Source organism: Lissotriton helveticus, chromosome 7, assembly GCF_964261635.1.
Source record: "Lissotriton helveticus chromosome 7, aLisHel1.1, whole genome shotgun sequence".
In the NCBI taxonomy this organism is placed as follows: Eukaryota; Metazoa; Chordata; class Amphibia; order Caudata; family Salamandridae; genus Lissotriton; species Lissotriton helveticus.
Window position 1 is genome coordinate 661,230,618 of NC_136068.1, and position 144,179 is coordinate 661,374,796.

A 144,179-nucleotide genomic window follows, 5' to 3' on the forward strand; every position below is an offset into this window, starting at 1 on the left:
TTGGATACATTCACCTAACATCCTATTCATGCTTTTAACCAAACCGTTAGTTTTGGGGTGGTAAAGCGAACTTTTGAGATGTTTTATACAACAATTTTGAAGAAAATTTACAAATTCTGAACTGACAAATTGTGTGCCATTGTCTGTTATCAAAAACTCTGGATATCCCTCCTTCAAGAAAACATAATTTAGAAAGTCTATTACTGTCTTGGTAGTTACCTATTTCACAAACTTGATCTCAGACCACTTAGAATAGTAGTCCATGAGAACCAACCCAAATCTTGAAGATGAATCAAGAGCATGAAAGGGAACTACAACATCTAACTCCAATTTTACCCATAGTGCGGAAGGCATTTCTATGGGGGTAAGTGGAGGAGTACGCAATTTAACAGCTCTGTCACATCTTGAGCAAATTACACAGGATTTAACATATTCATCTACAAGATTATCCATGGAAGGCCACCAAAATGACAATTGTACCCTTTTTTTCGTCAATGTTGCACCAAGATGGCCTTCATGTTCATTCTTAACTAAACCTGCTCTTAAAGTAAGAGGGGGTACGAGTTTCTCCCCTCTAAGCGAAAGACCATCTTCAATTGTGAACTCATCTGCAACTTGTAAGAAGGTTTTGAAGTCAAAAGACAGATTCCTCTCCTTAGGCCAACCCTTCTCAACAAAATTCATTACTTGAACTAATTAAACATCATCTTTAAGAGCTCTACGCCATTTCTCCTCTGACACTGCACATAAATGAGGTACATCGGCAGCCGCTACAATAAAATCTTCTTTGTCCTCTTGTTTGATATCTGGCTCAACGAGATAAAAAATCTGCACAACCATTATTTGAACCAGGAATATATTCTGCTGAAAAATCAAACTGAAGAAGTTTAGATGAAAATCGTGAAATTCTGGGAGTAGAAGACCTGACATTCTTACCACTGAGAATAAAGACTAAAGGTTTTTGGTCTGTTTGGAGATAGAATTTTCTCCCCCAAATGAAATCTCTAAATTTCATAACCAACATGCCAACAATTCTTTTTCGATTACAGAGTACTTAATCTTTGAGGTAGATAACACTCTAGATGCATAACCTATGGTCCTAACTTCTTTTCCTTTTTTTTGAGAAAGAACTTCTCCCAACCCCACGTTGCTGCCATCTACTGTAAGTGTGCAGGTGAGAGACGGGTCATAATGTTTAAGAACCTTTGGAGAGATCAATTGTTGTTTTACCCAATCAAACACTTCCTGACAATCTCTGTTCCATTCAAACACCACCCCTTTCATCAACATTTGGGACAATGGTCTTAACTTGCTCGCAAAATCAGGAATAAAGCGTGAATAGAATTCACATATCCCAAGAAAGGACTTCATCGTAGCTTTATCAGAAGGAGCTTTTGATTTAACAATGGAGTCAACAAGGCTCGCTTTAGGAAAAATTCCATTTTCATTCACTAAATGCCCCAAGTATTCAACTTCTTTTGCCCTGAACACACATTTGTCTCTGCGCAAAACAACACCATTAGTTTGAAATCTGGATAGTACTTCTTTTAGAATGTTGTCATGTGTAACATTGTCAGGATCGAAAATAATGACATCATCTTGAAATACAGACAGTCCATTAATCCCCTTCAGAATCTTTGACATCAAGCATTGAAACACCAATGCCGCTGAGGCAAGCCCAAAGGGCATGCGTACATATTGGAACGTGCCAAAGGGTGAGACAAAAGTAGTAAGGCATCTTTAAGGGTGGCTTACATTTCATTGATGTTAGGGAGGGGATGAGACTCTACCCTTATTTCCTTGTGCAGGCAATGAAGGTCAACACAGACTCTCAGTTCACCATTCTGTCTGCGTGCTACTACTAAAGGAGATAAACACAAAGAAGACTCTACAGGTTCAATTATCCCTTTAGCGCATAAAGAATCCAATTCCTTCTCAAGGTCCTGTCTGATGCTAAAGGGAACATTTCTCAATTTATGTTTGACTGGACAAGCCCCTTCCTTCACAATAATTTCATGTTGGAAATCCTTTATCTTCCCTAGATCCCCTGAGAACACATGGGGAAACTCGCCCACAAGACCTTCAAGATCAAGATGATCTCTTATGGCTAACACTTGGTCTTTTATTCCTGGCCTAAGTACCATTCCAAATAAGCCTTGGTGGAATGTTTAAGCCTTTGTGTGCTACATAGATTTTTCCAGCCATTCTCCTACCCTTGTACTCAAGGATATCTTTAATGTAACCAGACAAGTCAATTTCACGTCCTTCATACGATACAGCTTTGCGATCAGGAGGTAACAAGGATCCATCAGGCCAAGTTGCTTGATACAACTCTAAAGTGATCATGGAAATGCAAGCCCTCGAATCGAAAAGGAGACGTAGTGTTCGAACTCCAACTAGGATATCCACATGAGGATCTACGCACAATTCTGGATTTCCCACAATAACACCATCATCCCTTACTACAACTACCATGTTACTCAAGTCTTTTGTGACACATTCCTCCTCTTCATCGTGGACTGATTTTTCTATGACACATTTTACTTGTACAGGTTTGGACCGTGTGTTGTTTCTACCAGTTTAATACAAATGGGACACATTCATGCCCCAGCCAAATGCACAGCATTACGCCGCCCTTGCGGCATTCAAAACTTAAACCATTTATAATCCAAATCTTCGTTTTATTTAAACCATTGCTTATTTTTCTCCATTTATATTTTCTTAATCCATTCTGAATATCCACGTGTGGAATTTTCTTGGCCTTTTTCCAAGTTTCTTGTATTTATTCTGTGCCCATCCAGACCTCTTCAATAAATACGATAAATGCCAGGCTCATATCAGGCAGTGTTTATTCCATTAAAAACCCAATGCATTTCGGGCGACACAGCGCCCTTCTTCGGGGGTCACTGAAAAATTATCAAACATGTAACAATTAGTCCTCCATTCTCAAAATTATATTTTGGCAAACACAAATCAACCCACTTAATGCTGTGAGAACAGAGCCTAACAACCGAAGCCATTTCTATACCATTAGCCCAAGGTGATCTTAAGTCTTTCTCTAGGAACGTTATCGTGCTTATGCACAGTACCCTGCCCAAAGTTATCATAACGTAAACAAAATGAACAATATGCATGCGTGTCTCTTCTTTCTCTTAATCCTCTGTCACCCTCTCCCTTCTTTGACCTTCGTTGTATGTTGACATTTAAATTGCCGCTTCTATGTCAGGCAGATCAACCCTTTGACCCATTATGCAGAGGAAATCTTTTCGTAGTATACACACAAATCTGCTGATACACCTTAACTCTCTTTCATACTCGTTTCTTACTAAAGTGCCTTCTGTTGCTATGAATCTCATTAAACACTTGTGGTTTCAACTTGCGCTACGATTCCCCCTACTTTTAAATGTACTTAATAGTCCAAAAAGGTCCTCTACATTCACATACCTGCCGAGTAAATCGAAAAGCCTCTCCCCTTCTCCAACGGTTTTCGCGCTGAATACAACCCTATCACATGCTTATTTATTCACCTGTGAAGCCGCCCTTCACGCCTCACATTGACATCAGTTTTTCTTACTCCCAATTGGTCCAAAAGTATATAATCCCGCCTCCTCATTGCTAAACCCATCTAGTAAACTATATCTCCCACAATGCATTATCACAGTAACCCTTTATCATTCTGTCCCATGTTTTTAATGAGCTACTGATTGTGTGTGAAACGTGCTATTTTTGAATCCACTAGAATGAATGTCTCTCGATACATGTTTTGTTTCCTAGTGCTTGAGATGAGCCCTGTTCTTTCGCCGATCACGTGGATTCATTTCTGTGTTTTTTCTTTACTTGTTCATTCTTCATCCTTTGTGGGTGCAAACCCCCGTGGCGGGCAAAGTTATGATAGATTCTGAAAGATGAGGGATGCACACCTTTTTTTTGTTATCAACAATTTCTTTCTCCATGTTCATAGCCTTTGCGTCAGTGATAGCGTGCAGATTGGTGTGTGGCATGCCCAAATGCCACCTGGTACGACCAAGGTAAATACAAATGGGACACATTCATGCCCCAGCCAAATGCACAGCATTACGCCGCCCTTGCGGCATTCAAAACTTAAACCATTTATAATCCAAATCTTCGTTTTTTTAAACCATTGCTTATTTTTCTCCATTTATATTTTCTTAATCCATTCTGAATATCCACGTGTGGAATTTTCTTGGCCTTTTTTCAAGTTTCTTGTATTTATTTTGTGCCCATCCAGACCTCTTCAATAAATACGATAAATGCCAGGCTCATATCAGGCAGTGTTTATTCCATTAAAAACCCAATGCATTTCGGGCGACACAGCGCCCTTCTTCGGGGGTCACTGAAAAATTATCAAACATGTAACAATTAGTCCTCCATTCTCAAAATTATATTTTGGCAAACACAAATCAACCCACTTAATGCTGTGAGAACAGAGCCTAACAACCGAAGCCATTTCTATACCATTAGCCCAAGGTGATCTTAAGTCTTTCTCTAGGAACGTTATCGTGCTTATGCACAGTACCCTGCCCAAAGTTATCATAACGTAAACAAAATGAACAATATGCATGCGTGTCTCTTATTTCTCTTAATCCTCTGTCACCCTCTCCCTTCTTTGACCTTCGTTGTATGTTGACATTTAAATTGCCGCTTCTATGTCAGGCAGTTCAACCCTTTGACCCATTATGCAGAGGAAATCTTTTCGTAGTATACACACAAATCTGCTGATACACCTTAACTCTCTATCATACTTGTTTCTTACTAAAGTGCATTCTGTTGCTATGAATCTCATTAAACACTTGTGGTTTCAACTTGCGCTACGATTCCCCCTACTTTTAAATGTACTTAATAGTCCAAAAAGGTCCTCTACATTCACATACCTGCCGAGTAAATCGAAAAGCCTCTCCCCTTCTCCAACGGTTTTCGCGCTGAATACAACCCTATCACATGCTTATTTATTCACCTGTGAAGCCGCCCTTCACGCCTCACATTGACATCAGTTTTTCTTACTCCCAATTGGTCCAAAAGTATATAATCCCGCCTCCTCATTGCTAAACCCATCTAGTAAACTATATCTCCCACAATGCATTATCACAGTAACCCTTTATCATTCTGTCCCATGTTTTTAGCGAGCTACTGATTGTGTGTGAAACGTGCTATTTTTGAATCCACTAGAATGAATGTCTCTCGATACATGTTTTGTTTCCTAGTGCTTGAGATGAGCCCTGTTCTTTCGCCGATCACGTGGATTCATTTCTGTGTTTTTTCTTTACTTGTTCATTCTTCATCCTTTGTGGGTGCAAACCCCCGTGGCGGGCAAAGTTATGATAGATTCTGAAAGATGAGGGATGCACACCTTTTTTTTGTTATCAACAATTTCTTTCTCCATGTTCATAGCCTTTGCGTCAGTGATAGCGTGCAGATTGGTGTGTGGCATGCCCAAATGCCACCTGGTACGACCAAGGTAAATACAAATGGGACACATTCATGCCCCAGCCAAATGCACAGCATTACGCCGCCCTTGCGGCATTCAAAACTTAAACCATTTATAATCCAAATCTTCGTTTTTCTACCAGTTTGACATACCTTTGCAAAGTGCCCTATTTTATTGGAATTTTTACATGTTACAAATTTTGCTGGACACTTAGCTCCCCCAAAATGTGGTTTAAAACCACACCTGAAACAAATATTACTTCTTGTGAAGAATAGGTTTTGATTATTCCATGAATTGTGTCTATCATAACTTTTGTTTTCAGCAGCCTTAGTATCTTTTATTTTAATTTCAGAAACAGGTTCATTCTTTTTCTCTTCCAATTCCTTAGCTGACAATTGAGACGTCTCAATACTTTTAGCAACCTTGATAGACTCTTCCAAAGTTGGATTACCAAGTGACAAAAGTTTCTGTTTTATATTTTTATCAGTGCAATGGCAAATAAATTGGTCTCGAACCAACTGTTCTGAAAAGTTTTCGAACTGGCATTCAGCTATTAGCCTTCTAAGTGCAGTGATATACGTATCCACATCTTCACCCGACTGTTTTTTTCGTAAAACAAAATTGTGACGGAGCATAACGAGACTAGGTTGAACATCAAACCTGGTTTTCTATTTTTGTAATGTTTCTTGGTACTCATCAAGAGGATTTTCCTCGTCAATAGGAACAGCGGGAAGATGTTTTAAAATTTCTCTACCTTCATAACCTAAAGAGTACAAGAGCAGATATTTTCTTCTTTCAGGCCTAAACCTTGTCGCACCAATTGCCCCAAGATAGGTTTCAAATCCATCATACCACTGCTTCCATTTGATGGGTGGATCGCCAGGTTTCTCTAGAAAGGGTGGAGGAGGTGCTACACTCTGCATCTCTAATTGATGAAACTAAAAATAAATTATATTGCAATAAAAAAAATATTTCAAAGTTAAGGAAGTTTTTTTGAGATGCACTATTTAAATGATCCACAAGATGGCAGTGTTGTAATGAGCAGATTAATAATGAAGGATAAATGTAGAGAAAATAGGAAAAATAAGATGGGCTGTGTGTATCAGCGTTGATGAATTATCCGTGTTAATCTGAACTGATACACTTATGCGATATGTATATTTCTCACAAAAATAGGCTGTGTGTATCAGCGTTGAAAATAAATCAATATATGCACTTTCTTGTTCTTCTATAAGGTTCTGTTATCTGTTAAGAAAATGGTATCTTGGCTTTAGCTGAATAATTGTATCCTGTACGTATACAATAACTCAGAGTTGATTTATTTTTCTTTAATATGCTGTGCACATCAGCGCTGAAGTTGAATGCACATGTACTATTGCCGCTCCCTTTGCCTTACCGCTCCTTTTATTTAATTGTCAGCTCACAGCTTTCGAACGTTCGCTAATCTGATAAGAATGTTGAATGGCAGCATACATTGTGACGACACCATTGATAATGGATATGCGTTTCACTGCTGGAACGCAAAACACGTCTCCCACGTCGTGACGTCAACATGCTTCCAACATCAAGCGTGCGACTCTGACTGTTGCTGGAACGCAGACTGTATCTTTGCGTTTTAAGGCACAGACAACGATTCCTTTTCTTTCCGCCCTGCTCCCTCACCGCAAAACATATCACGCATGCATCGGACAGCATCTCCTTACTTGTATTGTTGAGGAGAGAGATCGTCAATGCTGCACAGACTTCTTCAAGCTCTTCTGCTGCCAAATCTGGTTTTGCAGACTCCGTGGGTTCTTGATGATGGCCCAGCGCCCATCGCCATCAAAATGTGTCGTAATGAAGAGAGAACACAACGTGTAGATGGTCAGTCTGTAAGTTTATTCTCATTTAGCTGGACCATCAGAGCAGGGCGGCTACAGCCTCTGTGTAGGACTGTCAACTGCCTTCTATAGAGCTCGTAGAACAGAACATTGGAATAATAGTGTTTTCACATACTAACATTCTGAAACACGCCTAAGACACTACAAACATGTACATCCAACAAGGGCAGAGACTGTCAGTTGATTCCTTTGTGTTCTACTGCAGCTTCCCAGAGTGTTCTAAAGAACAACTAGAGTGCTAACAGTCCAACTTATGACAAAAGTATGGCAAACCTGAAGCCATCTTGACTGGAATAAACTGATAACACTTAAAACATTTAATTTAAAAAAGAACAATATGAGGGGGTTCATTTTGCCATAGAAATTATGATTAGTGCTACAGAAAGAAAAATTAGAGCACATTTTGACTTCTCAAATCCTCTTCTATTTCATTAAAAAATTCTGACATGCAGACTGAAACATGCACTTTGAATACCAACAGCAGACTTCCCTGGTGAGCCGTAGCTTTACTTCATTGATTTAATGAGCTACTATAGTGCTAGCATTCAGAATTTATTGCAAATGTGTGACACATCTGAATGCCTTGTTGATGGAACAAAAGTAAAAACTGAAAGTATTTCCTACTGAGGAGACTGCAGTAAATGAGGAAATTAGGAAACTTCATAAAAAAATAAGTGTCCCAAGATGGCCACCAGAGACAAAAGAGCTCAAATGTAGCACAAATATCATCCAGATGTAGCCCACGTATAGCTCAATGACAAAATGTCCCAGAGTGTTCTTAAGAACAACTAGAGCACTTACTGTCTTATTTATGATACACCTGAAGCCATCTTGATTGGAATAAACTGGTAACACTTAAAACATTTGATTTAAAAAGGAACACAATGAGGGGGTTCATTTTGCCATAGTAATTATGATTAGTGCTGAAGAAAGAAAAATGAGGGCACATTTTGAGTGACTTCTCAAATCCTCTTCTATTTCATTAAAAAAATTCTGACATGCAGACTGAAACATGCACTTTTAAAACCAGCAGCAGACTTCCAAGGTGAGCAGTAGCTTTACTACAGTGATCTAATGAGCAACTTGAGTGCTAACATTCAGAATTTATGGCAAATGTGTGCCATATCTGAATACCTTCTTGATGGAATCAAAGTAAAAAACGTAAAGCATGTCCTGCCGAGGAGACTGCAGTAAATGAGGAAATTAGTAAAACTTCCTAATAAATAAATCTCCCAAGATGGCCACCAGAGACAAAAGAGCCAAAATGTAGCACAAATATCACCCAGATGTAGCCCACATGTAGCCCAATGACAGAAGTGTGCAAAACACTTTATATTTTTTGGTGTTTTTGCAGTTTTATATAGGGAAGACTTGTCAGGTATTGGAGTGCTTTACATGAGCATTAGTTACATCACAGAAGGAAAAATTCATTTTGGTTTTAGACATGTGGAGATTAAGTGATTTGAGCAGAGGCAAAGAATGTCGAGCTGAAGCAGAAACTCCAACCTGGTTCCCCAGTTGCAAAGTCTGCAGCTCTGAAAGTAACACCACATCCTCTCCCCTAAGTGCAACATTTAATCAAGTGGTCAACTGGATAAAAAAAATAGAGATAACAAATAATTTAAAAGTGCTTTGTCGCCATTTGAAAACTCAGAAAATATGTCCTCATTTTAGTTTTTTAGAGCACTAACCATCATTTTGATGCAATAGTACCCTCTCATATATGTATTTTCTAAAGGAAATGCTCTGCTCTAGGTATTACAGTTTTGATTACATCAAGATGACACCAGGTGTGCCACACTTTTGTAATAAATATAGAATGTTAGCAATCTAGTTGTTCATTAGGATACTGTTGGGAGCCAGAGGCCAGGGGCACAGACTCTGAAATTGAAGGCAGGTAGGAGGGTGCAAAGGCAACAATTTGACCACACTGGGCAGGCAAGAAGGGCAGTGGCAGCACAACAGACTATGGAGGGCAGTGGAAAGAGGGGCAGGGGCAACAAACCAACAATACAGGACTGGCAAGAGAGGCTGTGGCAATATAATAGACAATTGTGGGCAGAAGGAAGGGGCAGTGGTAGTACAACCATACATGCAAACAGACCCGACTCAGCCAGGAAACTTCCAATGTTTTTAAGCCTAAATGGGCTTTATTTGATCTGTCTCTTGTCTACAATCTCCTCTTTTTCAATGTAAGTCAAAGGGGAAAATCAATATCCCAGTTTTTTTTCCAAATCTCCCTTTTACCAAGTTCAACATGTTAGCAAGTATGGTACATTGGATCATGGAAGGCAGTAGGAATTGGGGTAGGGACATGGACTCGGATAACAGAGGACAGGAGGGACATGGAGAGGTGCACCAAACTGACCCTACAGGGCAGGCATCAGGGTTTGCAGCAGCACAATACACCACACAGGGCATGCAGGACGGAAGTGCAGCACAAAAATCCATAGAAAGCAATAGGGAGGGGACAGGACCATGTACATGGGCAACAGAGAACAGAGGGGAAAGAGGCAATGGTAGCTAGCTGACCATAATGGACAGACAGGAGAGAAAGCTGCAGCATAACGGACCATATAGGGCAGGAGGGACAGATTGGGGGCATTACAATGGAACAGACAAGCCAGGAGGGAGGGAATAGGCATTTGCACATGGAAACAGAGGGCTGGGGGCAAGGGGGCAGAGCAGGAGCAGCTGAATGACAATGGAGGTCAGGCAGGATGGGCACTCAAAGCAAGACACACCATGGAGAGTAACAGTGAGACTATAATGGCATACATGCAGACCATGGAGGGAAGGTGGGAGGGGGTCACGGGCAGATAGCTGGACAATGGATGGCTAGGAGGAGGGAAGGCAGGAGCAGCAAGCTTGGGTGGGGGCAGCACAATGCCATGCCCTGCCTCCAACCCCCCACCATCCATTGTGATATGCATCTTACTTAACGTTAAAAGAAAAACTAGAAATTTGCTGAAAAAACAAAGATTACAGGGACGGTATAGTTAGACTCAGATTTCACTCATACACAACCACTGAAATTCAGCAGTTATAGTTACCTGAGCTAACTATAACTTGCGCCCCGCAATGTACTTCTAATGACCTCAGACATTACATCATTCATGACATGGTCAGTTACATCACTCATGACATCACTCATGACATCTCTAATGAGCTGTGAATGGAATGGAACTATAATCGCTAGAACTTTATTTAGGGATAGTGTGTGTATATTAACACCCCTTTTTTTTCTTTTCTTTCGTGTAAGAACCATTATAATACTCAACGTGCCCTGATTAGTAAGGCCGACAGCCCTTCACTTTAAAGTAATGTGTAGTCCATTGTTTATGTTGATGTTTGCAATCCTAAGTATGTTTATTATGAATAAGTCACGTTGACGAACATACAGGTATGGCGGTCACGGGGCAAGATATGCTGAAATGAGATTGTGTGCATATTAACACTTGTTTTCTTTTCTTTATTGTATCAATTCCTGAATTTTGACATCGTGACCAGGCCACTATGGCCACCAGTTTTTTGCATTAAAGCAATATGTAGTCCTTTGTCAATGTTGGCAACTTTAGGCATTTGTACATTTAAATAGGGATGCTACAATGACGTCTGGTATCGTTATCAAGGTTCGGACGGACTGAAACGCTTGGATCACGTCCTTTGCAGATTAACTACTTCCAAACTACAACCTGAGTGCTAATTCCTTCCTTGTAAGAGTGAGAGGAGATTAAATACATATATATAAAATTCTATGAAAAAAACACTAGTTTCAGGGACATTATAGTTAGAAATTAGCATTTAAAAAACCTCAGAAATTCACTGAAAAAAACACAGGTTTCATGAACGTCATAGTTAGTTGGACATTTCACTCGTACAAAACAAGAGAAATTTGGCCGTTGTGGTTAGTTGTGCTAACTATACCTCGCGCCCCCGCAATGCACTGCTGATGACGTCACATATTACTAAGCATGGGCGAAATTTGCGAATTCACGTTCCGCGAATTCATGAATTTCCCAGCGAAATCGCAAAACAATCAGTGAATTCGCAAATTTTCCCGCAAAATCGCAGATTTTTTTGCGATTTGCCCTGGAGTACTTTCTACTGGCTAATCCAGTAAGTGCTCCCTCATTGGGTAAATGTATAGTGCTTTTACTACACTGCAGCTGCGTAAAGGGCCAGAAGATGTGTCTCCAGGGACCATGTGTGCCTGTATCACAGGCACAGGCACACGTGGTCACTGGAGACACGTCTTCTGGCCCTTTACGCAGCTACAGTGTAGTAAAAGCACTAAGGGGCAGATTTACAAGCCGCTTGCGCCTCTTTTGTGCCGCAGTTGCGTCACTTTTGTGACGCAGCGGCAGCACAAAAGATGCGCCATGGTGCTGGGTATTAACAACGTGACGCATCTGAGAGATGCGTCACGTTGTAAAGCCCTGCGCCACCAGGAGGCGTTCCGGCGCAGGGGAGGGTGTTTCTACGCAGGAACGCCTCCTAAAAGTGGCTGAGTGAAATCTACAAGATTTCACTCGGTCACTTTTAGGCCAATGCTGCATCAAAACCCTGCGCCTGCTTGAAGCAGGCGCAAGGCTTGACGCAGCATTGGGGAGACAGGGCCCCCCAGAGCATTGCTGGAGCTACGTTACGCTTGCGACGCAGCTCCAGCAATGCTCTGCTTTTACGGCACATTTGTGCCGTTTTTGCCACATGGTGCGCCGCATTGTAAATGCGGCGCACCATGGGTTGCGGGGCTGCGGCGCACAATAACTGGCGCATCCCTGTGGATGGACCAGTTATTGTAAATCTGCCCCTATACATTTAGCCAACGAGGGAGCACTTACTGATTAGACAGTAGAAAGTACTCCAGTTGAGTAGAGGTATTGCACAAAAAGGTGGCATCTTCGTGGACAAATACGCAGGGCGGGATTCATTCTGCCCCCTGTTAGACTCGTTTTTTGTGCCCTTCTGCCCTCTGCTAGACTTGTTTTTCCCTTGTTTTTCTGCCCTTCTGCCCTCTGTTAGACTCGTTTTTCTCTTGTTTTTCTGCCCTTCTGCCCCCTGTTAGACTCGTTTTTTGTGCCCTTCTGCCCTCTGTTAGACTCATTTTTCCCTTGTTTTTCTGCCATTCTGCCCTCTGTTAGACTCGTTTTTTGTGCCCTGCTTCCCTCTGTTATTCCCTTGTTTTTGTGCCCTTCTGCCCTCTGTTGGACTCGTTTTTTCTGCCCTTCTGCCCTCTGTTAGACTGGTTTTTGTACCTTTCTGCCCCCTGTTAGACTCGTTTTTTGTGCCCTTCTGCCATCTGTTAGACTCGTTTTTCCCTTGTTTTTCTGCCCTTCTGCCCTTTGTTAGACTGCTTTTTGTGCCTTTCTGCCCTCTGCATCACCACATCATCACTCAGCGCTACCCCAGCATCACTCAGCACCACCACATTATCACTCAGCACCACCACATTATCACTCAGTACCACCACAGAACCACTCAGCACCACCATAGCATCACTCAGCACCACTACAGCATCACTCAGCACCACCACAGCATCACTCAGCACCACCACAGCATCACTCAGCACCACCACATTATCACTCAGCACCACCACAGCACCACTCAGCACCACCACAGCATCACTCAGCACCACCACAGCACCACTCAGCACCACCACAGCATCACTCAGCACCACTCAGCACCACTCAGCACCATAACAGCACCACTCAGTGCCACCACAGCATCACTCAGCGCCACCACATTATCACTCAGCACCACCACAGCACCACTCAGCGCCACCCCAGCATCAATTTGCGCAACCATTCAACAACAACTGGTTCAAATAGGTTCTCTTAATGTTTCAAGCTTTATTACAAATGTCATAAAAAAGATGTTAATATTTCACTTCTGTTCTTGGATTTTCGTCACAATAAAATACACTGAACATAATCTTCACAAAAGTTATTTACAAAAGTTTAAGCTATTGCCAATATAAATTAAAATCACTTTTATGTAAGTATTAATTATTTAAAAAAATTAAAAGCCATTGTAATTTGTAATATCAATACATCTGAGTCACGTAAATACAAAACATGTTGCATTACAAATGCTATAGGTGTCACATTTGCGAAAGTTATAACTATTGGCATTGTAAATGACAAAGCTATTAATTTAGCTATTTTCAAAACCAACACATAAAAAAAAAGAAATTGTCATTTACAAGACCAATAGCTCAAACTTTCCTAATGCGAGATCTATTGCATTGCAAATGCTTGTTTTTATATCTGTCAGTGCTTCCTGTTGAGGTTTAATTTTCGTGACAGGCGCCTCATTGCCTACGTGTAACTATTCTCTGACCCTGCTTCAAGGGTCAGAGCAGGGTCAGAGAATAGTTGCAAGTAGGCAACTAGGCGCCAGTAAGCACTTACAGGCTTACAGCAGCAGGTGCCCAAGTTGAAGTTAATTTCTTTGTAACCCTTTTGTAAAAGGTTACAAAAAATTAGCTTCAACTTTTGCACCTGCTGCTGTAACCCTGTAAGTGCTTGGCTGAAAATTCGTCCCCGCTGATGCGCGGATTTTACCGCGATTTCGCGAGATTCGCGGATCGCGAAATCGCGGAAAATCCGCAAATTCCGCGAGCGGAACGAATTTTCAGCCCATGCTTACATATTACATGACTCATGACATGGTCAGTGACATCACTGACGACATCACTGATGACATCTCAAATGACATCACTGATTACATCATCCACGTGATCATCTGATGCACCTCCTCACACCCTAAAATAGAGACTACCATTCTCGAAACCTTAGACACACCAATACTTGCACAACTACAAAATTCTGTGCACTATGCATGCCGACCTCTAACCAGCTACATACTATTGATTCGCTCTTCTAAATACCCAATTAGTACCTATGTAGTCTAGGAATCCTTCTGTCTGTCCCATGCACTTCTCCATTCACTCATCCAGCACTATCTACATATCCTATCACTCTCACTCCACCAATACCTAAGCACCAAAAAATTCACTATACACTCTGTTTGTAATACTGTAATTATTCTAGTTACTAGTCTTGAACTTGTGGAATGGCCTAGCTACTAACACAAGTACAGCTATAATATTTTGTGCACTATCCAAGCAGACCTCTAACTAGCTACATACCATTGATACACTCTTCTAAATACCCAGTTAGTACTCATGCAGTGTAGGAATTGTCCAGTCTGTCCCATGCACTTCTTTAATCACTTATCTACCACTATCTACTTATCCTATCACTCCACCAATAATGAAAGCACTAATAAATTAAGTGTTCAATCTGTTTGCAGCACTGTCATCCTTCCAGTTACTAGTGGTATTCTTATAAAATGACCTAAGCACCAACACAAGTACACATAAAATATTCTGTGCATAATCCCTACAAATCTCTAAGCAGATACATACTATTGGTCTACTCCATTAAATACTGAAGTTGTACTCATGCAGCGTAGGATACCTCCTGTCAGTCTCATGCAATTCTTCAATCACCCATCCAGCACTATGTTCTTATTGTATCAGTCTGCCAATATCCAAGCACTTATGGGGCAGATTTTCAAGCACCCTGTGCCACCAGTATGTCACTTTTTTGTAACGTAGTGATGGCGCCAGGCACTCCTTCATATTTACAAGGAGAGGAAAAGTTTCCCTGCATTGTTTTTTCTCTCCTTTTAATTACAACACCTTCATACACAGAACTTTATGTTGAAGGGGTGTTCCATAGGTGTTACTGTGGGTGTTCCCACGCAACACCATAGAACAAGACACATCTCCAGATTTATGAGAAATCGTAAATCTGGAGATGTGTGTGAATGCTGCGCCATCCTAGAGTTGATGTAGCAAGTCGCAACAAGGAGAATTGTTTTCATTTCTCCTCATTGTTCCCTCTTTCAATACATACTGCATTCCACAGCACACATTGAAAGAGGAAAATACCTTTACTGATTGTTTTTGTGCAGGAAGGTGTCCCTTCCTGCACAAAAACAATCTCCGCACGACACAGACATCCTTGCACCATGGTGCTAGGGTGCCTGTGTCACCGCATGGCTGTAATTTGTGAAGCAGTGCAGAGGGAAGCACCGAGCTGCAACATATTCATGTACATATGTCACATCCCTGTGCTTTGGAAGTGCCACAGTGCAGTGCAGCTAAAGAGCTTGCAGTGTCACACTGCAGTACTTCCTCATAAATCCTCACCTATAAATTCACCATACAGTACTAATGCATTCTTTCAGTCAATCATGCTATATACATATATTCAACCAAACATTCACACATTACCTTGCAATTATAGAACTTTTTTTTTCTTCTGTACTTTTTTAATGTTTTTTTACAATTTTGTATTTTTTGGGGTGTTTTAAAAAAAAATTAACAAAAAAAAGAACAAATAAAACAGGAAACTTTTGGAATTACTTATCATTCCAAAAAGGAAAAAAAGGAAAATTAACAACGATGGTTGCGTTGCGCAGCACAAACTGCATCCACCGACTGCTCACCGAAGCATATAAGTTTCTTACACTTCACGCAGTGTTGCTCGAGAAAGGCGAATTCTGACCTAATTTCCATTGAATGTGTTCCTGAGGATGCTCCAGACGTACTTGCCACAGCAGGTGAGGGGTTTGAAGCAGCTTGCCTTATTTCCATTCGAGCAAGATTGAGAGGATGTGTGGTCCGGAGATGCTTGTACATAGAGCAGTGCCTTTACGACTTTTCTAAAATAGCGGCTAGAATCCACGCACCCACGGTGATGTGTATGCTTTGGGTGCGCGACTACAATAAAAAAATTGGAAACAAGAAAATAATATAAATATATTGAAATTAAAATATAAAACAAAAAAATTAAACAATATTTCAGTTTGAATTATTCACATTTTTTTGCAATTTTCATAAAAATATATAATGTTATTTAATGAATAATATATTTATAATAAAAAAAACTGTAGAAAATCACTAGAAAAAAATAGGTATAACTACTATTACACTTAAAAATTATCATTTAAAAAATCTTTGAACTTCACAAAAAAATCATAGGTTTCAGAGACATTATAGTTAGGAATTAGCATTTAAAAAAGCTTTGAAATTCACCTAAATAAACCATAGGTTTCAGAGATGTTATAGTTAGAAATTAGCATTTAAAAAACCTTAGTAATTCACAGAAAAAAACATAGGTTTCAGGGGTGTTATTCTTAGCTGGACATTTCACTCGTACAAAACCATAGAAATTCCTCTGTTATAGTTAATTCTGCTAACTATATTACGCATACCCGCTATGCACTGCTGATGATCTCACATATTACATAATTTATGACATGGTCAGTGACATCACTGTTGACATCTCAAATGACATCACTGATGACGTCATCTACTTGACAATCTGATACACCTCTTCATACACTAGTATAACCTTTTATCACTCACTGTAAAATACAGAGCACCATATTTGAAACTATTGACACACCAATACCAGTTACTACATACCCACTCACTGATTCCTAAGTCTACACACACAACTACCCATTCAACAACAGAATCACTTATACATGCAGTCACAAATTAAAAGAACACTATCAAATTCACTTATACACATAAATAGACATTGACACATCAGCAGCCATCTTAGTCGGTTATGCAGTCATTTACTCACTTACACAATTATACACACAACACCTAATTTATTCAAACACATAGTAACTCATAGTTAATATGTTAAAAAATCACCAATACAATTATACAGTCATTCATATAGTTACTCTCACAATCACTGACTCTTACAAATACTTATTTATATACACCAACTCTTGCATACAATCCCTTTTATCATTTTTACTTTGTTGAAAATGTACACCTAAAACATATATTCGCTCACCAACACACAAATAAATACCCTCAGTCACCCAAAAAACTGTTTCCACATGCACTCTTAAACCTATACATCTAGTCAATCAACCATTCACACATCTATCAATAGATTTACACACACACCATCCAACCACACACAAACTCAGTGTCCCATACAAATACTCACCCAACTAATCAATAACTAATATACACACTGATGTAGTTAGTGACCAACTGATGCAGCATGTTATACAACGACAGAGACAGTGATTCACACCTTCGCATAATTTAGTTACTAATCCATGTATTTAGTAAGACACTTTTAATTACTCATTTAAACAGACAGTCAGACAGCTACTAAATCCTCCATCCAGACAGTTATATATCCACTCAATCTTCAATACAGATTGGTATATATATAATACATGTTAAAATTCCAAACTAACCCACATTCACTAGATGATGTCATCAGTGATGTCATTTGAGATGTCATCAGTGATGTCATCAGTGATGTCACTGACCATGTCTTGAATGATGTAATATGTGACATCATCAGCAGTGCATTGTGGGTGCGCGAGTTATAGTTCCAAGGAGGAAATACAGAGCAGGTACAGACCACAGCAAGTTGTTTCCCAATAAGTGCAAAAAGACGGGTTCAAAGTTCCATAGTGCTTGTATATTCACCCATAATGGTCCAGACAAGTGTCTGCCTGAGAAGACAATGGGGTTTAGGGGTTAATAGGAGACAAGAGGTGTAGAGCTGGCCCTTACCTATTGGCAGGCGACAGGGACAGCAGGTGGAGGAAGTGATCCAGCGGCCGGCTCCGGGAGAGACGCAGTGAGCAGCCGGCCCGCAGAACACTGTGGAAGAGGCAGCAGTAAAGGGCGATCTGGAGAGACATGAAGGGCCTACCCCCTGGGTCCTCGAGAAATGAGGAGGCATCAGCAAGGAACGGAGACCAAAACAAGATGGCTCTCTAACCTCGGACACCATTGGGGACTGCAGGAGGACCCAAAGAGCTGGGCGGCAGTGGCAAGATTGCCCTGGAGCCAGCAGAGGTGCAAGAGGGCTTGACTAGGCCAATGGTCCCAGCAGGAAACACAAAGAGCAGCTGGGCGCATAGAGCAGCAGAGGACATGGCAGTCTGACGTGGGTCAGAGAGGGATGTCTGGCCTGCTCAAGAGGCCCTGAAGAGGGCATATCTGGCTGAGAGGAGCAGAGGTCCCTGCAAGGCAAACAGCCTGCCTCCTGGTGACAGACAGTGAGTTCAGGGGACCCCCTGAGCCTCTCCTGGGGACCCCGCAGTGTGAGGAGGCAGCCGTGTGAAACGGAGATTGAAGCAAGATGGTGCCTCGCCCTCAGGGCATGTGGGAAGGCCTGGGCAATGTTGGTGAGATCCCCTTGGAGTCAGCAGAGATGTGAGAGGGCCTGACTCAGCCGAGGGTCCCAGCAGGAAATGCAGAGAGCAACTGGGCTCATAGAGCACCATAGGACACAGCAGTGAGGCGCGGGCTAGAGAGGTATGCCTGCCCACTCTAGAAGCCCTGAACAGTACAGAGCTGGCAGAGAGGACCAGAGGCCCCCAAGAGGAAGAGAACTTGCCTCCTGGTGATAGACAGTGAGTTTGGGGGACCCCCTGGGCAAACGTGACTTTGGAGCATTTAACCTGCGAGAGGCCGGGCAGCCAGAGGGCCAGGCCACTCCTGTTTGGAGAGGGACTTGGGGAAGAGGAGGGAAGCAATGCATCGGAGCTAGCCGTGGCCCTGATCAAAGAGTCAGACTCCTGGGTGCAGCATCCTTGATGAGGTCAGTGGGCCTGGCAGGACCGAGGATTAGAGAAATCAGAGGGCAGCGCCACCAAAGGAGATCAATGAGTAACTCTTCTATAGTGTGAAGCCCCACTGTAGATTGCAGGAAACGAGTGAGGACTGTGAATACTTATTATGAGTGGGGGCATAGCCCTAATGGCACACTCAAGGATATGTTCATGAAACAGGCAGCCTCACAGAACAGGGAAGTGAAGAAAATGGCAGGCAGGGCAACCTCACCCTCCGAGGAAGACACAAAAGCTCCAGTCACCCACTCTTACTCAGAGTCCCTGTTCTCTTCATTGAGAGATGACCTGCAATAGGTCAAGAGGGACCTCACTTGCAAGCTACAGTCTATCAGGAAGGAGGTGACAGACATTGGGGATCGAGTGGATGCCTTGGAAGGTCATGAGGTGTATCAAATAAAGGGAACCCAGTCGCTTTTTGTTTCTGCTGCTTATTTTATTTTGAGCAGATTACACCTGACGTTTTTTAATTCGTGGGTGTTGTGATTTATTTATAACCACGATTACAAGTTGCTTCACTTAGATCACCCAGTGTAATAGTCCGAGAGTTTGTTTTGTCAAACACCAGAACCGAGTTTTTATGTACAAATTTTACAAATAACGTCTAAACAAACAATTAGAAGGCAAAGCTATACATTACTATACATGTTTACATATGATTACATATAATATACAACGAGTTGGAATTGAACCCTACTAACAATTTTTACCACCAGGCCGTTACTGTGTGACTTAAATGTAATTGGGGACTGGTTGCGCCAGGGCATGCCTTTTTCATAAACATTTGTGTGGAAAATCAAAACATTCAGTTAATAGCCCTTAGCGCATTAAATGTTCATATGCTGAAGTTAACAAACAAAGTATGAACAAGCCGACGCGTTTCCAAGCCTGTGTCTTGTTCCCCAGGCTTTTCTTCAGGGCTTTTGTTTGTTGGGTGCCTAAAAAAATCAGGGGGAGATACTTTTTAAGATGGGACCTTACATTTGCATCAGTTCTGTATTTTGAGCCGTTTGCGCTATATATTACCTTTGTGAGCTGTAGGTTGGATCTATCTTGCTTGGAACTCCAGGATAATAGATGGTTCTGCAGGGGTAAGAGGCACTTATTATCTCTATTGTCTATGTTTCTACAATCAGCTACCTGTCACGATGATTAAAAATGCCACAGGACTTAGGTTTGTCCAAAGTCTTCGTTGTGTTATGGTGGGGAGTCTGTTTTTCTTTATTTCTTTTTTTCGTTTTGCTCCCGTTTCTCAGGGCGACTAAGGCAGGGTCTGTGTTAATGAAACGTGAGGGGACTCCCTCAGTGATATGTTCATATATTTTCAAACTTTCTAATGAAATCCCCATGTTATAATTACTTACTTGGGGGTTTGGTCCGCGGGCCAGCCGCTGCTTTTTTCAGTTATGCGGTGCCGCCTATGGCTTTGTTTTCGTTTGTCTCGCGTGTGACTGCAAGAATAGATTGGAAGGTTTTTAAGAATTGTACCGTGTTTGAGCCTCGTTTGCCCTGCGGTTGAGGACCCTTACCTTTAAATTTCTTTGGTACTCATATTTTTCCTGCCTGCTCTCGTGACAAACTGGTGTTCAATGATGTTTGGTCACATGACCCCTTCTATTTAATCATGTCATGTGTTCTGGGGATTGTGGGAGATGTAGTCCTAGGTTGGATTTTATGAGTCAGTATTTTTACAGCGGACACCAGTATGCGTTCAAATTTCGAATTGCTCGTTCAGTCCTGTGTTCACGCAGTTGAACTTCGCGATTAAGTATGCTTCTCTTCTCAATAACAGCGTTTCCACATTTCCTCCTCTTGGAGGAATTTTTATTCCAGATAGCACAGACCAACGTAGGTCTTTTTCAGTGTGGTTTTTCTCTATGAAGTGTTGGACCATCGGCGCGGTCAGCACTTTCTGCTTTATTCTGGAGCGATGTTGTGCCAGTCTCTGTGTGATTTGTTGGTTTGTCTTGCCTATGTATATTTTGTCACACGGACAAAGAATTACATAGACAATATTCTTACTTTTGCAGTTGGTAAATTCATTGTGATTTAATCCAATGGAGTTGTGTTCAAATTTTGTCCCTTCAATCGTACTCGCACATGAAATACAGGTGCCACATTTATGGTGGCCCTGTACTGGACTCAAGTTCCATAATGTACGTAGGTCACTTTTCACTGTTGAAACACCTAAGTCAGCTCCTATTAGTTGTTGACCCAGATTTTTTTTTTTTAGAGCAAACATCGGTTTTGCAAATGGAGTTTCTAGATTTGACAACATGTGCCAGTTTTTCAAAACTATTGATTTGAATCGAATTGTCAGGGGGCCATATGTGGAGACACACACTAGCTGTTCCAGGTTTTTTTTTTCTTTTTTTGTTAGCAGTACCTCTCTTGGGGTAAACCACGCCCGTTTAGTTGCGTGTTTTAGCATCTTTTTCGGGTAGCCTCTCGCTATAAGTTGCTCACAGAAGATTTCAGCATGTGTAAGATAGTCTTCTTTTCTGGAGCAATTACGCCGAATTCTCAATAGTTGGCTGTACGGTAGATTTTCTTTTAGGCTCTGTGGGTGGAAGCTTTGATAGTGTAGAATGGTATTTTTATCAGTTTGTCTTCGGTGTAATGTGGTAACCAGTTCGTTATTGTTAGTGAAGACCTCGACGTCCAAAAAAGTTAAGCGGGTATTGCTATGTGTCATGCTGAATTTGATGTCTGGATGCCTGTTGTTTAGCCAATCATGGAACTGGGCCAGATGTTCTTGGGTCCCACTCCAATGGCACCAGACATCGTCTATGTAGCGGTACCATTTTAGGATATGCTTGTTGTATGGGTTTTTTGATAGACAAATCTTTCCTCGTACAGGGCCATGAAGAGCACCGCCATCTCCGGGGCATAAGGACACCCCATGGCGGTGCCCTTCTGTGGTAAATAAATAAATAATTACCGGTACTATTTTTCTATGCATTAACTGAAAAGGATAGCACAATAAATAAGAGGCAGGATCCGTGGTATCTGAGTCATACGGGCTTTAATTAGATGGCTCGAGCCAATGGACCATCGGGTTCCATCACCTGCAAAGGTTCAGGAAGGGACAGACACAAGAAAAGGGGGAATGGCAGCTGCAGCATCTCATTAACATCATACAGTATATATAGTAAAACAGTACAATTGCATTGAATACAGTAGGCGTAACAAGTGACAAACGAAAGATAAGAACATATGGGCGTAAAAAGAAGGCGTGCACAGGGCGTGCACGGAGACATGTGATGTAAACGTCACAGAAGTGTCATAAGTGGGTGGATACATGGAGGGGGCTACCTTTACAGCTGGAACCTTTAACCTACTGGTGCGCGCAAAACGGGCCATGACGTGTAACTGGGGAGAGCTGGGGGCTCTGACTTCTGGTACTAGAAGAGGAGACTAAAGTCTGGGATGTCAGAACGACATGTACCTATAGCATATCTGATATCTCGTGTTTGGAGAACATGTTGATAGAATCTAAAAGCCATCAGGGCAAAGGCTACTTGTCACTAAGGCTGGTGCATGCATATATTTCTTTGGATATTGCGTGTGCTATGGATCTTCTATGGGTATTAATTCAGTAATTCTCTTGCATGGAGACAGAAAGACTAGACTATAGATGAAGATGTTTATGCAGTTCGTTAGCTAGGAATGTGAAGCCGGGGAGCTGAACTGATAACTGTAGGCATAACATATTCTTGGCAGACAGGCAGGCAGGTCAGGCCGGGCACCGCGCTGCTTGGCAGGAAGTAAGTGAAGGGTCAGGGATGCGGGAGGGGCTGCATCGCTCCTCGGAGTGGTTTCAGGAGACTTGAGGCTCGAATCCGGTGTCCGGGCCCTGTGAGGCCTAGAAACGGGGACAACTCGATGATTTAACGTGCACAATGTAAAGACGTTGGCAACATAGGCCTAATACTTGTTGCTTTCAGGAGGGACTGGATAACTGGCATACTAACGTTGGACACAACTATAAAATGCGTCTTTATTCGGTCAAGGGGGCAAATATGCATATTAATCATGCACATATAACATACGATGGGGAACACGTAGGGACACATGACAGGGCAAAATTCAATTTTCCTCATTCCCTCCTTGTTCCCTACGTTTCCTTCAGGAAACATCAATATTCATGATGCCATTCATCTGTGCATACAGCATCATTTGCTCGTTTCTTATCTTCTGGGAAGGGGACTTTGGACATGGAATACAAGAGGTAGCACACAAGCCGCAAATCGCAGGGCCACATTGTAAACAGAGACAACAACTGAATATGATCATTACTACTATTCCTAGAAATGACAGTACTTTCCATCCCCAGGCAGATATTATATTCCAGAGCCAACCGGACCATGTCCAGGTGCCTGGATTCTGGTGTAACTGATGGGCAATTTTATGAAGTCTTGTTATAGCTGAATATACAGACGGTGCGTTATTAGGGATGAAAATGCAACAACTAGATCCGATGACTCTACAAGCTCCGCCCCTATCGGCCAGTATGACGTCAAGATCAAGGCGGTCTGAAGAACGACAAATCTCATAGCAGATTGTTCTTCTGTTAAGTTACCTAGAGCGGAAGTAGTCTCATTCACTACTGCTTCAAAGGTTCTGGTTAACCTGCGTATTAATTTACTATTCTGGATAGGTCCTATGAAGAAAAAGAAACCTTTATTGAAATCTGTATACTGTTCTAATGCAGTTTCAGTCTGATCGACAATTGGGGACTCGATCTCCCTTCTATGTCTGATGTGTACTAGATGTGTATTTCTGTGATAATCGGATGGGGCTAGGAAAACTGGTGGCAGTAGGAAGGCAATGTAACATGTTCCATCCCAATCTAGGGGCAGACGTACATATGCGGTCTGACCACACACAAAATATGAATGACGTGAGGCTTTGAAAGTAGATTTCCCACTGTCACTATACTCGACCACAGTATTACAATCACTGTGTCCTAGATGTACTGAACCATTCCTTCTAACACATAATTCGCCTTTCACTGGTAAAACTGTTATAGCAGGTAAGTCTGGAGTATTCTCGGACTGAACATTCAAAACCATGAAATTCGAGGAGAAATTACCTAGATCATATACTTCATTTTCTAGATCTAACCCTGTCCTATGGGAAAGACCTTCCTTGTCTGGGAAACATGTTCTATTCAGAAGGGACTTATCGTCTAAGGATGATGTTATCGTAAACCATGCTCCACACGAACCATTGTGTGAGAACGGATAGGGAAAAAGTGGCAGAACTCCCTTCGGTGTCTGGAAAGGGGGGAGTCGACCACACACCCAACAATTAGTGGCATTGCTGGTCTGGTGTGAATAGTGTAGCATACGTATAAAAGTATTGTTGCGCATGGCAAGTCGATAGGATAACTCGTGAGGAGGTAGTTCACTAAAAGTGTGCTCTACTGTATCATTAGAGGAAAGATGTACATGCGAATCAAGAGGAGGAAAAAATACATGTAAAACATAACTCATACATGTGATCGTAAGACTCAGAAATAACATAAACAATAACGTAATAATACATCTGCTGCGCAGATTCTTACAGTAACGTATTTTCTTGGAGTTTCGTCTAACTCTCTCACTATGGGGGTCTATCTCATACATGTCAGGAACCTGTCTAACCGCTTCACCCGAGAGGGACTTAAACAATTAAACTGTCTGACTTGCTAGACCTCAACTTGAGTTTATACTCCTGCTGTGGAGTTTTCTCTAACAGGGGAAGTTTAGAGTCAGTATCGGGGCAGTCCTTGAGAAAAGTCTTTGGACGGAGTCCATGAAAACGCTTGATGTGGCTGGAGTGTAGCCAGCCCTTCCGGCCTTCCAGTTTCTCAGCGGTCCTTGTGGTCATCAGAACAAGTTTCGGCTCCTTCCAGCGGGGCTCCAGAGGGCTTGAACGATCAAAATTCCTAACGAGGACGAGGTCACCTGGAACGACCTCGTGCGGTTTCACCTGGGTGTTGTCTGGAAAGGCAGCCGCGACCTGTGAACGACAAGAGAGTAGTGCAGACATCAAGGAAGCTAGGTAATCTGTCAGCATATTACTGTCAACATCGGTAATTTTACGTGGCATAGGTGTACCCCACATGTTCGGGGGACGGCCAAATACAACTTCAAAGGGTGACAGACCTGATCGGGAGTGGGCGACCATTCTCATATAGAACAGGGCGACTGGCAGGGCTACCATCCAATCTACACCTTTCTCGGCACATACCTTTGCAATACGTATTTTCAGAGTCTGATTGTGTCTCTCGACGAGGCCAGCTGCCTCGGGGTGTCGTACGCAGTGGAACTTCCACTGGTACCCTAACAGAAGAGATACTTGTTTCATGAGTTCGGATGAGAATGGCTGTCCGTTGTCTGAATACACGACCCTGGGCAAACCATAGCGTGGGAAAAACTCACGAACCAACTGCCTGGCAGTGGTCGCGGCAGTATAATCTGGGACTGGATATGCTTCTGTCCATCTGGACAAAGCGCATACAACTACGAGGACATACTTGAAACCTCGACATCGATCCATCTGAATATAATCCATCTGGAGGACTTCAAAAGGGTGGTCAGGAGGATGGAATCCACCTTGTTCCACCGGAACACCTTTACCTGGATTGAACTGACAACAGATCATGCAGGTACGTACTTTCTGCTTCGCTACTGCTCGTAAATGCTTGTTAAACCAAAGGTTCTGGATACTGTCTAACATAGCTTTTTCTCCTAAATGTGCTGGACTATGTGCTGTGTTAATAATGACTTGAACCATAGAGTCGGGGAGAAACCATGTGGCTTTTCCCTTCGTCAACCATCCCTGATCTGTCTGGACCCCTCCTTGTTCAGACCATTTCTTGATCTCGTCTGGGGTAGCATGTGTCTGGATGTCTAGTACGTCTTGTGTAGGGTCCTTAACTGTCATACAAGTCGTCTGATCTGGAACATCTGTCTTTGTTGTGTTAACTGGGATGTCTGGAGTCTGAGCTGTAAGCTTGGCTGTTCGATCTGCTAGATCGTTACCTTGGGAAATGGTGTCAGTAGCTTTCGTATGTGCTTTGCACTTCATAATGGCAATGGCTGTCGGTAAATGTATTGCTTCTAACAGAGCTTGAATGAGGGAGCCATGCTGAATCTTGGCTCCATGAGAGGTCAGGAAACCTCTTTCTTGCCAGAGGACTCCAAAGTCGTGAACGACTCCGAATGCATAACGTGAATCTGTATATATGTTTACTTTCAGGTTCTTGGCTCGTATGCAGGCTTGGGTCAGAGCGATGAGCTCTGCTGCTTGAGCAGACAAGGTATCAATACGATGTGTTTCTATAACTTCAGTTTCAGTAGTCACTGCATACGCGGCTACTAACTCTCCTGTACTTGTTCTCATACATGAACCATCCACGTAAAGTGTCAGGTCTGGATCAGGTAATGCAATATCCGTCAAGTCTTGTCTTGGCTTTGTCATGGTGTTAATAACTTCCACACAGTCATGTGTGGCAGGATTTGATGTAATCGAGGGTAACAATGTAGCAGGATTTAATATGTTGCAGCGTCTGATTTCTTTGTGTGGCTGGAACAGTGTCAGTTCATATCCTGTTAATCGTGCTATTGTCAAGTGCTGAGTCTGTGTTCGGTTTAAAAGAACTTCCACGGAGTGTGGAACTTGTACTGTCAGGGAATGTCCTAACACTATGGAATCACTTTGTCTGATAGCTAGAGCTGTGGCTGCAACTGACTTGAGGCACGCAGGCAGAGCCTGGGCTACTGGATCTAATGTGCTAGAAAAATAAGCACAAGGCTTGTGTTGTCCTGCTTGATCTTGTGTGAGAACAGATAATGCTGTACCATCACGTTCAGTAACAAAAAGTGTAAAAGACTTACTGTAGTTCGGTGTCGCTAGCACAGGTGCATTACATAAAGCTTTCTTTAACTCATTGAAAACAAGTGTATGTTCCTGGGTCCAAGGGAGGACTGTCGATGTGGCTGCCTCCTGTGTTGTCAACTGTATCAGTGGCCTGGCTAGATATGCGTACTGAGGAATCCATTGTCTGCAGTAAGAAGTGAGGCCGATAAAAGCTCGTACCTCCTTCTGTGTCTTGGGCTGTGGAAGATGTGCTATTAACTGGATACGGTCAAGTGTCAACTGTCTACCCCTCTTGGACAGCAAGTGTCCAAGGTATACCACTTGCTGGACACAGAATTGCAGTTTCGAAGGGGACACCTTGTGCCCCATGTCTGCCAGAAAATACAAGACTGTCAGTGATGCACGTTCGCAGTCACGTTCTGTGCGGGCTGTGATTAACAGATCATCAACATACTGGAGCAGGGCAGTGTCAGTTGGCATGTGAATACTGTCTAGTTGTCTTTTAAGTGCTTGACTGTAAATACTAGGACTTTCTGTAAAACCTTGAGGTGCACGTGTGAATTTATAGCTTCTTCCATTTAAACAGAATCCGAAAAGGAACTGGCTGTCTGGATGAATGGGGACACTAAAGAATGCGTTCTTGAGATCAATAACAGTAAAGAACGTAGCTTCGGAATCAATGGCAGTCAATAGGGAAGAGATATCTGGAACCACTGGGTACTGGGGTATGATACATTTTTTAAGTTCTCGAAGGTCAATCACTAATCGATAAACTGGAGGTGCATTTGGATCAGTACGTTTAAGAATCGGAATGATAGGAGAATTACATACATTGGAGTCAGTTTCTACAACTACTCCTTGAGCAATGAGCTCGTCAATAATTTTCGATAAGGCTGCTACAGCCTCAGGTGGCAATTTGTACTGTCGGATTCGTGGTAATACAACACCTTGTTTCAGAGTGACACGATATGGTGTAATGTGCATACAACCTACATCAGTTGGACCTTGCGCCCATAAATGCTGTGGTACATTCAGTAATCTTGGATCAAAATCACGTAACACATAATGACCTTTAAAATCACGTAAAAACAATCTCACTCCTTCCGGAGAACAGCATATTACAGCTCCTAATTCTTTCAATGTTTTAATACCAAGTAAATTTTCTGGACATGATTTCGTAAGTAACAAGTCTGTAGTTCGGGACAATGGACCAACTTCTAGGGAAACTGGTTTCGATATTTCATTAACGATAGGCTTTCCTGAAAATCCCAGGGAAACATTTCTTGAGCCTGAGAGTGGAGCCCCTGGAACCTCGTCATGACTGATGGTAGTCCTACTTGCCCCTGTATCAATCAGAAACTTTCTGTCTTTCCCTAATACTTGACTGTGTACATAGGGACCCTTTTGATCTACAGGAACCTCGATGAGAGGCAAGCCAACCTCCCTCTCTAGGCTGTTTCATGAATACTGCTGATATTCTGGATAATCTGACTGTGCGTACTGGTACATCTGTTGTGTAACGTGTTGTGTGGCAGCTATAGGCTGCGGTACTGTAACTGTCTGTTGTGCGTTTTGCGGTGGTTGCGAATTCTGCGGAACATGTTCCTGTCTAGGAGGACGCGGTCTCTCTTTCGTCTTACCTGTAGCTATGTTGTGTTTCAGAACTGCACATTCGTTTATATAATGACCTGGCTGTTTACAATAATTGCATGTCCCTTTAACGGGAGCTGCAGAATGACTAGTTTGATTCGTACCCCTCTTCTGACTATCTGCTGGAACAGACTGTGCAACTAGTACTTTCATTTTCGTGTCTTTCATACGTCTTCTTTCGTGTTCTTGCTCCTCCCTGATTCTGTTCTGGTGATACTGTAACATCTGTAGCATTTGGGACGGGGTATTAGCTTGCCATGTACTCTCGACTTTTAATACTCGATTTTTAACTTGTGGTAAAGAATTCTCAACTAGTTTGGTAACAAAAAGATGTGGATACGACTCACTACTTGTTTTGAAACCACTATTAATAATGAAACATTTCTCAAATCTGGAATAAAAATCACTAGTGTCTTCGTCTTGTTTCTGTTTACAGGCTGAGATGGCATCCCAGTCTTCCTTTTTCGTGGCTAATAATCTTGGCAAGACTTGTATTAACAACTCGGGCAATTCTTTGGCTTTATCCCCAAGACCAGTACCTGGGACTCGTGTGTTATCTTCGTTCTCTAACGCGGTCCAGTCAATCTTTTTCTCTCCCACCTCCCATTCTTTTTCTTTGAGTTTTTCATATATGCAGGCAACAGGACCTTTAACATTTTGATGATATCGGGATACGTGTATTCTCCCATACGGAGCATGTCTTTTAATTCACGGTGGAACCCTGCTGGATCTTTATCGTGACAGGGCACTAACTTTTTCATTTCGAGTAGTTCTATTTTCATTATAGGGGTGTAAACAAATACTCGTTCGAGCTCACCCCCCGTTCCCTTAACAGGATGCACTTCTCGCAACGGATTCTGTCTATCTATGTAGAATGGGGGTGAAACAGGAACAAAATGCGGAGTCAGGAACGTTCTGTATTTGTGGCGCTGTTCTAAAATGACGCTAATCAGATCGGTACCTAGACCTTGCCATCTGTTTAGGAGTAACTCGTTCAATACATTATATAATGGACCTGGATCAGAATGTTGACCCTCGTACAGTGTAATGAGGTGCTGGATCATGTACATACCCACCAGTCGCTGCTCGGCTGGGGGCAGTTTCAGAAACATTTGAGCCACTACTTCGTCTGAATACGTGGTAGAATCACTAGTCCATCGAACTGCTGATCGGGCTAGTTCTTGTTCATGCATGGTACTAAGCTCACTGTAACCTATTCGTAGTTTCAGAACTTTATCGGTAGCCTGGTATAATTGTTCAAGAGAACTCTGTTCCGGTACGGGAGGAGGAAAAGCTTTCTTGTAGTCTAGGCGTGTGTGTCTATCAGAAGGTCTCGTCCTACCTACATACGCTATTCTGGTGGGATTCTCGTTGTCTACATCTTCGTCTGAAGAGTCATTCTCTTTCTCTGCTATTATTCTTGCTTTCCCCCTCTCGTGTATGCCTATGATTTCTTTACGAATCTTTCTGTACATAGTTTCTATACTATTCTGTGTCTTGTGTTTTCCGTCTGCTATATTGTCACTCCATCTTATCAGGACTTTCATCTCTTCTGGATTTTTATCAGGACGATCCTGTTCTCTTATTAAACAATTTATTAAAAATTGCAAAATCATGCCTTGAATCTCGACTTTCCTGTGTGCCATAGCTTCGTGAACACTTTCTGGTTTCTCCCCTGTTCGGATGAAATGATATATTCTGTCTAAATGTTCTTTCATATCTGATATGGTAATCAAAAAGTTTGCAACTCGCCGTAAACGTACGGAATATAATATCATGTGATCTTCGCCTGGCACTGGATCATATCTACAATCAGTAAGGTACCTTTTGAGGGCTTCGTACGTAGCCACCTTTGGCGTACGCTGTAATGCTGCGTCTCTCAGCGTCAGGCGCTTTGTTTGAGGCGGGGTGATAGGAGTACCTCCGCCTGCTCCTCCTGAACTAGAATCGTCAATTAATACTGAATGTGCCGTTGCTGGTAAAGTGACTGGTAAAGTAGGCATACGTAATGTGGGTTGGTCCTGGGGTACTGGCACATTAACAGGATTCCCGGGACCCACGGCTGGAGGCACAGTAATTACGTTATTAACAGGGTGCTGAACTTGAACAGGCGGAGTAGGATTCGTATTAGCATATTCTGGGACAGTGTCGTCTAAATAGGAAGAAAGGAAAATTTCAGCTGCGGTCGGTTTATGACGTAGCTTGGTCGGGACCAATGGTGGTGGTAAATTACAGAATGTTTCCGGGGTCGCTTTAGGCAAACCCTCGGCGAGAAGGGGATACATACCTTTAACAAGGGCATTTCTTTGTCTGTCTGACTGTTCTGCTCTAACTCGTTCACCTTCTTCTAGTAATTCCCTTTCTTGGGCTTTTTCGGAGGATTCCCTACTTAATTCTGCTTTTCTGAATTCTCTGTTCTTTTATGGGATTCTTTACGCCATAATTCTATGGCATCTTTCTGGGATTGTCTGGCTTTCTTTTTCCATAATGCTTCTTCTACTCTCATGATGCACTCGGCATCCCATGTTCCTGACACAGGCCATCTATATTTCTCTTCGAGATGCTTGGTGTAGTCCACCCATAAATCTAGATACAGTATGGCATCTAAGCCATGTTTATGATACATGAAATGTCCAGGACTGTCCCTGGGAGGGACAGGAACTGATTCTTCGAGTAACCCTTTTCTGGTTTTTATCTGACGTAACTTCGAAAACAAAGGCATATTTGAACCGTACTTGAACTTGAACACAATACACAATGAACACAGTAATGAACAGCAAAACAATCATTCATACCACGACATCAAAAATACATTAATAACAGTTCGAACAGATAATACCTGATACATTGAAAACATAATACCTGAACTTCTCGAGAACAGACTTACTAGAATTACTGGATGCACTGCTAAAACAGTACAGAACATACCGGTCTCCTAAAGAGACACGTCATACCGTATCCACCTAGGTGAACACGTCGGACCGGATCTGTGTACCCAAACCCGTCGGACCGGGCACAAATTAATGAACCCGTCTAGATACGTCCCAGCAACGGTACTCACCGGGAAGCAAAACTGAAAGCCTCGGACTGGACTGGACAGCTACGACGTCTGGTTACTGCTACGCACTACGCATGTGCCTCGGGCTTCGGGCTTCGGAAACAGGTGGGCCTCCGGATACCTCGGACCTTGCTCTCTCGGCTTGGGCTCTGGTCGGGACGATCCGCCTTCCTCACCGCCTCGTCTGGATGCCGGACCGCAGTCTCCGTCTCCTCCGTGGGCCTGAGGGAGACTTGAAGCAGAAATATCTGCACGTGCACAGTAGGGGTCCGTCACGGCTGTAGAAGGGTCAGGGGGCCTGCGTTACATCGCCGGCGCGTGGGGAAGGGGCTCGTCCCTATTCGGGCGCCATTATGTGGTAAATAAATAAATAATTACCGGTACTATTTTTCTATGCATTAACTGAAAAGGATAGCTCAATAAATAAGAGGCAGGATCCGTGGTATCTGAGTCATACGGGCTTTAATTAGATGGCTCGAGCCAATGGACCATCGGGTTCCATCACCTGCAAAGGTTCAGGAAGGGACAGACACAAGAAAAGGGGGAATGGCAGCTGCAGCATCTCATTAACATCATACAGTATATATAGTAAAACAGTACAATTGCATTGAATACAGTAGGCGTAACAAGTGACAAACGAAAGATAAGAACATATGGGCGTAAAAAGAAGGCGTGCACAGGGCGTGCACGGAGACATGTGATGTAAACGTCACAGAAGTGTCATAAGTGGGTGGATACATGGAGGGGGCTACCTGGGCAGCTGGAACCTTTAACCTACTGGTGCGCGCAAAACGGGCCATGACGTGTAACTGGGGAGAGCTGGGGGCTCTGACTTCTGGTACTAGAAGAGGAGACTAAAGTCTGGGATGTCAGAACGACATGTACCTATAGCATATCTGATGACTCGTGTTTGGAGAACATGTTGATAGAATCTAAAAGCCATCAGGGCAAAGGCTACTTGTCACTAAGGCTGGTGCATGCATATATTTCTTTGGATATTGCGTGTGCTTTGGATCTTCTATGGGTATTAATTCAGTAATTCTCTTGCATGGAGACAGAAAGACTAGACTATAGATGAAGATGTTTATGCAGTTCGTTAGCTAGGAATGTGAAGCCGGGGAGCTGAACTGATAACTGTAGGCATAACATATTCTTGGCAGACAGGCAGGCAGGTCAGGCCGGGCACCGCGCTGCTTGGCAGGAAGTAAGTGAAGGGTCAGGGATGCGGGAGGGGCTGCATCGCTCCTCGGAGTGGTTTCAGGAGACTTGAGGCTCGAATCCGGTGTCCGGGCCCTGTGAGGCCTAGAAACGGGGACAACTCGATGATTTAACGTGCACAATGTAAAGACGTTGGCAACATAGGCCTAATACTTGTTGCTTTCAGGAGGGACTGGATAACTGGCATACTAACGTTGGACACAACTATAAAATGCGTCTTTATTCGGTCAAGGGGGCAAATATGCATATTAATCATGCACATATAACATACAATGGGGAACACGTAGGGACACATGACAGGGCAAAATTCAATTTTCCTCACTTCACCTGCACGTAGAAAGTGTCCATGAATCGGAAAAAGTTTCTTTTTAGTGCCAGGCTGGCCAAGTCTATTATAAATTTGGTGGGAACTCTTTGTGGTTTTGGCCTGGTGTCTAAGTAGAACTCAATGGCTTCAAGTCCCTCCTCTTGGGGGATCTGGGTGTACAACGAATTTACGTCTAACGCCACCATTAGTTCTTCCTTCTCATCAAATGGCAAGTTTTCAACTTTGTTGATAAAATCTCCAGTATCCTTGATGTAGGAATTTACATCGCTCAGAAAGGGTTTTAAAAAAACATCCACATATTTGGCCAGTGGTTCTAGGATAGAATCACACCCGGAGACTATCGGTCTTCCGGGCGGGTTTTGCAGGTTTTTATGCACCTTGGGCAGGAAATAAATCACTGGGGTCCGAGGTTTTTTTTTGTTCATATATTCAAACTCCTTTGGGCCCAATATGCCTTCATCAAGTCCTTCCTTTAATACGATTTGGATCTCTGCCTGGATCCTATCAGTTGGATCATCCGTTAGTTTTCTATACCATTCTGTGTTGTCTATTTGGCTTGCCGCTTCTTTAATCTATTTGTCTTTTTGCCAAACCACTAGGGCTCCCCCTTTATCGGCCGGCTTCACTACAATGGTTGTATCCTCGCTCAGATGTTTAATTGCTGTCTGTTGGTCTTTTGAGATGTTTCTCCTAAGGAATGTCTTTTGTTGGCCCAACTGCGTGATTAAGGAAAGAACGGCTTGTTCAAGCGCCAATATTTGTTTGGGAACCATTTGTGATGTCGGAGTAAAAGATAAGTTAGATGGTTCTGGTGGTCTTGTATTTTCTTTGTTATGGAAGAAAGATTTTAATCTAATTTTTCTGAATAGATCTTGAGCCTCTATTTTTAGATTTATTATGTCCGTTTTGACTATTGGGACAAATTTGATTCCTAGTTCAAGGACTGATCGCTCATGTATCGTAAGCTGTTTAGTAGAGAGGTTAATGATAGACGAGTTGGTTATGTCTTGTAATAGTTCTTGTTGCGGGTTCTCATCTCCCATGCTTGTGATTGGGGCTTGAACCTTAGGCGGCCTCTGCCTTCGCCCTTCTCTAAAAAAGTGTTTTGTCGTTTTGATGGACCTTCCCTGGGGTCTGGATCACTCGAAGAGTCCAAAGATGAACTCTCTGAGAAGGTGAGGAAACGGTTTTTGGAGCGGCCCTGATATTGGGAAAGTGCTCTACGGGATTCTTGTTGGGTATAAAAATCCTCCCTTAAGTATGGATAAACCGTTTCTAGGTTGAACGCTTTACAGTCCTTCTCGAATTTGTTGATTCTATAGTTTATTGTCGTGTCTTTGAATGTTTGAAGCTCCTTCTCTATTTTTTCTAGTAAAGCCTTTGCTTCTAATGTATTATAGTTGTCGGCAATTTCTTTGGTCAAAGCGTCTATTTCCTCCTGTTCTTTTGAACAAATTTGTTGAGCAGTCTCAACTGTATGGACCATTAGGTCCCTACTGCACTTTGTGGCATTATAACTGAAATCTTTTTTGTATACTGGGTCCTCTGTGAAAACTACTGGTACATTTTTGACTTGGAGCCCCCAAGGGATGGTGCCTGATTTCAAATGTTGAAACAAAAAGTGCCCGTGTAGTTCCGTCCGAACGTGTTTTTTGCTCAAGCGCATCAATTTATCTGTTTCGTTCTGTTGCTGGGCATTAGTACTTAGTTTTAATGACGCAAATGGTGATGGTCCTGAAATTACATTCTTGGTATATGCTTCTGTGAATGACAAAGTTTCCTCCTCGGACATATTTTAATAGGCTGAATGTCAGCCTATATATCTGAATTGATCTTTTGTTTATTCTGAAGCTGGCATTAATTTATGAGAGCACACATGATGAGGAGATCGAACAGCTACAACAAGAGATAATTCGACTCACAGATCTGCAATTGGACTTGCAGGCCCAAGTGGAGGATCTCGAGAATGCCTCGAAAATAAATAATATCCGGATTGGGGAGGTTCCATGAGATGCGGAAAAAGGAGATGTGGAAGTTTACGTAACCGTTCTCTTCGCACTGGTCTTGGGGCAAACACAGTAAGTGGACAACTTAACCTACGTACACAGCTTTCCTCTGTCGGATTTTATGAGGATCCAAATCATCGCCGCAAATAAACTCCCAAGGCCATTCTATAATGCTGTTTCAGGATCTCGCTGCTTCAACACTCCAAACTTGGAGGGATTTTTGTCCAGTCACCTCCTTACTACGGGATCATAAGATTCCCTACTCCCTGGGCCACCCCCTGAGGCTGACATTTTGCTGGCAGGACCAACTCCATCACCAACGCTCCTTGATGGAGGCATGTGCACTGCTGCAGATCAACACCCAGGGCCCAGAGAACACAGGAGTGGAGAGGCAAAGGGCAGAGCAAGTGGTCACCTGAGGTGGAGACAGGTGACCCCTGGACGCGGAGGCTCAAGGCCGGACTTAGAGATCATTGCATCGGAGAGGACAGCCCTGTTGGAGAAGCTATCAGAAGACTCAGGTTCCTAAGACCCTGCCTAAAGACATGAATCATCTTACGGGGTGGTCGGGCAGCTGGAAAGAGAAGAGGATGGTCAATTTCCCCTGCAAAATTTTTCCACTAGATTGTGGTTGGATCATCATGCTCATCCCACATTCCGGGGACAATTGTTGTTCTTTGTTTTTTAATTGGCAGGGTTCTGGGTACTGTACACAACATTACTTCTTTGCAACAATACAAATATGGTCAGGGAAGTTTATACATAGGTAGTGTTAGAATTGAAACATATTACCTACATATTGCTCATATTTTGCTTGATTATGTTAGCATTTATTTAGCTATCTTATAATATATTCTTGTTGGATGAATACACAATTAACAGTTATGTAAGTTAGGTTATTATCTCTGACACCATTTTAATTTTTGAGATGCCATTTTGAATTATAATCAAAACTGTTACTTGCTCATTTAGGAGAAATGGTCCTTGATAACTTTCGTTTCTCAACTGCTGAATCTTGCTCATTAACACATGCCTTTTCTGTTACATAGAGGCCTTCTCCCACCTTTCTAGAGGGGAGGATAAGCCAGATGGCCTGGGGCAGTAGATAGCTTGTGCCAAGCTGCGGAATTGAAACTTCTGTTCTGTACCACCATTGTATTACGACAGCTACCAGTATTTTTCCATTGTAGTCGGGTCTTTGTAGGCTCCGCAACATATATTATGTAACTTTATGCTTGTTAGAATCAGTCCATCATCAGCCATCATAGGAGGCTGGTGAGACTGGACTCCACTGCAGTGTACTTTATGAATAAACTAGTTTGCTTGTATTCTCTACTGCGTCATCGACTCTTCATTCTTGGGAGGCTAGAGGAAGTTGAGAGTGACCCGGATGGCCCTAGTCGGGACACTTCCTGCAGTTGGACAGGGAAGAATGTGATACGTAGGAGGCAGAGAAGAATGTAACAAGTAGGAGGGAGGGGAACAAATGGTGTGTTAGGCTTTTCTCAAGATCTCCATGGTGGGAGGTTTAAAGGCGCTGTCACTCAATGTTATGAGGCTTAAAAACCCAGTCAAGAGACATGCCATCATCACTTAATTGGAACAGAAACTGGCTGATATATGCTTACTCCAGTAAACCCACCTGTCGTCTAGCAATTGGCACAGGTTACGAACAAGGGCATTTTCCCAACCGTTTTTCTCTTCCTCGCCGTGAAAGGCGGCAGGGGTGGTACTGCTTTTCTCATGCTCATTCAAAGGGAAAGAAGGGATAAAAAGCAAAGAAATCAAGAGCCATCTTTCGGGATATCGGGTCCATATGGGTTCACAAACTTTGGTGATGGGCTCTATCTATACCCCAAACGAGGGTCGAGAAAAATTCATACAGGGGGCGGTGGCGAATATTATGTCAACAGGGGACCGCAGGGTCATCCTGGGGGACCTCAATTTAGTGTTATATAATGAATTGAACCACTCGGTTCAGAGTCAAGGGAATGAGGGGCCATTATCAAAGGATGAGTCTCAATGGTTGCAGGAGTTAGGCTTGAGAGATCCCTGGAGAGATAAGCATCCAGACATACGTCACTATACCTTTAACTTCCATGCACACAAATCCCATGCCAAACTAGATTATTTTTTATTGTCCCGGGAAGTACAAGAATCTCTAGAGTTGATAGAGATTGAGCAGTGTGCCCTATCGGATCACTCTGCAGTTTGTAAGGAGCTGTCTCTCCAGAGGGTGGGAACCCCGGCACATACCGGAGACTCTTCTTGCCAGACAGAAAGTGGTTGAGCAGATAAAAGTAGCAATAGAGAATTACTTGCAGACAAATGAAATGCCGGAGGTGAAAACCTCAACGGTTGGGAGGCAATGAATGTGGTGTTAAGGGGGGAGTTTATTTTCATTTCGGCAGAGGATAACAGGATAAGATGGGAAAAACACTCCCAGCTTCAACAATATGTGAGAGAGCGGGAATGCATCCATCACCGCACAAGGGCGTCTGGAGTATGGAGGCAATTAGAGGCAGTCATGAAACAACTAGCCGGACTAGACTTGAATTATGCCGAATATGCTCCTGTACATCTCAAACACTCTTTTTATGTTGGGATAACAACTGTGACAGGTTATTGGCAACCAAGCTTAAGGGACAGAGGCAGTTCATAGTGGTGGAATCTCTGCAGGTGGAGGATGACACTGGAAACAGGAAATGAGCAGATTGCGGAGAGATTTAGAGCCTACTATGCAGCCCTGCATGACTCACAAGCTTGCCCCGTCCCAGATATTAAGAGCTACCTGGTGAGGGCCAAAATCACACGTCTGATGACAGACCAGGCATCTAACCTTTATTCACCGATTGGAGTAGAAGAATTTATTTCAGCGATTTCAAGGTTAAAAACGTGTAAGACACTGGGTCTTGACGGCTTCCCAGCGGCTTTTTATAAGACCTTTGGCAGGGAATTGGCCCTGATTCTCACTAGGGTCTTTAACTCCATTAAGGGGGCAGATACCCTCCAATCGTTGACGGCAGAGGCTTCAATTACAATTGTAGTCAAGCCGGGGAAGGACAAACTTCATTGTGGGTCCTATCGACCCATCTCCCTCTTGAACGTGCACTTGAAGCTACTGACCGGCAGCCTGCCTGACTCCGTTCATGCCCGGACTAGTCAAGCCCGATCAGGTGGGGTTCATTCTAAGTATGGGCTGAAAATCCGTTCTGCTCGCGGAATTTGCGAATTTTTGACAATTTCGCAGTCCGCGATTTGTGCGAAATTGTCAAAGAATTCGCAATTGGCCAGTTAGCGGATTTTTTTGTTTGGTCGCGCTTCAAAAACACATTCTAGTGCGCGCGGCGTTGACTTAACGTGATTCTGAGTTCGCCGAGTTGTTTTCCTCCCGGTTTGCGTGCGCTGTGCCATTTTCGATCTTGCTACGTGATCGCGCGAACCTTTTTGACCGCGAGTACGTCATAGCGTCCTTTTCATCTTGCACTGGGAGACTTTCAGAACGCAAATACGTCTTAAGGGCCCGCGATCGCGTCGATAAGCTGCGCAGCTGACATCCGGCGGGAGATTTGAACAGCTCGCTTTCCCGAAATAGCAAAAATTGCAATTCTGCACAAGAAATCTATCGCTGGCAGCATAGACCTTCTGAAATTGATGATTTGGATCAGAATAACTCCTCAGATTGACATTTGGCTGCATTTTTGTGTGCAAGGAGTCCATTTTTTGGGGGGGGGGAGGGAGGAAGTGCCCCACAGTCTCCAACTTCCTGTTCCTGTCCAGCAGGCTCCTCCCAGTGCTTTGTCCATGTCCTGGTCACTTTTCATTTGGATCTGGAGCTGGAAGGATTACTCTTTGTGGCGGCTGCTGGATATTTGTATTTGAGGACTTTTTCTGGGGATCACTTTTGGATTTGAGATTTTACAAGTAAGTTGGTGTTGTTTGTTTGGGGCATTGCAGTTGCTGCAACTACAATTTATAAACTTTTTCACAACTTTAAAAAATATATATTGTGGGTACCCACAGTATCCAGTAGGCCCAGGGTTAGTCATGGGTGCATGATAAACTGTTTCTGTGAGTTTTGTTGAAATAAATATAATTTATGGCATGTTATTGAGTAGCTCACTGTTATAGGTGGAAGTTTTTTTAATTTTGCGGTGCGTTTTAAAGGCACACTAGCCAGTAGGCCCAGGGGTACTCAGTGGTGCATGGGCCTTGTCTTTCTGTGGGGCCTCGTGAATTTAAAGATGATTTAGGGCATGGATGCCATTGGATTGGGGTGATTTTTTGGGTGTATTTTGATTTTTTGGGTGTTGTTGGGGCCTGGTCCAGGGCCTGGCTATGTGGGTGGGGGCCATTTTGAGGCCTGGTCCAGGGCCTGGCCATGTGGGTGGGGGTCTATGGGGCACTTTGAAGCCATGCAGTGTGCTTTGTGCCATAGGCCTGCACCCAGTCTGCCTTGCTTTCATTCATTATGCCCAGGGGTACTCAGTGGTGCATGGGCCATGTCTTTCTGTGGGGGTCTCTTGAATTTAAAGATCATTTAGGGCATGGAGGCCATTGGATTGGGGTGATTTTTTGTGTGTAATTCGATTTTTTGGGTGTTGTTGGGGCCTGGTCCAGGGCCTGGCCATGTGGGTGGGTGACATTTTGAGGCCTGGTCCAGAGCCTGGCCATGTGGGTGGGGTCTAGGGGCCATTTTGAAGCCAGGCAGTGTGCTTTGAGAGAGCGCCATGCCAGTTAAGATTTTGTAGGGGTGCATCATATGCCCGAGTAGTCAGCACCCACATATGTAGAGGACTTACTGATGTAGTTTAGAAATGTAACATTAGGCTAAGAATCAGTGTGACATGTAGTAAGGTGCTTATTAATTGCTGACAATGTAGTGCCTTAAAGAAATCATGATGCTGTTTAAAATAGAAATGTAATTTCATGTAAAATGTCGCATTAATAGGTATGTGCTTCATTGAAATAGAGATGCGTTTATTAATGAGTGGATTAACATAGGTTTCTAATGTGAAAATGTATTGCTTGCATTAAAAATAATGCTTTAAGTGATGAAATGTAATGCTCACGTTATGTTGGTCGTGCATTTAAACGTGCAGAGGCCTGGTACATGCTGAAACCAGTAGAGGCCTAGCTGAATTTCTTTTAGATAGCTTTAGTTGAAGAAAATTATTTCTCTTTGGAAAAGGCTGTCTTCAGCAAATATTGAAATGTAACTTTGGAGCTGTTCTCATGCGCTTCTGTTGTGGGTGCAAGGTCGAGTAGCTTGTTAGGTAGAAAGGCCCATTGTGTAGGGAGCTAGGATGGTAGGCGCGAGCGCAGAAGAGCAGCCAAGGAATTTGGGAGCGCAACATTCAGCGGAGAAGGTGCCTGGGACCCAAGGACACTTCAATGGACGTTGGTAAAGAGGTGCCATGCTGGAAAAATCCGAAGATCAGCACCTGCCAGAGGGGCGAACTTAGCCAGCCTGAAAAGTAAGTCAGAGAGTGGGCTTTGGGGAAAGGCAAGATGTAGATAGATGGTGAATTTGAGGCAGAGTAAGGTGTAGAAACGAGCATCTTAGAACGAGCTAAGATGCTGAGCCATCCAGGAAAAGTGAGTGTACTTCTTAGGAAGTCTTAACTGCTGACACCTTTATTCTTGTCGGGGACATGCTAAGTAGGGATGTCACTTTAGAGTTAATGTAGGGACAGACTAACCATATTTTTTCCTTTTCTGTAAATGCATTCTAGAACTCAAGTGGGAGCTATCATCGCCTGCCTGATGATTCTTGAGTTGATTTTGATTTTCATCTTGAGTCGTCTGAGACTCTTGCGTAGAATTATGTTTGTATTAGTGCCAGTCTGTCTTCTCAATCTTTTATTGAGATATCTGTACATCCAATTATTTTTGGCTTTGTAATGAATCTTTAAACTTCCAGTCAGTAGTCAGTGGTCCTTTGAATCCAAATTTTCACTGGGTTGTTAAGTTATTTGGTCAGGCTTATGAATAATTTTCCCTCTACGATCTAAGACAGGTAAAAAGGTCCAGTCGATCTGCTCAGGGATTCTGGATAATGTAATGTAAAATCTAGACGAGAATCCCAGCTTCCCAAGTTGGTAGCAGAGGATGGTTCCTCACAACACACCTGAAGAAAGTAGGCGCAGGGAACAGGACACTGATTGCGGGGAATCAAGCGGGTCATCTAGTCAAGGTACACTGAGGACGGCAATATTTGTCCCCTCATTGTTTCTCTTCTTGATCTGGGGGTCCCTGTGTATAATTACGCAGATGACCTCCAGCTCGTCTTTGATCTTTCCTCTTCTTCTCACTCTTTATCATTCTTCCGCTCCACTCTGGTTTTCATCTCCGGATGGATGAGCGCCAATCATCTCAAGCTCAACCCAGACAAGACCGAGCTTGTCTTGACTGGTGGCTCATCCAGTCCTTGGTCCTCTGCCTTCTGGCCCCGATCTTTGGTCCCCCCCCCTACCCCGGTTCCCTCTGTTAAAACGCTGGGCATTAAGGTCAGTCAGGACCTGTCAATGCACGGCCAGGTCAGCTCGGTTGTGTCTTCTTGCTTTCTTTCCCTTCGTTTGATCCGAAAAACTTCTCGTTTTTTTTCCTTGGATTCCCTTAAAATTATCATTTCGGGCCTTATTATTTCCCGCCTTGATTATGGAAACAGCTTGTTCATGGGCATTCCTGCCTACGAAACTTGCCGTCTCCAAGCAATCCAAAATCAGGCTGCTCGTCTTATTTTTCATTTTCCCAAAACTCACCACATTACTCCTGTCCTTAAATCACTTCACTGGCTACCTGTTTTGCAGAGATCCCTATTTAAATTAGGGTGCCTAGTCTTCCGGGCTGTTGATCGCTCTGCTCCGGCGTTCATCAACACCCTGATCTCCACTCACACCCCTGCCCGCACCCTCCGTTCCTCTAGTTTTGCCCTCCTCACTGTTCCCCGCTTCCGCAAATCCCGCACTGGTGGTACCAGATTCTCTGTTCTTGCCCCCCGTTTCTGGAACTCCCTCCCTCTATCTCTGCGCTCAATTCCCATTTTTTCACACTTCCGTAAAGCGCTCAAGACCTTCTTGTTTGCCCAGGCATACTCCGGCTAATTTTCCTTGGCCCTGTTCTGTTCTGATCAGTAGAGCTCTCAGCGCCAGGAAGCCACTTGGCCACCGTGCGCTCAATAAATACCTTAAAAGCAGAAGTGGATGAAATAGTGGAAGGAAACTTGCCATTAGAGAGATTTGAACCTTATGAATCAGATGAGCTGCTGTTTGTAGCAAAGGATGTGACTCGAAAAGCCAGGTAGACCCATGAGAAATTGACTGAACTAGCAAATATATATGATGTGGACTTGTCAAGGATTATCACAGATTGCAATATACTGACCACGATTTAGAAGAAAAGAGAGTGATCAGATTAAAGACTCACATTAGAGAATTCATTATAGGGATACGAGCATGGAACAAGCTTGACAAATGGGAAGAAAGGTGGTCAAAGAAAAAGAGTGTTAGAAGGAGTATCACTGAGACACTCCCTGCAGGAGGGGGAATAGTGAGATTGGAGGCATATCCTTTGCAGGAGGTGGCCAATGGGGATTATGTGCATGTGCCCTGCAGTGGGGAAATTTGGCTGCCTTTACGAATGATTTCCCAAAGCTGCAGGAGAGTCCAGTTGAGTGATACAAACAGGTAGAGAGGTTTGTTAAGATCTCGAAAGTGCTGTGGATTGATTTGAACACCTTGTTTGACATTGTGGTTCCAGGGGGTTTGTGGATAGCATGCAAGGTCAGTGTTGAATTGTCCACTGTGGAGCCAGAGCGAGAGGCTGCCACAAATGGACGTTCACCTCTTGTAATGAAAAATATGAGCAGGTGATCACATGGTTGAAATCTAAGGTACCACCACAGGATATAGATTGGGTGAAAATTGACCGGACGACTCAGGAACCTAAGGAGACTGTGCGTGAGTATTATGAGCGATTGTTACAGGTCTTTAAGCAATACAGTGGGTTGAATGTGATGGACCCAAAGGATATGGGACAGTTTGTGTCCAAGTTTGTTCTAGGATTGAGGTCTGATATCTGTCTTATGATTCAGCAGCATTTAATTTCTTGAGGTATGCTAGGTACTGCAGTGATGAAATAGAGTCAAAGTCTAAAAAGCTTAAGGATAAGCTAATGATGGTTCAGATGCAATCAGCTGACAAAGGAGGTCAGGCCCAGTTGGGTGGTGGAACCTTAGGGAGGAAACAGAATGGTCAGAAGAAGGGAAATGGGGATGACTCGAAACCCAGGGTAGATTTGGCAACACTGAAAAAGACTACTCAATGCCACCAGTGTCATCAGATTGGACACTGGAGACGTGAGTGTCCCTTTAATCCTGCAAATCAGGAACAACAGGAGGAAGAGGAGGTTCAGGTTCAGGTACCTCAGGTGACAACAACGGCAGTAGCAAAGACTAAGACGATAAAAGGGGGGACTTCAGCTCCTCGGATCCAAGTTCCCCAGCCACCGAAGGTCTCGTCAGGGACTAAAGTTTATAAGCAGATGCCTCTCTTGACTGAGGGTGATGATTGCTACTTTGACCCGTTGGCATGTCGGTGCCTGAGAGGGGAGGAGGACTGCACTCTTGGGGCAGTCCTGGAGTTAGACCAGAGGGGACCATTGTAGAAGCTGATGTTGACGGTTACCCTATCACCTTTTTTGGTTGACACTGGTGCTACCCGCTCTATTGTGAGATCTGCAGTAGTTCCTAACCTACCCCTCTCGGGACAGACAATCCAAGTTGTAGGTTTTGCGAATAGGAGAATGACAAATCCTTTGACAGAACCGATTCCTGTGAAGATAGGAAATTTCAGGGATAAACACCAATTTATAGTGTGTGATTCGAGTCCTGTGTGTTTGCTAAGGAGGGATCTCCTGTGCAAGCTCAACTGTATCATCTATTGCACCCCTAAGGGAGTGGAACTACAGACGAATGATGATGATGCTGCCTTTAAGGTCGCAAACCCGCATGTGTGCATAGAAATGTACCCTGCTTTGACTGTGGAAGAACTTCCACTTGATCTGAGAGATTCAATCTCACGGCAGGTTTGGGACTTTACAGGAGAAGATGTTGTATTGATTAAAGGAGTTGAGCCAGTCAATATTCAGGTAAAACAGAATGCTGATTTCCCGAGAACCCCTCAGTATAATTTGACCCCAGAGACGATTGCAGGGATAAAGCCTGTGATTGAGTCCAGGATTAAGCATGGAATTCTGAAGGAGGTCATGGGCAGTCCATGTAATGCCCCAATCATGGGTTTGCAGAAACCGAGTGGGAAGTTTAGGATTGTACAGGACCTGCTGTGTGTAAACAACGTAATTGCTCCCTGTTGTCCGAATCCATCAGTGATACTGTTTCAGATTCCGTGTCAAGCTGAGTGGTTTACTGTGATTGGCCTTTGCCAGGCTTTCTTCTCAATTCCATTGCATGAAGAGAGACAATTTCTTTTTGCGTTTAAGCTGGAAAATCGTGTCTTAACGTGGTGTTGTATCCCTCAATTGTACACAGATCCATCGATCTTTAATCAGATATTGAAAAAGAACCTCGAGAGTCTAGTCCTGCAGCAGAACTCTGTTCTCGTCCAGTACATAGATGATCTCCTTGTTGCGTCAGAGACGGAAGATGCATGCAAAATTGATACCATCGCCTTACTGAACCATTTGGCAGAGAATGGGCGCAAGGTGTTGCCGAATAAGTTGCAGTACTTTCTGAATGAAGTGCAGTATCTAGGTCACAGAATTGAGAAAGGCAAAAGGAAGGTGTCACCTGACAGGATTGAGGCAATCATGAATATGATGGTGCCTTCGACCCAGAGGGAAGTTAGGATGTTCCTAGGGATGGTTGGCTATTGTCGCCAGTGGATTGTCAATTTCTCACTGAAAGCGAAGCCTTTGCAGAGACTGACGCACAAGGATGTGAGTGATCCGGTACCAAGGGACAACAACTGTATGAAGGCTTTCCTTGAGCTGCGAGAGGACCTATGTCGCGCTCCAGCGCTGGGAATGCCTGACTATAACAAGTCATTTTCACTGTTCTGCTGTGAACGAGAAGGATGTGCATTGGCAGTTTTAGTGCAAGATCATGGAGGTGTCCGTAGATCAGTTGCCTACTTCTCAGCTACTTTAGATCCAGTAGCTGCAGCGTTGCCCGGATGTCTCAAATCCGTTGCTGCAACCGGTGTCAGCATTGAGAGATGTGAAAGCATTGTGATGGGTCATCCACTGACAGTGTATGTACCCCATTCAGTGGAGTTGTTAATGACCAGGACCAAGACACAGCAAAACACACAAGATGATGGACGGAATGTTGCACAATGGCAAAACATTCACCCCCAGCCACAGATCTGGATTTAATCCATCATTATTTTGCTCACCAAGCCACCCCAGTTCAGACATGGCCATATGCAAATCAGCCTTGAACCTGTGCCTCATGGCTTGGCAGTTCGGGCTGGACTGTTCCCATGAGGCACAGGGTCAGACTGATTTGCATATGGCCATGTCTGAACTGGGGTGGCAGAGTGGGCTAAAGAACAGTGATGGATTTAACCCAGATCTGTTGACTGGGTGTGAGTGTTTGATTGGTTCAGATGCTCCGTCCATCACAACCCCTTTTGTACCGCTTTGTTCGCCATAAGTTGGCAGGGTATGCTCAGACATGAGTCCCTTACTCACTTTGCCACTGGATTGAAGCAAGCTGGGCTGAAGACAGCTGAAATGCCAGAAACCGGGCCTCGGAAGCTTGTTTCCGGTCCAGGGAAGGCATGGCTTGGCAGTTCGGGCTGGACTGTTCCCATGAGGCACAGGGTCAGACTGATTTGCATATGGCCATGTCTGAACTGGGGTGGCAGAGTGGGCTAAAGAACGGTGATGGATTAAACCCAGATATGTTGACCGGGTGTGAGTGTTTGATTGGTTCAGATGCTCCGTCCATCACCACCCCCTTTTGTACCGCTTTGTTCGCCATAAGTTGGCAGGGTATGCTCAGACGTGAGTCCCTTGCTCACTTTGCAACTGGATTCAAGCAAGCCGGGCTGAAGACGGCTGGAATGCCAGAAACCGGTCCTCGGAAGCTTGTTTCCGGTCCAGGGAAGGCATGGCTTGGCAGTTCGGGCTGGACTGTTCCCATGAGGCACAGGGTCAGACTGATTTGCATATGGCCATGTCTGAACTGGGGTGGCAGAGTGGGCTAAAGAACGGTGATGGATTAAACCCAGATCTGTTGACTGGGTGTGAGTGTTTGCTTGGTTCAGATGCTCCATCCATCACCACCCCCTTTTGTACCGCTTTGTTCGCCATAAGTTGGCAGGGTATGCTCAAATGTGAGTCCCTTGCTCACTTTGCCACTGGATTCAAGCAAGCCGGGCTGAAGACGGCTGGAATGCCAGAAACCGGTCCTCGGAAGCTTGTTTCCGGTCCAGGGAAGGCATGGCTTGGCAGTTCGGGCTGGACTGTTCCCATGAGGCACAGGGTCCGACTGATTTGCATATGGCCATGCCTGAACTGGGGTGGCAGAGTGGGCTAAACAACGGTGATGGATTAAACCTAGATCTGTTGACTGGGTGTGAGTGTTTGATTGGTTTAGATGCTCCATCCATCACCACCCCCTTTTGTACCGCTTTGTTCGCCTTAAGTTGGCAGGGTATGCTCATACGTGAGTCCATTGCTCACTTTGCCACTGGATTCAAGCAAGCCAGGCTGAAGACGGCTGAAATGCCAGAAACAGGTCCTCGGAAGCTTGTTTCCGGTCCAGGGAAGGCATGGCTTGGCAGTTCGGGCTGGACTGTTCCCATGAGGCACAGGGTCAGACTGATTTGCATATTGCCATGTCTGAACTGGGATGGCAGAGTGGGCTAAAGAACGGTGATGGATTAAACCCAGATCTGTTGACTGGGTGTGAGTGTTTGATTGGTTTAGATGCTCCGTCCATCATCACCCCCTTTTGTACTGCTCAGGACCAAGACACAGCACTTGACGAACAATAGGCTCACACGCTACAAGCAGGTTATACTTGCTGCGGAGAATGTGACCCTTAAGAGGTGCTCTGTTTTGAATCCTGCCACTTTGATGCCGTTGCCAAACACACTTGATGAAGATTGTGAGGACCATGACAGTTTAGATGTGACTGAATTATGCACCAAACCGAGACCCGACATTGTTGATGAACCATCACTGACCCTGATGAAATTTTCTTTGTTGATGGTTCGTGCATAAGAGACAGTGTTGGTCAGTTGAGAGCAGCGTTTGCTGTGTGTACCATTACGGGAGTTGTTGAAGCCGCGTGCCTGGAAGGAGTATACTCCGCTCAGGTAGCTGAAATCATTGCTCTGACGCGTGCCTGCTTGGCAGCAGACGAAATTTGGAACACAATTTATACTGGCAGCCAGTATGGGTTTGGTGTGGTTCATTATTTCGGACAGTTGTGGTCTCAGAGAGGTTACATGACATCATCTTGTTCCCCAATCAGGAATGGGGAATGTGTCAGATTGCTCTTGGAGGCTTTGCAATGTCCCAGAGAAATTGCTGTTGTGAAGTGTACTGCTCACAGTAAAGGGACAGATTTCGTGTCACTCGGAAACCGCTATGCGGACGAAGTTGCACGTTTCTGTGCCGAACAAGGTTACTCATTTACTGAACAAGTTGTAGAGGGAATACAGGAAAGAACCAAGTTAAACATGATGCTTGCCATGGCCGATACTTGGGATGAGCTCAAGAACATACAGGAACAGGTGTCAGACCATGAGAAGAATGTGTGGATCAATTCTGGATGTGTGAAGGGAGACGTGGATATCTGAGTCTCAACTGATGGAAGAGCAGTATTGCCGGATGAGTTGTTGAGTCTGATGGCACGACAGATTCGTGGTGCAGTGCATCTGGGAAGGGATGCAATGGTGTGGGTGTTCAGACAGACATGGTACAATCCGAAATTCCGTGCAGTGGCAGAAGCTGTGTGTCAGAGGTGTGTTACGTGTCAACAAATGAATGTTGGAAAATAACTGCAGTCATCATGAGTCACATTGGGAGGTCCGGTGGGTCCTTCAACAGAATGCAATTGGATTTCATTGAGATGCCCAGGTGCAATCACTTGAGATACATCTTAGTAGTTGTGTGTGTGTTTTCAAGGTGGGTCGAAGCATACCCAACACTTAGGTGCGATACACTCACTGTAGCTAAGCTATTGTTGAGGGAACTTGTGCCTAGGTTCGGCGTTCCGACCTCTTTGGAATCGGACAGAGGGACTCATTTTCATAGTGAGATCATGAAAATGCCCTGCACAGCACTGAACATTGATCAGAGACTTAATTGTAGCTATCGTACAGAGGCTTCTGGGATAGTGGAGCAGATAAGCGGAACTTTGAAGGCCCGAATGGCAAAGGTGTGTTCATCCACGTCCCTAAAAAGGCCAGATGCCTTACCATTGATGTTAATGAGCATGCGCAGTACCCCAGACAGGAGAACAGGTCTTTCGCCTCATGAAGTGCTGATGGGTAGGGCAATGAGATTACTGTCGGTGCCATCGACAGCCTTGCTGAGTATCACAGATGATCTGATCCTTGATTATTGCAAGGGACTCACTGATGTCATCCGTTCTGTGTCTCATCAGGTGCAGGCTGCTGTGGTCCCGGCTTCCAGTGACCTTTGCCACGACCTGATTCCGGCAGATTGGGTGTTGGTGCGGAAGCACGTGAGAAAGCGCTCTTTGGATGTTTGCCTGAAGGGACCCTATCAGATCATCCTTGTGACGAACACTGCTGTGAAGTGTGGAGGATTGCCGAATTGGGTGCATGCTTCTCACACCCGTCGAGTTCCAGCACCCTTGGAAGAAACAGCTCCTCTCTCGAATGAAAATCCAGATGAGGGGGCAGGGCCACAAGAGGGGACAAGCCAAGCTGTGAGGGTGTCTGACGAAGCTGGTTGCTCACCAGATCAAGCTGAGGAGGGTCACAACAACAGCGACTCTGAGCGTTCTCCGAAAGGGTAAGTTGCTATAAAAGTGGGCCGGAATCAGAGCAAGCAGAGAAAAGTTGTGGGCAGGGTGAGCAAGAGAGAAGCAGAAGAACGAGTGGTGCGGAGACGCAGTGGCCAGAGGGATGTATGACGGTACAACGCGTACTTTTACAATACGTACCGTTACCACGCAACTTTTACAATGCAAGTCGTTACAACGACTTGCATTGGGGGGCGCTGGATAGTAAATTTTTTAATTTACTAGTCCAACTCCAGTCCCCGTGGATAGTAGGGAAGGAGTTGGATAGTAAATTAAACTATTTACTATCCTGGAGCACCCCCCAGCGCAAGTCGTTGTAACGGAGTTCGTTGTAATAGTTGCGTGGTAACAGTGCCGCGTTGTAAAAGATTTGTTGTAAAGGATGTTCCCCCCAGCGAGACAAAGTCGACTGAACTTGAGACTGGTTTCCAAACGGGATCTTTCTCCTGTGTCAGAGGATTCCGAATCGGACGAAGGAGAACCAGAGCAAGAGCGGAGGGGTCCGAGGAGATCAAGGAGAATGAGGGTGCCTTGTCGAAGATACGCCACTCCTGAGTGGACCTACCCTGTGACTGATGCCAGGTGTACTGAGATCGGGAAGGGTGAGGGCAGTGACAGTGATCAGTACCAGTCCCAACATTAAATTGGATGTGCTGTTGTTGGTACCAGGACTTGAGATCGTAGGTGTACTGACCATCACCGTTCCAAATCCCCCGTTCTTGAGTAAGATACGCAACTTGATTTTGAGTAGACTGATCTTTCCTACGTTTGGCCCTGAAATACCATTTCATGAATCTATTGTTCTTCGTCTTGAGCTTCTAGAATATGTGTTGGATGCAGTTGGAACACATCTGATCATAGACTATTAAAAGACTTTGCTGTATTTAACCTAGGACCGAGTGGAAGAAGAAGAAACTTAGGGACTTCCCACAGAGGACAGAGAAGGGTTAGGGTTGTCTGGTGCTTGCTGTAAATAAGGAACTGAAATTAAAAAGGGGTATTTCAGCTTCTAAGGCGTGGTTCGAGTGATTCAAGCAATTGAAGACAAAAAGAGACTTTTGTGTTATTGCTGAACAACGAACTGAAAATAGTCCTGAGGCCATGGAGGCTGGAAACCTGATCCGTAGAGCTAGGTGCATTGTAGGCACACTTGTAGGAGGAGTGATACTCTTTATCATATTAGTAGTTGTAGTCTTGTATTTAGCACCACATTGAGCAGGCAGTGGAGGTAGATGGAAACCCTACACCTACCACTCCTAGCCAGAAAGAGGTTCAAATAGGGGCCGAGAAGGCTTTGCTGCTAGAAGAGAGTTGTATGTTACATGCAGATCTGTCCAAAGGCAATTTTAAGCTTAATGCGTATGAGAAGTTGTTGTATGAGTATATAGATGAGATGGATGTGAAAGATTGTTATGTGTGCATGCAGTTGCCAGCTTCAGTAGATGAGGGTATTAGATACCATCACCTTCCATTGACATATGGAATTTCATGTAGTTTGCTGCTTAGCATATTTTATGGGCGTAATCACTTTGAGTATTTCTTTTCGAATTATAATGCTGTGCTTCCTGAAGTACCAGCGTATAAACATTTGAACAAGTATGATTCTTATAAGAGGATAGGCTTGGAACGTATTTTATTCCAACCCGAGAGTTAGACACATCATATGCTCACCGATATAATTTGACTTGCCTGTTGTCAGATACAGAGAAGAAATGTATAGATCAGGTAAAAGATAGGTACAGGAAACAAAAGCAGTTACGAGATTCAGGACAGTGTAAAGTGGATTGGACAGATGAAGAAAGGTTACACAAAGCAAAGGGGAGTTATGGTCCGATAGCTCAGGATGAAGTGCAGAAAGGGAAGTTGTGCATTCACAGACCACAGACATATTATGAAAATGTGGACATAGGCCACACTATGTGTGAGCATACTTTCACTCCGGAAAATTATGCAAAGGATTTCTTGCAAAGTGCGGTGCAGGTTATTTCAACTCTGTACTTTGCGGGAGGAATGCTTATGTGAGACTGCCTGAGAAGTGGTATGGGACATGTTATCTGGCGATCATTTTCCCAAAGACATATCATACTGAAGACTTTGTTCTCATAGAAGGTGGACAGCATGCGAGAGTGAAACGAGGTGAAAGTGCAGAAGCAATTGTTGGTTATGTTTTTGCAGCAATGATACCCACCATGGGAGTGATCCTGAATGATGTGAAGATACGGAGATTGGCGACTGTTGTTGACGATTTGTCTATGAACACGGCTAAGTCATTGGTGTTGGTTGAGGGTGAGATGCTATCAATAAGGACTATGGTTTTACAAAACCGTCTTGCTTTAGACGTCCTTCTAGCCAAAGAGGGAGAAGTCTGTAAACTTTCGAAGGTCCAGGAATGTTGTACTTATATACCTGATAACAGCAAGGATCTGGAGAAATATATAAGCAACATTACCGCGATTCAATGAGATTGAAGATCTGACAGAAGAGACTGTGTGGGAGAAAATTGGTAAAGGATTCGAGAAGGTTGAAAGTTGGTTTGCAAATCTTGGAAAGGGTTTCCTTGGATTTGTGTTAAAACCCCTCATTATAGTTGTGGCATGTGTGCTTGGATTGTGGGGTTTAGTGAGAGCATACAAGTGGTACAGATCAAGTCGAATGGAAAGAGCGATGAGAGAGCAAGAGAGATGAATGGAGAGACTGCAGGACAGTCAATATTCTGAGAAACATGGAGTTGCTCAAGAGAGGGAAAGTGGCAACAAGCTCTGTTTAGATCGGTTCCACCCTCAGGGATGGTGTAGTGTGTGTGATGACACAGGTCATCAAAGGGGGGAACTGAGAGAGCGCCATGTCAGTTAAGATTTTGTAGGGTTGCATCATATGCCCGAGTAGTCAGCACCCACATATTTAGAGGACTTACTAATGTAGTTTAGAAATGTAACATTAGGCTAAGAATCAGTGTGACATGTAGTAAAGTGCTTATTAATTGCTGACAATATAGTGCCTTAAAGAAATCATGATGCTGTTTAACATAGAAATGTAATTCCATGTGAAATGTCGCATTAAAAGGTATGTGCTTCATTGAAATAGAGATGCGTTTATTAATGAGTGGATTAACATAGGCGTCTAATGTGAAAATGTATTGCTTGCATTAAAAATAATGCTTTAAATGATGAAATGTAATGCTCACGTTATGTTGGTCGTGCATTTAAACGTGAAGAGGCCTGGTACATGCTGAAACCAGTAGAGGCCTAGCTGAATTTCTTTTAGTTAGCTTTAGTTGAAGAAAATGATTTCTCTTTGGAAAAGGCTGTCTTCAGCAAATATTGAAATGTAACTTTGGATGTGTTGGAGCTGTTCTCATGCGCTTCTGTTGCAGGTGCAAGGTTGAGTAGATCGTTAGGTAGAAAGGCCCATTGTGTAGGGAGTTAGGATGGTAGGCGCGAGCGCAGAGGAGCAGCCAAGGAATTTGGGAGTGCAAAATTCAGCAGAGAAGGTGCCTGGGACCCAAGGACTTCAACGGACATTGGTGGAGAGGTGCCATGCTGGAAAAATCCAAAGATCAGCACCTGCCAGAGTGGCATACCTGAAGGCGTGTCCACTGTTTATGGGGTTTTGTATTAGGGACAGTACCCGAGGGTGGAGAGTCAGTCGGACTTAGCCAGCCTGAAAAGTAGGTCAGAAGTCAGAGAGTGGGCTTTGGGGAAAGGCAAGATGTAGATAGATGGTGAATTTGAGGCAGAGTAAGGTGTAGAAAGGAGCATCTTAGAACGAGCTCGGATGCTGAGCCATCCAGGAAAAGTGAGTGTACTTCTTAGGAAGTCTTCACTGCTGACACCTTTATTCTTGTCGGGGACATGCCAAGTAGGGATGTCACTTTAGAGTTAGTGTAGGGACAGAATAACCATATATTTTCCTTTTCTGTAAATGCATTCTAGAACTCAAGTGGGAGCTATCATCGCCTGCCTGATGGTTCTTGAGTTGATTTGGATTTTCATCTTCAGTCGTCTGAGACTCTTGCGTAGAAATATGTTTGTATTAGTGCCAGTCTATCTTCTGAATCTTTTATTGAAATGTCTGTACATCCAATTATTTTTGGCTTTGTAATAAATCTTTAAACTTCCAGTCAGTAGTCAGTGGTCCTTTGAGTCCAAATTTCCATTGGGTTGTTGAGTTAATTTGGTCATGGTTATGAATAATTTTCCCTGTACGCTCTAAGACAGGTAAAAAGGTCCAGTCGAACTGCTCTGGGATTCTGGATAATGGTAGGTAAAATCTAGACGAGCATCCCAGCTTCCCCAGTTTTCTGCCATAGGCCTGCACCCAGTCTCCCTTGCTTTCATCCATTATACCCAGGGGTACTCAGTGGTGCATGGACCATGTATTTCTGTGGGGTATCTTGAATTTAAAGATCATTTAGGGCATGGATGCCATTGGATTGGGGTGATTTTCTGTGTGTATTTCGATTTTTTTGGGTGTTTTTGGGGCCTGGTCCAGGGCCCGGCCATGTGGGTGGGGGCCATTTTGAGGCCTGGTCCAGGGCCTGGCCCTGTGGGTGGGGGTCTAGGGGCCATTGTGAAGCCAGTCAGTGTGCTTTGTGCCACAGGCCTGCACCCAGTCTGCCTTGCTTTTATCCATTATGCCCAGGGGTACTCAGTGGTGCATGAAACAACTCTCTCTGTGTGGTCTCTCTTCTATTAAGTTAAACATCCATTTTGGATTAGAATTGCAATTTTTATTTAGTGTCTTTATGTTTTTGGGTGTGTTGTGTTATACAAAATGCCTAGTTGCAAATATTAATTGAAGCACGACAGATGCAACATTTATTTAACTGATACTCCTCTAGCTTCCTTTGCTTTAGGTGCACAAAGACTGACAACCAGGAATCGTCCTCATCATCATTGCTTGTTGTAAGTCCAGGAAGAAGTCCTGCTGCGGTGTTTGCACAACGTCACGTGACGTCATGTGTGGTGGCCGCAGACAACTCTGCAACTTGTGCAACTGCGTCCTGCTGTTCTGGCATCTGAAGAAGATGGGTCTAAAGAAAGGAGGCCGTAGCTCCTCTACCAAGAAAGTTGCCAGTGCCACTGCCAGTAAGAAGGAGCGGAAGAAGCAAGTGGCGCCACTTACCAAGGAGACTGGTGTGCAGACAGACACTTTTTTGGGGGAAAAAAAACTACACACTGCAGCAGAGGTGTCCGCCGGGGACCAGGCTGGGAGCAGCACCTCTGCTTCATTGGTCTCAGTGCCACCATGCCAAGTTAGGCCCAAGTTCATGAGTACCGTAGAGGCAGCCTCTTTAGTTGCTCTTTCACCATCGACCAGTGATGTTGGCGTAGACTCATCGCAAAGTAGCATCCAATCAACGCAGTGTTCAACCACAGCCGCAACGACAACCACAGGTGCAACAAGGAGAGGGGCAAGTAGAGGCGCAAGGAGCGGCGCAAGTAGAGGTGCAAGGAGAGGCGCAAGTTGAGGCGCAAGTAGAGGCGCAAGTAGAGGTGCAAGTAGAGGCGCATGGAGAGGCGCATGGAGAGGCGCAAGGAGCGGCACAAGGAGCGGCACAAGGAGAGTCACAACTGCCCACAATGCTTGTTCCTCCAGAAGTAGGGGCACATCAGGAAATCGAGATTCAAGCGGAGGTATCATCCGAGCAAGCCACTCCTCCTGATGATCCATTGTCTTCCAGATCGCCAGCAAGAAAAAGGTCAAGGAGGGCTAGTAAAAGTTCTTCTTCAAGCCCCCCTCCTTCTGATTATCTAGATCTTGATTGGCACCCACCAATGCAGTCTGAGAGGGAGGCACGCCATGAGCCGACAAAGCTAGCTAAAAGGAAGGTTCCCGCAAGACTTTCACTTACGGGTGATGACGAAGAAGAAGTAGAAGTGGTGTATTCTGCTGCTGATGAACAGTCTGATGATGACGACCCAGTTATCATAGTCATCTCTCCAGTCCCAGCGGGCACGCAGCAGACAGATATTTTTACCCTATCCAAAAATGCTGCTGAGCGGGATGTGGGTGGTGTGGCACTGGTACCACCACCAACACAAGTAACTACTACACCAACACGCCCTACAGCTTCCATATTTTCTCATCAGAAGGGCCGACAGGGACCTCCATCCAGCTCGATCTCCATTACCTCAAGTAGTGGTGCTGCAAGTGCACAACAGAGTCAAATTCAGCCATGCCCATCCTCCACTTCATCTGGCATTGAAAGTAGCACCTCCACCACCACCAGAAATCTCCAGTCCCCAGTTGGGGATTTCTTTAGTATTAGCAAAAAGGCGAAAAACCTAGTCATTTGTTCGATTTGTAAAGCAGTAGTTAGTTGGGGTAAGCTTGGTACCAACTATGGTACCGGAGGCCAGAGAGGTCATCTAAAAAACATCACAGTGGGAGGCGCACCTAAGTAACATCCGGAAAAGCCAAAAGTACAAATCCAAATGTAGACATTGATATTGCATCTGATGACGAGGAGGAGCTGATCGTGCAGGGGGGGAGGTGAACAACAGAGAGAAATTTTTTCTGGTAAATACAGTACCCCTGGCCGCAGCACTGCAGTGGTAGCGCCGACTCCCTCCTCTACCCCAGCAACATCATGGAGGCTCAATAGTCTGGTAGAGACACCAATGCAAAAAAGTACATCAATGAGCCTAAGTGGGTTGAAGAAGTCTGCATCCTCATCACATATGAAAACGGTCCAGACCACCATTAAAAGCGTGTTTTGGTCGGAGGCGCCATTAGAATGCAACCACCCAACAGCATGTCTTTATAATGCAATGCTGGCTGAAATGTTAGCGCTGGACCTTCTCCCTTTTTCTTTCGTGGAAGGGGTGGGTTTTCTAGAATTTGCGGCAACAGTCTGCCCTAAATGGAAGGTTCCTAGCCGGTCCTATTTCGCCAGAGTTGCGACTCCAGCACTACATCTAGATGTGCTGGAGGTGATTGGGGCAGCTTTGCAGAAGAGTGCTGTTCACACTATCTACCTGACAACAGACATGTGGACCAGTTGCCAAGTCGTTGATTACATGTGTATCACTGCACACTGGGTCTCTTTTGCGGGGGTTAGAGACAAGATAGCTGCAGGTGGTCACAGTGCCACAATTTTTCAAGCTACTCGGAAACATGCAACAGTAGCCATGTTTGCTATGGAGAAATCTTATACTGCAATAAACATTTTGGAGGAGTTTAAAAGTAAGGTCTTTCAATGGCTTCATCAAAGAAAGTGCATGATTGGTTATGTTTCCACGGATAATGGCAGTAATATAGTTAGGGCCATGTCTGATGGTGGCTATTTCAGAGTGCCGTGTTTGGTGCACAGTATTAACATTGTTGTCCAAGATTTCTTGAAAAAAGAAAACACAGTCAGCAACTTACTGACCACTTGTCGAAGAATCTGCACACATTTCAGCCATTCTTTTAAGGCCCGGAAGCAGCTGAGGATCATTCAACATGACCGTATAGTGCCAGTCAGAGGACTCATCTAGGAGGTGGCAACACGTTGGAACTCAACCTTCTACATGCTTGAGCGTCTGTTTGAGCAGTACTTGGTAATCAATGAGTATGTCTTTCACGCACGGGGCTGCTTTAAAAGACACGAGGCTAGAGGTGGAGGATTGGGACCTAGTTAAAAGCCTGACAGACATGCTTCGTCCTTTTGAGGTCTTCACACGTGCAGTCAGCAGGGAGGACTGTACTTTGGGCAAAGCTATCCCATTGTTGCGCATGCTAAAGCACCAACTGAAGGCGGTGTCTGCAATGTTCAAGGATGATGCCGATAAGCAAGACGCATATCAGTTGGCGGAGAGCTTTTTAACCCACCTACTTGACAATGTAAAGCTTAAACGAATACATTGTGAACAATATTACATTTGTGCCACTATTCTGGATCCACGGTACAAAAAGGCACTGGCCAGCAATACATTCATTCCTTTTAATGAAGCAGATGATTCAAAGTACAAACATTGGCTAGCTCTGTCAGCCACTCGGTTAGAAAAAGAGCGGCAGGAAATTGAAGGAACCGCCACAAGAAGTATTACTGAAATAGCAGGCCATCCGGCGTCAAGGTCCACTTCTGTGGCCGAAGGCAGTCACTTTCCCTCAGAGCCACTACCGACACCAGCAACCGTATCATCATCATCACCTGCACCAGGCCCAGCCATAATATAGTCGAAAGCGGATTGGATAACTCATGAAGGGTTTGCTCGTTCCAGTGTTGATGCAAAGGCCACAGATGGTAGGCAAAGTGGAGCACCCCTGCATGACCTTGAGTGGAGGGTACAGGCCTATCTGGATGATCCAACAGAGGTCTTCAATGATCATAACCCATTGCTGTATTGGTATGGGAAAAGGGGTCAATGGACACTGACCACCAAGCTGGCTCTAAATTATTTGTCTTGCCCACTCGCAAGTGTGTCTTCTGAACGTGTTTTCAGTGCTGCTGGTGGCATTGTAACTTCAAAAAGGACCCGCCTCTCGCCCAAAAATGTGGAGAGGTTAACAATGATCAAGATGAATCAGCACTTCATACCACCAGATTACAAAATACGTGAATCCACGCAGGAAGAAGAGGACACCGACTTAGGTGATGGAAGTTCTTCTTTGTTAGCTGATCTACTCCCGTTTCAATCGACAGAGTTTGAGGACAAGCTCTACTTCCCTGACACCTAGGCCTGAAACACTGACTTTCTTTTTTTCATCTTTTATTCACTTTTATTCCTGTGTGTATTTCTTTGTTTTGCAACTTCTACCACAACAAAACTCTAATCACAACAAATCCATCAGCAGCACTGTCTTCGTCTTATTTCCTTTTTGAAGGTGCCTCTGTCTGCATTCTTGAAGTTCACAAGTTCACACAACTCAGTCATGCTCCTCTATCCTCCTCCTCCAGACTCCCCCTATCCATTTCCCTCAAGGCAGATGGCTGGATTACACAGAATCAAGAAACTGTCGCTTCGTAGACTAGTCCCCTCAAAAGAAGTGGGACTGGAATTACTGACTATGCTGACTGTTACTTCTGAAATTGACACACAAGAGGCTGCCCTGTGGCCCTTCAGATGCTGACTAATAGTGGAACAGGTAATGTATGAATGAATGGTGAGATGGCATGCACTGGACAACACTGGCTGTCTGCTCTGATGAAAGAAATTACTGTTTGTTTGTTGTGCATGAAATGAATCCTATGTTGTCTGTTATTATTTAATCTTTCACACACTAAATACTGAAGTCTACTAGTGTTTTTACCTTGTTTAATGCAAATTGTACTTCTACTGCAGGGGCAACTACGTTGTATTTTTTAATATGGAAAATGTCCTTGGACTCACTGTGTGTAGACTGTGACTGCATGAACAACATTGAGTTTGCCAATACCATGATGATGATGATGAGTCTTGATGATCAAATTACATATTATCTTGAAAGTCACGCACTGGGATGGATGGATCATCATCGTCGGTTTACGGAAAAACTATGGCCATTTCGTGAGTGGCAAACAGGTAAACAAGTCAACAATAACCACAGCAGAACTACATGTTTGTCTGGTCTGTGTCAAGAGGTATGCTACATGGAGGTTAGTTCACTCAGAAGTGCCTGCCTTGACAGTCTGCATGGCCCTGGCCTGTTGTGTGCTAATTCATATACTGGAAACAGAGACTCAGAGTAGGCACTTTAGAAATGATGCATGTATGTAATACTGTCGCCTCTGAAAGTGAAATTGTTATGTGTTATTTTTGAACTACACACTGTACCTTATATTTTTCCTCCGGAGTGTCTTAATATCCATTCCCTTTCTGTTTTTCCATCGACAATTACAGGCCGCCACTTACCCTGTGCAATGGGAAACACATTACTTACCATAGCAATCCGCAATTCCGCATCCGCCAGGCAGGCAGTGAACAGTGTGTTCACTAAGATTGATCGACGGAGCGCCTGATGGAATGGAGGAGTACCGTGAATAAGAGGAATAGCTGGATGCATGCAACTTCCCAATTTGACCAGGACAGCTACAACATACAGTTACAGTATCCACTTCACTTGTCCTTATCTTTTAAATAATGTTATTGTTGCTTGTGAACTTCTATGAGTGTGCGACTTGATGCGTTTCCTCTCTGCTTCAAATTCATCCCTACAGCTATTTGATAAGTTTCTTTGCTATTTGTAAAACTAGTGTAATGTACTACTAAGTGTTTATTCTCTCTGAGGACAGATATGCAAGTGAAATTGCGTAATTCTTGCAGCCTTGTACTGTCTAATTGTTTAGTACTAGTCAGTAAGTTGTAGTATAAGTAGTACTACTTTTCATTAACCTAACCGTCCACTTAGCAAACAACTTCATGCATGCACTTCCTTTAAGTCCCTTAAAAGATTTGGATATGGTTGTATCGTAGATTTGTTTTTCTCCATTTGTTGTTTCTCCATGCTGTTTTTTCTTTTTCTCTCTCCAACCAACTTTCCCAATAACCCCCATTCCCATCCATTTTTCAAACCCTAACCCTCTTCCTCCGGGCTGTGTGATTTTCATTGAGAAGTTTGAGTAAATGACAGCAATAATTCCACACGCTTGCTGGGGAGGATAAGGTCAAAGCAACAGAAAATCTATTTAAAGGCAGGTGAAGGAATCTGAGGATATATTCCTATTCTGCTTGACACACACCCATGAGTATTTGTATATCAGTTCAGAATTTCATGTCCGCCATCGAGTGTATTCATCAACAACAACCTCCTCCTACATGTGACAAAAGTGTACACTGCTGTGTCCTTCAGTACTAGTTCTTGTAGTAGCCATAATCCACGCAAGTACTAGTTAACTAAACTTTTGGTTGAATACTTTAGCATTGCTTAGGCTACAATTTAATTTATGGCACTGTTCTTCTTGTGTACTGTACAATCGTACTGTTCTAACACTGCTCTCAGGCCACTCAATGTCTCATTTCCTTTTTTTTCATATGCTGCTACTGCCAGTGTGTACCACTACTATGACCACTACAACAATGGCATTTCATCCGTCCAGGATTCCATTGCCAACCTTAATCGCCATTTGACTTGCAGCCAGCCCGTGCCTAGCCCTATTCTCAAACACTAATGACAGGTAAGATAAGCATTTTGTGGGAGGAAGAATAATGGAGTAGGAGGAGAGGAGAGACTGACGGTAGTACTAGTAAAGTACTAGAACAATTGAATTCACTAATTCTGTCAGTGGTACTTTTGTAGAAATTTGGGCAATTACTTAGACAATTAGAATTAAGCAGCCAGTTAAGTTTCAGGAAAACAAACGTACAGTTAGGTTAACCCCACCCTGCCTCCGCCACAAAACATAAAACGTGCATGCTATGTTTCAGTAGAAAACAAATAATTATTTTGTCTCTAACAAAAATAAACTATCCCGCAACACCCAACCTACCCCCCTCCCTAACCCCAACCAATGTCCATGAAATCAAAAGTCCGAAAACCCGAACGCCCAATTCCCACCCTCCAAAAGTCTTTAAAAAAGGGGCAAGGGTCAGTCTCTCTCCATGAGCTACTTTCGCCGGCTGTTCCTGTGGCCAGGTGGTCGCGGAGCTCTCGACGGAGGGCCTTGAGCAGGGCTTTCTGCTTAGAGAGTTCTGCCACCTGCTGCTCAAGGTAGGCCACTCTCAGGGACCAACGGTGCATCCTTGCCTTGCAGGCACTGTGGGGGGCAGCTGTTGTTGCCGCTGCTCGTCGGCGGGTGCTACCAGACCACGGTGCCGTACCGCTGGAGGATAGCGCTGACCGTATGACCCAGGGGCAGCCGAGGAAGATGCAACTGTTGTTGATGTCGACTGTGATTCCTCCTCCTCCTGGGCCACCAGCAGCCGATATTCAGCGACAATTGCCTCCAGCTTCCGGCGCCTGGCCCGGATAGCCAACTCCTTCCGAGATAGTTTAGAAGAAGGAGTATCTAGATAAAGAAAAAAAAAATACTGTAACCAAGTCCAATACTCTTTAAGATTAACACAAAATAATTCAACAGAAAGATGTGTCACAGTAGCACTAGCAACTTGCAAGCACAGTACATAACATTTGTGTGGCATGTATCTATCGAACCTCCAACTTCGTCGGGCTCTGCTCTAACATTAGTGGGAGTTTCAGTAATTCTACTAGCACTATATGGACTCACTACATGATTAGACTCAGACAGTACACCAGTCTTCTTCTCTCTTGTTTTGCGAAATTATTAGTACGTAAACTTGTGGAAGTCGGTATAATGTCAGCGCAGTCAGCTTGCACTTAAGAAAAACAATTGCAAGCCATGATGACGCAGACTTGCGTTAATGTTACCAGTCCAGTACATGCAGGTGGTGAAGCTCTTATTTTTCTATTACGGGTGGCACTGGCCATACTCTGTTACAAGGGCTAAACTTTCATCCTGCCCTGCCCTTGACTACTACAAATGGAAAATGAAGAAGATAATATGATCATCTATCCCTTCACAGGATATTTGCTTATATAATGGATGACTTTACGTGCTTTGTTTTTATTGATTGAGTGAATACCAATAGGCTACACATGAATGACAGTGTTGAAAAATTATTATTAACAGAGGTAGAGAGTGGTCCCCGAAGTCGCCGGAGGAAAGCACTTGTGACTTGACTTGATAACGTGAACTATACAATATAGATACACAATATATGCTGTGCTTGCAAACTACTGTTAGTCAAGGGAGTATTCTGAAAAATTACAACTTCTACTTTCCTTGGCTTTGCTACTCTGGCACGGACGTGCGGTGTTACATGCTCTTCAAAGTAACACTCCTAGTCTTCATCCAGTGACCATCTACTCTACAAACACCTATGCTATCTATGTTGAAGATACCATCCAGGCATCCATCTATTCAAACTAAATGTCAATCATTCTTCTTAATGGACAACCCTTACTTTTTCCCACCAAAAAACACCCTTTTTATTTGTTTTTTGAAAGCCGCCAGCCATGCATCCGTGCTTGACTTGCATTCGAATTTGCACCAAAGGCTATATTGCGCACACATACATTTTCTGTTTCACCCACCCAGGCAGTCCTCTTTTATTTCTCCTTCCACCCATCCTTGCTTCAGCCTTCAACCGGCCATGCATCAGATTCACAGCCAACTGTGCCTGCATTCAAAAACACGTATCATTCTTTGCCAGTCATTAATTTAACTTGCTTGTCCTTCCTTACACCCTTCTTTCCCTTTTCGTTCATCCCATCCATCTAGTTCATCTCTGATCTGACTTGGCTTCTCGATAAAACTTTCACAGCTGAGTTGAAGTCAAATTTAGAGTAGGCCATTGGTTACTCCTCAACTCCTGCTGCTAATGCTATTGCTAATGCAAAGTCAAGGGTGACTGTCTTCAGTTCTAAGTTCTACCTGGTTGTCAAAAACTTAGTTCTAAATTTGTAAGTCTTCTTAACAGTAAAGTGTACTTACTTGTACTGTACAACATATACACCCCTGCAGCGAGCCTACTCTGCAATCTCAATAAGGAAGGAATATAATAGCTTAAGCTTACCACTGCCCGCCACCACCGTGGCATCCCCCACAGCAGCTCCTGCTGGCATCACATCCGCCCCTGGAGTGACCGCCTCCGCGCTGGCCCCGGCACTGGTGGTTAGCTGTGCCGATGGTGTTACGCCGAGAAAATACATGTGAAATTTTTAGATGCCATACACCACTCCCTATTTTGTCTAGGAATGAAAAAATATGTTACTAAACAAACTTAATTATTTGTGACTCTCTAGTCTAAACTAAAAATTCCCCTTTCGGAAGGGTAGGGTTTTTTTTTAACGCTTAGCCATGATAGGAAGCTACACTTTTTGGCACAACTGATGAATGCTTGCTTTTTAACATGCCCCATTTTTATCATAACAGACAGAAGCTTCCCTTCTACGAGTACGAACAAGAGCAAGATGTTACTCGGAGTCGTCATCATCACCACCAAGACTTTAAATTCCAACCAGGTGAGTGGCATCCCACAATTAATGTGTAAAATTAATCAGCCACTGTTCTGTTCGAAAGACTTCACCGTTTACCTTATATGAATGAATTTGATTGTAATACATGTTTTTATATAATGCACAATTGAAATGTCATGTACTGACTAATGAGTACACAAAGAGCTAGTTGTTTTACTTTTAATAAAGCTTTAAAACTTACATAAACTCTGTGGTTTTTTTGGTCATGAGTGAGTGAGCGAAAGGGTTTGCAATTCGCAATCATGATTCCGTGACTCTGAGAGGTTGGGAGTGGACTCTGACTCTGTAGTCTTATGTTCTGGGTTGTATAATCAATCATTGGGGATCATCGCTGCATTCAGGAGCTAAATAATGACTCTGACACACTAGCTAGTCTCAGTATAAGGAGATTGGGGGTTCAACTTCTTTTATGACTGAGGTATGTGGAAACTGGAAAGTCTAACTGCGCCTATTATCACCAATGCCCTATTTCTTGTCCATAGTTCTGTATGTGCAGAATAGTCCCTGCAACAGTAGTAGTATGTCCTCATATCAAATCAAAAAGTAAACTAGTATCTTATTCTTGGTGGCCACTGACATTTTATTGTTGGGAATTGTCAAAGCATAAACATTAAGAAGACTTCAATAGACATTATGAACTACCCAGAGGACTGCACTCAGTGCCTAGAGCTATTGCTGAATAGGAGTTTTGTTTAACACCTTTTGCCAACTGTGCAAGCTTAGCTAGCTACACAGACAGACTAATAATAATAATCTAGTATTAGCACAGAGAGTTATAGTAGAGGCAGGATAAGAATTTAGAAACAGTCTACAAGAAGATCAAAGACGATTTTATTATGAGGAACGTTTGGAATAAATAGGTGCTGTAAAAGATAGGGAAGTATAATTAATAACATTAACAGGAAAACTTACCGGGACCAGCAGAGGATCCCTCGGCGGACCTATCCTGGCCTTGCTGTTCCTGTACCGCCGGCGCCGCTACCTCCTCCTCTGTCCTCTTGCCCCTGGGGGGAGCTGATGTACAACATGAAAGAAAGACACAAACTTGGATGATTGTTGTCAGCCAAATCAAACATTTAAAAAAAACAATAACAAATTATTTCGGGGAAATATACAACAATTGCACTAAATTTATTGACCTATCTGATGTGGTCTACTAGAATATTAGTATTGCTGGATTCGCGGACCGTCTACTTGGAAAGTTATGTAACTCACTAAACCAACTACAAATAGGTTCTTCTAGGACTGGCAGGCAGCACTCCGCAGCACGCAAAATGACAGACACAGTCCGTCATGATTGCAGACCACTAAAATTTTCCTACTAAATACCCAGTCATTATATACTCAAACTATCAATCCACCACCACTATCTCTTCTTAGTGGCAGGAGTACAAAGGAAGGACTGGACTTGAGTCTCTAGTGTCTAGCATTACGCAGTTCTGTAAAGTACACTCATACATAATCACCCAGGCCAAATGAGCACAAAATTGAAAACAAGTAAGCATAGTAGCACCGCCAGTGAGCAGGCGAGCACCTGCAATCACAGAAGCTTTTGAAACATAATTTACCCGCAATGTAATCGGCAGCATTCTTGCTCTTTGGAAAAAACAAATATTTGCAGTATCATAATCAGGAGAAAACAAAGTAGTGATTAAATAGCTACTAGTGCTCACCAAGCCTAGGGATCTCGACGCCAAGAAGGTCGAGCAGGTCTTCTTCCCGGTCCAGGATGTCGGACCACCAGTGCGTCGCCTGGTTGTGGGTGCGCCAGACGCCAGACTCCCTATACATGGCCCGGCACACCTTACCCCATAGCTGGCGACTCTCCCGGAGCCCGTACCCGGAACCGGGCCTGCCGCCTGCCGCGACGGTCTTGGGGAGGTGGCGCTGGACATAGAAAACCAGTGCGGCCACCTCCACCGTGCTAAAGATATCCCGGGCAATTACTGCCTCCCCCCTTAAGCACCCGCAAGGGAGTCGGCTACGGGACCCTTCCCCTTCATGTTCTTGCCGGCACCCATTGACATGGTCCTGGACAGTGAAAGGAAAATAAAAAAGGAAAGAATAGGGAAAGTAAGTAAAAGAAAAGAGAGTTAAAAAAAGTAGTTTTAAAGTAACCAAAGTAGAAAAAAATATATATATAAATGTACAAAATTAGAGAGATAGATAATGAGTAAAAAAGATCAATAAAAAGTTCAAACAAACAAAGGATTACAAAGATTAAAGGAGGATTGAAAAAGCTTGCCCAGAACCATAGCAATGAATGAAAAACAAGATGGCCGCGCACATTGCGACCACGTGGGTAAGTTTGCGCTACATTTTCCCAGCGAGCACGCAAAAACGGACGCGAACGCACAATCGCGCCCCGTGCACAACGCGAGCATGCAACTAGCGCCCAGAAACAGAAATACGCAACGCAAACACTGAAAACAAGATGGCCACGTCCATGTACGACCGCATTGATAACTTCGCGGTCGCCACGCTGAAAAAAATCCAGCAAACACGCAAAGCGCCCCGTGAACAAGCCCAAAAAAAATCCGCAATTTCACAAAAGTTCGCGAATTTTGCGAACCGCAAGTACGCTTTAGCGCGAATTCGCCTACCGTGATTTCGCAAATCTCGGCCACGGTTAGTTCATTCCAACCCAACAGTATGCAGATAACACAAAGAGGGTCTTGCACCTGATAGATAAGGTCACCCTTTTACGTAGGGAGGCTCTGCTTTTCTGCATAGATTTGGAAAAGGCGCTTGACCGAGTTCACTGGCCTTATTTTGCAGAGACCCTTGCCCACTTTGGCTTGGGTGAAAGGTTCCGGGCCTGGGTGTTCAGTGGATATGGCACCCTGGTGGCCTCGGTAAAAGTGAATGGTCACTGTTCGGAACTCTCCCTGATGCATCCGGCAGGGATGCCCCCTGTCGCCCCTACTCTTTGTGCTCTACATGGAGCCATTTGCACAAAGAGTGCGAGACAGCCCAGGGGGGACAGGAGTGAGCTTTGGGGGGGATTGCACTATACACTGACGACGTGCTGTTCGCATTAGAGGATCCGGGGAGGATGCTTCCGAGCGTCTTGGAGGACGCATGGCAGTTTGGGGAGGTCTTTGGGTTTCACAAAATCTTGTATCTGTTCCAGACCCTCCCACAGAAGCCCCCAAAGTGGATGTTACGTTGTTTGCAAGTGGAGCTGCAGCAATTCGTATGGGCCGGTAAGTGCCCCAGGATGAGCCTAGACCATAGCCGGTGTTCGCCTTTGAGGGGGGGTTTGGGGGTCCTGTGTCTGCTCCATTATTATCAGGCTGCACAGCTTCCGTACTTGGTTGGGTGGTCACTATCGGAGTCCGAAAAGTGGTAGTTATTTATGGACAGGGTCCTAGCAGGAACAGACCTGTGGAACGTTCCCTTCTTGGCATGGATGCATCCATCGCCCAACAAATCTTTATCTATCACTGATAACTTTGCCCACTCTGCAGGCTTGGGATGCAGTAGTGATTCGAAAAGGGATGACATCTTTCCCTTCCCTCCTCACACCTTTGATGGGGAATGGTGACTTTACCCCAGGCCTGGATGTTGTAACGTTCAAGGTCTGGCAGAGGCCAGAGTGTTGTTCAGCGGGTCATTTTTTTGATGAGGAAAGCAATTCCTGAAGGGGAGAGATATTAGTACACCAAGATAAGGCACTGACTGATGCAACCCACGGTGAGAGAGGCGGCACAAAGCACTCTAACCCATTTCGAGAGATGGCTGCTACACAAGGACACAGACAGGGGCCTAATTACAGAATTATATAGCCTAATATGGGAAGGGGAAGCTGACCTGAAGTCACCCTCACAGCTCCAGCGGGACCAAGGTGTGGTTAGACAGTTAAAAAGAATGGCTAGAGATCTTTTACCTAGCATGACACACTGCATCAAACACTGCCATTATAGAGACAGTCATGGTACCTGATTCCTGAAAGATTACACCGGATGAACCCAGAACGAAGCGATAGGTGCTGGAGGGGATGTGATTTCCGGGGAACATTGCTACATATACTCTGGGAGTGCCCCAAGTTGAAACAATTTTGGGAGGAGGTATTGCTTGATATCAACACACACTTTGATACCAAACTACCTAGGTTTCCATCATATAGTGCTTGGTCTCCCTAATTCGCTTACGTTTCTGCTGAGATCTTTACAAGGCAGGCACATAGCCCTGGCACTGGGTGCGGCACTTCAATCCATATTTGTCACATGGGGGATGGAGAGAGCTCTGACTCGATTAAATTGGTTGAATAGGTTGTGGCATATTTTGGGGATGGAGAGACTTTCTTTGACCCTGGCCCAACGTGGCAACACATATCAGGAACAATGGAAGCCGTTCCTCTGACTCCTCTCAGAGGAATTCACAGAGCTCACCTGACCTACGTATTTGCGGCTGCTCCATCTTACGGCACAGATGGAGTGATCCCAATGGGGGGCAGACAGTGAGATATAATACTACCCCAGACCTTTTCCTTTTCTTTGGTTAATAGATTTTTGTTTAGGCACCTGGAAGGGGGAGGAGGGTAAGTGGGCGGGGGGAGGGGAGCTACATTTAAAAGTTGATCGAGTGGTCCAATATAAAAGCATAATGATACGATTTAATGTGTCTGTAATGCCTGACTCTTGGTTTCAATAAAACTAATTAAAACCTAAAACATATTTTGGGGCACTTTTATAAAAAATTTGATATTTTTACAAATGTGCCGATTTTGCGATTTTTTGCAAATCATGAAATCCTGAGGGGTCACTGCGATGCATTAACAAGGCCTTATTTCCACATGGAAACACTTCCCATATGAAAGAACCTCCAAACAAGCACTGGTAATACCAATAGTTTGGGGGCTTGTATGTTCAAGATGGTTGCCGCCTTGAGTGATATATGTGAGAGGTGGCACGTGGGTGGTACTAGTGAATGTTTACTTTTCACAGCATGGGAATTTCGAGTTGCTGTGCTCCTACACATTACAACTGTTCTGTATCTGAGGAAAAATTCACTGCTATCACTGGTCCTGTAATAGTTGTTTGGGCTAAGGAAACCTGTACTGAATCTATCCATCCCTGTTATGTACTGTATGTTGGTGTTGACCGGCAAATACTTTTTTATTATGTCAAATCCTAAAAGATTGATACTGTGAAGGAAGAGAGGGAGAGTATAGGTGGAATGTGGTTAGATGTGCAGCTTGCAAAGGGAGGACGACTTAAGGAGCAAGAGAGAACAGAACAAAATGCTTACACCACATTGTTCAAAAGGCAACAGGATACAAGGGAGTGATCACAGACTAGCACACTGTGACAAAAAGGAGTAGCTTAGTCTGCATATAGTAAGGGCAATCGACATGGATGCGAGGAGAGACAATGTACAAAATGGAAAGTAACAATGTCAGAGTGCCGCTAGTGATATGTGCCCTTGTCTCACTGATGTGTGACCTTTTCAGAATCAAATAACCCTTTAGAACTGCTCAAGAGATTCTGGCTCTCCCTTTCTCTAATGTGTGTTTCCAGTCCAGCTCTCAGGAGTGCAGGCATTCCACAAATCTCTCTGGCATGGCTTCTTCACCTCCACATGCCTCTCTAAGACCCTAAACTTCCAATATTGAACCCAAAGGCTTCGATGTACTGTACCTTACACAGGTACACATACATTACAGCATGCACACACAAACACATGTGCGCTGCCCATTGCTGCATACTAACAAGATGTAGGCCAAGGGAGAGTTAGGTACACAGTAGCATAACTTTACTTGATTGGACAGGTAAGCCTTACTCCCATAACACATGGAAAAAAGGCCTGTTCACTCCTACGGATAATTATTACAAAAATGATATGCTGCCACCACCTCGCTTGTGCTACTTCACTCTTGTTAAGGGCAGTAGCCCTTTACTGTTACCAGGATAATGCTTTGTACACTCGTCCCAGTTTAAAAAGATCACAATACGTGAAACAGGCCTAGTTCATGGCGCAAATGTATGATTCGTGTTAAGTCATGATGAAAAATCTCTACTAAAGATCCAAATATCATAGCAGCTGGGACATTCAGGGAATGGATGAACATCCATCACCATGTCACATTTCGGTAGCAACAAACAAATATTCAAACAAGTAGCAGTTCAGGATGCAAACCTTTCATGTGAAAATGAACCATGTACATTGCACACAGTGCCAGTTCATGATTCTCACACACACACACACCCACACACACACACGAGCACACACACGAGCACACACACACATACACACACATACACATAGACACAACCAGAAGTCAATAGGGGTTCTGGTTGGCAGAGATATTCAACCTGTCCAAGCAGGAACCACCACTCTAGTCAGAGTAAGCTAGATACACACCTACAGATAACCAGTTCTCACCCTCTGGTAGTGTGGCACAGAGCAGTAAGGCTTATCTAAAGTTGCAATGTGAAAAGTATTTAGGCAAAACACACACACAGTAACTCAATTCAAACACTACAAAAATACTCCACAGAGGGTTAGAACAATAGATAATATTTGTATGAGAATAAGAAGATCAAACCAACAAAAATCCAATAAGTAGAAGCAGAGTTATGGATTTTTAAACATTAAATCAAAATATAGTGCTTAGAGTCATAAAGTGCCAATCGAGGACATCTGGTCATGCGAGACCTGGGTAAATTCAAAGTTGAGGCCGACCGCAATGGACGGCAGGCTGGCTACAGAACTCACACAGGTCCCACTGAAAAAGCTCCTTGTATGGAGGAAGCATCAACGTTGAAGTCTCGATGCAGGGAGCAGACAAGGCGATGCACGGTCATTGATCCTGTGGATGTAGACAAAGCATACATTCCAATCCACGCAGTCAGTGTAGCCTTTTTGATGAACTCCTTTGCCATGCAGGTGGTGCGTCATTGCCTAGCTTCACAGTCCGTCGTCGTTGAGCTGCACAGTCTGTTTAATCAATGTCGTCTGGAAGCACTGTGTCGCGTCGAAGGGTGTATGTGCCAGTTCCGATGGGCGCAAAGTTGTAGATGTGTGGAGTCTGCTGGCAAAGTACAGAAAAAGCACTTCCAAGGGCCCAGGACTGGGTTAGCACCACTTTGTAAGGCAGGACTCACAGATGGCAGAGTCTAGGTGCAGTTGTAGGGTTGTAGCAAGTCTTTGGTGGCACTAAGACTTCAGAACAGGGGGCAATCCAACCCACCCTTGGAGTCACTCTGGGTTCACGGGAGATGTGTCCAGACCTTTCCTCAACAGGGCAGATGGTAGCAAGTATTTGGCAATGGGCAGCACATCAGAGCAGAAGAGCAGTTCTTCCAGAACCGCAGTGCAGCAGAGTGGCACTCCTTGTAACAGCACAGCAGTCCTTCTTCCTGACAGGGTTCTTCACAGGTCCAGTACTATATAGTATTGGAAGGGTCAGAGACCCAGTACTTATACCCAGGTGTGCCTTTGAAGTGGGGTTAACGTCAAAGAAGGGTCTTTGAAGTGTACACAGTTCCTTTCTTCCCAGCCCACGCCCCAGACTGTCAATAGGGGGTAATCACAACCCCCCCCACTGGCGGGAAGGACAGACATAGGAGTAAAATCAGCCATGAGGTGTAACAGGCAGCTCAAACCTCCTCCTATTCCATCTAGGTTAGCTGTAATATCATGGAATATAGCAGGGCTGAGGTCAAAGGTCACATCTTTTGATTGGCACACCTTCATTGAGCACACAACATCTGCCTCTTTGAGGAAACATGGCTGTTGGACTCTCTCCATTGCCCAGGTTACTTACATTACCATATCCCACCTACCAGTGGGGGAAAAGGTCACCCATTGGGGGATTACCAATCTGGGTCTGCCAATCCATCAGTTATAACATCCAGGAATTCCTGACTTAGAGCAACAATATTCTTGCCATTCGGTTGAAGACGGGTCCGCAGTGCAACTTCGACTTCTATAATGTCTACGTGAGGGGTCTCAGTGGGGGTAAGAGGTCGGAAGTTTTAATGGCCCTCGATGATCTTCTAGACCTGCATTCCTTGGATTCCCTCGTGTTAGTCACAGGTGATTTTAATTCGACCTTCGAGCCCCTTGGCAATAAGGAGCCTGATCTAGAAAGGGAGAAATATGCCCAGTGAGGTATCCCAAGATTGGAATTAGCACTTATCAAAAAATGGTCAGATGTGGCAAATCAAATTAAATCCTTTTGTTTAGAAAAACGGCTATGGGCAGCAAATGGGAGAACTGTTTTAGACAGACATGGGGCGAATACATTCAAAAAGCAATATAGAATATTTGTTAATTAATCTAAAGCTATGGAAAACCCTTCGGGACATGATTGTGAGGGATCAATTGGAGAGCGGCCATAACCCGCTATGCTCGACCCTAGTATTACAAGCACAATGGGGACCTATACAACCCGTTAAAGCACTTATCACTCTTGATTTGGTCCCCACAAATGATATGCGGCGACTGAAATGGGCAACAATATTAGAAAAGCCCAAATTGTTAGCTACAATTGCTAAGGACACTTAGCAGGAGCTTATGGTGGCTGAACTTGAGGCTTGTTCCACCAACTCCGACTTCCTTGAAGTCATAACCGCCTCATGACAAGTTTTCGCCCAACTACGCTCGTACTTCTTCAAGCAATGTTGGGCCAAGAATACCCTACAAAAGAAATCAAGCCAATGGTTTAATGAGGAATGTAGATTGGTACGTAGAGTACTGGGGGAAGCCATCAAAGCAGGGGATTAAGGCAGTGTACGAACAACCAGGAGAAATTACAGGAGGACCCAGGAAAAGGCAAAGAAGCGATGGGGCGAAAACAGATGGCAGGACCTTAGATAGGCTTGTGCCACTAACAGCTCCAAACAATTCTGGAATATAGAAACATTTGACAGGGGAGGACCGCTGTGGCTGACACAAAATTACGTAGCTCAGGACCAATGGGTTAATTACTTTGAACCCCAATCCGCACGTAGCTTGGGCGAGGGAGACGCTCCCGATTCTCCCCATTCATTTTACCATGACACAGTCTTTGTTTTGGCTGATGTTTTGGCCGATGTCAACGCTGCCCTAGGTGCCTTAACGGGGGGAAGAGCGCCAGGTCTAGATAGTATCCCAGCTGACAACTGCCTCAACGGCAAGCCCAAGTGGAGTAGGTATATCGTGCTATTGGCAAATGCAATCACCCTAGGTGCCCCAGTCTCTGACTCCTGCAAAGGGGCCAAGATCACCCCTGTGTACAAAAAAGGGGATAAATCCCTTCCAGGTAACTACAGACCCATCAGCCTAATAGACTCTATTCAAAATGTGATGGGCCGGCTGGTTTTAAACAAGGTGCAAGACTGGATAGATGAGCCGGCTATCCTATCTCCACTACAGGCAGGTTTTCGGGACCACATCAGCACTATTGACTAGGTGTTTCGGTTCATATTATTACATTGGCGGACTGTGGTCTTATGCAAGGGCAGTCTGTATGCTGCCTTTGTCATCCTCAAGTCAGCTTTTGATCTGGTCTCCCGCTGCAAACTTTGGGCAGTCATACAAGCGTTAGGGATGCCACCAGAGCTACTTTCGATTATTGCTCGCGTACATGAGGGTAATTTTGCACAAATACGGTGGGGATCTCAGGGGAACATCACCAAACCCTTTCCTATAGAGAAGGGAGTGAATCAAGGTTGCGTCATGGCCCCTATATTATTGTCCCTTTTTATTAATGCAATCCCCAAGTTTTTAACATCTGTTCCTCCTGATGCTCTAGTTTTACACGCTAATCATCTCAAAAACCCCTAGCGATCTCCAGTGTGCTTTGTTACTCTATGAGGAGTTTTGTCTCCTACGGGGCCTGGAAATCAATGTATCTAAAATGAAATTTATGACCTTCAACCAGCATAGCAACATCCAGAGGAGGCATATTTTTGAATAATCGACCTTTGGAACTAGTTAGTGTCTTTACTTATTTGGGGGTTATCTTGCAAAATGATATGAGGGGGAATCGCCAGCTTGACACAACCACACTGAAACATCGGCAACTATCAGGTGCCTTACAAACAGTTTAACACCTCTTTCACCAAACCAGTTAGTCCGGTGTTGCAGATTTATAGAATGAAAGTTGTGAGCTCTTTTCTATACGGGGCAGAGCTCTGGGGGTATGAGAATCTTCCCCAGTTAACCACCGCAGAAAATAGGTACCAAGAAAAAATCACCTAGCCTATTTAAAAAGGAGGGAGAGGAAGAGCGACATTCAATTTGGCCATGATGTGAGTGAAATATCAGACCACTCATTCACACCATGGCCAAATTGAAAGTCGCTCTGCCCCTCCCTCCTTTTTGAATAAGCCAGATACTCTGTATACTTGTCAGACTCTTATATTATGTATTCATGTTTCGCAAATTCCCCTGACGAAGGGCTCTTTTCTTTAGCCCGAAATGCATTTGGGACTTTTAATCTACAGTTGATGCTGACGTTAAGCATATCCGTTATGATTTTGTGAACTGCTTCTTCAATCTTCAAGAATAAACAACCCACAACTATCAATGATTTGAAGACTGGATGATTATGTGTTTTTGATTCATGGTGAATCTTATTGTGGACTGTTGAAAAATGTATCAATAGGTTACTAGATTTTCTAACATTGATGTGTTCACATTTTGTACACTTGTCAGTGACACCCCCGTAGTGCACTGGGTATTCCCAGATAGAGTTCTGGGAACCGCTTTATCAAATTGAAACCAGACTGCTTGCAGGGCTTCGAACCTGGTGCACACATTATCATTATAATTTATGGTTTAAAAGGTTGAATTGTTGATTTTGTCTACAGTAGATCACTGAGTGGATTACTGCTGCATATTGTTCATTATTTATAACTGTCTAAAAGTAGCATTTTCAAAATTGTAATGAAAAATCCGGCTTTACCTTTAATGAGGGTTCATCATTAACATTTTATAGATACCAAACATGACGTAACTACCTGCTCCCAATTAGGAAATTCAGCCTATTAAACATAATAAGGAATCCCCAGTGTTATCCTAAGGAAGGGGTAGGCCTCAGAGTAGTGAAACACAAATGTAGGGTTTTTTCACTACCAGGACATGTAAAACTTAAAGGAACTTGTCCAACCTTTTAAATACACAGCACCCTGCCCTTTCAGCTACCTAGGGCCCGCCTTAGGGGTGATTAATATATAATAAAAGGGGATGTTAAAGCTTGGAAAGTGGGATTGAATGCCAAGTTGACATGGCAGTTTACAACTGCATCCAGGCTGCAGTGGCAGGCCTGGGGCATGTTTTACAGTGCTACTTAAGTAGGTGACACAATCAGTGGTGCAGTCCCACTAATTCCATTTAATTTGCACACCCTGGGTATATATTGTATACAACTCTACAAGGGACTTATAAGTACATTGAATATGCCAATCGGATGTAAGCCAATTGCACCATGTTTAAGAGGTGAGAGCACAAATACTTCACTACTGGTTAAAACTTGATCTAAGGTCAACAAAAACTAATTCAGCAAAAAGAATTGAGGGTAAAGGCATAATGTCTGGCAGTGACCCTGCAGAGAGGGCCAATTACACAACAACAGCTATTCCTCTTCTGCTAAACAAATTCATAGATGATCCTGTGTTGACATCAGCCTCTTTCTCCAATAAGGAAACTATCACTGAAGAGAATCCTGTTCAGAGGGCTCAACACACACTGGATGCCACATTCAGGAAGTAGTCTACCTCTCACCTTTCAGCTTCCAACTAAGGAGGATATTGTCCACTTGACACACCATACCAGGATGGGAACTGGTTGATTATGTTGTAATTATGCATGGCTGTTTTATCTGTTTTATCTCAATTGGGTTTCACATGGTTTCACCTGGACAGGGCAATACAACTAGAAAGATATTGGTCAAAGAGACAATGGTGATGTTCTTGAACTGCATATATAGAGCTGCTACTAATTAGACTTGCAAAGGCTAGAAAGATAACCATTATTAGAAAAGGGTATCTCTAGTTGGCAATGGTTTTCACCTTTGTCAAAATAGAGACCCTTCTTCCTAGTCAGGGTAAGGAGGATACACTACTGAAATAACCCCTGATCACCGCCCTGGTAGCTTGGCACGAGCAGTCAGGCTTATCTCAGAGGAAGTGTGTAAAGCATTTGCACATAACCAACAGTAACACAGAGAAAACACTACAAAAGGACACCATACGAGTTAAGAAAAATATCCAGTACTTTATATATTCAGAGCAAGAGCAAAACAATAGAAATCCAACTTACAGTACTTAAAAATATGCACTTTGCAAGGAAAACTCTAAAAATGCAGTTCCTTGAAGTGAGTATCTCCGTCCGGTGCCACAGCAGTGCTGAAAACAACAGAATCCAACAGTTCCATCTGACGCATCGGTCGGGGTGCCGGAAGACTCGTAAACTGTACCTTTTTGTTGCTACCGATCACGTTGGTGTTAGCCGGTTGTGGCAACCGTCTCGGTTGCGATGTGAAGCGTAGGGGTGCAGCGTGCGGTGCTCCCAAGGCACAGTGCAGGCAGTAGCTCGGTAATGGTCATCTAGCTGCATTGGTGAGGCCAGGGCTGCGGTGCGGAGTGAAGGCAGTGCTCTTGGCCGTGCTGACAGATCATGGTGCAGGCAACAGAGCCGGTTGTTGGGAGCTGGAATCGGTCAGCCCGGACTGCATTGTGAGACTTACAAGCGGTGTCCCCAAGCCACGGTGTGGTCACAGGTGTGGAAGTCAGTGTGCAGCGACTGCGTCGTGAGACCAGGGTAGTGTATTGAAGTGAAGCGTGGTGGAGTGCTGTGCCCACAGGTCACGCTGCAAGCAGCAGCTTGGTGGCAGCGGCGGTTGCCATCAGTGAGACCAGGGTTGCGGTGCGAGTTGCAAATGTGCCCTCTTGGGTGCCTTCAGGACATGGAGCCAGCAATGGAGTTGGTTGCTTACCCCCCTCTGTGGCAACTGACACCACAGTTCCAGAGGCGATACCCAGAGATCGGAGAAGTCTTTGTGGTCCCTGAGACTTCAAACAGGAGGCAAGCTCTACTTCAAGCCCTTGGAGATACTCAGCATACAAGTTAAGAAAGTTCAGTCCAGCCCTTTCACTGCCCAAGGCAGAGGCACACAGTATGGCTAAGCAAGAAAATACCCACTTTCTAAAAGTGGTATTTTCAAACACACAATATATAAATCAACTTTACAAAAAGATGTAATTTTATATTCTGACTTCAAGCATACTAAACTCCATCTTTCAGTTTTTTCCCAATGTTAAGTCATATTTCCAAGCTGTTATGAATAAACTCCCATTCTATCCTAAGGGACAGATAGCCTTTTGATAGTGGAACACGTGAAACACTGTATTTCACTATCAGAACATGTCACACACCTCAGTACATGTCCTACCTTTCAAATACACTGCACCCTGCCCATGGGACCACCTTGGGTCTACCATAGGGGTGTCTTACATCTAAGAAAAGGGTAGGTTATAGTCTGGCAAGTGAATGCACTTGCCAGGTCGACATGGCAGTAAAAACTGAGTGCAGACACTGCATGGTCAGGTCTGAGAACCCTTTGAAAGGTGACTTTTGTGGGTGGCACAATTAGTGCATCAGGCCCACTTACAGCATTTGATGTACAGGCCCTGGCACTCTCAGTGCACTTTACTAGGGACTTAAAGGCAAATCAAATAAGCGAATCATGTAAACACCAATCCATAAATACAATTTATATGGAGAGCATATGCACTTTAGCACTGATTAGCAGTGGTAAAGTGTCCAGAGTCCTAAAACCAACAAAAAACAGGGTGAAAAACAGGAGGCCATAAAACAAAATGTCTGGGGGTAAACCCGCTGAAAAAGCCAAGTCTAACTACCATTCAATGGGTTTGTCTTATTTTTTGACATATATGTATGTTAGGTAGAGATAAGAGAATGCTGCAGTTCAAGACTTTGTATCATAAATTGGGCTCCAGATTTTATGGTATACATTTATTTAACATTTCTGTCTGTATTTATCCATATTTGTTTTTTGCCCATTTTATGGGAATTTGTCAATATTTACTTTATGTTTTGAGAATAAAATGAAATGGAAAATAACATTTTTCCACATTTATTTATCTGATCAACATGCACTCATACTTTGATGCCTGTTGCGTTTTAGCAAATTAAGCAGGCACCTATAGGAAAACAAATCTCAGACAGGTAAATATTAGCATTATATACAAATACATGTTAACATATGCCTGTATTTAAGGGACACTAATCTCTTTTTAAATCCCTATGATGTCTATCTGATTAGCAGTTGGTCTGGAATTCATGAAGGACAAAAGGAAGAAGAGTCACTCACAAAAAGCAAAATTTCCTGTATTTTTCCGCTTTTAAAAATAAATACAGACAGGAAATACATTTTCTGTCTGTATTTATTTGTAAAAATCAGTAAAAATGGAAAGCTGTAAGCCTGAATCATAAATAGCTATGCTCCAAATTAAATGGCAAGAGAAGCTGAATTCCATTATTGACACAGAGGGTAACATTATGCATTTATTTTTTAATGCCACTCCACGCAGTACTTGAAAGAACAATTCATCACAAACAAAAAGCAATCTAGAATAGAACATTGGTAATATATTTCATTTGATTTGATTTTTGGATTTATAGAGCGCACGAATGCCTGAGGGCGTCTTGGCGCTAAAAATGACTGAAGACTGCTCGCAGAGTGAGAGGAGGGTTGTATCAAGACATCGTAAATTGGTTGGAACTGAATTATTTCGAGAAAAGCCAGGTCTTTAAAGACTTTCGGATGGATAGCAATGATAAGCTGTTTTTTATTGCTATTGGTATCAAATTCCAGATCTTTGCTGTGTGCAGAACAAAACCTCTCCCCCCATCTAAGCTGATTAAATCTGGGGGTTCTAAGTAACATGGCGCTACTGGACCTGAGGGTTCTCTGTGGATCATAATGTCTTAAGTTTTGCTTCAGAAACTGGGGTCCTGAGCCATGTAAGGCCTTATAAGCTAGGCATGCTGACTTGAACTGGCTTCTCTTTTCTATTGTTAGCCAATGGAGACTATTTAGTCTGTGAGCCACTGGCTCAAATCTAGGTATGTCCAAAACAAGCCTTGCCATCGCATTCTGTAGGCGTTGGAGCTTTAGTAATAGCTGTTTTTGAAGCCCTGCATACAAAGCATTTCCATAATCCAGTTTAGAATCAAACTTTTTATTATTATTATCATGTGGCAAGGTAGCTTCATACACAGCCCAGCTGCCTACATCGACTCGCCGGCAGGGCGTAAAGAAGCAGAGTTTAAACACAGCATTCGGATGTACAGCCCGGAGGGCGGTCCAGCGTGGTAAAAACCATAGGCATTCCCCACCGGCATAGCAGAGTCCGCAATTTTCGTAGAAAAGAAAACCAGCCAGAACAATGAGAGAAAACAAAGAACACATCCCCCACCCCCCTCCCAACCTCCCTAGATGATCCCTCCCACGTCCCCCCACCCTCCCTCCCCACTCCGCATCAACCATCAACTCAAGTTCGTGCCTCTCACCCACCGTTCCGGACCAAGCAGACCCGGCTCCAGAGGTCAGAGCCCTGGAACAGCCCCCATCGGATCCAAAGGGATAAGTTGCAGGATTTGCAGATACTTTGGGCATGTAACTTCTCTGAATTCCTTAGATAGAAGACTCAGAAACGGAGCCCACAGGGAAGCATATTCGGACCCCCTACCATCCACATTCAGGGAGAGCCGTTCCATCGCCAAGACATGCCACAGGCGCATCAACCAGTCACGTACAACCGGGACGTCTGGGGAGCCCCAGCGCGCCAGCAGGGCCTGCCGTGCAGTCAGCAAACCTAGTGCAATTTGTCGCCCTAGCAGTGTACGGAGAGGCAAGCAAGCAGGGTGGGGGAGGCCTAATAGTGTATGCTCGGGTAGCCTAGGCAATGTGATCTGGAACGCAGCATCTAGTTCATCGAGAAGTGTTTGCCAATCTCGCTCCCGCTTAGGGCAGTGCCATAACAAATGCAGGAGAGTGCCCGACATAACGCACCCTCTCCAGCAAAGACTGGATTTAGCCCTGTCTCAGGATGCAACGCGCGGCGGTGTATAGTACCAGTATGTCGCAAGCTGGGGAGACGCTTCGCCCGTGAGGAAGGGCGCAATGCTGCTGGGGGAATATTTTGTTGTTTGGCTGAGCATTGAGGCCCAGGAGACCGCAGGGCCAACACCGCTGATGAGGCTCCGCCCCCTTCTTGACCGGGGAAATCAAAACTGCTCGCGCCTCCCGCTTCGCAGGAGACGCTTCGCCCGTGAGGAAGGGCGCAACGCTGCTGGGGGAATATTTTGTTGTCTGGCTGAGCATTGAGGCCCAGGAGACCGCAGGGCCAACACCGCTATCGAGGCTCCGCCCCCTTCTTGACCGGGGAAATCAAAACTGCTCGCGCCTCCCGTTTCGCGGGAGACGCTTCGCCCGTGAGGAAGGGCGCAACGCTGCTGGGGGAATATTTTGTTGTCTGGCTGAGCATTGAGGCCCAGGAGACCGCAGGGCCAACACCGCTGACGAGGCTCCGCCCCCTTCTTGACCGGGGAAATCAACACTGCTTGCGCCTCCCGCTTCGCGGGAGACGCTTCACCCGTGAGGAAGGGCGCAACGCTGCTGGGGGAATATTTTGTTGTCTGGCTGAGCATTGTGGGCCAGGAGACCGCAGGGCCAACACCGCTATCGAGGCTCCGCCCCCTTCTTGACCGGGGAAATCAAAACTGCTCGCGCCTCCCGTTTCGCGGGAGACGCTTCGCCCGTGAGGAAGGGCGCAATGCTGCTGGGGGAATATTTTGTTGTCTGGCTGAGCATTGAGGCCCAGGAGACCGCAGGGCCAACACCGCTGACGAGGCTCGGCCCCTATCTCGTCACTTCCTAATAAGGATCAATCTACTAACGCCCCGTGGTACGCGCGCGGGCGGCGCCGGGCTAAGCCCGGGCAAAGGGCGGGCCCTCTGTGGCCCTCAGAGGCCGAGAAGGACGGGACGGGCCACCCCCCTTGGCTTCTACTGATTAAGGTATAGTGAGACTTTGACCTACATTTCTGCATCCACTGCAGAGTCACCAGGACTTCCATTGACTTTATGCGGGGCTTTGTCTGCTGCACTGTCGCCATGTCTCATAAGGGGGCTCTCCATCCTTGTACTCTTCCAAGTGATTCTAGTAGGGGGAGTTTTGACTGCTATGCAGAAAGGATAGACAGGGCATTATCACCTGTTATTCATGTTTTGGAAGACCTAGAAACTCGTTTGCCCTCTCACAGCGTAGACTGCAAACGACCCGAGGTGCAGCTACTTGACACTGCATCAAGTGTGTCCTGGTTGGAGGAATTGAACGCCCTTTGTCACATCCAATATGTACCAGTTGAGACCATAGCAGATCCACCTCAAGCCCTGCCCAGTCCAGCACTTCCCGTACATCTGCTGTCAAATTCATCTAATTCGTTATTGAATGCAAATGATAACATTCTGGTTGCCCCTCTCCTATCCCCGCTAGTGAAAGTAAACTCCAAACAACTAGGGCACCCCAAATCTCCCATGGTCACAAGAAAGCGCCCCGTGGATAACAGCATGGGGAGGGAAGCTAAACTGCTCAAGCCTTGTACAAATCCCTTACCGTCCTTCAGCACATCATCTATAGTTTCCCAGGTCACTGATAGTATTGAATCCTTTGCACCTCTTCAACAGGCAGCCCTTCTGGCCCTGATTGAGCGAGTGGTCACCTCTCTACTATCTCCCTTGACTACAAGAATCAACTCTTTAGGGGATAGATTAAGCGATATCGAGATCTCATTTAGGGCACCGACTCAACCTAATAGGAACCTGACAGGATTGAGTCAATCACAGCCCTTATCCGCTACCGTGGTCTCCAAGTTAACACCTCAAAGAGGTAGCATCCCTCCTAATAGACCCACGGTCCCACAGAACCGCCCATGTATCTCTTCGCCACCTGTCACCGAACCCATTACCACGAAGAGCATCTTCGCTGATGTAGGGGTGCCAAATGTCCCCCCTCTATATGAGGAGGAAACTAGTACCAACCCAGTTTACACTAAGCATATACATCTGCCCCCAATTGCTGCCCCCTTTGTTTGTGTCCTCACTGGTGTTTTACCATTTACAAAGGGAAAAACCGAGAGACCGGAGGATTTAAAACATAAGGTCATCTATTGGCTGTCTAGGAATCGACCCTTGCCAGCGAATATTGATGGTGCCATTCGAAGTGTTAGAAGGGTGGGATGGCTCGGCCCCCTTCCAAAGGCCCTCCCAGGCGACCTGGTGCTAGTTAGATTCTGGAGCAATCGGGTGGTGCCCTATCTACAAACCTGGTTCCCACAATTAGGGGATGGCCCGATCTCTGTCTGGGGTCTCCAAGATTTTTACCCTAGGTTCCGCTACCCTCGGCCCCCAAAGATAAGACCAGGGAGAAAACACCATTGCCCAGATAGAACTAACTTAGAGAACAATTATCGGCCGGATCGGAGTGTGTTTGTACAGAATGGCCACAACATCCCCATCCCAAATTTTTTCTTCTAGTAGTGATATCCTGTGTTTAGTAAATCATATGAATTGATTTATTTAATGAAATGGTTTTTAATAATGTGTATATAATGAATCTTGCTCTTATGACTAATGATTATGTCCTGTTGGTCTGTTGAAGAAATCCACTTAGCACTTTATGTTCTATCCATGTATATGATCAAGGGTATATTTTTTAATGCATTGTAAAGCCTAAATATGTAAATTTGTATCGTGGACTTTCTTGACAAATGATGTACTTTTATATCGGTGTATACTTTTATGATTCCTTCTTGGAATCGAAATAAAGTTATTTTATTTGATTTATTCGCAAGCTTATAGGCCGACTCCGTACCCACTGTGTTAGTTGTCGTGTGATGTGCTCGGTAGAACACCTGCTCCCACTCCTTCTTGGAGAGTGGTCGCCCTAGCTCCACTTCCCAACGTACCTGCGCCTTTGTACGCCACCAAGTGGGTCACGCAGGATCATGGCATATAAATCAGAGATAAGGCTTCGGTCATTCTTTTTACGCAGGAGCCATTGCTCGAAGGCTGTGAGGGAGCGCGACATCAAGGCCACATTGGCCGGATGTGACACCCAGTGAGTCACTTGTGCATAGGTAAAAGCATCTGACGCTTCCAGTAGGGAATGTTCAGACCGGAGCTCCGAAAAGGGGATAAGCCCCTCCAGGTCAAAGAACATACCCACCCTCTTACAATCTTTCTCTCTCCAGCGATGAAAGACCGGGGAAGCAAGGCCAGGGGGGAAGGCGGGATTGTCCACGATCGGGGTCATGGGTGAGGGGAAGGTAGTCCAACCTTTACGAATTGCCAGTTGTTCCCATGCCTTAAGCGTTGGGGATGTCACTGGCGAGGAGTATAATCCCCATGCCCTATCCTTGTGCGGCAACCAGAGTTCCCGCCAAATGTTGCACCCCGCCACTGTCTGGTCCATGAATAACCAGAGTTTGCTCGATTCCGGACAATTCCATTCGACCACGAAGCGTAGGCAGGTGGCCTGGAAGTAGGCCGTGAGACGAGGAAAGCCCAACCCGCCAGCGGTTTTAGGGAGCGTGGTCGTCGCGAAGGCCGCACGGGGGCGCTTGTTGTCCCAGAAGAACCTATTCAGCAACCCCTGGAACCCTGGAGTTTTTTCAGAGCCCCTCTCGGTGGTGTAAGGGGGAGTATTTGAAAGACATAAAGTATTCTGGGCAGAAGAGTCATTTTGATAGCCACCAACCTGCTGAACCATGACAGAATAAGGCGTGACCATGCGGAGATAGATTTGGTAGTTTGTTCCACCAGATTGGTATAATTCAAGGAAAGTATCGGGGGCACGGTCGACGCAAGGCGGATGCCCAGATACATAATGTCTGAGTGTGTCCAGCGGATGTCAAAAGCCCGCTGCAGATCAGCGACCTCCTCCGGCGGGATCGAAATGTTAAGGATTTCAGACTTAGTGAAGTTGACCTTAAAACCAGCAGCGGTCTGGAAAGCCCGGACCTCCGCCATGAGGCAGCGCAGAGAGGCAGCAGGGTTCTGCAGTGTAAGGATAACATCATCCGCATACAGACTTATTTTAAGCTCGTCGGCTCCAAAACAAATGCCCATAATGTCGGGATGGGATCTGACACGTTGGGCAAAGGGCTCCATACAGAATGTGAACAGGAGCGGCGAGAGAGGGCACCCCTGCCGTGTCCCCTTGGTGATAGAGAATGGCGCCGACCCACAGCCATTGACCCGCATGACCGCCTTCGGAGATGCATACAGGTCCTGGATCCAGCTCAGGAAGTTGCCTTTTAGGCCATAAGCCTGTAGCACTCGAAAGAGGAACCCCCACTCGACCCTATCAAAGGCCTTCTCCGCGTCGATGGATAAGAAGAAGGCCTCGGTCTTTGCGCGGTGGACTCCATCCAGCAGGTGCAGCAGTCTCTTGGAGTTGTCACTGCCTTGACGGGTGGGAACAAAGCCCGACTGGTCCGGTGCAACCACTCCATTCGTAAGCGGGCTAAGTCGTGCCGCGAGGATACCCGCAAAGAGCTTGGCGTCGATGTTAAGGAGAGAGATTGGTCGATAAGAACTACAATCCGCGGGATCCTTGCCAGGTTTAATTATGACCATTATGGCAGCATCCGACATGGAAGGCGTGACCAAGCCCATCTCTAGGAATGAATTAAAAAGTCGGGCCAAAAACGGGGCCAGTTCCCGGCAATAGGTTTCGTAGAACAGTGCCGAGAAACCATCGGGCCCGGGGGATTTAGCCAACTTTAGCCGGGCAATGGCGGAGATGACCTCCTCCACGTGGATTTCCTCATTTAGCTCCTCTACCGTACTCTCCAACAAGGGGGTAACACCAGTCGCGGCGATGTACCGGTCACACTCCGCGGGCGATGAACCCTCCCTTGTGTATAAGGAGTGGTAGAACTGACAAAAGGCTGCAGCAATCTCAGTGTCTGTGGTATGCGACATAGAGTGGTGGTCCCGGATGTCGGCGATGGCATGCGACTGGACCTGGGCTCGTAAGCGATGCGCAAGCATTTTACCCCCCTTGTCCCCACTCATTTAGAATTTATGCCGTGAGCGCAGTTTCAAGTTCTCTCCAAACCCTGCGGGCCCCAGTACGTTTGTGGACCGTTTCCAGTTCACGGACCTCCCTCTCCAGCTCCTCCCTCTTGCCCCTTCGCAGCTTGGAGTATGTGGTGGCTAAAGCAATAAAGTCCCCCCTAACCACCAGCTTCAATGCTTCCCAAATCGATGCTATCGCCGTGTCTCCGACGGGGTTATCAGCGAAGTAATGCGTGATTGTGTCCCGGATCTTCTCTACTACAGTGCCAGCACGAAGCATGAAGTCGCGCAACCGCCAGCCAGCTGAGGGAGGGCGCGCGCCGTTTAGGGTGAACATGACTTACAGGGTGCATGATCTGAGAGGGATCGGGGGGCGATATCCGCGTTGTGAAGGTGGGGCAAAAGGGCAGAGGAAGCCAGAAAGTGGTCAAGGCGCGCGTATGTCTGGTGTGCCGCTGAGTAATATGTATAATCGCGCTCCTGGGGATGCTGCAGCCGCCACACATCATGCAAACCGCCATCCGCCAACCACCGCTTCCCCTCCACTGACCAGGACCCCAAGCTATGCAGCCTATTCGCCGACCTGTCGGCAGTCTCATCCATCACAAGGTTAAAGTCCCCCCCCCCACTAGGAGGAAAGCGTCAGGCGAAGCAAGCACCTGGGCCAATGCTGTGCGCAAAAAGGGCTCCTGCTGCGTGTTTGGAGCGTACAAGGACCCTTTGGTAAAAACCGTATCCCCCCACTGCACCCGCACCGCCAGGAACCTCCCCCGTATATCTACCAGATGAGTCAAGATCTTACACCGCATTCGGGAGCTGAAGAGAAGGGCGACTCCATTTTTCTTAGCCTGGCCCGACGACCACAGCTGAAGGGGGAATCTCCTATCTCTCATTCGACACTCATCCTTGTGTAGGAGGTGCGTCTCCTGTAGAAGGCAAACATGTAAATGTGTGTAAATGTAGTATACTTGTAAAGCGCACAGCTGCCTCAGCAATGGGGCGTCCCGGCGCTGTATAACTCTGGGAAACCCGTCCTGGCTTTCCCTGTGGGATGGTCCCTTGCTGGGAGTCCCCAAGGTGGAGCCAGGCATCCCCGGAATTGTTGGGGCCGTGGAGATTAGGCAAGCTAATGCCCAGAGTTGCCGAGTGGAACCCCTGATTAGAGTAAGCACCGAAGCGAGAATTATCGAGTCCGCTGACCAAGGTCCACGACCCTGCCCCGTCGGGAATTGAACCCTGGTCCCAGGCTGACTTATGCTCTCAGGCCTGCCGCCTCTACCCAGTGAGCCACACTACTCCACAACATCACCCCCAGACTGTTCGAGTAGGAACAGGACAGTGGCGCGTTTCACCGGGTTGTTTAGTCCCCGGACATTAAGGCTCACCACTTTCAGTTCTCTAGCCATCCCAATCTAACTCGACCAGCATAGCATGTTCCCCTAGGTGAAACTAGGGCCGTGCATGGGCCACGCCAGGGTACAGAGCACACACCCATCAGCATGAGGAAAATGAGCAAAAATTTACACACATGCACCAACTGTAAAGGTCTGATGCGGAGTCCCCCCTACCCTTACCCCCCCTCCCACAACAAGCCCACCGAACCCCCCAAAACAGGACCAAACTGAAATAGAAAAAGACAGAATGAAGTACGTAAGTCCGTACTACAGGCCACATAGGCATGGGAAATAGGTACCAGTCCACAGTCTTCCACTTCCCAATACGGGTCTCACTCATCGAACAGTGCATACTAGAGTACCTTCAGGAGAAGCCCTCCCTCCGACGCCATCTATGTACCCTCTCAGGTCTCACGGAACCTCCTGGACAGCATCCGGGGCCGCCTCCGTAACCAGAACCACGGAGGCCACAGCAGCGCCCCTCTCCTGGAGACATGCCGAGGGATCAGGACCCTTCTTGGAGGCAGAGCGTCCCACTGTCTGCCAATCCGTCGATCGTCGTCATCGCCTGAAGGTGCCACTACCGTCTGTCGACTCCGCCTCTGTGTGTTCTATACCCAGGAGGTCCATGGCCGCTGTGAGCAAACGCACCTGAACCAATTTGTTGTGCCAGCTGAATATGAGCCGGAAAGGATGTCCCCACATGTACGCGACGTTGCGATCGCGCAGGAATGATGTGACCGGCTTGAAGTCTCTGCGCTTCTGCAGTGTAGACGCAGCTAAGTCCTGGTAGAGCACTGGATTATGCCCCCGAAACTGCAGAGGGACAACATCACGCGCCATCTTAAGGATACGTTCCTTTAACTGAAAGTCATGCACGCAGACGAGGATATCCGGTGGTGGGGCCTCGCTCCCCTGGGTAGGCCCACAGGATGCACCCTGTCCATTCGAATGTCCGAGACCTCCACATCCTGCAGGATCTGCTTAAAGAGGGCTCCAACGTACTCACGGAGATCCGCTCCCTCAATCTTCCATGGCACCGCTCTGATCCGGATATTGTTGCGGTGGGACCGGTTCTCCAAATCTTCCGCATGTGCCTGAAGGTCGAGGTTCTGCTCGGTAAGCCGAATAACATCCTGCTGGAGCCAGTGTATGTCAGCCCCGGTCTCAAGGTCATGTTCTACCAGTGTGGCTACACGTTCTCCTACTTCGTCCACGTCTCTCCGAACCTCCCTCAAGTCCGTGGCCAGCTGAGAGCGCAGTCCTGCGATATCTTCTTTGATTGCTGCGAAAAGCTCCAGCATAAAGGCCTTTGTCGCCGGTTCCTCCGCTGGACTCCGACCCGGGGACTTGTCAGCCACTGGGGATACGGCCTGTCCCGAGCCCTTCGGTACTCCGTCCTTGCCCCTGTTTTTCTTTCTTCAACCTAGCCCCCGCCATAGTCGACCACAGTGGGCTCTATGTTCTCAGCACGCCCCCGAGGCAGTAGGGCCACTGCGCTGCTCCCGCGTCCGGCCCAAGGAGTCCGAGCGCTCAAGCAGGCCCTGCACCGCCGATATGTGCTTTACTGCAGGCTGAGGCCCACGAGCTCCACCCCGCAGTGCCGGGGAGGAGTCCAGTTAGTCTATTGCCGGCTAGAGGCAGCTCACAAGTCCAGCTGCCACCCGGGCAGGCAATGGGCAGAGCCAGTGTGCAGGACGAACCAACAGAGGATGGGGGTACGGTGCGCCACGATCGGGATGTCCTGCAGGACGGGGCAGACCCCCGGTCACCAAGCCCGAGTCCCACCAGGCCGCAGCTCACTCCAGCCGGGTCCCGCTATTGCCTTGCGGTCAGTTGATCACACCTCCTCCTCCCTGGGCTGTGGTAGTAGGCTGCAGGCAATCCGGGGCTCCCGCTCTGGTATCTCGGGGCTCCACCACTCCTGCGTAGCATCCGAGGTGCTGGGCCCTCTCCCGCCCCGCCGGAACACCAAGCCTGCCCAGGCCTCAAAGCCCCGGTCTCCAGTAGGGCGCACAGCCGGGTCGCCGCTCACCTCACTTGACTCCCGCTCTCTGCGCTTCACAGCGGTGGTCTCCAGGCGTCGCCGCAGCCCCGCTGCCCGGTACCGCAATCAACCGAGCGATGCGTGTCAGGGCTCCGTCCCCACCCTCTCTCGTCCGGCCGCTTGTCCGCCGCCTACGCTCCGCGCTCTATCACGGCCAGGGAACACTCCAGCGCCTGGATTCTGGCGCGGTTTAGGCCGTATCCCCGGTCTCAGCAAAGTGGAGCCCCGGCGGGCGAAGCAGGACCCCCGACCGGCACTCCGCTGCAGCAGGATGTCGGGAGGTCTGTGATTCTCGGTGGAGGGGGATCCCAAGACGGTGCAGGTCAAAGCGCTAGATCTCGTGGCGCCGGAGGGACTCTGAGACACGTCCTACTCCGCCGCCATCTTGGCCACGCCGCCCATAATCCAGTTTAGAGAGTGCCAGCATTGTTACAAAAGTTTTCCTAGTGCCTAATGGGACAAATGGCAATAGCTTTCTTATCAATTTAAGAGTGTACCATATTGATGACGAAAGTTTGTTGATCTGGGCCTTGAAATTTAGTTTGGAATCAAACACAAAGCCAAGGTTCCGAACGCTATGCATTGGCGATGGACAACAACCCAAACTATCAGGCCACCAGTCTGGTGACCAGATGTTGTGTTCAGCCCCTAGCAACAAAACCTCTGATTTATCGCCATTTAATTTTAGGCAATTTGCCTCCATCCAATGACTGACCTGGGACATACAAAGCCTAAATCTCTCAGCTGTCTCGCCTGTGTTATTCGAGATGGACACTACAATTTGGGTGTCGTCAGCGTATGATATTGGGATGAATCCCCAGTCTCTGATGATGTTTGCTAAAGGGGCCACATATACGTTACTGAACGGAAAAGAATCTTTCTCCCAAAAAAAGAGGCCATTAATGATACTGCAGATTGGTGTAGGCCTTTTTCTTCTAGGCGGGTAAGGAGTAAGCTATGATTAACGGTGTCGAAGGCTGCCGACAGATCTAACAATATCAAGGCAGCCTTCCCACCCTCATCCAGCACCATCCTGACCTCTTCCGCCGCCATGATCAGAGCAGTTTCTGTCCCGTGTTCCTCCCGGAACCCAAATTGTGAGACATCAAGTGCCTGAGATACCCTAATGAACCCAGATAGTTGTATATTCAAATGTTTGCCTGTATTGTTTTTCCGAAAAGCAAATGGAGTTGAGAGCTAAGTAGCTCTGGGAACAAATGCAGTACCCTAGGTGGGCATGGGTCCATTGGGCCACCTGACTTAGTGGTTTGTATTAGTTGGCAAATCTGCTCTATAGATGAGGCAGAAAACTGAAAGACTCCCAAGTTCCTTTCTGTGTCCCTCTGTGAACTGAGATGTTCATTTCCTGGCGACAGGTCATTACTGTTGAGGGGTTTAATTGATTCATAGATAAGTTTAACCTTGTCAATGAAAAACTGCCCCTGTTCATTGCATAAATCTAGGCTACCTTCTATGTTTTTGTATATTGGCTCTGTTAATTTTTTAGCCATAGCAAACAGTACTTTACTGGAATGTTTCGCTTCCTCTATTTTATTTACATAATAGACTGACTTTTCCTCTATCATCATTTTTTTATAAATTGATAGTGACCTGCAGTAGTTAGTTTTCTCCCCAAAATCATAACTACGCCTCCATGTCCTTTCAGCCCATCTACATTTTTGTTTTTGTAATCTTAGTTTATCTGAAAACCAAGGCTCGGAAATGTTTTTCCCCTTAGCATTTTTCTTTTTTAATGGGGCGACTGAAAGAACTGCCGCTTTAATCCAATTATTCAATTGATCTGTGGCTGTATCAACATGATGATTTAATCTCGGGGTAGTCATGTTCAGTTGTTCGTGTAGTTTGCCTATATCAATTTTGTCCCATTCCTGGTATGTAAATTGCCTCCCTTGGGAAGCCCTGATGTTTTTTGTATTTTCTATACCTTGGGTAAATTTGACACCTTTGTGGTCCGACCAGGGAACCGGAATGACTTCCCCCATATTGATGTTAGAATTAGAGGAAAAGATCCCATCCAACGTATGACCAGCTGAGTGTGTTTCTAGCTGGACTACCTGGGACAGGCCACAACTTGTCATTGCTTCTGTGATGAGTAATGTATTTTTTTCTGCTACTTTCTCCAGGTGTATGTTGAAATCTCCTAGTATAGTGTGGTCCGCCCCCATTATACTGGATTCCAGTGCAGGGCCCAATAGTTGTAGTATGGGGGTCTTAGCCTTAGGTGGTCTATATAGCAGAAGGCCATCAAAAGTATAATTTTCAGTGATACGAATTTTAAAAGGAAGGGCCTCACAGTCTGGAGTGCTCCCCCCAGCCACACAGTGTACCTGAAAATCATCTTTGCTGATGATCACTGTCCCTCCCCCACGTTTCCCCTGTCTATCTACCCGATGGATGGAGTATCCTCCCGGAACTGCAAGTGCCAAGTCGATGTCAGAAGAATTATCTGCCCATGTCTCAGTTATAAACAGTATGTCGAGGTCATGTGTATCAATCAAATTAGCTACTTCATTGTTGTGTTTTACCAGAGATCTTGCGTTTAGCAAGGCTGCCTTTATTAATGTAGTAGTTTTATTTGTAGCCTGCGGCCATTGCCTGTCTGCTGATCCACACCTGCTGTAATTAAAGGTCAGCAAGCAGCTCTTGCAATGTTTGGATTCCAGCATCGGGTTGAGAATAGCACAGCTATGAGTGGTCCGTAAGCCCCTGAGTTTGTCGTTATTATAGACTATCCTGGCTTGAATAATAGGATTGTGGGCAGAGGTTTTGGCCCTCAGCCCGGGCCAGGCGCGGACGGGCGCAGACGGGCTTGCCTTTGGCACGCCGCCGGCGCGTCCGCTGAGCGTCCGTATCAGCAAGGGTTTTTATGGTCGCTGGGCTCCAATAACTAGCCCGCTCACCCCAGTCCCAGGCTTCCCACCGAAAGTGAGTGCAGTGCGTGCTGAGCGAGCCCCCGGCCCCCTCCGTATAATCGGCACCAGGGGGCATGGGCGTAAAGGAAATGCTGCCTGAAATCAGAGCAAAGTAATGCGGTAAGGCAATTTTAAGAGCAAGCAAAGTTTTACTGATGTGATTTTAAAAAACCCGAGGGTGTTCCTTAAAAAGTATTTACCAGCGCAGCAGTGTTGCAAAAAACTATTTTAGATGCCAGAGCCTCGACCACCTCTAGGCGCGAGCTACGGCAGTCTAGAATCATCAGACCCCGCGTCCACTCTGACCGCATGTTTGTAGTCGCTGGGCTCCAACAACTAGCCTGCTCACCCCCGTCCCAGGCTTCCTACCGGAAGTGAGTGCAGTGCGTGCTGAGCGAGCCCTCGGCCCCCTCCGAAAAATCGGCGCTTGCCGCGACGGACCGGGGGCATGGGCGTAAAGGAAATGCTGCCTGAAATCAGAGCAAAGTAATGCGGTAAGGCAATTTTAAGAGCAAGCAAAGTTTTACTGATGTGATTTAAAAAAAAACAGAGGGTGTTCCTTAAAAAGTATTTACCAGTGCAGCAGTGTTGCAAAAAGCTATTTCAGATGCCAGAGCCTCGACCACCTCTAGGCGCGAGCTACGGCAGTCTAGAATCATCAGTATAAGTAGTCAATGCACAGTATAATCTTCCTGTTTAAAATGCTAAACTTAAACTCCCCTATCTTGGATGAATGAGGAGTTAAGAAACAGCAACTATGTATCTTCTCACAAGAACTGAACTACTGATTGTTATCTGAAAAGAATAAGAATCGATTAAAGACTAAACTCAACAGGAATTGGAGAACAAAAGACAATCACCTACATCAGTAAATAAATACACCTATCTCTATATTCTGTATTTACTACCTTAAAGTTATCTTTAACCTTTTATAACTTTATTTATTATTTTTCTTTCTTTTTCCTTTTTTTGCTTCATTAGGAAAAAGACTGGGATCGGAGGATAATGTTAGCTTCCGTGTCTTAAATGAAATTCAGATTCTCTCAGCATTTAACAGACCAGAGGCTACCATTATGCAGGTTGGCAGCCCTATAATTCCTCTTCAGACATGTGTTCAATTGGTTTACAATAAGGTTAAGCAAAAGTAGAAATATTAGACCAATTAGCTTCTCTCATAATATCTTCCAATTTCTCACCTTTCTAAAAGGCTTGACTAGCCATAGCACCTCTCATAGAGTGTGCATGAAATTTCTGCGAATTGACACCAGCCTGTTGCACTGAACATATTATCCATCTCGCAATAGAGACTGTAGTAACCGCTTTAAAGGGTTTTACAAAAGAAATCAATAATTAATTAACTCCAGCAGGATGAAATTCATTTGGCAATCATATTCTCTCATGCAATCTACAACATACAATTTCTTGCACAAATCAAATCTTGTGTGTACATAGTCTTCGTTCTCTTAGTAAATATCAAAGGTTACCCGAAAGGGTGCATAGAACCTGTTACTTACCTCCAATACCTTAACGTCCAACACTCTATGACAGGACATTAGGCACAATAAGGAGGCCTGTTTTCATAGTTAGACTTTTCATATCTTAATATCTGTTACCTGGCTATGTAGAAAACAGTCAGTACCAAAATGGCATCCCACAAAGTTTCCTATCTTGGTCTAGGAGGCCTCCTTAGTCTGATGCTTTTAAGAACTCTGCAAACCAAAACATTTTTACCTACACTCTTGCCATTGATCAGGTGGTGACTTACAGATATTACTGATCTATAGCAGTCAATAATTATGGCTCCTATCAAACTATTCCACCAGGAAGATGGTCACCTCAACTATTGGAGCCTTCACAGGATCCATATTCCTTTCCTTGCACCAATGCACCCAAATTATCCAAATTCCCTAATAGCTGAAACGGGTTACTGGAGCCCAAGATTACTTTAGCAGTTTTTTCAGCCCTTCCTGAAAGGCTTAACATGTCTGAAGATCTCCTGATACTTTCCATACAAGAAGCTTCAAAGTCCCTGTCTGTACCAAAGGATTTTCTATCCATCTATGTCTCTCAGCAGACACTCAAGAGTAGGAACATAAAAAGGAATTTCGCAAGCCAGTTCTAAAATCATTGGTAACCACGTTTGTGAGACACAGAATGGGGTTATCAGTACAAGAGACCACCTCTCTAGTTTTACTTTCTGAAGGACTGTCTGAATGATTGCGACTGGGGGAAATGCGCAAGCCTTCACTTACTTCCAACCCTGAAGAAATACATTCCCAGCTGGGGCCAGCAGATTCGGCATCCAACTGTAATACTTCTTCAGTTGAAAAGTCAGAATCCTCACTAAATGGTCTGTCTTCAGAAGACCCCAAAACAGATATAATTTCCTGAAACACTCCTTGTTCAATTTCCAATCATTAAAATCCCTTAATATCCTTACATTCCAGACATTAGTTACATTTACTATTCCTGGCAAATACTCCGCCCTCAAGCTGATTATGTGTTCTAAGCAAACAAATAACCAAAGTTCTTGCTTAGCCCCTTCGCAGCGGAGGTAATTCCCCCACTGTGCTGGGGGGCGTGCACCGCGCCCCGGTGCTCGTGATGAGCTGCGCTCGTCACGCAGCACGGTGGCGCTGAGCTCATGACTAGCTGAGCTCGTCATGACCGCGCCCGTTTTTCAGAACGCTCATCACAGCGGGGGAATTAGCCCCGCGTGCGAGCGTTGCGCGGCTCATGACGAGCTCAGCTCATCATGAGCACCCGGGCACCGTGCCTCATGACGAGCTCAGCTCGTCATGAGCACGGAAGAGGCTAAATGTGATAGATCCAGGGATCTTCTTCCTCCTAAGTGGCTATATAGCCCATCAAAGAAACATTGTCAATTTTCAATAATACTGGTTTGCCTTCTAGACAATGCTTGAAACTCATGAGAGCATAAAGACCCACTGTTAAATCCAAATTATTTATATGATGTAACTTCTCTGTGTTTAACCATAATCCACTAGTTAAAATTGAAATGAAATTAAAATACTTATAAAGCGCACTTTCACCATGTGGTTTCTTGGCACTAGGAGCACAGACCATCAGACAGAGGGGAGGACAAACTACTGGTAAGGGCAAAAAGAAAAGTTTTCAGAGCTTTACGAAACTCAAAATAGTGGGAGGAAGACCTGAGGGGAAGGGGAAGGGTGTTCCAGAAGGTGGGCGCAAGTTTAGGAAATTTTGCACCACCTGACCTCTTCTTCTTAAAGCGAGGAACAATCAGAAGGGATTGTGAGGAGGAACGCAGGTCCCTTCTAGGGTGATATGCCTTAATCTCAGAAGAGATAAAGCCCGGGGTCGTCCCCCCCCTCGCCTAGTTTACTGTAAACCCAGGAGTGCACCCCAACCAGTTAGACTCACATCACTCCAGAATGAAATATGGATGACATCCAAAGATTGCCTGGCCATTCCAGACATCTAAAACCTCTAGCCTTCAAACCAGTTCCACCTTCAGGCAAAGAAACAGTGGTTCTGTTCATGAACTGCATATATAGAGGTTCTACTAGTTATATTTGCAATAGGCCATGGGCAGAAAGCAAACCATTGAATATGTTTGTCTTCTTTTTTGACAAATGTGTATGTTAAGTGGAAATTAGAGAGCGCTGCAGTTCAGAACCTTTGATCATAAATATTGAGATTCCTGCTGAGTCATCTTTAACACCATCCCAGTTTGACATTTCTATATCTTCCTTGTCCAGTTGATCTTCAGATTTTGTCTGGGTCTGTAGTCCTATATTTCCGATTGACAACGCTTAGCTTTACATCGCAACTGAGGATTTAAAAACCTGAGACAGACAAGTTGGTCCTTTACATCTCTTAAATAAACTCATGAATGAGAGACAGAAGGCTGCAACCAAAGAATTCCTAAAATGAAGTCACTCGCTGACTGGGAGGTGGAAGTTGGGCGTACAGTCCAACAGGTAAGTAAAGAGAACAACATCAATAAATCTAAGAAGTCCACCCTGCATTTGGGTAAAATAAGAAGTTCAAATATAAACAATTTAAAAATTATGTAAATAGAACATGAGCATAACATTATTATCAAGCACCTTAGGTAATACAGTATATAGGCATGAAGTCAAACAGATCATATCCTTCTGTTTCCTTGCTGGTCTGGTCATTTTCTATTAGCAAGGACTATATCAGTCAGATGTGTCATTGGATGGGTTGTTCGATTGTTTAACAATTAGAAGAGTGTAAAATTTGTGTTTCTGACGCATGCCCTATAATTTTAGTAGAAGCGTTCTCAGCCATGGTGCTAAGAAAGGTGCACGAAAGAGGAAACTGCTGTATGTTTTTCTTGTGTAATTTAGATTCAATAAAAAGCATACTACAACCACCTTATATTTCAATAAGAGGTCTGAGATTGGGGTTCAGTTATTTTTGGCCTCAGAGATACTGAGGATTTGGTACTAGTAGTAGGCATTGTTTTGGGAAAGAAAGAGCTTTCAAACATTCTCCTGCCACTAAGCATGGGCGTAAAATCCGCTCCGCTCGCGGATTTTTCGGATTTTCGGCAAATTCTCAATCCGCGAACTCTCGCGAATTTGTCGAAAATCCGTGAATCCGCTCGCGGCGGATTTTTTGCTTGGTTGCGGCGCGCGGCGTGGTGCACGGCGTTCACTTTCCGTCATTAAGCGTTTGCCGAGTTGTTTTTCTCGATCATATTTTGCGAGTGCCGCGCCATTTTGGATCTTGCTGCGTGATCCCGCGGGAGTTTGGCGCCCGCGAATACGTAATCGCGGCTTGCCACCTTGCACAGCACACCTCGCGAGAGTTCGCAATTGCAAACACGTAGTTGCGGCGGAAAGGAACAATCTCGCACTCGCGAAATAGAGATTTTGCAATTCTGCACAAGAAATCCACCAGCAAACAGGATAAACCTTCAGAAAATGATGATTTTTATCAGAATCACTCCTCAGGTTGACATTTGCATGGCCTTTTTTTTGCAAGGAGTCCATTTTTTGGGGGGGGGGAGGGAAGGAAGTGCCCCACAGTCTCCAACTTCCTGTTCCTGTCCAGCAGGCTCCTCCCAGTGCTTTGTCCATCTCCTGGTCACTTTCATTTGGATCTGGAGCTAGAAGGATTACTTTTTGTGGGTGCTGCTGGATATTTGGATTTGAGGCCTTTTTGACTTTCTTTGGATCACTTTTGGATTAGAAATCAACTTTCACAAGTAAGTTTGTTTGGGGCATTACAGTTGCTGCAACTACAATTATTGAACTTTTTCAGAACATTAAATAAATTATATTGTGGGTAGCCACAGTATCCAGTAGGACCAGGGTTGCTTATGGGTGCATGAATTTAAACACCATTGAGGCCATGGATGGGCTGGGATTGTGCTGATTTTTGTTGTTTTTGTGGTTTTTTTGGGGCTGCTGGTGGGGCCCTTTGCCCAGGGGTGGTGAGTGTTGCATGGGCCTAGTCTTTCTGTGGGGTGTCTTCTTGAATTTAAACATCATTGAGGCCATGGATGGGCTGGGATTGTGCTTATTTTATTGTTTTTTGTCGTTTTTGGGGGGCTGCTGGTGTGGCCTTTAGCCCAGGGGTGGTGGTGCATGGACTGAGTGTGCCTGTGGTGTGGTCTCACTCTCTTTAATGTAAACATCATGGATGGCATTGGATTGTGGTGATTTCTGGCAGTTTTTCTGTTTTTTGGGGGTGTACTGTTGATGTGGACTGGCCATGTGGGTGGTGGTGGTGGCCATCTTGAGTGCTGGCTGGTACAAGCAACATGTGCTTGGGGTGCAAGGGGCCATTTTGAAGAGAGGCAGTGTCTGAGGCCTGCACTTATTTTGCCTACTTTTCATCCATTATGCCCAGGGGTAGTGAGTGTTGCATGGGCCTAGTGTTTCTGAGGGGTGTCTTCTTGAATTTAAACACCATTGAGGCCCTGGATGGGCTGAGATTGTGCTGATTTTATTGTTTTTTGTCGTTTTTTTGGGGCTGCTGGTGGGGCCCTTTGCCCAGGGGTGGTGAGTGTTGCATGGGCCTAGTCTTTCTGTGGGGTGTCCTCTTGAATTTAAACACCATTGAGGCCATGGATGGGCTGGGATTATGCTGTTTTTTGTTGTTTTTGTCTTTTTTGGGGGGCTGCTGGTGTGGCCTTTTGCCTAGGGGTAGTGGTGCTTGGACTGAGTGTGCCTGTAGTGTGGTCTCACTCTCTTTAATGTAAACATCCTGGATGGCATTGGGTTGTGGTGATTTTTGGATGTTTTTTCTGGTTTTTTGGGGTGTACTGTTGATGTGGACTGGCTTGGGGTGTAAGGGGCCATTTTGAAGAGAGGCAGTGTCTGAGGCCTGCACTTATTTTGCCTACTTTTCATCCATTATGCCCAGGGGTGGTGAGTGTTGCATGGGCCTAGTCTTTCTGTGGGGTGTCCTCTTGAAGTTAAACACCATTGAGGCCATGGATGGGCTGGGATTGTGCTGTTTTTTGTGTTTTTTGTCGTTTTTTTGGGGCTGCTGGTGTGGCCTTTTGCCAAGGGGTAGTGATGCATGGACTGAGTGTGCCTGTGGGGTCTCACTCTCTTTAATGTAAACATCCTGGATGGCATTGGATTGTGGTGATTTTTGGCTGTTTTTCTGTTTTTTTGGGGTGTACTGTTGATGTGGACTGGCTTGGGGTGTAAGGGGCCATTTTGAAGAGAGGCAGTGTCTGAGGCCTGCACTTATTTTGCCTACTTTTCATCCATTATGCCCAGGTGTAGTGAGTGTTGCATACTTGCATGGCCCTAGTCTTTCTGTGGGGTGTCTTCAATGTAAACATCATGGATGGCATGGGATTGTGCTGATTTTTCTGTGTTTTGTCGATTTTTTGGGGTGTATAACTGAACTGATGTTCCTCTGTCTTCCATTGCTTTTAGGTGCACAAGACTCAAGAGAACCACCAGTGCCAGGAAGAAGTCCTGCAGCGGTGTGTGTGTGCAGCATAACGTCACGCGACGTCACGTCTGGACACAGACAACTCTGCAACTCGTGCAACTGCTGCCTGCTGTTCTGACCTGCTCTGAAGAAGATGGCCCCAAAAAAAGTTACCCGTAGCTTCTCTAGCAAGAAAGGTGCCAGTATGGAGCAGAAGAAGCAAGTTACCAAGGAGACTGGTGTGCCGGCCGCCCCTTTTTTTGGGAGTAAAAAAAAAAGTATGCCTGCAGCAGCAGCAGGATCTGCTGGGGACCAAGCTGGGAGCAGCACCCCCGCTCCATTGGGCTCAGTGCCACCACCACCACCACGCCAACTTAAGTCCAAGCCCTTGAGTGCTGCAGAGGCAGCCAGTATAGTTGTTCAATCACCATCGACCAGTGATGTTGGCTCATCGCAAGAAAGCAGCAGCAATGTCCCTCAATCAACACAGGTTGTTGTAGCTCATCTGACGAGTGTTGAACAACCACAGCCGCAACAACTATCACATGTGCAAGTACAAGCCCAAGTACATGTGGAAGGAGAGGCAGCGCAAGGAGATGCGCAAGCAGAGGTGCATGGAGGGTCACAAGTGCCCACAATAGTTGTTCCTCCCGAAGTAGGGGCACATCAGGAAATCGACAATCAAGGCGAGGTATCATTTGAGGAAGACACTCCTCCTGATGATCATTCATTGTCTTCCACACCCCTAGCAAGGAAGAGATCAAGGGTGGTGTCTACATCTTCTTCAAGCACACCTCCTTCTGATGATACCGATCAAAATTGGGAACCAGCACCACTGCTGTCTGAGAGTGAGGCACACCATGATCTGACAAAGGTAGTTAAGCGTAAAAGGAAGCTCGTACAAAGTCTCAGAGTTGTGGAGTGTGATGATGAGGCTCAGCAAGAAGTGGCGGATACTGCTGCTGATGAAGACTCTGACAACGACGACCCAGTCATCATAAAGGTAACTGCAGCCCCAGCGGGCATGCAGCAAACAGACATTTTGACCCTAGCCCGAAAAGCTGCTGAGCGTGATGATGATGATGTTGTCGACGAGGAGGCAGTGGAAACACCACCACAATCATTGGAGTTTAGTAGTACACCAACTCGTACTGCTTCCATATTTCTTTCTGGCAAGAAGGGACCTCCATCCACCTCGACCTTAATTAGTGGCGGTGAAAGTGCACAACGTACAAAAGTTGGGCAATCCAGATCCTCCACTTCATCTGGCATTAGCAGCATGACCACCACCACCAGTATCGCCACCTCCTCCAGGACCCACAGACACTTCAAGTCACCAGTTTGGGACTTCTTTACTGTTTGCCCAAAAAGGGAAAAGTTCGCCATTTGTACCCTTTGTAAGGTTGCAGTTAGTCGTGGTAAGTCAGGTACCAACTATGGTACCGGAGGCCAGAGAGGTCATCTTAAGAGACAGCACACTGTCCAATGGTTTGCGCACCTAAAGGCGATCAAGGAAGCCCGAATTGGAAGTCAAGAAAACGTTGATGTTTCATCTGATGATGAAGAGGAGGAAGAAGACGTGTCAAACACTTCACTTACACCCAGTACCCTTGTCAGCAGCACACCCCATGAGAGGCACACTAAGAGTGTTGGAGCGAGTGAGACACCAACGCGCAAAAGTTCACCAGCGTCAACGAAGTCATTATCATCCCGTAAATGCTTGGTCCAGGGCAACATTAGAACCATGTTTTCTTCAGACGCGCCATATGAACGCAACCACCCACTGACGCGTCTGTATAACACTAAGCTGGCTAAAATGCTAGCTGTGGACCTTCTCCCTTTTTCTTTTGTAGAAGCGGTAGCTTTTCTAGAATTAGTGGCAACGCTCTGCCCTAAATGGAAGGTTCCTAGCCGGTTCTATTTTGCCAGAGTTGCGGTTCCAGCACTACATGAAGATGTGCTGGAGGCGATTGGGGCAGCTTTGCAGAAGAGTGCTGTTCACACTATACATCTGACAACAGACATGTGGACCAGTGGCGCAGGCGCTGATTACATGTGCATCACTGCACACTGGGTCTCTTTTTCAGGTGTTAAAGCAAAGCTAAACGCAGGTGTTGACCCGGACCAAGTTTTTAAAGCTGCTCGGAAACATGCAACACTAGCCATGTTTGGCTTGGAGAAAAGTCACACAGCACAAAACATTTTGGACGAGTTTAACAAAAAGGTCTTTCACTGGCTGTCCCCCAAAAAACGCCGGATTGGTTATGTTTCCACGGATAATGGCGCCAATGTAGTTAAGGCTATGGCGCTGGGTGACTATTTCAGAGTGCCGTGTTTGGCGCACTGTATCAACCTGGTAGTTCAAAAATTCTTGAGTGATAGAGACAGTACAGCGTTCGAGGTAATGGCCACCTGCCGCAAAATGTGCAACCATTTCAGCCATTCTTTTAAGGCCCGGAAGCATCTGAGGAGGCTGCTACTTGAACGTCGAATGCCAGTGAAAGCACTCATCCAGGAGGTGGCAACACGTTGGAACTCAACCTTCTACATGCTTGAGCGTCTGTATGAGCAGTATACGGTACTCGATCACTATTTCTTAACAGAGGGTACAGCTCAGATGGACCTGCGGATGGGTGCGGCGCAATGGGACATAGTTAAAAGCCTGACAGACATGCTTCGTCCTTTTGAGTTCTTCACGCGTGCAGTCAGCCAGGAGGACTGTAATTTGGGAAAAGCTATCCCATTGTTGTGCATGCTGGAGCACCAACTGAAGGCGGTGTCTTCTGAGTTTGAAAAAGATGCCAATAAAAAAAGACCCTTTTATTTTGTCGGAGAAATTATTAGAGCGCCTACGTGGTGATGAACGTCTTAAAAAGATCAACTCAGAACAGCATTACATTTGTGCTACTATTCTGGATCCACGCTACAAAAAGGCGCTGGCAGGCCAAGCATTCTTTCCTTTTGCTAATGAAGATGTTAAAAAGTACAAACGTTGGCTAGCCTGGTCAGCCAAGAGGTTTTAAAAAGAACGGCAGGATATTGAAGGAGAAGAAGGCAGTACATCAGCATCAGCAGGCCATCCCCAGTCAAAAAAATCCACTTCTGCACCTGTGTCTGTGACACAAGTGACCTCTCAGCCGTTAAAGACAGCGGCAACCGGATCATCTGCACCAGACACAACAGTAACAGTGGCTGCTGTAGAGGATTGGCTAACTTTGCTTGGGTATGGTTCTCGAAAAAATGTCACAGGCACAGCAAAAAGTAAGCAAAGTGGAGGAACCGCTGAGGACCTTGAGTCGATGGTGCAGGACTATCTGAATGACTCAACAGAGGTCTTTCTTAATGATGAGCCATTTCAGTATTGGCATGGGAAAAAACAATTGTGGCCACAGCTCTCCAACCTGGCTATAAACTATTTGTCTTGCCCACTCGCAAGTGTGTCTTCTGAACGGGTTTTCAGTGCTGCTGGTGGCATTGTAACTCCCAAACGGAGCCGCCTCTCGCCCAAAAATGTGGAGCGGCTGACAATGATCAAGATGAATCAGCACCTCATACCACCAGATTACAAAGTACGAGAAAGCACGCTGCATGAAGACCAGGAGGACGGCAACGTAGATGAGGGGATTTGTTCTCTGGTCGGTCACACTGACCTCATCCTGCCTGAATTCGCAGAGTATGATGACGAAATCTTCTTCTTATTCCCTGACACCGAGCCCTGAAAATGAGACAATGAATCAATAACTTTCTTTTTCGTCCATATTCACTTTTATTCCTGTGTGTCTGTCTTTCTTTGTTTTGCACAGTTAATTTAATTCAAACTTTAATCACCTAATCCCAAAAACAAGCCCATCAGCAGAACTGTCTTCACTTGTTTGCTTATTGATTTGAAGGTGCCGCAGTCTACATTCCTCAGGTTCACAAGTTCTGAAGAACATGCTCCTCTATCCTCCTCCTCCAGACTCCTATTTCCCTCAAAGCAGAGGGCTGGATTACGCCCAATGAAGAAAGACTCAGCACTTTTGGAGGTGTTCTACTTCTTTGCGGGTGAGTTGACGGCTCTGGGCCCATTGCTGTGAAGCTCTAATAACGGATAAAAGTGTTTTGGACCAAATATGACGCGGAAATTTCTTGCCGTTTTTGCTGACTTGCTTGCCTTTGAGGTGCTCTTTGGCGGGGTTCCGGGTGTTTGTGGGTGAGTTTTGGGGTCTGGGAGCACTGCTGCGACAGTCTAATCTTGATTGCATTTGCTTTTCAGGAAATCCGTGGTGGAAAACAGGAGTTATGATGATGACCTAGCTGCACAGCGCGTTTGGACCGAAGGCCGAGAGATATTGTAAGTATGAGATTTTGCTTTTTGGCTGTTTGGGGGTGTTGTCGTGTGCTTTTTGGCGGGTGGGTTGGCGGGTCTCTTGGGGCATTCCTGTGAAGGTCTAATAACGGATAGAAGTGTCTAGGACAAAATCCATGCAGATTTTTTTTTTGCTTTTTCTTCTGACATCTTGCTCAATGTAGCGTTTCCGGGGACCTGTTTGAGGGGCTTTCTGGTGTTTGTTGGTGAGTTTTGGTGTCTCTGTCGGAGCACTGCTGCGACAGTCTAAACTTGATTGCATTTGCTTTTCAGGAAATCCGTGGTGGAAAACAGGAGTTATGATGATGACCTAGCTGCACAGCGCGTTTGGACCAAAGGCCGAGAGATATTGTAAGTATGAGATTTTGCTTTTTGGCTGTTTGGGGGTGTTGTCGTGTGCTTTTTGGTGGGTGGGTTGGCGGTTCTCTTGGGGCATTCCTGTGAAGGTCTAATAACGGATAGAAGTGTCTAGGACAAAATCCATGCGGATTTTTTTTTTCCTATTTCTTCTGACATCTTGCTCAATGTAGCGTTTCCGGGGACCTGTTTGAGGGGCTTCCTGGTGTTTGTTGGTGGGTTTTGGTGTCTCTGTCGGAGCACTGCTGCGACAGTCTAAACTTGATTGCATTTGCTTTTCAGGAAATCCGTGGTGGAAAACAGGAGTTATGATGATGACCTAGCTGCACAGCGCGTTTGGACCGAAGGCCGAGAGATATTGTAAGTATGAGATTTTGCTTTTTGGCTGTTTGGGGGTGTTGTCGTGTGCTTTTTGGCGGGTGGGTTGGCGGGTCTCTTGGGGCATTCCTGTGAAGGTCTAATAACGGATAGAAGTGTTTAGGACAAAATCCATAAGGAAAAACCTTTTGGCACTTTTTGTAACTTAGGGTTCGTTAGGGTTAGCTAACTATTATTTTGGCCATACTTATTTATCCTTAAAAAGGTGACTCAGACAGAGTACGCAATTTCAACAATATTGTACTGTCTTAGGGAAATCAAAGTGTGACTTTTTGCACCACACAGCGTACATACCTTATATTTATTTATCAGTGGTATTGTAATAGCACTTCCTGTTTTACGTTCAATAATTACAGGCCGGGTTTCAGTCAACATCCGCCAGGCAGGCAGTGGACAGGGTGTCTTCTGTCAGTGGTCACCAACATTGATGGACGAAGCATCAGCTGGAATGGAGGAGTGCCGCTAATAAGAGGAATTGTTTGCTGCATGCAACTTACTTACCAAATTCAACAGGACAACTCCAACAACATACAGAATACAGATACAGTATCCATTGTTTTCTTCTATGAGTGTGACTGCATGTGGTTAGCTTTAGTTTATACCCAAAGATTTCTTTATCTTCAATTATTGTTTGTCCATGCTGTGCTTTTTTTTTCTTCTCTCAACAAAACCTACCCAAAAAGAATCCCCCATTCCCATCCATTTTCCAAACCCTAACCCTCTTCCCCCGGGCTGTGTGGTTTTGCTTGATGACTGACTAAATTACATCAATATTTCCACACACTTGCTGGGGAGGATAAGGTCTTAGCAACAGGCTGGTGAAGGAATACGAGGATATATTCTAGCCTTACTCAGCTTCAGTACTATTTCTTGTAGTAGTAGGAGCCAATGTCAAATAAATTCAACGCAAGTACTAGTTATACTTGCAATACTTTACCATTTGTTAGGCTACATTGTGGCACTGTTCTAGTGTACTGTCACCTGCTATATTCTCGATCGTGCCGTAACCGTTGTAATGCTACAGTAAGGACAAACCAGGTTTCGTTTTATTTTTTTCCATAGGCATGCAACTGCCACTGTGTCACACCACTAGTACCACCGCAATGAGGAAATTTCATCCGCCCAGGATTGCCAACCTTAATCCCCATTTCACGTGGAGCCAGCCCTGGGCCTAGCCCTAATTTCTAACACAAATTACAGGTAAGATAAGCGTTTGGTGGGAGGTAGTATAATGGAGTATTAGGACTAGACGAGAGATTGACGGTAGTACTACTAAAGTCCTAGGACTCTTCAGGAAAACAAACTTACTGTTACACCCCCACCCACCAGATTGAAAAGCAATAAAAAACAGGTATGGTCAGATAAAGTTTAAAAAAGTATATTTATGTAGCCCTAACAAAATAATCTCCCTCAAGACCCTCCCTAACCACAACGATTGTCTTTGAAAAGTCCCAAAAAGCACCCAACTCCCAAATCCCACCCCCCAAAAGTCGCTAAAAAAAGGGCAAGGGACACTCCACTACTGGAGGGTGCTGGTGAATTTTGCGGCCAGGGCATCATACTCCTTGCGGAGGGTGGCATGCTCGAAGCGGAGGCCCTCCACCAAGTTCTTGTACCTATGGACCTCCTGCTCCAGGTAGGACATTCTCACTCCTAGGCGGCGCTGGCGTGCCTTGCAGCTCCTGTGGGGGGCAGCTGGTCTTTTTGCTGCTTGGCGGTGGCGGTTGGCTTTGTTAGCCCGGCTCCGTACCGCTGGAGCACTGCGCTGGCTGGCAGCCCGTGGGTTCACGGAGGAGGATGCAGCTGTCCCAGTCGAGGATGTTGTGGTTGCACCGGTCGACTGCGTGTCCTCCGACTCCTCCAGGGCCACCAGCTGCCGATATTCCGCGACAGTGGCATCCAGCCTCCGTTGCCGGGCCATTCGAGCCTCCTCCCTCCGTGATGTCGATTTGGAAGGAGCAACTATATGTAGAAAGAAAGACATAGTCTGTAACCATTGCTCCTTAACATTAATAACACAAAGTGATTGAGGCGAAAGTTGTGTCACAGTACAAGTAGCAAATTGAAAGCACAGTACATAACTATTGAGGACAGTATCTATCTAACCTCCCACTTCTGCATCCTTGCTCTAACATTAGTGGTAGTTTAATGAACAAATTCTACGACCACTATGGACTTCCATTACAGTCGACTATGACAGTACACCAGTTTTATTCTTCTTCTCTCTTGTTTCGGAAAATTGGTACGTTATCTTATGCAAGCCGGCAGAATGCCAGCGCAGTGAACTTGCACCCGAGAAAAACAGACGCACACCATGATGAGTGAGACAGACGTGCGTTACTGTACCGGTCCAGTACATGCAGGTGGTGAAGCTATTACTTTTCTATTACGGGTGGCACTGAGAATACTCTGTTACAAGGGCTACTGCTTAATTAATTTACCTTTCACCCTACAGTGCAAATAAGTACTAGAAAAGGAAAATGAAGAAGCTAAATAATTAGATTATCTATCACTTCACATGGGATGTATTTGATGACATATGGGATGACTTTAGGTGCTTTGCTTATTATTGAGTGAACAGTGATACACCCACACATGAATGACGTACTACTACTAAACTAAAGTTATTAAGAGAGGTACGGAGTGTCCACCGTAATAACCGGATATATGCTGTGCTTGCAGTTGCAATACAAACTGTTGCTACTATTCATGGTAGTATTGGACAAATTTACAATTTCTTTTCCTTGCCTTCCCTACACTGGAACGGACGTGCGGGTGCGGTGTTACATGCTCTTCAAGGTAACACTTAGTTCATCCAGTGATCATCTACTCTCTCTAGATACACATGTGCTATCTAAGAGTCAGATAATACCATGCTCCAGGCATCCATCCATTCAAAGTATATGCACACATACAGTTTATGTTTCACCCACCCAGGCTGTTGTCCTTCCACCCATCCTTGCTTCATCATTGACCCAGCCATGCACCATACCATATTCTTTCCTTCCCAGCCACCTCGGGGACCAAGCAAACACATATCATTCTTCTTTGCCAGCCATCATAAAATTTCTCGTCCTTCCACACTTACTTACACCCTTCTTTCGCTTTTCGAATATATAGCTTACCTGTGCCTGCCACCACCGTGTCAACCCTCACAGGCACATTGGTGTTGTCCAGCACTCGCACCGCCTCCTCCCCAGAAGAGTTGTCCTCCTCATCCACCACCTCCGCGCTGGCCCCGCCACCAGATGTTCCACCTACAAAGTAAATTTTTAGAATGTTAGAATACACCACTCACTACTGTATAATATTTGGTCGAGGAGGAATAAAGAAAGTTAAAAAAAACGAAATACAATGTAATAATTTGTAACTGTATACTCTACAGTAAAAATGTCCCTTTTTTCAGGGAAGGCTGTTGTCTTGCTGCACTTTTTGTCACAACTGATGAATGCTTGCTTTTTATTTTTAACACACAACACTTTTTCTCCTAACAGAAGATTGACTTCTAAGAACACGATCAGGGTCAAGCTCAAGTTCAAACCAGGTGAGAGCTCAGCTCGACCACAAGAAATGTGTCCAATTAATCGTTAGCACTAAGCACTTTTCCATTTTCAGTTAAACGTTTACTTTTATGACAAAGTTGATTTTAATAAATGTGTTTAGTTTTAATAAAGCTTTTAAACTTAAATAGACTTTGTGGTTTTTGGTCCTCCAGACTAGAGTGGATGAGCTAAAGGTTTTGGAATTTTTGCAAGCATGAGTGCCTCAGACACTTCTTGACTGTGACTCCGTACTCTTGCCCTGCGCAGGATAATCTAATGATCATTGGGGATCAATTATCGGTGACTTAGGAAGCTAAATGACTCTGCCACACTATCTAGTCAGTAAGGAGATTGGGGGTTCTTCAAAGTCTGATATCACTGAGGTATGTGGAAAGAAAGTCTACCTGCGCCTATTATAATTGATAAACAATGCACTATTTAGTGTTCATAGTTCGGTTTGTGCAGTTTTGTCCCTGCAACAGTGGTAGAATGGATTGTCCTTCTATCCAAAACAAAAGTAAAGTAGTATCTTATTCTTTCTTGGTGGTCATTCACCTTTTTATTGTTGGCAATTGTCAAAGCATACACATTTAGAAGACTTGAAAAGACATTATGGACAATCCCAGAGGACTGCACTCAGTGCATAGAGCTATTGCTGACTAGAATGGGAGTCCAATGGAATTGCCAAATGTGCAATCTTAGTTCGCTACACAGACAGACTAATAAGAATAATCTAGTAATACCACAGGGAGTCATAGTCGAGGCAGGATAAGAATTTAGATCCAGTCTACAAGAAGATCAAAGACGATTTAGAAAAAATCGAATGAGGAACGCTAGGAAAAAATAGGTACTCTTTATTAAAATTAAAACTTACTGGGGCCAGCAAAGGAGCCCTCGCCTGCCCGATCCTGGCCTGCATCCTCCTGAACAGCACCCTCCTCCTGTGTCCTCTTGCCCTTGGGGGGAGCTGATGTACAACATGAAAGAAAGAAAGACCAGAAAACATGGGTGAGATTTGTCAACCAAATCAAACATTTCAAAAGAACTATAACAAAATATTTTGGAGAAATAGCAAATAGATAGGTCAATATATCCCGTGGAATAGTTGTCTATCTCATGTGGTATACTACGTTATTCGTATTGCCTAATTTGCGGACCGTTGACTTTCAAAGTTCCTATGTAACTCAATAAACAGACTACTAAAAAGGTTTGCCTAGGCCTGGCAGGCAGAAGTCCGCAGCACGCAAAGTGACAGACAAAGTCCATCCTGCTTGCAAACTCAAACTATCAATCCACCGACCACCACCACTATTTCTTCTTATAGCCATGTGTCTCAAGGAAGGACTGGACTTCAGTCTGTTGGGGCTGATGTAGAAGTCCCTTGCGGCTCATTTTCCTCCATTGTTGCGTGACTTTTGTGACGCAGCGGCAGAACAAAAGAGTCGCCATGGTGCGACGTATATATTTAAAAAAAAACGCATATGGCACATGCATCACGTTGTAAAGCCCAGCACCATCAGGGGGCGTTCCGGCGCAAGGGAGGGCGTTCCTGCGCAGGAACAAATCCTAAAAGTGGCTGAGGGAAATCTACAAGATGTCAATCAGTCAATTTTAGGACAATGATGCGTGACTCAAACCCTGCGCCTGCTTGAAGCCGACGTACGGCGTGATGCAGCATTGGGGAGATAGGGCACCCCAGAGCATTGCTGGAGCTGCGCCATCGTTGGCACGCAACTCCAGCAATGCGCCGCCTTTACGCCACAGATGCCTAAGGCTTCTGTGACGTTTTGGGCCAATGGGTGGTGGTGGCATGGCGCACAATTACTGCCGCATCCCTGCTACTTTGCAGGGATGCGCCGGTAATTGAAAATATGACCCTTAGTGTCTAGCATTACGCAGTTCTTTACACTACACTCATACATAATTTCTCAGGCCAATGAAATGAACACAAAATACAAAACAAATAGGCATAGTAGCAAGCAAGGCTACTGAGAAGGAGAGCAGTGCACCTGAAATGCATAGAAGATTTTGAAATATAATTTACCTAATGTAATCGGCAGCATTATTGCTCTTGGTAAAGAACAAAGATTTGCAAATAACAGAGCCGGATAAAACAGATTAGTGATGAAATAGCTAGAAATGGCTAGGCTACTACTACTCACCAAGCCCGGGGACCTCTACGCCGAGCGCGTCCAGCAAGTCCCGTTCCCGGTCCATGACATCCGTCCAGCGGTGGGTGGCCTGGTTATAGGTGCGCCGGACCCCAGAGAGCTTAAACATGGCCCGGCACACCTTCTCCCACCGCTTCCGGCGCTCCCGGATGCCATAGCCGGTTGCGATCTTGCCGCCTCCCAGGATCGTCTTGGGGAGGCGGCGCTGGACGTGGAAGATGAGTGCGGCCACCTCCTCCGCGCTAAAGATCTCCCGTGGCATCACTTGCTCCCCCCTCAAACGCCCGCACGGGAGCCGGGCACGGGGTGCGGGACCCTTCCCCTTCTCAGGGTGCTTCCCGGCTCCCTTTACCATGGTCTGGGCAGAAATGAGTGAAATAATAAAGAAGAAATAGAATGGGAACATACACGCCGCAAAAAAAAAAATTGTATTCGCACGGATTCGCGCCCCGCAAATTGCGCGAAATTGCAGAAAAACGATTTTTGCTAAACTGAAAGCAATCAGCAGGTGCAAAAGTTCAAACTTAACATTAGTAACCATTCACTCTAGTGCTTCCTGAGGGGCCCCTCCAGAGTTCAGTTGCCTATTTGCAACTATTCCATGACCCTGCTATGACCCAAACAGCAGGCTCATAGAATAGCTACAAGTAGACCATAAAGGTCCTGTGACAAAAAAATTGCACTGCAACAGAAAGCAAATTATAGATAAGGAAGGAAGCAGGTGCCAGCCAGACTGGAAGTTTCAAAATTACTGACACATTAATCACCCCCAAATTAATTCATGGCAGTTGAAGAAGGGCAGGTGTGCTTGCTTTCACTGCAACAGAAAGCAAATTACAGATAAGGAAGGAAGCAGGTGCCAGCCAGACTGGAATTTTTAAAATCACTGACACATTAATCAACCCCAAATTAATTCATGGCAGTTGAAGCAGGGCAGGTGTGCTTGCTGTTTTTCACCCCCATAATCTACAGTGATAAACAAACCTAATGGGTGGCAGTGAGGATGTACCAGAGGGTGCATGGGTGTACCAGAGGGTGGCAGTGGTGAAACAGAGGGTGCTGTGAACCTGTGATCATAAACCAAACGTAGAAACAACATAGTCGCGGCCGTTGCGAGCCGAAAAGTAAGTTCGCAATTGCGAAATGGTCCTCAAATCCTCGCGAACGCTCGCCAACACAAAAAACTTAAAAATCCGCAAATCCGCGAGAGTTCGCGTATTTTTGCGGATTGCGAATCCGTAAATTCGCAAATTCGCGTACGCAAGATCCGCTAGATCCGCCCATACTTACCTGCCACACCAAAGCACGGTGATGAGTGTTTCAGTTTTTAAAATGCCCTTCTTTCAGTATTCCTTCAAAACTAGAGGCAGTACAGTGACACTGCATCTTGTCATTGATACTTAACTGTACTGGGATAGTACGGACACTATCTGCTATACATTTATGTAAGGAGTACTGCAACTTCCCAGCACTCATTTGCCACTTTTATAAGGGAAGTGTCTACTACTGAGGCAGAAGTGGGCCATGTTCTCTCTCTGCATATGTTGTAACAATAATCCTAGGGTTACATTTATTTAGCCAGTAGACCTTAAGAAGTTATATTTTCTTTGTCAATCTTGTACACTTCTGAACGAGGTTGTTAAGCTTTGATTTGGACAGAGCCACTACCTGATGGAAAGTGAGTTTCACTATATCTGACTAAACACCTACAGGAGAGGATTTGAGTGAACCAAACAAAAGTAACAGAAGAGTTAGTGAGTTTTTTGCAAATAGTCAGATCTTTTCATCAATGAATAGGGCAAAGAGGTAAGGGATGACCACATTGAGAGTAGGTCAGTATTTGACAGGAGAGGCCAACTAAACAACAATGTTCCAGGGCTCAATTTTGGATTCATATAAATTGAGGTGCGGCCAAGCAATTGTTCATAAAGGAATAGAATGGCGCAATAGGTTTTTGATATACAATTAGTGCCCTAAAGAAAGCATAAAAATATGCCTCTGCTCCCAATTTAAGCAGTAGAACCACATTCCTAATTTAGGTGCCAACAGACCCTCAAAACACTGTTCACTGCTGCACCAATGATAGCTATGTCCTTTTCTAATATCCAACAGCTGTGAACAGTTCTTTTCTATCTTACTTGTCACAAAGACACATTGGGGAGATGGACAAAGCTTCTTTAAAAGAGTTTGTGAGGCTTACTTGGGGAATATGTACATGAGAATGTTAATCTTATGTCATATGGTAAAGCGTCTCTTTTCCCAATTGATTGTTATCACCCACACAGTTGTTGCAGGTTCCCACCTGTACATATGGAGGAGGATGAGTTTCGAGCATGTTCTGCGTGAATCATTGATGCTGTCCTGTTAAACTAATTAAGGGCCTTTGCATTATGGGAAGCATCAATATGGTCCCAGAAAGCACTATACTTCGGACACCCCTTGCTGTATTGTCTTTTGTAGTTGGTAAAGATTGTTTTGCATTTATATTTCTCTGCATTATTAACAACATGCCAACACTCTATTATAACTGTACACACTGATAATGTGCTATTGTCTTTGAAAAAAATCCTATGATGTGTAGAAGTGTGTTTTCCTTACCATTGTCAACTAGGCCTGAATCTGGGCCCAGCTGCCATGTTTGTCAAAACGGATGTCTTTTCCTGCACATTTCACTGTTCGTTATTTTTGAAGCACACAGTCAAGTAGAGCCACAGTTGCTTATTTCCATTCAACATTGTTCTTGCTGCTGTACATGATGAATCTCTAAGCTTAGTCACAAAACTGAAACTATCTCCAAGGTCCTACCGCTTGCTCACTGCACCCTACTCATTCATGATAGTTTGCTGTTGAACTGATTTTTTCTATCACAGTGTTATTCTAGACAAATAACAGTATCCCTTGCACTTTACTGAAAGGATTACTTCATGCTACTGAAAGAGTCACTATAGGTTTGCAAGAGCAGTCACCGGGTGTTTCCTGGAGTGTAAGGATACTAACTGGGGAATTGAGGCCTGAAATACAAGTGTGAGGGTGCTTAGATCACTACATGCATAGTCCTTAGGAGTTTGAAGCACTGCGTGCCCTAAAGCCTGGCTCACTGCATGAGTACATGTACTTATGTGTCTGCAAACACGCCAAGCAAGCAAATGATTCTCTCTCAATTTTCCCAAAGGCACACTGACTCACAGTGTGATTCTAGACAAATAACAGTATCCCTTGCACTTTAATGAAAGGATAACTACATGCTACTGAAAGAGTCACTATGGGTTTGCAAGAGCAGTCACAGGGTGTTTCCCGGGGTGTAAGGATATTGACTAGGGAATTGTCGGCCTGAAATAAAAGAGTGAAGGTGCTTAGATCACTACATGCATAGTCCTTAGGAGTTTGAAGCACTGCCTGCCCTAAAGCCTGGCTCACTGCATGAGTACACGTCTTATGTGTCTGCAAACACATCAAGCAAGCAATGATTCTCTCTCAATTTTCCCAAATGCACACTGACTCACAGTGTGAATCTAGACAAATAACAGTATCCCTTGCACTTTACTGAATAGATTACTACATGCTACTGGAAGAGTCACTATGGGTTTGCAAGAGAAGTCACAGGGTGTTTCCTGGAGTATAAGGATACTGACTGGGGAATTGTAGGCCTGAAATACAAGTGTGAAGGTGGTTAGATCACTACATGCATAGTCCTTAGGAGTTTGAAGCACTGCGTGTCCTAAAGCCTGGCTCACTGAATGAGTACATGTACTGATGTGTCTTCAAACACATCAAGCAATCAAATGATTCTATCTCAATTTTCCCAAATGCACACTGACTCACAGTATGATTCTAGACAAATAACAGTATCCCTTGCACTTTACTGAAAGGATTACTACAACCACACATACTAAATGATTCTTTCACATGCATTACAAATGAACACACACTCACAGCGTGATTATACAGAACCAACACTATTCACTAGTCTACAAGAGTTAAGATGACTGCACACATTTCAAATATTTTATTACTGCATTTGAGAGTACAAGTCTGACACATTTTACAATACATAAGCAATGACTGCTTTGAAATTCTACCAAAACTGGGCAACAGCATACGTTTTTAACCAGTACTAGAACCGCTAGCACATGAAATATGCACAGGCTTCTCTCACAACAGTTCCTAAACTTACACAGAGTCACAGTGTGATTCAAGACAACTAAGTCTATCTCTTTACTGATATACAACAACGAAAGTACCAACACACATTTCACATATTTCAGTACTGCATTTCAATGTTAAAGCCTAACTCATTTTCCAAATACATAAGCAATGTCTATTTTGTTATTCTATCAAGACTTAACATCCAAAAAAGTTGTAAGCACTTATTTGTCTGCAAACACATAAAGCAACCAAATGCTTCTCTCACAATTTCCCCAAATGCACACTGACTCACACTGTGATTCTAGTAAAATAACAGTACCCCTTTCACTTTACCAATTAAACATTTAGTAGTCTGGAACAGGAAACATGACTGTACACATTCTACATATTTTAAATGTTTTTATTGGAATTTACAGGTTACATGTAACAGATATAACAAACATTTCTGGATGTTATTCGCTGACATTTGTATACAAATAAAGAAAATAGACATACAAACATAAAACATGAAACATAAAACCCAGAGTGGGGGCGGTTTGTTGGGCAGGAATGTGGCCGTTGTCTATCAGGGGACGGTGGGCCTGAGTTTGTGGAAGAGGTGTGGCTATGGTGGTTTGAATGTGTCCATGTGTTTGTCCAGTTTGGTCCACATTGCTCGGTTGTGGTGTCTACCTGGCGTGTTTCTAAGGGTGGTGGTGTCCGCGCCCCTTAGGAAGATCACCCAGTTGAGCCATCCTTTGAAGGTGGCTTTGGCTGTATTCTTCCAGTTTGTGAGTATGATTTTTGTTGCTGTGATGAGAAGAAAATCAAGGAGGTTCTTGTCTTCTTGCGTATTGACTTCTTGTGAGATCTGTGCTGTGGCTAGTGAGGCGAATGTGAGCTCAATGTTTCTGCCTAGTATGTCATTGGTGAAGGCCAAAACCCGTGTCCAGAAGTTTTTGACTTTAGTGCAGTTGAGAATGATGTGTTCCAGGTCTCCCTTTTCTGTGTCACAGTTCCAGCATCTATCATTGTCTAGTAGTCCTATTGATGCTAGTCTTGCTGGTGTCCAATAGACCTGGTGTAACAGCCAGAATTTTGTCTGCGCCAGTACTGGTGATATCATATTCATAGAAGGGGAAGCCCACAGGGTGTGAAGCTCTTGTTGTGACAGTTTTGTCCTAGTATGGGTTTCCCAATAGGCCGTTTTTTGTCATTTAGTTTGGACGCGCCAGGTCGGAGCAGTTTATATAGGAGAGAGACTTGGTGGCCTGTCTGGTTTATGTTATCCATTAGTTGGAAGATAGAGGGGGTCTGTCTGTGAATCTTTGCCTTCGTTAGGGCTGTTTTGATGGCTAGAAAGTTGTAAAGTTCTACGTCAGGCAAGTTGTGTTCTTCTTTGATGTGGTTGAAAGTGTAAGGTCCTCCATCGGGTTCTAGTTGAATTGGGTAGTGGATGTCTGCGCATTTCCAAGCCTTCATGTCATTGGTTTTACCTCTGTATTTAATCTGGTGGTTCCCCCATAGTATTTCCCATCTTGAATATCTGATGCTGACCTCTAGTTTCCGGTCTATTGTCAGTAGCGCTTTTTTTGTGAGCCTTAGGATGGGGTTGTTGTTGTTTGCTGTTAGTATAGTGAGTGGTGCAGAGTTGTTTAGGATCGCTCTCTCTATGCTTAGCCACGTGGGTGGGCTTGCGTAGACCTATTCTCGCTTTCTTGCCCTGCCATATAAATTTGTTGATCATTAAGTCTCATTTTTTGGGGAAGTCTTCTGTAAGGGGCAGTGGGAGCATGTCTGCTAGATAGTTAATTATTGGCGTGACCATCATTTTGATTGTTTCTATGCGGCCCCACCAGGTGATAAACTTGGGTGACCAGGAATCCAGCAGGGTTTTAACTTTGGTCAGCGTCACTGTTTCGTTTGGTTCTAGAGTTCTTAGATTGTTTTTGAATTGGATGCCCAGGTATTTGATGGCTTTTGGTTGCCACTCCAGACCTATATTATCTATTACTTCTCTGGTGGTATGGACGTTGAGTGGCATGCAGTCGGATTTGTCCTTGTTGAGTTTATAGCCTGAGTGTTTGGCATATGTTTCTATTGTGTGCATGAGTGCTGGTATGGATTTGGCAGGGTCGTTAGTCAAGATTAAAAGGTCGTCAGCGTAGGCGGCTATTTTGGCATTTGAGTTGTTTATTGATATTCCTGCTATTTGTCTGTTCGCTAGGATATCCGTGATCAGGGGTTCTAGCGCTAGTAGGAATAGTAGCGGGGATAGAGGGCAATCCTGTCTCGTTCCTCTCTCAAGTACGAATGGTGCGGAGATCCTCCGTTTATGGCGATCTTTGCTATGGGTTTTGTGTATAGCCCCATTACTTTCTTTGTGTATTCAGTTCCTATGTTGTATTGGTGTAGGCACTCCTCGAGGAAGTACCAGGAGACTCTGTCAAACGCTTTTTCCGCGTCAAGTGTGATAGCTACGGCTGGGTGCGTCGAGTTTGAGGAGTGTTCGATCATGTGGCATAGTAGTCTGGTGTTATCATGTGACATACGTGATTTCATGTACCCTACTTGCGTGTTCCCGATTAGTTGCGGTAGGAATTTGTTGAGTCTGGTGGCTAGTATTTTTGCGTATATCTTGCAATCTAAGTTGATGAGAGATATGGGGCGGTAGTTTTTGGGCCATTGTGTGTCCTTGCCTTCTTTGGGGATGACTATGATATCAGCTTGTGTCATAGTTTCTGTTGTTGTGCCCTCTTTCGCGCATTGATTGAATGTTTTTGTCAGGACTGGTGCGAGAAGTTCTTTTAACATTTTGTAGAAGGGTGCTGTGTAGCCGTCTGGCCCTGGTGCCTTGTTGTCTTTAAGTGAGTGTATGGCTGTAGCTATTTCGGATTGCTTGAAATCCTGGCCTAATGCTCTAGCTTCCTCATCTAGTAGTTTGGGCAGGTTGAGTTTGTTTAGGTAGTCTGTGGTGCCGTGTTCGTCTACGTTGTTGTCTTTGGTGTGAAGCTCTTTGTAGAACTCTCTGAAGGTCTGTAAGATACTTGTGTGGCTTGCGTGTGTTATGTTTTGTTTGTCAGTAATGTTTTGGGATGGAGTGTTGTCTTTTTTTGCGTTTGAAGTATGAAGCTAGAATCTTTCCTGCTTTGTTGGCTTCGCATAGGTTGATCTGTTTGTATTTCCTGATCCACAAACCTGCCCTCTCACTTAGGATTCTGTTGTATTCATATTTCTTAGCTGTGAGGGTGAGGAGGAGGTCTGAGTTCATCAGATCATCTATGTGTTTTGCTTCTAGTTGCTTGATGTCATTGTCTAGTTTATTTAGTTGCGCTTTTACTTCTCTATCTCTCCTGGCATTAATTTCTATGAGGTTGCCTCTTATAGTCGCATTAAGGGCTTCCCATAGACATTTTGGGTTGGTGCCCTCAATATCGTTTTCTCTGATGTAGTTTTTGATCGCTGTTTCTAATGTTTCCTTGACTTCTTGTCTAGCTATGGTTATGTTGTTGAATCGCCACTTTATGGTGATGTGGTCGTTGTGTCTGTCTGTTAGGTGTAGATTTATGCACGAGTGATCTGAGATCGTCCTAGTTGCTATCTCTGTATGTTCATTCAGGTGCGTGTGTGATTTAGAGATGAGGATGTAGTCAATTCTGCTGTAGGTATTGTGCGGGTTGGAGTAGAACGTATAGTCTCGAGTGTCTGGGTGCTGTAATCTCCATGGGTCTTGTAGCTGGAATCTATTGCAGATATTTTTTAAGATGCTATGGGAGGCTGCTGGTGTTGTCTTGGCGTGTGATTGCCTGTCTAGAGTGTGGTCTAGGACTAGGTTGAAATCGCCAGCCACTATGTTTAGATCGTTTATGTGGTGTCTTCCTAGTACCTTGTTTACTTTCTCCCAGAATGGTGGGTTCTCCGTGTTGGGCCCGTATATGTTTGTTACCGATATTGTCTCCTCTCCTCTTTTGAGTTGTGTGTGCAGAATTCTGCCTTCCTCATCGTTCTACATTTTTGATTGTCATTTTGGACTTAGAGCTCACCATGGTGACCACTCCTCTCTTTTTTCCTTCTGCTGGTGCGCATGCTAGGTGGCCTATCCATCGCGCTTTGAGCTTATTCGCATCTTCTGCCGATAGTTTAGTTTCTTGCAGTAGGATGATGTCTCCTTTAGTTTTTGCTAGATAGTCTAGTATCTTTTTTCTTTTGACCGGGTGATTCAACCCCTTAACGTTCAAATATACCAAATACAATCTCTCACAAAAGAATAAGTTACCTTTGAAATTGATTTGTAGATTAAGAAGTATGTCAGTCACACACCAGATTTTCTTATACAGAATCTCTGCGCTGTGCATCTGGTAGCAAAACCAAAAGAATGGCAAGCTTTCCCTCTCATTCTCCACACATATACATGTAAATATCAAATCACATTGCTTCCCAAAAACTAACGCACATTTCTATTGGTTGCACATTTCAGGCCTTTCCAAGTGACATAAATTTGAACCCTACCCCCAATTTGCTCACTGCCTGTAACTATAGAAACAGTTCATGGAACACTTAACTGAACTCATAGGTCAGAAGTTCAACACACAATGTTGCAATTCCAAATAGCAAGTGTGCTTGACTATTCAAAATATCAGCGTATCGATTGTAATGTTCCTTTGAAATACTTTTTGTAAACCAATAAAAACCATGCTTTCAAAAAACCGAAAAAAACGATACGGCCATATTATTTCCCATAGAAGCCCATGTTAACACCAGAACATAGGCTTCTATGGGAATTAACAAGGGCCTATTCTCAAGCCCATTATCGCCGCTTTATCGGCAGTTTCCTGCCGATAAAAGCGGCGATAATGTATCGCCTTTTGTTGATAATATGGCCCACTGCTCTTTTTTTGACCAGTAAACTTAGGTGCATATTATCAAGGACCGGTGTTAAAATTATCGCCGTTTTATTGGCAGGAAACGGCCAATAAAAGCGGCGATAATGTATCGCCTTTTGTTGATAATATGCCCCTTCATTTCTATGATAGTATGTAAAACTTTCCTTTTTTTTGTGTAGCAGTTGTACTCTGCGCATGTGCAGCCTCGTTTCGAAGTCTACGTTTTTTTCATTTTCTCCAAGTTCAACAAGCAAACCTTTCTTTATTTCAGGTAGTAAATGTATTGCTTTCTTTCCCCGGGTCGTGTGTGTCATCCGCTGCTGTACTTTTGTAATATATTAATAATCATATTTTTTCTATATTTATTTGAAAGGTAGTGCTGAGGCACCAAACGTTGATTTTGTACTCCGTGCACCGCCATTTTAGTAGTTTTTCACCATTATTTTTTAATATATCTGTTACTTAGACCTCAGTAGTTTTCAATCCTAGTCTTGAATAGTATTTCAACATTATTTTTTATTGTGGACCGTCATACCCCTCCCCCACAAAATAAAAGAAGTGTTTAGTTTTTTTTTTATTAACTTTTATTAAATCAATAAATGTAAACAAAACTGAATTATAACTATGTTAGAAGCAACTAGAAAAATAACTTTAACAAACAATATTATAAAAAAATTGTTAAATGGACTCCAAAAGATGTCCGATTGGTAAGCTGCAAAACAAAAAAGAAAATTAGAGTTTAGAATTATGTAGATGTGAGTAAATGAGCTCAAGCATTACAAGTTTTGGTAACTCTACAGTTTTACGAGTGCAGTGTGCCTCATACATTTCAGTTCTGTTATACTGCCGCGTTCAAGTGCTGTCCATATGGAAGTGCCTACTGCGTTACTGACGCCCATTATGCCAACTTATTTTTAATGCATTGCTTTGAAGGCTTTGTAGATCTAAGCCTCTGTGCTTACCGTTGTATAAACACTGCGGCCAAACACTTCAGATAGTGGTATTCACAACTTTAATTGGGCTGTTCTTCTACACGTCCAAGTAGACAGCAGTGTCTATAAGTTTAAGAGAGAAAGAGAAATGATGTCACAGAGAGTGAGAGAAAGAGAGAGAAAACAACATTAAAACTGTGTCGCAGAGTCTGGAGTTGAGATTTTTTCTTGAAAAGTCAGACGTAGATTTATAAGCTCCTTGCGTCACTTTACCCATGTTAAAACATGCGGACATACACAACAGCTTCAGCAACCAACCAACGCAAGCCACAACCGCAACAACGCCACCCACCACCACCCTCCGCACCTGGACTCCGATCAGCACCGAAGACACCATCCGCACAATGAACTCCATCCACTCCGGATCTCCCACTGACCCCTGCCCTCACCACGTCTTCAACAAGGCCGACGCTGTCATCGCACCCCACCTGCGGGACATCATCAACACCTCCTTCGACACCGCCACCTTCCCTGAGAGCTGGAAGCACGCCGAACTCAGCGCCCTTCTCAAGAAACCCACAGCAGACCCCACCGACCTCAAGAACTACCGTCCCATCTCGCTCCTCCCGTTCCCGGCCAAAGTCATCGAGAAGACCGTCAACAAACAGCTGGCCGCCTTCCTCGAGACGAATGGATCCCTCGACCCCTCACAGTCTGGCTTCCGAGCGAACCACAGCACCGAGACCGCCCTCATCGCTGCCACCGATGACATACGAACTCTGATGGACAACGGAGAAACAGCGGCCCTCATCCTCCTGGACCTCTCCGCGGCTTTCGACACTGTCTGCCACCGCACCCTAGTACAGCGCCTCGGCAACATCGGAATCCAGGATAAGGCACTGGAATGGATCACCTCCTTCCTCGACGGAAGAACACAGAGAGTCCGCCTACCACCGTACAAGTCAGAGGCCACCAAAGTCATCTGCGGCGTCCCCCAGGGATCCTCACTGAGCCCCACCCTCTTCAACGTCTACATGAGCCCCCTCGCGGCCATCGCACGCCAACACAACCTCAACATTATCTCCTACGCCGACGACACCCAGCTGATCCTCTCCCTGACCAACGACCCCGCCGCCGCCAGAGCCAACCTGCACAAAGGGATGAGAGATGTAGCCGAGTGGATGACGACCAGCCGCCTGAAACTGAACTCAGACAAGACGGAGGTCCTCATCCTGGGCTCCTCGCCCTCCGCCTGGGACGACTCCTGGTGGCCCCCCGCCCTGGGCACCGCACCCAAACCGACGGACCACGCACGCAACCTGGGCTTCATCCTGGACTCCTCCCTCTCCATGACCAGACAAGTAAACACCGTCTCCTCGTCTTGCTTCAACATCCTGCGCATGCTACGTAAGATCTTCCGGTGGATCCCCACCGAGACGAGGAAGACGGTCACCCAGGCCCTCGTCAGCAGCCGACTGGACTACGGCAACGCCCTCTACGCCGGAACCACCGCCAAGCTCCAGAAGAGACTCCAGCGGATCCAGAACGCCTCGGCCAGACTCATCCTCGACATCCCCCGACGCAGCCACATCTCCGGACACCTGAGAGATCTGCACTGGCTCCCGGTCAACAAGAGAATCACCTTCCGCCTCCTCACCCACGCGCACAAAGCCCTACACGACCAAGGCCCGATCTACCTCAACAACCGGATCAACTTCTACACTCCCACGCGCCTCCTCAGATCAACCAGCCACGCCCTCGCCGCCGTCCCCCGCATCCGAAGAGCGACAACAGGAGGAAGGTCCTTCTCCTACCTGGCTGCCAAGACCTGGAACTCACTCCCGACCGACCTGCGCCTGACCCAAGACCACCTCTCCTTCAGGAAGAAGCTCAAGACCTGGCTGTTCGAGCAGTAACGGCACCCCCCCCATCCCAGCGCCTTGAGACCCTACGGGTGAGTAGTGCGCTCTATAAATGACTTGATTGATTGATTGATTGACTCAAAAGTGGTGTAATAACATTGTGGATCTGTTTTTCAGAATGTTGGAACATATCTGATTTTATAGAGAAGCTGCTGTACACTACGCACTCTGGGCCATATTATCAAGCCTAGGTGACAAAATTCTCTCCACTTTATTGGCAGGAAAGTGCCGCTAAAGTGGCGATAATGGGTTTGATTATATGCTCTATGGAATTCCAATCGAAGCTCATGTTACATGTCCTTCTCATCTAACATGAGCTTCGATTGGAATTCCATAGAGCATATTATCAAACCCATTATCGCCACTTTAGCGGCACTTTCCTGCCGATAAAGTGGCGATAATTTTGTCGCCCAGTCTTGATATTATGGCCCTCTCTTCTTTCACAAATAAAGGTAACACTACAGTTTTACGAGTGCAGTGTACCTGGTACATTTCACTTGTTATAGTGCCGCGTTCAAGTGGTGTCTATATGGAAGTGCCTACTGCGTTACTGATGCCCGTTATGCCGACTTATTTCTAATGCATTGGTATGAAGGCTTTGTAGATCTATGCCTCTGTGCTTACCGTAGTATAAACACTGCGGCCAAACACTTCGGTCAGTTGAGTTCACAACTTCAGTTGGGCTGTTCTTCTACATGTCCAAGCAGACAGCAGTGTCTATAAGTTTAAGAGAGAAAGAGAAATGATGTCACAGAGAGTGTGTGAGAGAGAGAGAGAGAGAGAGAGAGAACAACATTAAAACTGTGTCGCAGAATCTGGAGTTGAGATTTTTTCTTGAAAAGTCAGACGTAGTTTTACAAGCTCCTTGCATCACTTTACCCATGTTAAAAGTGACTCAAAAGTGGGGTAATAACGTTGTTGATCTATGTGTCAGACTGTTGTAACCTATCTGTTATCACTGCTTGGAGGTAATTATAGATTTTGCAGAGAAGCTGCTGTACACTACGCATTCTGGGCCTTAATATCAAGCCTGGGCGACAACATTATCGCCACTTTATCGGCAGGAAAGTGCCACTAAAGTGGCGATAATGGGTTTGATAATATGCTCTATGGAATTCCAATTGAAGCTCATGTTAGATGTCCTTCTCATCTAACATGAGCTTCGATTGGAAATCTATAGAGCATATTATCAAACCCATTATCGCCACTTTAGCGGCACTTTCCTGCCGAAAAAGTGGTGATAATTTTGTCGTCAAGGCTTGATAATATGGCGCTCTCTCCTTTCACAAATAAAGGTAACACTATAGTTTTACGAGTGCAGTGTACCTGTAACATTTCACTTGTTATAGTGCCACGTTCAAGTGGTGTCTATATGGAAGTACCTACTGTGTTACTGATGCAAAAGTGGCATAACAGCATTGTAAAGATGCTGATTTATTTCTAATGCATTGCTATGAAGGCATTGTATATGTAGGCTGCTGTGCTTACCTTGTATAAACAGTGCGGCCACAGAAGTTCACACCTTGATTGGAGCTCTGCTTCTATACGTCAAAGTATATTCAATACGTTGCTGACAATTCCATTGCTGTTGCTCGATAGGCCATGGTTGCTTTTGAAGGATGTTTGGTGAAGGAAAGAAAAAGACATTTTGATTAGTCATGGTAAACTGAGTTTCTTAACTACTGTCAACAGTGAATTTTAATGTGGATTCTTAATATTCCGTAGTTAGACTGTTGCAGCTGCGCCCCTTTTATTGGCAGGAAACTGCCAATAAAGCGGCAATAATGGGCTTGGTAGTATGTCCTTGTGAATTCCTATAGCAGCCCAGGTTAACACAAGAACCTGGGGTGCTATGGGAATTCACAAGGGCATATTATCAAGCCCATTATCGTCGATTTATCGGCAGTCTCCTGCCAATGAAACGGCGATAATTTGAACACCGGTCCTTGATAATATGTCTGTTTGTATTGTGAATTTATTTCGGACATTTCAGCGATTATAAAAACGTTACTGCTATTGGGAAAAGAAATTAAATATGTAAATTAATACATTATATAGGAGTGTGTTTGTCTAAAATATTAAGTCGCTTTTTTTATGTAGTCAGCTACAACCCTTTGACTCCTTCTGATGTGTTCTCAAGTGTCACTGCTCACCTTTTGTGAAAACAAGTTTCTTCATGATGTAGTCACGATCTTCAACAAAGAAGTTTCATACGTGTTGCCAAGTCTTGATACCTCTGTGGCTCACGACATACTCGTGCTCCCATCATCATCATCATCGCAGGTTCTTTACCCGCTCAGTGCTTCGGGCACCACTAACTCAGTGACCAGAGAGGCCACGCATGTGGTAGTGGGCCCCTTGTTCGGTGCATTGGGAACAACTCTAAAATGGCGTACAGGACGTGCACTCCGTCAGTTTATATATAGAGTCACGTGTGTAGTGACGGATGCGCTGAATGGGTGTGGTGTGGGTGTATACCAGCCATGAGGGAGTGTGTGTGTCGATCTGACAACTAGACCTGCAACTAAGAAATCACTACAATGGAAGTTTGGGCCTTGTAATTTTGTTGTGGTTTCCTGGTAGCGTAAGAGTGGCCTTCTTTTTTTCTATGTGACGTTATAGAGTCACTATGTATGTAACCTATTTTGTGACGCATTTTATTGTACAATGCGTTTGAAAAACTAGTTTTGGTAGGGTGTTTTTAAATTAAACTGTGTACTCTGGTTACGAGTTTGTTGAGTGTAGAAGTATATATATATATTTGTTCTATTTTGTATTCTATCATAATTGTGCTCACTTTTCTGCTTTAGCGTGCAGTATTATATTATTTTATAAAATGTATAACAAACTGTTGAAATCATGTTTGAAATTAGAATGGAAGCCTGTAAGCTGCTCTCTGTGAGGAATAGCCTTGTGAATTCCCATAGTAGCCCAGGTTAACACCAGAACCTGGGCTGCTATGGGAATTTACAAGGGCCTATTATCAAGCCCAATATCGCCGCTTTATCGGCAGTTTCCTGCCGATGAAAGCGGCGATAATGTATCGTCTTACGTTGTTGATAATATGCCCCTTCGTTCCGTGCCCTGCATCGCATTTTGTGATGCAGGGCGTGCTACAAAATTCGGGGCATAATATCAAGGACCGGTGTTAAAATTATCAACGTTTTATCGTATTCATAGCGTATGCTGAGAATGATTAGCAGTAGAAACTATGGTGCGATCACTCTCTCACTGTCAAATCAGAGCACAGGGCGCGCTATGAGAATAGTTAGAAGTGGTCACTTATTGATGATCCGATTGTGCTGTGTGGCTTATTGTGCAATGTTAGCAGGCATCGCTTACATGATTACGGTAACTGAACGTGTGGTTTGCTATAAAAAAGTTGTGTTTACTCCTCTGTATGGGAAGCTGGATGTTTCCATCTGGCCATTGATTCCGACCTTGAAAAAAGAGTCAACCAAATAAGCCGTATAAGAGCACTATTGTCTCAAAAAGAGGTTGCTCTTACATCTGCTAGAGAAACATTTGTCCTTCATGTAGCAAACACCCACACAGAAGTGTATGCTTTATTAAATACAGACATGCCCTGGAATTTTAAGGAGTTAATTTAGACTATCTTTAATGCGTCCTCGAGTAGGGGGTTAGCTTAATTTTTTAAAGTTATAAGCATTGGTTTTGTGACTTCTGTAGAAACTATATTTGGTGTCTTGTCAGTGTTTTTTCATTCGAATTTTTCCAGCATCTTTGGTGATTTGTGCTTAATGCTCACATTAGTTGCCGGTGTGCCTGTATTAATTTGTTTAGTTAAAAATGGATGCACATCTTGCAGCCGACGACAATATTTCTCGGTTGTTGCTGGTCCGCAACCGAATGCTTAGTTACTATGGAGCGCTGCCTCTTGCAACGTTGAGTGCAGCTTATGGATTATCGTTTTGATTCTCCTTTTTCACATGCGTTCAACCTGTGTTCCATTGCCTGAGCTGTAATTTCGACTGGTCCCTGGATTTGTGTCTCTGCAGTACGGTGTCTCCCAACGCGGATTATGACCAACTGATGAGCCCCTTAGTTGTTCATGACTTGCTCTGTTGTGGCAGCGGGATTATGGCCTTGGCAGCCACACATGGAATAATGGGACGTTGGAATGTTTTTGCAGCGGCGCATGACTTCTTGGCACGCAGTTACATTGAAGATGACCCGAGTTTTCCTCCGATGGTGATAGAGGCTCCGGTCATTGAGGAACATGTATGTTCATTCTCACTATTGAATTGGATGGCTGAAATGTTTTCAGATGAGAACAATGACTTCCTGTTGGAGGCTGGTGGAATAAGACTGTTTGATTTTTCTACCTATTCTTTATTATTTAGTTACTGCTTTTTATCAAAGATTGAATAATTTTTTTGCAAAATTGAACTTGACTCTGCTTTTTAGGCTGGGACTCTGCGTTCGTAATTTGCCCACGTTTATATTATGTGCTTTGGTCAAGGAAATGTGTTGTGGGCTGAGCCTTGCACTCACACCATGTTAAGTTAGCATGGGTTTATTAGAAGCTTAAACGCCATTTTTGTTTTACTGATCTGCTTTGCACACAACACGCACTTGCAATATTGTTTATAGAAGGGTGAGTATCTTGCTTCATATGAGAATAATTTGATATACTACATTTGTAGACTGCCTCGCTACTTTAGTGTGTATAGTGAGAGCATGAAACATCAAGGTTATGTTGGATACTGTGTGTGTTATTCGGAATGATGTTCGCACGTTCGAGCCATAAGAGATATGCAGCTGTGGCATCTCGTATACTTGCGCGTTTAGTAATGAAGTGTGCAAGCATGATTACACACAGTTTGAGAACATTCGTATCTTGACAGTTTGTGTAGAACTCAATGTGATCCACTACTGCTGAGTAATAGAGGTATGGGTCTGCCTATGTAGTCGTATGAGATCTTCTGTAGTTATAAACTAACCTTCTAAGTAGGGAGGGTGAAATGTAGGTATATTTTAAATCTGTTTCCCTTTTGCATGATAGGATGCTTTCTCTCTTTGTATTTTATGGAATAGTAACAATGCTGACATCAGATTACGGTGTTAGAAATAAACATTTCAAAGTTAAAGGTGTGTTTATTAAGTGCGTGTTTTGGACTGGTGTAAGAATGTAACAAAAGAGTGCTCTAGTGATCTACCTTATCTGAGGTAACCTAAGTCGCATGTTGTGGGTTGACTAATAATTGGTGTTTTTGCTATAGGAGGAAGAACCATTGAGTCACTGATTGCTAGTCTGTTAGGATGTTTGGGTACCAACGTGGGGTTTGGAACACCGTAATTCACTGAGGTTGTAAGTCTTTATGCACAGTTGTGTGTAGGAGCAGAATCACTGCAACAGTAGTTACAACAAAAAGGCTTGATAAAGAGCCTTGAGTTTGAATCAAAGTATGAAGTTGAAGAATAATTGATAAGTGCAGCCAAAAAAAGGGAGAAAGTGTGCAAATTTCAAAGTGATTTCGGCCGGGGTAGTTATAATAATAAAAAGCGTCGATAAAGGGCCTATACTTTCAATTTGAATTAAAGAAGAATGATTGATAACCCCAGCCAAGAAAGGTAGCAAGTAGTTGTGTATATGTGTGGGTGATGTGTTGATTGAGCAGAAGATGAATAAGGTGAAAAAAAAGAAAGGCTGCAGCCATGCAAACTTCATACTTCTTTGTAAGGGAAGGGCCTGTTTAGTTTTCCTGTGCATATATATATTCAGTGAAAAAACCATAGGTTTAGCCATGCTATAGTTAGGAATTAGCATTTAAAAAACCTTAGAAATTCACTGAAAAAAACATAGGTTTCAGGCACGTTATAGTTAGGAATTAGCATTTCAAAAACCTTAGAAATTCACTGAAAAAAACATAGGTTTCAGCCACGTTATAGTTAGGAATTAGCATTTAAAAAACCTTAGAAATTCAATGAAAAAACCATAGGTTTACCCATGTTATAGTTAGCTGGACATTTCTCTCATCCAAAACCATTGAAATTCCTCCGTTATAGTTAGTTCAGCTAACTATAACTCGCGTGCCCGCAATGCACTACTGATGACGTCACATATTACATCACTCATGACATGGTCAGCGACATCACTCATGACATCACTGATGACATCTCAAATGACATCACTGATGACATCACTGATGACATTATCCCTGTGAAAGAGTGGCAGACCTCCTCTCAGCGTAATATAACCTTTGATACACACATTGAAAAATAGAAACTAAAAATTTCAAAACAATGGAGATACCAATACCAGTTACAACAACCTGTTCAGTAATTCCAACATCTACATACACATCAACTCATTCACCAACAGTTCTATATAGTCACACATACCAGTACTCACTCATCATATGTACTCATACACCTATACATCCTGTTACACATGATACTCATCCATAGAGTTACTCACACGCATACTCACACATGTAAATCAAACATCCATGTACTTGCATATATAGCTATACACACACCACTACACTTACTTCTACAGAAACATACAATACACATACTTATTCTCTTAACACCTTCGCTGCGGGGGTTAATCCCCCGCTGTGATGGGGGGCAGGGGAGCGCTCACAGCACCGGCATGCTCATGACGAGCTGAGCTGATCATGAGCACCGGAGCTCCGTGGCTCATGACGAGCTCAGCTCGTCATGAGCATCCAAAGAGTTAAACAATCACTTAAAGAAACACATACTTATTTGTATATGAACTCTTCCAATCTCACACTCTAACACATACTCACTTATATACATCAATACTCACATATACTAGTTTAATACATATGGATTTAATTATAAATATACTTTTGAGACAGTCATTCACTCACTAACACACCCATACACACACTCATCCACCCATACAGTCCTGCACACATGCTGTCTTAAAAACACATACAAACAGTGAGTCAGTCCTTCATGCATCTGTGCGCTAAGTAATACCCCCACCTAACAATACAGAAACTCATTCTCATACTCAAAAAACCAACTAATAACCCATATGGACACTCATGTATCTACTCCCCAACCCATACAGCCACTTATACACAAAGTGAGACATTGATACAGACATTTACATATTTAAACATTACTCGCTAATACATGTATTCACTAAGATACACTTCACTTAATGAGTATGTTGTACAATCAATTTTACAACAATAAAACATCCATTTAGACACTTATTTACCAGTGTATTCTTCCATCGACCTTTAGATATACATATATACATTTTTTTTTCAGAAAGACACACATTCACTGGATTATTTCTTCAGTGATGTCATTTGAGATGTCATGAGTGATGTCACTGACCATGTCATGAGTGATGTAATATGTGACGTCATCAGTAGAGCATTGCGGGCACGCGAGTTATAGTTAGCTGAACTAACTATATCGGAGTAATTTCAATGGTTTTGTATTAGGAAAATGTCCAGCTAACTACAACAAGGGTGAAACCTATCGATCTTTCAGTGAATTTCTAAGGTTTTTTAAATGCTAATTCCTAACTATAACGTGCCTGAACTCTATGTTTTTTTCAGTGATATATATATATATATATATATATATATATATATATATATATATATAGACGCTCCACTTGAGTATGTGAGTGGGGAGAGCAATGAGCATCAAATGTACATAGCCCATTTGCGGGCACCATGTCAATGGCCATTATTGAGTGATCGCATTTTGACTCTTGGTGTGCATTGCTACTGATTTATCTATGTATGCATAGTTGTATACTGCTCGATTCATAGAGCAGAGAGCAACATTGAATATACTTTACCCATTCAAAGATGGCGACCGTGTTTCCCCCGATGGTCCTATCTTTATGTCATGTAAAATTACCACGTGATGATTTTAAAAGCATTGAGACTGCGCGGCGCTGAGTTGTTTTGAACACTGACGAAGGCCGAGTGCCGAAAGCGCGTTGTGAACGAATAAAAACCTAACTGTGTATTTACCCCTGAGTGCTGCTACCTGATTCCCGGAATTGACGGGGAGGGACTGTTGAGCTGATATATATATATATATATATATGTATATATATATATATATAAATATTCACTAAAAAAACATAGGTTTCACACCAGTTATAGTTAGCTGAACATTTTACTCAACAAAACCATTGAAATTCCCACGTTATAGTTAGTTGGAGTCACTATAACTAGCGCGCCCGCAATCCACTGCTGATGATGTCACATATTACATCATTCATGACATGGTCAGTGACATCACTGATGACATCACTGATGACATCTCAAATGACATCACTGATGACATGACTGATGACATCATCCAGTGACTGTGTGCTTCTGTAAAGTTTAAATATGTTTTACATATTGAAGAATGAGTGGATGTATAAGTGTCTGGATGAAGGATTTAGTAGGTGCATGACTGACTGTATGAGTGAGTGATTAAATGTGTCTTACTGAATGCATGGGTAAGTGACTAAACTGTCTGAATGTGTGCATCAGTATGTCTGTTGTTGTGTAAGCTGTTGCATGTGTTGATCAGTAGCTATGAGTGGCTATATGGGTTATTGATTGGTTGACCAAGTAATTTTATGGGAGACTGAGTGTGTGTGTGGGTGGCTGGGAGGTGTGTGACTGTGCATAGATGTGTGAGCAGTTGATTCACTAGGTGTATGGGATGAAGAGTGCATGTGGAAACAGCTGTATTGGCAGTTGACTGTGTGCATGGGTGTGTTGGTGAGTGAATGGATATCTCAGTGCTATATGTCCAAGTAAGTACATATGCAAAACACAGTGTATGTGAGAGTTGGCATATATAAATGACTATACATGAGAGCCAGTGATTGTGCGAGTGGCTGTGTGGACCAATGTGTACTTGTATCAATGATTGTATAAGAGAGTAAGTATGTGTTAGTATATGTTTGAATAAGTAAGGTGCTGTGTGTATAACTGTATAGATGAAGAAATTGGAGTGTGATTGATTCTTTGCATGACTGACTAGGTGTGTGAGTAACTCCATGGATGAGTGGCAGTGTGTGAGTGTCTTTATAGGGGTATGAGTGCAGATGATAGTGTTATATTGATGAATGACTGTATGTATGAGTGATTGTATGGGTGAATGAGTGGATGTGTGTGTAGACCTAGGAATCAGTGATTGCGTATGTAGTAACTGATATTGGTGTGTCAATGGTTTCAACAATGGTAGTCTGTATTTAACATTGGGTGTATGAAAGATTATAATAGAGTGTGAGGAGGTGCATTGTATTATCACATGAATGATGTCATCAGTGATGAGATCAGTGATGTCAATTGAGAAGTCATTAGTGATGTCATCAGTGATGTCATTTGAGATGTCATCAGTGATGTCATCAGTGATGTCACTGACCATGTCATGAATGATGTAATATGTGACATCATCAGCAGTGGATTGCGGGCGAGCGAGTTATAGTGAGTCCAACTAACTATACCGTAGGAATTTCAATGGTTTTGTATGAGTAAAATGTTCAGCTAACTATAACTGGTGTTAAACTTATGTTTTTTTCCAGTGAATTTCAAAAGTTTTTTAAATGCTAATTCCTAACTATAACGAGTTTGAAACCTACGGTTTTTTAAGTGAATTATTACGTTTTTTAATAGCAAATTTGTATAGCTATTAATTATTATAATTTTTTCTAATTATTCCAATATTCTATATTTTTGTAATATTAATTTTTAAATGTATTTTTCCTGTTTTTTTTTAGATATTTAAACCCTGGTGCGCTCAGGGTGCGCGCACCCGTAAACGCAGCCGTACACGTAGCGTGAGCGCAATTACTGCGAGCGAAAAAATATATATTCATGTATTTAAAGTAAATAATAACGGAAGATATTCAGTGGCATACTCATATAAGTAGTATTTTTGATTTCTAAAAAACGTATTTTAACTTTAAACACATTTCCGAAAATCGAGCAAAACGTCATTCATACGCGCCGTGGAAGTGCCCCCGGAAGCGCCTCCGTAAGCACCTACGTACGTGCCGCGTAAGCGCCCCTGGAAGCGTCCCGGAGCGCGCAGCATAAGCGCGCATCATGCCATGTGACCTTAAAAGAACACTTTTGATTGGTTCATAACAGTTTTTTCACAACCATGGAAAGTCCCCTCCCATTTCCCTCACTACTTCTTTGCAATTGCTGAGAGAACACCTCTTGCCTGTTTGTCATACTACTAGCACTCATTTTTCAAAGATGTCTGCTTCCCAGGACCCCTCCTCAGATTCTGATGTGGAATTCCTGCCTGAGGACCCCCCAAAGGAAAGTTAAAGAGCATTTCATTTGGAAGTTCTTTACTTTCCCAGAGGGGGAAAAGAAATGTAATGGGGCAAAGGTAACGTGCCGGATATGTGACACAACTCTGTCACCTGGGGATCCCACCCGAAAATACAGCTTTGGGAATGCCACCTTGATCCGGCATGTGGAAAGGAGGCATCCTAACAACTTTGCTACAGAGAGCACCAGGGACCTGGCGAGCAATCCTCCAAGAGATGGCGCCTCCACCGGAGCATCTACATTGTCTGTGAGAGGAACAACAACAACTTTAATCCCCAACGTACAGCCGGTGTTTGGAAATTTTAAAAATACACTGCAAACAGTGTGATGAACTGCTCTGCTACGGGAAGCAGAGCATTTAACTAATTGTTCGACAGAGGGAGGAACACCGCTGCTCCACCCAGCCCTGATTTTTCCCCTTTTTTTTGCTCCTGTTGAGCAGTTTTGCATTCCCTGGTTTTGTTTCTGTCCTGAAAAAAATCCCCCACAAATATAAAATCGTTCTTAAAAAGTAGAAATAAAATATAAAAAGAAAAAAAAGAAAAAAAAAGTTATTTTCAGAACTACCTCCGATTCTCAAAAAAGAGCTATATTCCTTATATATTGTGTCATTCTTTTTTTCAATGAATGTGTTCTGCATAAATGAATGGATAAAATGATTGAATGAAGGGGAGAAAGTGACTGAGAGAACAAATGACAGAAGGGGAGTGAGGGAAGGTGATTTGTGAATGGGAGTGAATCGAAGTGGAGTGAATGAAGGAGAGTGACAGGGAGTGAGGGAAGGGAATGAGTAAAGGTGAAAAAAGGGGATTGATATTGAGGGAAGGAGGGTGAGGGAGGATAACGTAATGGGAGTGAGTGTGAGTTGATGACAGTGAGGGATGGATGGTGAGTGAGGATGAGTGAAGGGAAGTGAGAGAGTGAGGGGACGGAGGGAGTGAGGGTAAGACAGAGGGAGTGAGGGAAGAGGAGTGAGGAAGTGAGAGGACAGAGGGAGTGAGAGAAGGAGTGAGTGAAGTGGAGTACGGTGAGCGAGGAAAAGAGAATGAGTGACAAAGCGAAGGAAGGGAAGAGAGGGGAAGGGAAGTGAAGCAGGGGGACTGAAAGAAGTTGAGTATGGAAGAGGCGAGAGAGGGGAAGGGGAGTGAACATGGGAAATGAGAATAAGTGAGGGAAGCAGAGTAAGGGAACGGGGCTGAGGGAGGGTGAGAGAAGAGCAGTGAGGTTGAGGAAAAGAGTGATGAGAAACAAAATTTTGTTTGTCAAACTTCCCTTATAAGTAATGTAAACTTAATTACATATTTTTACAAAATGTAATATCTGTGGAAGAGAAAAAAAATAAGTTCTAATACTTATAATATATATTTCAAAATACAAGATACACGGTAGGAGATTAAAAGTCATAAAAGGGTACTAAGAGATAAAGTAGGAGTGAAGGAAACAGAAAGGGAAACAAAGGAACGGTGAAGGACAGAGAGAGGGAAAGAGAAATAGAGGGAGAGCAAATGACTGAGAGGATAATGAGGCGGTTAGATTGAGTGACACAGAGGGAAAAAGGGAGAGAGAAATGAAGTGAAGGTGAGTAAGGGACTAAAGGAATATGAGTTAGCAAAACTAAATGAGGAAAGGGGAGTAAGGGAAGGGGAGTGAGTGAGAGGGAGAAGGAGTGAGTGAGGGTGCGTTCACGACAGTGAGGGATGAAAGGTGAGTGAGCGTGAGTGAAGCGGAGTGAGAGAGTGAGGGGACAGAGGGAGTGAGGATAACAGAGAGGGAGTGAGGGAAGAGGAGTGAGGTAGTGAGAGGACAGAGGGAGTGAGAGAAGGAGTGAGTAAAGTGGAGTAAGGTGAGTGAGGGAAGGGGAATTACTGAGGGAACAAAGGAAGGAAAGAAGGGGAAGGGGAGTGAAGCAGAGAGACTGGGAAAAGGTGAGGGGGAGGAGAGTGAGGGGAAGGGGAGTTAAGGATAGAGAATGAGGATAAGAGAGGGAAGTGGAGTAAGGGAACAGGGGTGAGGGGGGTTGAGAGAAGGGCAGTGAAGTTGAGGAAAGAGGGGTGATGGAGGGTGGATAAAGGCGAGTGAGCATAAGACAGGGGAGTAAGGGAGTGAGGAGATAGAGGTAGTGAAGAAAGGAGTGAGAGAAGGGGACTGAGTGAGGGAGCAAAGAAAGGTAAGTGAGGGAGTGTTGGTGAGTTAAAGGGAGTGAGCGTGAGGGAAGGGGGAGTGACAAAGTGAGGGGATAGAGAGAGTGAGGGTAAGAGGGAGGGAGTGAGGGAAGGGGAGTGAGGATGTGAGAGGACAGAGGGAGTGAGAGAAGGAGTAAGTGAAGTGGAGTAAGGTAAGTGAGAGAAGGAGAATGAGTGAGGGAGCAAAGGAAGGTAAGAGAGGGGAAGGGGAGTGAAGCAGAGGGACTGAGAGCAGGAAAGTTGGGGAGGGGAGAGAGGGGAAGGGGAGTGAAGGAATGGGGAATGAGGGGTAGTGAGGGAAGCAGAGTAAGGGAACGGGGTAAAGGAGGGTGAGAGAAGGGCAGTGAGGGTGAGTTAAGAGGGATGATAGAGGATGGATAAAGGTGAGTAAGCGTGAGACAAGGGGAGTATAATATATATTTCACAATACAAAATACAAATTAACTTGTACAATATGTTATATGATTTATTTTGCTGTTCTCAGAATATATTCAATTTCACTAAAAATAGTGAGTTCAATACTACTCATCATATGACAGCGGGCAAAAAAAACCAGAAACAAAAAGATTATGTTTAAAAAACCCATACAACGTTTCAATAAATAATGTAAAACTTGGAAAAAAAAGATATCTTAAATGTTTTCTTCCAAACAACAATTTCTTATGTACATTTCAAGAATCACAAACTAATAAAATATTAGCATGTCATTATTATTCTCTCAAAGTAAAGTAATATAAAAACATATATTAACAACATTTACCCGAAATACTCATTTTTGATTCACATACTTTTCCACTAGGCCAAATAGTATATGAAAAGTCCTTTTTTTGGAAATTACTTAATAGTACTTTTAAACTTCCATTTACCCGACTTTCTGAATAAAAAGCTCCAACATCTATTCGATCATCTAACAATAGTAATATTTCCACCTCTTTCTCACTCATGATCAACATTTCCTATAATACTGATATCACTTACTATGTGATACACTTACACTACCTGTATGAGAACTACAAGTTTTTTATTATCTTGATCACTCTTACTCACAAAGTTTTTTTGAACAGCTGACTAACTGTTATTAACTGCTCTAATCTTCCTAAGCCAATTACTTTCCCTAAAATTTGGGTTGTAAAAACACTAGGTAAGAATTTCGTAAGTCAAAAAGCAACCGTTGTTTGAAAGTCAATTGAGTATCATTACAGTAAGTCCAGCCTTTTTGAAGTTTTAAATAAGCTGTGTAATGTCCTGATGTTGTAGAAGGACCATCATGGAAAATAATTGCTGCAGTTACAAAGGTTCTTCCTGAAATTGATAATTGAGAAGCCAGAACATTTTTAATTAAAGTTGTCAATTTAGTTCCATCAGGTCTAAATCGTTGGAACATTAAAATTACATAATGTCCATATCTTTGTATAAATAATGTTGATAGCATTGCAGAGTTACATTGGGTACAGACCATGTTTTGATTTGCTTCTCTAACTAGATTATTAAAAGACACTGATTTGCAGTCTGGTGAAGTCAAATATATAAATCTTTCAGTGTCTATTGTACTACTTGAAAAGGAACAATTGTCGCAGTCATCCTGCCATTTATAAGAAAGTCCAAAAAGATTTTCAACATCTATACCTTCATCTTGCAATACAACAAGCATATACTTTAGAAATTCCTGACAATCTTGCTGAATATTCTATGAAAATTGATTTAGACCAGAACATATGTCTAAAACATTTCGAATATCAGAAACACTTTCCATTTTTGTTTTATCACTGCTACATTTCTCAAACACAGTATTCAACAAACCCCAAAATGTTTGAACCTGATTTTCAACAATCTGCTTTTGTAAAGTTTTGAGAAAAAAAAACAACATTAACCACTACATTAGCATAGCAGTTGACACCAGAACTGTTTTCAAACTGAAATCCAACAACATCTTCAACAGAATCCTTTTCTTTTCTGCTTACAATTACTGGTTCATCTAGTTTTTTTCCTTTTTGCTACAACCTCGTTCCAATTTTTCTCATTTCTTCTTTTTTGGCCTACCACACGCTTTTCAAATAAAGGATATTGAGGTAAATTTGGAGCATATTCTCTTCTTAACCTATTATATTCTTTTACACAATTTAGATCTGCACTAAACTTTGTCTCATCAAAATCAATCAAGTATAATCCAGATAAAGTTCTGACTCGAGATAAAGTAACATATACCATACCCTCCTTGAACAAAGAATTTCCAATATTCACCAAAGCACTATCTACACTTAAACCTTGAGATTTATGAATAGTCACCGCATATGCCAAACAAACAGGAAACTGTTTTTGGCGGACATATAAATCTTTCACAAGCAAAAATCGAGCAGAACAACGACTCAATTGTAGTACTTCTTCAATTCCATCAAATTTAATTTTCAAAAATTCAATTTCATCTCTATTTCGATAATTCACAAAATACACAAAATGACCCATTGCTCCATTTACTAAACCTCTTTCCACATGTAAATTCCGTTGTAAAATGATACGACAATTTAAACATGCATATAGACTCTTTTCAAAACCAGCAGTTTTATATATTGTCTTCTCTAAAGAAACCAATTTAGATTTCAACTTTTCTGACAAAATAATACTAGCTCCTTCATGCTCTTTTTTATCAATAGCTTCCAGTTTTACAATCTCTTGATTTTCTAACTTTAACATTTTGTTGTTGAAGATTGAACATTCTTGCAGAGTTGGCATCAAGCATATCACAGATTTATTTTCAGCAATTTTCCTATAAATATTCTCCGGGAGAATATTTTCGTTTGGAAACAAATTTGAAAGTAATCGTGCCTGTAAAGCTTGTTTGCCATGTTCGCTTACTTTTCCAATTCTTATATCTTGAAGAATATTTATATAATCTTCATCCTTTGCCTGTCGCATATTTTGAAGCAATTCTGCATATTTAAAATATAACCATATATTAACATTTACAATGCTTCCTAGGCACTTTCTGGTATCTTCATGCGTAAGTATTTTAAACACTGGTTGTCCTTTCACAGGAGTTAGCTGCAGTAGATCTCCAAAAACAATGATGTTTGCCTCCAAATAACACATCATACTCTGTTTTAAGAATGTGTTGCATTCTTAAATGCACAAAAGCAAGCATTACATTTGATACCATGCTTACCTCATCAATGATAAGAAGTTTCATTTTCTTCAGGACTCTGGAAACTTCACAACAAGCTTCTCCAGGTAGCTTGTGGTATTGCAATTTATTACCATGCTCTACTGGCAGCATCAATAAACGATGTAAAGTAATCCCTTTAATGTTATGTGCTGCCAACCCAGTTGGAGCGGTAACAACACAAGAGAGCGATGACTCAGTTCTTTTCTGTAGATAAGTTGCAATTACTTTAATTAGAAAACTTTTTACAGTTCCCGCTTCTCCACTCACGTACAGTTGGACAGGTTTAAATGATGTACATGGGCACTCTTTTTTCTCATGACATAAACCATGCTCAATCTGTTCTGTGACTTCGTCATATATTTGTTTCTGCTCAATGTTTAGTTGTTTTTCAAATTTTCTAAAATACTACATCCTCCTGAGCTTGTTCCATGGCTCTTTCCACCTCATCCATGGCAGTGGCAACTTCATTTTGGATAATTGGTCCTCCTAGTGGATCCTGACTCAATGAAGCAGACCTCTGACTGTCTTGAGAACTGTCTCTAGCAATCTCTGCAGCAATTGTAGCTTCTTGCTGTATTTCATCGTTCAACATTTGTAGATAATTTGTAAAAACAGGACATTCTATGGTTTTTTTGGTTGCATTGAAAGAATCTTCATAACTGAGAAAATCTCCAAGTAGTTCCTCTTCTGTACGCCATGGCTTAAAGAGTTGCAAAAGAGCTAAATAGTAAAATTCCCTTTTGTCTGGAGATTCGCAACTCAATTTTTGATGATTAATCAAATGTCCTTTTCTTTGTTTCACCAGACATCCTTCACATCCAATTACAGCATATACTCCTTTATTGATATCTTCTGTAACATTCCTGTTAAAAGTATAGCTTTGCAGTACTTCATAGAGACAAACGTTTTCATGATGATTACTTCTATTTGGATAGTATGTATCCAACATTTTTGTCTTCAAAATATCTGTACTGTTTGGTTCTTTCTCTGCCAAATACTCAATTTCTTGTACAGATTTCAAAACTCGGTTTCATGTTGCGGCAAGACCTAGACTCACCCAAATGATTGTTCTAGACTTGGCATATAGACTTGCAAATGATAACCGATCTGAACATTCATATGCTCCAATTTCTCGATGCGACAACATCTTCAGACTGTAACTGTACAATTTCTTACATAGGCTCTTTTCATGAGAAATTTTCTCCCACATTTCCTTTAGTTCAGTCTTCTCTGATTTTGTTATGTAAGATGTTACATATCAAGCCACAGCAATAGAGTTGTCAGCAACATATTGAATATCCATGTTAGCATTCCACATGGACAAAATGACTGGGTTATAGTCATTTATGTATTTTGACTCTTCATTTCTTTTTAAGTTATAGGTGTTTTTCGGTGATTTTCTTGTCACAGTATGTCTCAAAGAAGACATAACATTGTTCACTCTTCCTTTAGATATTACTGGTTGTGGAAATCCAAAATGACATTTTGTGTAGAACTTGTCCTTGGATTTGAACTTTCGACGACTGTATTTTCCACAACGATGGGTTTGAAAGCATAAATTGTTTTCTTCTGTACTTATCGGAACAACACATGTAGAATACTGCTCAATAAAATTCATCACTGTGTCATCCGAATCTGTTCCAAATTTGGGAGCATCTTTGATCCATAGCAGCATATGTATGTGAAGAGCACCTCTTGCTTGATACTCCTTTCTCCAAAAGAAATCCAAAACCTCTCCAAGAGGAGGATTTTTATTGTTTGTGATAAAAGACATCATAGCTTCAAATCTATGATTGAAATACCTGCATACATTAACTGGATCCAAAGAGCACAGTTCTCCAGGTGTTTTGTATTCCATATTTTCTATGTTTGCATTTGCCGCTCGAAGAAATTGAAGTAAGTCTTCCCAAGCATACTCAGCACAGCTAAGAGTGAGGAACGATGTAGGAGTTCCTCCATGCGAACAATAGCCTGAAAAGGATGCACACATTGAATCAGAATAGACTCATAGGTATTTAAATCCATCAATTCAGAAGGAATGTTTAGTAACTCAAGATTATTATGTACAGCTCTAGCAGGCATTTTTTTTTCATTTAAGTTATTATAACAATATTTACGAATACGTTGATCAGAACCCAAATCAAAACAATTTTCTACCAACATATAAGTTGCAAAATCCTTCCACTCATTATTATTTTCCTTTTTTCACTTTTTACATATAAATCAACTAACCTAGTCTGATTCTTATAATGAGTTCGTCGACAACACACAAAAGAAAAATTTGGCCTTTCACTTGAATTGACTTTAAACTTTGGAATTTCATGGTCAAATGTTTCTGTACTTAAAATCTGTACATTCTCTTCCACATTACCTTCTATTACTGTATCAGTTTCTGCACTGTCCTCTTTTTCATCAAAGTAACTAAACTCTATTTCTTCACATCTAATTCAGATCCATGCAAAAGAGCACTGTTTAACTGTTTCAGCTTAAGTGCTGGACTTTTTGCATAATACAACCTTCTCACTAATTCCCTCACTTTAGTATGATCCACTGCTACATCCTAAAATGATGAAAAACACTCTGACATACTTTTCTAGAAAGACAAGCCAGTGAATGTCCATGCAAACCTGTTTTTTCTCTCACTCTGCAAGGATCTAATTCTTGCAACATCTTAATTTTTTGTTTTAGAATTTTCTTAGTATATGTACGTAAGAAATTGCGAAACAAATCAATTGAATCCTGTCGCACACCACAAATACTACTACAATTCCAATTGTACAATGGAGCTTTAGGACGTCTCCCCAAAACTTCATCAGCTAACACCTCTTCTGCATTTCTAGGCACAATTTTTTCTTTTTCAATCGGACAACCGTCCTTCACCTCAACTGCATGCACCAAATCATTATCCTGAAAGTAACTCTCTTCATTAAAAAATGGCTCACAACTTGAACTATGCTTCCATTCTCCAGAAAAAACATCACAAAAATTAGTCCAATTAATTACACTTTTCCACTTACTTTTTGATTTCAAAACATTGATTGCCTTTTCTACTGTACGAATTCTATTGATTACTAAAATATATAAATTTTTTTCATTTCAAAACCCTGATCAACTATCCTCTCTATACCTTTCTTTTTCTTGTAAAAAGCTATTTTTCTTTTACAATTTTTAACATTTTTTAATACATTTAAAACAATTCTGTTATAAAACATTCGCCTACGAATGTCAATGAACTTATTTTTACGCCTTTTACTATAGACAATATCATCTTCATAAACTTTCTCAACATTTTTGCTGGGAATTTGCTTTTTCTTTGTAGTTGCAGATACATTTTTTTTCTTTTGCGCATTATCTTGACTTTTTTTACATTGAGTTAATTTCTTTAAAAAATCCTTTGTTGCCTTACCAGGAGCATTCTTCCTTTTCTCCGTATTTTGTTTTTTAGATACATCTTGTAATTCCGATTTCTTGGAAAAGTGAGCCTTTTTATATTTTCTTCTTCAAACAGATTTAGTAGGCATATTGCTTCTTCTTTTTGTAGAGAATTACAACCTGTTGTAAAGAAAAAAGAACATATTATAGACCACTACTAACATTCTACACAGCAATTACAATAACTAAACGATATAAACAATAGTTTACAACATAAGTAAGTTTATAGCACAGCAACTGTGTCTCACCAGAGTAGGAAATCATGCTGTGAGAGCTGTTACTCAGTTTATACTCAACAACAACAATAACCTAGGTTTCTGTGTTACTTAGCCTCCATTTATTTAAGGGAGAAAAAGCACACTATTTTCCGTTGGTGGTTGGGTTATTCATTTTACCCACATTTTCAATTCATTAGTATATAGTAAAAAGGGGGCAACTGATCTCCACAGATTTACACACAGAATTTACCAACAAACATTTACAAATACATACACTACTTAATACATACAACAGTATTTAACAAACAAATAAATTCATAGATTTTTACACACAATGTTCACAATTACTGTCAACAATCTAATGTGGAACACAAAAAAATTCTCTTCGCAAGACAAATTAATTGCACTGCAAGTCTGCGTAAATTTTCACAATACTCTCATATCTTGTTTACATCTTATTCATTCTCCAAGATATTATTGCTGTCAGTAAACGTATTCCTAATACAACTCAGCGGTATTCTCGCTGTGCCAATACAACTCAGCTGTATTCTCGCTGTGCCGACGCGTTTCGAGACACACAGTTGTCTAAGTGTGCTCTCTAAGGGGCATCTTACTTATCCACAATTGGGTGTATCTGCCAATGTGGTAAAGCATTATTTAGCTGAGGCTTCCAGACCGCTGTGTCCAGTTTGTATGAGCAATGAGTCTCAGTTTATGGCAGTGCAGTACAGTTTCAACATTAATCTCACTCTCTGCCTGCACCATCTCTCTCTTTGCGTGTGTCATCTCACTCTCTGCCTGCACCATCTCTCTATTTGTGGAGTGTCATCTCACTCTCTGCCTGCACCATCTCACTCTTTCCGTTTGTCATCTCACTCTCTTCCTTCCCCATCTCTCTCTTTGTGTGTATCATCTATCTCTTTGCGTGTGTCATCTCACTCTCTGCCTGCACCATCTCTCTCTTTGCATGTGTCATCTATCTCTGTGCCTGCACCGTCTCTCTCTTTGTGTGTGTCATCTCTCTCTTTGCATGTGTCATCTCACTCTCTGACTGCGCCATCTCTCTCTTTGCGTGTGTCATCTCACTCTCTGCCTGCACCATCTCTCTCTTTGTGTGTGTCATCTCTTTCTTTGCGTGTGTCATCTCACTCTCTGCTTGCGCCATCTCCCTCTTTGCGTGTGTCATCTCTCTCTTTGCGTTTGTCATCTCACTCTTTGCCTGCGCCATCTCTCTCTTTGCGTGTGTCATCTCACTCTGTGCCTGCACCATCTCTCCCTTTGTGTCTGTCATCTCTCTCTTTGCATGTATCATCTCACTCTCTGCCTGCGCCATCTCTCTCTTTGTTTGTGTCATCTTACTCTTTGCGTATGTCATCTCACTCTCTGCCTGCACCATCTCTCTGTGTGTGTCATCTCTCTCTGTGCCTGCACCATCTCTCTCTTTGTGTGTGTCATCTCTCTCTTCGCGTGTGTCATCTCACTCTATGCCTGCACCATCTCTCTCTTTGTGTGTGTCATCTCTCATTTTGCATGTGTCATCTCACTCTCTGCCTGCGTCATCTCTCTCTTTGTTTGTGTCATCTCTCTCTTTGCGTGTGTCATCTCACTCTGTGCCTGCACCATCTCTCTCTTTGTGTGTGTCATCTCTCTCTTTGCGTGTGTCATCTCACTCTCTGTCTGCACCATCTCTCTCTTTATGTGTGTCATCTCTCTCTGTGCCTGCACCATCTCTTTTTTTGTGTGTGTCATCTCTCTCTTTGCGTGTGCCATCTCACTCTCTGCCTGCACCATCTCTCTCATTGTGTGTGTCATCTCTCTCTTTGTGTGTGTCATCTCACTCTCCGCCTGCACCATCTCTCTCTTTGCGTGTGTCATCTCACTCTGTGCCTGCACCATCTCTCTCTCTCTCTGTGTCATCTCTCTCTTTGCGTGTGGCATCTCACTCTCTGCCTGCGCCATCTCTCTCTTTGCGTGTGTCATCTCACTCTGTGCCTGCACCATTTCTATCTTTGTGTGTGTCATCTCTCTCTTTCCGTGTGTCATCTCACTCTCTGTCTGCACCATCTCTCTCTTTGTGTGTGTCATCTCTCTCTGTGCCTGCACCATCTCTCTCTTTGTGTGTGTCATCTCTCTCTTCGCGTGTGTCATCTCACTCTATGCCTGCACCATCTCTCTCTTTGTGTGTGTCATCTCTCTCTTTGCGTGTGTCATCTCACTCTATGCCTGCACCATCTCTCTCTTTGTGTATGTCATCTCACTCACTGCCTGGACCATCTCCCCTCTGCCTGCATCACGTCTCCCTCCAGCTGCGTCATCTCCCTCTTTGCGTGTGTCATCTCACTCTCTGACTGCTCCATCTCTCTCTTTGAGTGTGTCATCTCACTCTCTGCCTGCGCCATCTCTCTCTTTATGTGTGTCATCTCACTGAGAGAGAAATGCCACCGGCACAGGGAGAGATGGTGCAGGCAAAAGAGACATGGTTCAGGTAGAGGGGAGAAATAATGCAGGCAGAGGGCAGAAAGCGCAGGCTGAGGGAGAGATGGCGCCAGCACAGGGTAACATGAACCAGGCCGGGGGAGAGATGGCACAGACAGACAGTGAGATAGCACAGACAGAGAGTGAGATGGCACAGGCAGAAGGAGAAATGGTGCAAGAAGAGGGTGACACAGCAGAGGGTGAGATGGTACAGGCAGAGGGAGAAGGATTGTGCAGACAGAAAATACATTTTCAAGTTACAGCACTATCTCTATACCAACATTTAATCAAAACGTGAGAAACAATATAAAAAAAGAGTACCCTATAGGCAAAGTGATGCAAACCATGAGGAGACACAGGTGACATTTTAGAAAAAGGTGTAAATATAATTCTTTAATTTACACAGACACTCAGTGTGTTCCTAGTCAATAATTTTAAAGCCATACATTTTACCCAAAAACTTTTAGCATAGTAAATCGTTTCAGACCCAGAGCACAGCCCATATAAATGACCACTACATTACAATGCAGAAACCTGACTCATTTCCAAAATATATTTCCAATATGCACCATTCGTTTTTTCCCAGCATTACATACAAATATGAGACACAATGCAAAAAGAAACTAGTACAATATGCTTGTTAATCTTCAGCAATACTGCATACATCAGTCTATCTTTATTAAGTGAATCATTAAGATGGCGTAGGCAAAGACAGAGATGCCACAGGCACAGGGAGAGATGGTGCAGCCAAAAGAGACATGCTAGAGGCAGAGGGCAGATAGTGCAGGCAGAGGGATACATGGCGCCAGCACAGGGTAACACGACGCAGGCAGTGGGAGAGATAGCGCAGACAGAGAGTGAGATGGCACAGACAGAGAGTGAGATGGCACAGGCAGAAGGAGAAATGGTGCAAGAAGAGGGTGACACAGCAGAGGGTGAGATGGTGCAGGCAGAGAGATTGTGCAAACAGAAAATACATTTCCAATTTACAGCACTATCTCTTTACCAGCATTTAATCAAAGCATGAGAAACAATATAAAAAACAGAATACCCTATAAGAAAAGAGATGCAAACTGTGAGGACACACAGGTGACATTATAGAAAAAGGTGCAAATATAATTCTTTAATTTACACAGACACTAAGTGTGATTCTAGTTAAAAATGTTAAAAACAATAATTTTACCTGAAAACATGTACCACAATAAATCAATTAAAAGACAGAGCACAGCCCATATAAATAATCACTAAGTTACAGTGCAGAAACCAGACTTATTTCCAAAATACATTTCCAATATGCACCATTAATGTTTTTACCAGCATTACAAAAAAACATGAGACACAATGCAAGAATAAAGAAGCCCAATATGCTTGTTAATCTTCCCCATAGTGCATACAGCACTCTATCTATATTAAAGTAATCATTACTCACCTTTAAAAATGCTTTTGAAGATTTAGAACAGTGTCAGTCACACACAAACACCTCACAGACACACCCACACATCCCACACATACACACATATCCTACACACATACCCCCCACACCCACACACCTCCCACACACACCTCACACACCCACACCTCCACCTACACTCAAACACCCCACACACCCACACCCCCACACACACCTTACACACCCACACCCCCACCAACACCCACATACCCCACACACCTACATACACCTATACATCTCACCCCCCCAGACACATACACACACACACCTCACAGACACACCCCACCATCCCCCACACACACCTCCCCCCCACACCTGGGGAAAACTCAGTGAAACAGTAAAATGATAATTTAAAGTGCTTAGAGGTAGGGTATCTCTGAATAGAGTTGTTGTGTTGTGTGGGTGATTTAAGTACCAACATGTAGAGTTTTAAATTCAATGTACACCGTCTCCTCTGTAGATAATTTGCATGTTGTTACAGAAGTTATTGTGGTATATGGAATCCATACCATAGTCTGTCAGGAAAGCAGAACAGATCCTTTAAGTACTCCCTGAGAAGACATATGGGATCATGGGTAGTCTACCCTGCTTCCTTATAATGTTTTAAAATTGCACAGTATATTGTAAGTTTCACTTTATACTATAATATAAACATAATTATTTTGGTAGTACTTCATGAATTAGATATAAAAATGAATAATGTGTCAAACAATTTTTAATTATTAAATAAAAATTTATTGGTCAGAATTTTCATAGTTCAATAAA